The 136,410-nt window shown below is 33.3% G+C and overlaps 11 protein-coding genes and 1 pseudogene across 19 annotated transcripts; 2 read left to right on the top strand and 10 right to left on the bottom strand.

Annotated features, from left to right (window-relative positions):
- Nucleotides 1-11,319: 11,319 nt before the first annotated feature.
- Nucleotides 11,320-14,274, bottom strand: LOC129870985 (uncharacterized; annotated as a pseudogene).
- Nucleotides 14,275-17,217: 2,943 nt separating this feature from the next.
- On the top strand, nt 17,218-25,426 carry LOC129904997 (auxin response factor 6-like). 2 transcript variants are annotated; one of them, XM_055980407.1, is made up of 14 exons: nt 17,218-17,859; nt 17,983-18,095; nt 19,035-19,133; nt 19,228-19,284; nt 19,355-19,513; nt 19,654-19,738; nt 20,489-20,579; nt 21,180-21,344; nt 21,415-21,537; nt 22,354-22,429; nt 22,573-22,720; nt 22,818-23,911; nt 24,060-24,250; nt 24,912-25,426. In XM_055980407.1, the coding sequence occupies exons 1-14, from the start codon at nt 17,817-17,819 to the stop codon at nt 25,111-25,113; spliced, it is 2,646 nt and encodes an 881-aa protein (XP_055836382.1). In that variant the 5' UTR covers nt 17,218-17,816; the 3' UTR covers nt 25,114-25,426. The 2 variants fall into 2 exon arrangements, with proteins under 2 accessions (XP_055836382.1, XP_055836381.1); XM_055980406.1 differs by having other exon boundaries at nt 17,980-18,095.
- Nucleotides 25,427-26,662: 1,236 nt separating this feature from the next.
- LOC129870918 (protein DETOXIFICATION 41) lies at nt 26,663-31,410 on the top strand. The gene is made up of 8 exons (XM_055945794.1): nt 26,663-26,968; nt 27,407-27,951; nt 28,550-28,636; nt 28,725-28,781; nt 29,481-29,719; nt 30,121-30,239; nt 30,459-30,545; nt 31,142-31,410. The coding sequence occupies exons 1-8, from the start codon at nt 26,663-26,665 to the stop codon at nt 31,211-31,213; spliced, it is 1,512 nt and encodes a 503-aa protein (XP_055801769.1). The 3' UTR covers nt 31,214-31,410.
- A 928-nt stretch (nt 31,411-32,338) lies between these two features.
- LOC129870221 (polyamine oxidase 2-like) lies at nt 32,339-38,618 on the bottom strand. 2 transcript variants are annotated; one of them, XM_055944908.1, is made up of 10 exons: nt 38,108-38,618; nt 36,439-36,554; nt 36,243-36,331; nt 36,030-36,143; nt 35,738-35,825; nt 35,506-35,591; nt 35,296-35,398; nt 34,100-34,197; nt 33,568-33,997; nt 32,339-32,948 (listed from the first exon to the last, which is right to left on the bottom strand). In XM_055944908.1, exons 1-10 carry the CDS (start codon nt 38,145-38,147, stop codon nt 32,646-32,648), a joined length of 1,467 nt encoding a protein of 488 aa, XP_055800883.1. In that variant the 5' UTR covers nt 38,148-38,618; the 3' UTR covers nt 32,339-32,645. The 2 variants fall into 2 exon arrangements, with proteins under 2 accessions (XP_055800883.1, XP_055800884.1); XM_055944909.1 differs by having other exon boundaries at nt 36,439-36,494.
- Nucleotides 38,619-42,324: 3,706 nt separating this feature from the next.
- Nucleotides 42,325-44,625, bottom strand: LOC129871519 (1-aminocyclopropane-1-carboxylate oxidase homolog). Its single transcript, XM_055946450.1, has 3 exons — nt 43,808-44,625; nt 43,112-43,433; nt 42,325-42,704 (listed from the first exon to the last, which is right to left on the bottom strand). The coding sequence occupies exons 1-3, from the start codon at nt 44,323-44,325 to the stop codon at nt 42,450-42,452; spliced, it is 1,095 nt and encodes a 364-aa protein (XP_055802425.1). The 5' UTR covers nt 44,326-44,625; the 3' UTR covers nt 42,325-42,449.
- A 5,645-nt stretch (nt 44,626-50,270) lies between these two features.
- On the bottom strand, nt 50,271-55,244 carry LOC129870984 (probable UDP-arabinose 4-epimerase 2). The gene is made up of 9 exons (XM_055945851.1): nt 54,831-55,244; nt 53,101-53,214; nt 52,911-53,018; nt 52,570-52,661; nt 52,033-52,174; nt 51,714-51,808; nt 51,268-51,397; nt 50,738-50,882; nt 50,271-50,661 (listed from the first exon to the last, which is right to left on the bottom strand). Exons 1-9 carry the CDS (start codon nt 55,242-55,244, stop codon nt 50,444-50,446), a joined length of 1,458 nt encoding a protein of 485 aa, XP_055801826.1. The 3' UTR covers nt 50,271-50,443.
- A 15,435-nt stretch (nt 55,245-70,679) lies between these two features.
- Nucleotides 70,680-74,191, bottom strand: LOC129871362 (serine/threonine-protein phosphatase 7 long form homolog). 3 transcript variants are annotated; one of them, XM_055946262.1, is made up of 5 exons: nt 73,944-74,191; nt 72,029-72,822; nt 71,740-71,943; nt 71,200-71,643; nt 70,680-71,110 (listed from the first exon to the last, which is right to left on the bottom strand). In XM_055946262.1, exons 2-5 carry the CDS (start codon nt 72,818-72,820, stop codon nt 70,841-70,843), a joined length of 1,710 nt encoding a protein of 569 aa, XP_055802237.1. In that variant the 5' UTR covers nt 72,821-72,822; nt 73,944-74,191; the 3' UTR covers nt 70,680-70,840. The 3 variants fall into 3 exon arrangements, with proteins under 3 accessions (XP_055802237.1, XP_055802239.1, XP_055802238.1); XM_055946264.1 differs by having other exon boundaries at nt 72,029-72,805; XM_055946263.1 differs by lacking the exon at nt 73,944-74,191 and having other exon boundaries at nt 72,029-73,141.
- A 673-nt stretch (nt 74,192-74,864) lies between these two features.
- LOC129871361 (protein PAT1 homolog 2-like) lies at nt 74,865-81,669 on the bottom strand. The gene is made up of 5 exons (XM_055946261.1): nt 81,417-81,669; nt 80,474-80,640; nt 79,299-79,355; nt 78,545-78,620; nt 74,865-77,914 (listed from the first exon to the last, which is right to left on the bottom strand). Exons 1-5 carry the CDS (start codon nt 81,475-81,477, stop codon nt 75,822-75,824), a joined length of 2,454 nt encoding a protein of 817 aa, XP_055802236.1. The 5' UTR covers nt 81,478-81,669; the 3' UTR covers nt 74,865-75,821.
- Nucleotides 81,670-85,850: 4,181 nt separating this feature from the next.
- On the bottom strand, nt 85,851-89,721 carry LOC129870634 (UDP-glycosyltransferase 82A1). The gene is made up of 2 exons (XM_055945460.1): nt 89,226-89,721; nt 85,851-87,017 (listed from the first exon to the last, which is right to left on the bottom strand). The coding sequence occupies exons 1-2, from the start codon at nt 89,689-89,691 to the stop codon at nt 86,158-86,160; spliced, it is 1,326 nt and encodes a 441-aa protein (XP_055801435.1). The 5' UTR covers nt 89,692-89,721; the 3' UTR covers nt 85,851-86,157.
- Nucleotides 89,722-98,763: 9,042 nt separating this feature from the next.
- Nucleotides 98,764-104,315, bottom strand: LOC129870802 (gamma aminobutyrate transaminase 3, chloroplastic). Its single transcript, XM_055945666.1, has 18 exons — nt 104,077-104,315; nt 102,742-102,875; nt 102,245-102,329; nt 102,089-102,161; nt 101,901-101,998; nt 101,707-101,799; nt 101,261-101,334; nt 101,120-101,158; nt 100,957-101,045; nt 100,788-100,864; nt 100,617-100,691; nt 100,388-100,519; nt 100,222-100,309; nt 100,058-100,136; nt 99,767-99,857; nt 99,612-99,690; nt 99,414-99,529; nt 98,764-99,048 (listed from the first exon to the last, which is right to left on the bottom strand). The coding sequence occupies exons 1-18, from the start codon at nt 104,128-104,130 to the stop codon at nt 98,974-98,976; spliced, it is 1,551 nt and encodes a 516-aa protein (XP_055801641.1). The 5' UTR covers nt 104,131-104,315; the 3' UTR covers nt 98,764-98,973.
- A 3,985-nt stretch (nt 104,316-108,300) lies between these two features.
- On the bottom strand, nt 108,301-119,162 carry LOC129871088 (probable protein S-acyltransferase 19). Of its 5 annotated transcripts, none has more exons than XM_055945960.1 (9): nt 118,914-119,162; nt 113,942-114,069; nt 112,511-112,921; nt 112,088-112,156; nt 111,921-111,992; nt 111,717-111,845; nt 111,534-111,614; nt 111,130-111,330; nt 108,301-109,766 (listed from the first exon to the last, which is right to left on the bottom strand). In XM_055945960.1, the coding sequence occupies exons 3-9, from the start codon at nt 112,856-112,858 to the stop codon at nt 108,708-108,710; spliced, it is 1,959 nt and encodes a 652-aa protein (XP_055801935.1). In that variant the 5' UTR covers nt 112,859-112,921; nt 113,942-114,069; nt 118,914-119,162; the 3' UTR covers nt 108,301-108,707. The 5 variants fall into 5 exon arrangements, with proteins under 5 accessions (XP_055801935.1, XP_055801933.1, XP_055801931.1 ...); XM_055945958.1 differs by having other exon boundaries at nt 113,956-114,069; nt 118,914-119,161; XM_055945956.1 differs by lacking the exon at nt 118,914-119,162 and adding an exon at nt 115,237-115,731 and having other exon boundaries at nt 113,956-114,069.
- A 7,916-nt stretch (nt 119,163-127,078) lies between these two features.
- LOC129904977 (beta-amyrin 11-oxidase-like) lies at nt 127,079-133,778 on the bottom strand. Its single transcript, XM_055980386.1, has 8 exons — nt 133,499-133,778; nt 132,310-132,778; nt 131,930-132,208; nt 131,246-131,335; nt 130,375-130,453; nt 130,009-130,115; nt 127,731-127,852; nt 127,079-127,246 (listed from the first exon to the last, which is right to left on the bottom strand). The coding sequence occupies exons 1-8, from the start codon at nt 133,732-133,734 to the stop codon at nt 127,174-127,176; spliced, it is 1,455 nt and encodes a 484-aa protein (XP_055836361.1). The 5' UTR covers nt 133,735-133,778; the 3' UTR covers nt 127,079-127,173.
- Between the last annotated feature and the right edge of the window lie 2,632 nt (nt 133,779-136,410).

The raw sequence follows: 136,410 nt of genomic DNA, 5'->3' as shown, positions 1-136,410 counted from the left end.
CCCAATTGCAGTGTTTGTCTCCATGTTATATTTTTAGCCATGTTATTCGATGATCCTCGTTGACGCTAAAATTTTGTTGTATATAGCTTTTATGAGGATTCATCCCCAGTTTTATTTAGATTTTTCCTTTATTTTATGTAAAGGGCGAGTCTCCCTTATTTATGCTTTCCTAGTTTCTTTGTATCGAGAGGAGTCCTCTTCTTTAGGTGCATAGTTTCTAGGTTTTCTTTTCGTGTGCTTGTATCGGTGATGAGTTGGCTGACCATAGTAGGATGGTCGACTTATGAACCACCATAGGATTGGAGGTTAGGTTTATGTCCCCTTCCGTGTATTTTTCTGTTTTATGTATAATAAGGCTTGGGGGTGTGCGCCTCAACCCCTGGCTGTGCACGAGAGGTGGGAGCCTCGTGTAGGGTCTGTTCCCGTAAAAAAAAAAATTGAATGAAATCTATTCTTCATGTTTGGTTGTGCACAATTAACACTTATAGCTAGTATTTGGCTCCAAATTTTTATCTGATTTTTGAGTTTTTTTAAGATATGTCATGAAAATTAACGACTCCAACTCATCTAATATTTTGCTTCTTAAAATTAGTTTTTTGAAGCCACCGCTCTGAAATTCAGAACACACAAAGTTGAAATTCTAGCTCCACCACTGAACTGAACCGAGTACTTCAAAACGGAGCTTAGATATAGAAGTAAAAAACATCAAATTTTCAACAAACATTACTACTTTTTGAAGCCACTTTTCTAAAAGTGTAATGAGACTAGTGGAAAATCATGAAAATTTAACCCATCAAGTTAAAATTCTAAATCCGCCTTTTGCTACCAACCAAACACTTTTCTTGGCAGAAATTCCAAGATTCAAAGGGCATCTAAAATACAGAGGAAAGGGGGTTGTTTCTTAAATCGTCACTTAATTAATAATTATTATATCATAAAGTCACTTTCTTTATTGAAGAAAATTAGAATCGAAAAGAACTGACATAATAACTATTAGTCAAGTTAACGTCCAAGAAATCGGAAAAGAAAAACAATTCAATGAAGGGAAACAGAAAAAGAAGTAATTTTACAACATACCCATTTGAATTTTGACATCTTCTCTTGTATGTAACCAAAATTTCTGGTTGTACCTTTTTATAATCAAACTCATCACTGCAAATATCAGATGAATCTACATTCTTGTGCGTAATCGATATTGAAGAAGAAAATGGCTTAAAAAACTGTTAATCTTCGATTGCATAGCTTCAATTTCTTCGATTTCCCCTCAGCCTTTTTTCGCCTTTCACCTGTAAATTTCAAATGGAAATTTTTGCTGTAGCGCCATTTTTCTACAAGAATTTCCCGCCTTTGTACTCCTAATTATTATACTTGGATGCCCAAATGTTTGAGAAATAGCATTTCACTCCCTCAATAAATTAATCAAATATATTCTATTCTATTTTTATTCACATGTAAGTAAAGGCAAGTGTTCAGATTGTATAAGTATTAATTGTGCACAACCAAACATTCAAGAATAGATTTCACTCAAATTAAATTAGAAAAATATGTTTTTGTATTATTACCAACAAAAATAAGGTATAAATTATAAGTGCGTTCAATTTTGTTATTCAGAACAGATTTAATGAAATTAACAAATCATAAGTTATTTTCTCCGTAGGCTCGTTACAACGTACAACTTAAGAAACATCACACACTACTCTCTCTCTGGATCTTGCAGATCTGAGTATAGACTCAATATTTATTCCTCATCTGCAACTGAATTCCTCCTCTGAAGATTCAATCCGATTCAACATTTGCTGGATTTGATCTGGTGAGTATGTTCTTGTTTAATTTCTATTGTTTAATCAGTTTCTCTTCCGTGTGCCATTGATTTTCGTCCTAGTTCTGTTAACAGCTCGTTTTCTCTTTTGGGGTCATATTGTATCAGTGGTTGGCGTATTGGGTTGGCGTTAAACTTTATGAATTTGATGGTTTAGGGCTAAATTTCTCGGTTCGGCTATGCTTATTTTGATCGATTTCTCTTGTCTGTACAACTGTTTTTATCCTAGTTGTGTTATTTGCTTGATTTTTCTATCTGGGTCATCTTGTATCTGTGGTTTGCTTGTTCGGTTGACATCAAACTTTGATTTTTGTCCTAGTTCTGTTTGTTGCATGGTTTCTCTATTTGGGTCATCTTGTATCTGTGATTTGTGTATTGGGTTGACATCGAAGCTTTAGGAATTTGATGGTGTAGTGGTACTGGGATGACAGCCTATTACACGTGGAATTGGCAGGAAAGTTTCTTAGATATTTTATTATTTGCAAATTAGTGCTTGAATTTATTACAGTTGCCATTTTACTGTTGTTACAAGTAGTGGCAGGCTTTAGATTCTTCAAAAGTGTCAATCGAATCCTTCAAAAATTATTTATTTTTAGAGAATTTAACACAAACACGGTAGACATTTAATTTTTGGAGGATCCAACTAACTATTCTCCATCTTCCTTGTTTAATGGAGCATCAATATTTAAACCAGCCAACAATTCTTCATCACTTCAAGTGGTTGTTGATCCATATAGTATTCTCTAGATATTGTTTTTTTTTTAATGAATGTGAATTTAGAATTTAATTTTTTGGGTTATTATTATAACGACCTAAAGTTGATACTATAGTAACAATGGAATTTATAATTAAATATTTATATTAATTTAGTAAATATCTTACTATATATATGGAGAGTTTGAATTAAAAAAATTATTAAATTTATCTGAATCCATAATCGACCCTCTAGATTCTCCCAATTTTCTTTTAACTTTTAGATTAATACATTCAAATTTTGGTCAATGGTGAAACCCTTATGTCCTTGAAAGGCTAAATCAATCTAGATTCAAATGAAGAAGCATTTTTTAAACAGAAATATATGAAATTAATAAAATTAGTTAGAAATGCATATACTTGAAAATTATTTTGTAAAAAATCATCTTTATCCTTGGTGTTATCTTTTGTATTTTCTTCATTTAAGCATTGAGGCGTTATATTGTTTACCTCCTACTTTCCCCAAATTAGAACTAGCAGGAGAGCATCTTGTGTTTCTGAGTTGGTAACACTATCTATTATCTATTCGTTGTGATTGAGGTGTGTTATAATGGATGAGATTTCTTCGATCTTAACAAAAAATCTCAATTTCGATTCATGAGAATGCAGAATCATCTAAATTCTAATAAGAAATGTCTTCTTTAATAAACTTTATGTGGCTCGAATCACAGTAAAAAAATTGCTTAAAATCTTGATAAAATCCATTGGAATTAGGCTTGTCGGTCTTTCACCAAGGAGCCAAATTCTGATGAAACATCCGAAAAATAACAATTTTCTAAGGGATAGTTTGATTGAGAACAAGTTATTCCGAGATTAATTATCATTGAGATAACTTATTCAGGGTCGTCTCGACCATAAGGCCACTAAAGCAACCGCTTGGAGCTCCAAATTTTTTAAGGCCCCCAATTTTTTCTTAAGAATATATATATATATATATGTGTGTGTGTGTGTATGTGTGTGTGTTTACTTTATTTAATGTGTAGGTCGTTGTAATAATTGAAAAATTGAATAATATTTAATTAATTATAGCATCTTTTTTTACGTTGTTACATTATATTTTGGTGATTATCATGAATCCACATTATAATTCCTACATTTACCTTTTTATTTCCTAATCAATTTTTATTATCTCATTATTTAATATTCTAACGTCTACCAAACAGTCAAACCTTGCAACAAATTCGTACTAGTATCATTATATAATTTTTTTAAATATTGAGCCAGATTCTATTATTCTAACTTTATATTATATTTCTTCATTGAATATTTTCATTGTTAGCATTCTTATATTATAAGGTCTACGTATATCCTACCTTCTCGAGACTTCACTTGTAGGATTACATTGAGTATGTTATAGTTATTCAATTTACATATGACAACTAAAAGAAAAAGGCTTTTCTATGAAGATTGGTTTTAGGCCCCCGAACTTTTTGAGACAGCCTTGAACTTATCCCATCACTAAAGTATAAATGGTGGAATAAATAATAATTCAATGATTACCTAATACCTGCAACCAAACATAGGACGAAATAATCTTGCGTTTTATTCAGAAATTATTATATCTTATATCTCACACCAAACGACTCGCAGATGAATCAATCTAGATGATTACATTTTAAAAAATCAGTTAATCACCTCATATAACAATCCTATAATTTGTCTTTTAGGACAAAGTAGAAGCTACCAAATCAACAGATGCATCTCATTGGTGTATATATACACCTTTTTTCAATTAATCGTGGAGATTAATACTTATTTCATTAAATTACTTAATCATGATAAAGTATAATTTAATAAAAATATGCTTTCACAATTTTGATTTGTATATTTGTAATGATACTATGAACGCTTTACGACATCCTCAAGATATATTTTCAAATACCGTTATATAATTACAATCCGTTTTTGCTTAATGGATACAAAACACTCATGCAATCATGGTTTAGCACCTGGTGAAATAGCAAGCATCAATTTAACTTGGACGGTTGGTGATTTAAGAACAATTCAACATAAAATTTAAGATATTTCATCAAATCATGAAACGAAGATAGGATAAATTTTTATATTGTATCAATTGAAATCCTCCAACACAATACTCTTTTGAGTGCACGTGCAAAGTTAAGTTAGATTCAAGTAGTTATCCCCCCTTAGCTCCTCATGTGCCAACATTCATGCATCTAAGTTACCAAATTAGGCTTTTTTGGTCCTTAGTTGATACCAAAATTCATATTTTTGTATTCGTAATATTTAACTAAGTGCATTCCGCATTACCAATAAAAATTGCGGTGAGATGATATTAGAGTTTTTTGTTTGAGCTCTGTAGGATATATAATTATTTTTGTTTGATGAAATTTTCGACATGAATCCGAATTTAATCGGATATTTAATCATAAATCAAGAAACAAATGTATAAGGGAGGACAAGAAGGAGTTATTCGGATGATGAACAATTTTCACCTCCAACCCTTATGTTGTGGGCTCAAGTTATCAAGGGGACAAAAATAGTGAGAAAGTCTAGAGAGCGGTAGAAAAAAAATGTGTATGGGCTGCTCAATAAGATTGGTTCTTTGGTGGCCTAAAGTCAACTTTAATGAAATGTCTTATTTTTTTTTGTAAAGTTTACCTAAATCCCATAATGGAAAAGTCTAATTACTATACATCCCTCATTGTATCAAAATTACCCGATATCTCCTTTTTGTTCAACTTTTCTGATACATTAGTTTTGTATCTGATACATCAATTATCTAATGAGTAATTAATGAAGATCATCTATTTATGGATAATATCTTAATATAAGGGATGATTGGTTCTTTAAATCAATTACTGATCTAATTAATGGGATTAATTTGGTTAAAAAAATAACGGTTGTGAAGTTGAAGATTCAAGCCAAAAAAACAGAGCATAAATTCAAACCAACTTCGATTTCAATTTTTTTTCAGTTTTGGTGATACATAAGTTATGTATCTGATACATCAATTGTTAAAAAAATCAATTGTTATGTCCATGAAGATTCAAGCCAAAAAACAGAGCGTCGTCTCGAATGGAAAAAACAGAGCATCAATTCATACCGAATTTGATTTCAATTATTTTTTCACTTTTACTGATACATAAGTTATGTATCTGATACATAACTTTAGCTATAGAATAGTTAATGCACATCAGCTATTTATGAATAAAAAATTAGCTCTTTATATCAATTACTGATCTATTAAAGAAGGCGACAGTTATGTACGTGAATTTTGAAGCCAAAAGTCAGAGCATCGACTCCAAGGAAAACAACAGAGCATCAATTCAAAGCAAACTTCGCGTTTCATCAATTAATCGATATTAATATCCCGATACTACTGAGACATTCTGGAGTTTGGCAATCCGATATTACTTATGAACAATACAAAAGTGATGGAATCGTTGTCGGTGACAATGTATCTTACTCAAATCTAAAAGTAGCAATCGTTGCTGAATTGAGTGTGGATGAATCAAAGAAAAAAATTGAAATCCGATACATAGTTGAAGGTAACTCGTCGCCAATATATATTCGTAATGATATGGGTGTTAATCTTTACATAGAGTTGAAGAAGAAAGAGCCTGGTTTCGTGAATTATCCCCTGTGCATATCAAGCTTTGATATAAAAAGATGTGAGATAAAATCATTCGACAGTACATCTGGAGCAATCGTTTGTGCCGAATCAAATGCGAATGAGTCCCACATTTTTGGTTTAGAAGAATCTGGTAATGTGGCAAATTGTTATATAGCAGAATTGGAGTTGACGAACTACATAGATGATACAAATGGTGCGGAAGTGAAGGAGAATCAATTCTATAAGGATAAAGCAACTCTAGTTGATGTGATGGCCAAATACAAAATCAATAATGAATTTAATTTCAAAGTTAAAAGGTCCGACAGTAAAAGGTATGCGCATATTCTGCATTTGGAAATTTTGATGTTGGATAGTATCCAACAGTATGTATCAAATACATATTAATGTGTGTATCTGATACATTCTTAAAATAAAATAATTTTTCCTGTCATGATACATCAAAACTCCATTTTTGTAACTCAGTTAAAAATGATAATAATGCTGTCAGTATGTATCAGATTCATAATACTCTATGTATCAGATTATTTTTTTTTTAATAATACATAGAAAGAAGCATGTATCAAGTACATGGGTTGACACACTTCCTATCAGTATGTCACTGTATTTGTTGATATTATAAATGAAAAATATTGGTATGATACATGTCCTTTTTTTTATACAAATGCAGTTATGTGTTAGTATGCCTTTCAGACGGCTGTTGTTGGAGAATGAAAGCTTCATGTTGGAAAAAATCCGATATATTCAAAGTTAGATATTTCAATAGTGAACATTCATGTGCACTGAAAGATAAGATTTTCAACAAAGTTCATGCTACAAAGGCTTTTGTTAGTGCATTCACAGCACCTAAATTGGTTAATCATAAGAGAATTATCACCCCTAATGATATACGAGAGGATATTAAATCAGCGTATGGAATTGATATTACCTATCAACAGGCATGGCGTTCAAAAGAGCATGCTTTGGAGATGTTAAGGGGAAAACCTGCTGATGGATATAGACAGCTGCCTGTATACATACATATACTAAAAACCGTATATCCAAATTCGTACATAAGTATGCACAAGTCATCAACTGATGAGTTCATGTATTTGTTCATAGCGTTAAGGCCCTTAATGAGGGGGTTTCAGTTTTGTCGACCAGTAGTTGTTGTTGATGGTGCACATCTTGATGGACCTTATAAAGGGACGTTTGTATCAGCTAGCACACTTGATGGGGCAGGTATTACTTTCTTATACTGTTTCTTATTGAATAACAGTGTGTCATCTCATTTTTCATGTTTGTTGTGATTCTGATGAATTCTAATAACTATTGTATCGCTATTATTGATTTATTAGGTTGCATATTGCCGTTGGCGTATGGTATTGTTGATACGGAAAATGATTCATCATAGACGTGGTTTTTTCAGAATTTCAAAAATGCATTTGGAGAGAGGGACAATATGTGTATTGTATCAGATAGGAACGAAAGCATAATCAAGAGTGTAAGCATTGTATTTCCCAATGTTCCTCATTTTGCATGCATATATGGAAAAATGTGTGTACTAAATACAGAAGGAGCAAAGCTGTACTAAGTGACATCTTCTATTCAATGGCCAAGGCATACCGAAAAAATGAAGTCGATAAATTAATGGCCAAAGTTGAAAGAATCGATCAACGGGTGGCACAATATTTAAAAAATATAGGATACGAAAAGTGGTCAAGGGTTCATGCCACTGTCAACAGGGGTAGAATGATGACTTCTAACATCGCAGAATGTATCAATGGATGTCTTGTTGAAGCACGAGAGCTGCCTATAATTGACTTTTTGGAGCAAACGGGAATGTTATTTGGTTCTTGGAACTGCAAAAATAGGGAAATAGCATCTTATACAAAACATACATTGGGTAGAAAATTTGAAGATATTGTTCGAGAATGAAGGTACACGATACATACTTTCTGACACATATATACTGATACATCAGTTCTGGTACATGATACATACTTTCTGATACATACTTTCTGATACATATATACTGATACATCAGTTCTGATACATCATTTCTGTAATTGATACCTACTTTCTACTTTCTGATACATATATGTGAAATTTATTTCTTGGTGGCTGATGATTCATCAGTTATGTATAACATGTGCTAATTAAATAATGAAACATCAATTATGATACATAAGTTCTACATTTGATACATAAGTTCTGATACATATATGTAAAGATTATTTTCCTTCAGGCTAATGATTAATCAGTTATGCATAACATGTTCTAAATATATACTGATACATCAATGTAGATACATTAGTTGTATAGATGATACATAAGTACTAATAGATATATATGAAGTTTATTTATATCAGATTGTTGCTTCGTCATTCAGGTATAGCCTGTGCTCATTATACACTGATATATCAAGTCGGATACATCAAATGTGTAGTTGATAAATAAGTACTGACACATATAAACATAACATGTTTAAAATACATACTTTCTGATACATATATACTGATACATCAGTTCTGATACATCATTTCTATAATTGATCCATATTTTCTGATACATATATGTGAAATTTATTTCTTGCTGGCTGTTGATTCATCTGTTATGTATATCCTGTGATAATTATTACCCTTTTACATCAGTTCTGATACATAGTTGTGTATGTGAGGAAGCAGTACTGATACATATATTTGAAATATAATTCTTGTAGGTTGTTGCTTCATCAGAGTATCTTTATTCTGTTTACGAATTAGGTATAAGATACATTGTGTGTCTAGAAAGAAAAACATGCAGTTGTGGTAGATTTCAACTAGACGAGATACCATGTCCACATGCAATTGCAGTGTTGAAGAGCAAGAACATTACTGACCTGCACCCATATTGTTCTGATTACTACAAACCAGAGGCGTTGACAAATACTTATGAATTACCAATGGTTCCAATGCCAGATAAGAAAGACTGGACTGCTCCGAAGGAAATTTTGGAAGAATTTATCTTGCCGCCAATATACAAAAGGATGCCAAGAAGACCAAAAAAGGGAGAAAAAAATTCGCTAGTGAGAACATAACAAGTAGCACAAATTCTTGTGGACGTTGTGGCCACGAAGGCCACAACAGAACGACTTGTAATTTCATTCCTAAATAGATATGATATTTGTGATATCTCGGTATACATTCTATTTGAATCATATAATAACAACTATTATTATATTTTATATTTGAGTTTGACACGTGACATAAATATCAAAATCTTTTTTCAGTTGATATGTATCAAGATTAGAACATTTTATTGCTATAATTTTTTTTAAAATAAACTACAGGACGTCCATCGGTTCGCCTTGACTTGGATTAATGAAATCTCACATGGTTTATTTTTTGGATCGTTATTTTCCCAAACATAAACATTCTTGTCTTTTTGACAACCATAATTACACAAGAGTTGTGGGTGATACATAAGATCTTATTTGATATAGGTTGTAGATTATCATATGCAGTAAATCTTGATAATGCGAATCTGATACATAAGCAAGATGTATCATATACGTTAAATCTTGAGACATAAAATTCTTATGCAAAATATTAATGTATCGGAATCATTAAATATTGAGAAATGAGAATCTGATACATGTACATGATGTATCATAATAAATAAAACTTGATTCATGTATCAGAATTCACAAAATGTGACACTTATGAATATTATACTCGATACAAATTTGATACAGTAGAAATATAAAACATAAACTTTGATTTTATATTCGATTTTGACACCAGAGAAAAACATAGTAAATCTGATGTATGGAAATATTAAAACATATTAAATCTGATACATTACAGTTTATGTATCAGATACATTAAAAGAATCAGAATCACCTAAAATGTTTACTATAAAAAAAAAACTACTGGACATCAATCAGTTCTCCTTGGTTTGGAGAGATGTCTCTCCTAGGTTTTTTTGGATCGTCGTTATCGCTAATATAACCATCCATGGCCTTCTGACAACCATATCTCTATAAGAGTGCGGCATATCTTGAACGGAAGAATTCAACGTTTAGTCTGGTATTTAGAATAGAAATTCCATCACTAAGATATTCAGCAAACATGGCCAGGAAAACTCCACAATCCCTGCAAAGAAAGAAATAAACGTATTTTAAAAAAGTAAAATTGACATATGAATGATTTAGATATACATAGCCGATGTTAATACTCACAAGCTGTCACTTCCCTGTTGCGCAATTCCTTCAACATACTCAACTGCAAATGGGTGATGTGGTTCAAGCATGTTACCGGTTGATTTGTCCTTGTATGAATCAAGAGACGACCAATCAGTACGTTCGTTGTTGTCAAAGAAACCACTGTCTTGCAGGTATGTTGGTAGCATTGCTGCTATCTTTTGGATCTCTTGGGAAAGGTTGCTACTTCTTCGTCTAGGCGATGAATCATACACACGTATCAACCTCTCTTTCAACATAACTACCGCAAGAACCCAATGAAAATTCCTGTCGCAGTTTACTGGAATATATACCTCATCTACCAAATGCTAGGGCAAACCTGCTGGTATTGAGAAACCTCTTATTATGTTCTTCACGGATCTCTCGTGATGAGCTGTAACAGTGGCCCTTGCCATATCTTCTTGTGTAGAAATGTTAGGTGGAAGGTGATAGTAGCGTGTGTGTGCATATTCGATGTAAATTTTGAAAATGCAGTTTGTCGTTGTGTATCGATACTGATTGCTCAACTGCATCTTCGATTTCTTCCGAAGGTAGTAAAATATTACATCGATGTGCTGCACATTTTAAGAAAGTATTAGTTATATAACAACTAGCATCATGTATCAGATTATGTATGTATCAGATACATTTATCTATATATGTATCAGATACATTAATATGTATGTATTAGGTAGTTAGTATGAGTTGTATCATATTATTTATGATGAAATTTTTACCTCATCGTTCCAGCATCTGTTCGGCTGTGACATTAGGTAGAACCAGTTCTTATCTTTAGGAAATGCCACAACAAAGTCCATTTTTTCAAAGTCGAATGAAGAGCACTTAGATCTGTAATGATCCTCCTTCGAATTCCTGAATGGAAGCTTGTAGTTTAATAACATAACAAATATAATACACGACTTGTATGGGTATAAGTTGAATATATCATACTTACTTGTTGCCATGTGATTTTAGAAGTCCATTATCTATCCATTGAGAGTAGTCTGTGACAAGCTCGGATGGGGGATGATAACATATACCAAAACCTTCAAAAGGGTGTGTCTGATGCATAACAACTGACAAATTTTCCTTTCCCTTTTCACTCGACCCAAAGTTTGAAAGATACAGCGACTGTAAGATCTTCGAAGGAATCCTGGTTCTTCGAAATGGTGTCTTCGCATCGTCAGACAATACATTGGCTTTTGATGGAAGAGTGGTTGGTAGCTGGCTATCGCGTAATAGACATTCATCCTGAACTTGCTCATGACTAACAATTGTCAATGGCATGGCTGGTAATGGAAGTCCGTATATTAGAGCATCTATCACACCCAGAGTTTCGGTCGAAAATGGTGCTGAAGTATTGGATTCTGATGTGCTTGGTTTGATTTTTTCTTTTTTCAATCTCCTCAACTTGCTCTTCTACTTTGTCAGTTTTATCATCGGCTACTCTTCCATCTTTCTTTCCAGTGTTCTACACGTAATGTATAACGTCATTAAAAAACTTAATAATGTTGACTTTATCTCAGTAATGTATCTGATACATTACCTGTAATGTATCAGAATCAACAATAAGCTGATCAGTATCTGCTCTTTGTGGTTCCATTTGGTGTGTTGATACATCCTTCAATTGTGGTGTAAAATTTAATGTTTTCGGTTCCTACAAATGTTAAAAAAACAATTACTTAATAAAAAACTGTGGATATCATACATTATCTTAAAAAACCAATTACTTAGTAAAAAATCTGTCGATATCATACATCATCTGCTACAATGTTATGTTATGATACATCATCCACCTTTTGTATCTTGACGGATAGTTCATCTTCCTGGAAACATAATAACATTTACTTATGATATATATGTACTAAATGTCTAGATATATATATATATATATATATATTTAAAGATGTTGAGCTTATACAAAATATATATATAGAATCAAATTGTTCATCAATTTGTTTCTGATACATTACCTTTAATGTATCAGAATAAACTTTCTGATCAAATAATTCAGGAACATCTGCTGAAATGCTTTGTTCCGATATATTGTCCACCTGATTTATCATGGTGGATAGTTCAGGTCCCTGAAAACATAATAACATTTACATTTGATACATGACAATGAAAAGTATCCAAAAGTTTAAAAGCATAAATATCAAATATTACATGATGTATGTACCTTAATATCTTCCTGGACATTAGATTTGTCATTTTTTGGAGGTGGGTCAGATTTATTTGCAAAATTGTGCACCTCCAATGCAGTAGGTGCTTCTTGTTGTTCAACCACATGGAATGTTTGATCAAAATCATCTGTTTTAACTTGAGATGATGTGCCAGTCATTCGGTTCGCCATACTGTCGATGGCTTTCAAAAGATCAATGTAATTTGAATCAATTTTATTCTCCAAACGCTTGAACTTCCGGTCAACCTTGATACATGTATATGAAAAATCAGAATGTATCACCTAATTAAAAGTATATTGTATGTGATATATCTTAAAGTAGAAACTTACGTATTTCTTTAGAGACTTCTTTATGGACTTCTTCAATGCTCTGAATTGCATATGAATAATTTGATCCGAATGACCAGAAGATTCACCTCCTACAGCTGATTTCGCCCCTGGTACATTGTCAGGAGAAACAGGCTTTTCTGATTCATTTGGTGGTATGAAATCCTTGTGCATGTTGGCTGTTTCTACTTGAATTGGCTTTTTAGCAGGGGAAGTCTTCATTCTCTTGGAAGGAGGTGGAGAAGATGTATCAGCGACATGACTGGATCTCTTTAATAATTCTGTGGGTGGTGTTGTTGAAAAGTCCTCAAATCTAGGGACTTCATGAGGTTTTCTGAAATTGACCTTGGCAGCCGATGTTGAAGCTTCAGGTTTCTGTTGGCTGCCATGAATGACAATAGATTCCATTTCATGTTGAGATTGGACAATGTTGGAGCATGGATACTGCAAAAAAATATTGATTGATTGTCAGAAAACAATTGAATAATTGATACATGATAATGCTGATACATAAACATGATGTATCAGAAACATTAATCCTTCATACATGCTAAACTGATAGAAAAACAACATTATCTGATACATACATGCAGATGTATCATGAGATGTAATTCTTGATACATTATAATTTGATACATAAGATAGAGTTTTCATGAGCTGTAAATACTGATAAATGAGTTTCTGATACATACAATTATATGTATCAGAAAGGTTATATAAAGTATATGTATCAGATACATTATATCTTGATACATTTATATCCTGATACATAAATATATGAGCTGATACATCTACTTTAAGAATCAAATTATATTGTATCAAGGTCATGAATATATAATGTATCTTAGATTTTATGTATAATGAATCAGTGCATAAACGAATAATATTCAAAGCATGTACCTCACTGAAGATGGTAGACATGAATGTCTCAAATTTTGGCTTCACGGCGACAACACGCCAGTTAAGAATTCTGGAAAATTTATTACCCACTCTTACAGCAATTTCAGAGGGAACTTGAGATGCACATTCATATATCCAAACATTCAAAGCGTATGACATGCCGCCTAGACGATACATTTGTTTGGCATTTGAAAACTTCTGACGCATTCCTTTTATCAATTTTGAAAATGCTATTTTCCCCATGGATATTGCTCATACCTACCATCTTCTACCATCTTAAAATCATCAACTGATATAGGTGCATCACCTAGTTGAGAAAAAACAAAAGTGTGGATGAAATAGAGAATGGCCATCTGAACAGCGTCTTCATTTGTTTTCCATCCTCCAACTAGAAAACGCTCAACGAAACGAGCTTTGTTGACCCCATTTTTGGCACCAGGAAAATATAAAGACAATAATCTACTTGTTTGGTCATAAGAATACCGAAAGTCATTCATATTACCGGTACATCGCAAACCAGTAATGATAGCAAAATCATTTATTGTAAATCGTAGTATATTACCCTGCACATGACGAATGTGCAATTCTTCTTTGCTTTTTTAGTCTACCTCAAGAAGTAAGAGACATTTGATGATTTGCCCTTGAAAATTGCAGTTTGGCATATCTAAGTAGTGACCAAATATGGATTGCCTAAATAACTTTATACCTTCTTCACCTATTGATAATTCAAAATCATCAAGAAAATTAGCCCTATATGCCGTTCCGAATCTCAATGGGTGGGACGGGATCTTCTTGATGACGTATTTCATTTCCTACATTGACATGAAAATGGTTAAATACAACTTGAACTTTATACATAAATACGATGTATCATATGCATTAAAATATCTGATGCATGAGATGAGAATCTGATACATACAGAAGATGTATCAGAAACAATTATATATTATATTCTGATACATAAATGTAGAAGTATCAGAATCATTAAAACATGAAACATCAAAAAATGACACTTACACATGATGTATCAGAAATAGTAAATCTCTAAAAAATTGCATTTGAAAAAAACATTATGTATCTGATACATAAATGTATATGTATCAGAATCATTAAAACTTGAAAATAACAAATACTGAGACTTAAAGATGATGTATCAGAAATAGTAATTCTCAAAAAATTGCATATGAAACAGACATTATGTATCTGATACATAAATGTAGATGTATCAGAATCATTAAACTTGAAATAACAGAAATTGAGACTTAAACATGATGTATCAGAAATAGAAAATCTCCAAAAAAATAAATTTGAAAAAGACATTATGTATCTGATACATAAATGTATATGTATCAGAATCATTAAAAATTAAAACAACAGAAACTGACACTTAAACATGATGTATCAGAAATAGAAAATCTCCAAAAAAATACATTTGAAAAAGACATTATGTATCTGATACATAAATGTATATGTATCAGAATCATTAAAAATTAAAACAACAGAAACTGACACTTAAACATGATGTATCAGAAATAGAAAATCTCCAAAAAAAATTCTTTTTAAAAATACATTATGTATCTGATACATAAATGATATGTATCAGAATCATTAAAACCTTCACAAAATTTTTATTCTAAAACAAAAAACTTAATTGAACACATACCTTTGGTAGATTAGGGCGTGTTGTAACCCCTTCAATCTTGTTGTCTATTTCTTTGGGTGCATGTTTAACTGTAGCTTTCGACTTCAATTTCTCACGTAGCTTATTCATCACTGCTGGATCGTTACGATGTTTGGATCTAACTTCGTCGTAACCTTCCCAAGATGAATCAGAACCAGGAGAAACAAGAATTCGTTGATTTTTAGTGGACTGTTTGAGACCATGAACGGATTCCATTGAAGGTATGAGAAACAAAAACAGAAAGATTTACAGAAGAAAGCAAATGATAAAAATTTAGAAGATTTTTCAAAGATTTTTAGAAGAAATCAAAATATACAAATTTTAGGAGAAATCAGATTGAATGAGGATGAAGTAAAATTCTATATAAGGAAAGATTGAAATATACCTTATTTGGAACCTTGAAATTGATTAACAGTTGAAGAGTAACAAATTAACTAGAGCAAATTAGGGCAAGAATAAAGGAATAAGCGGATGTATCAGAGAGGTATAGAGAGAGAAAGGAAAAAGAGGGAATTTGGAATTTTTTTGGTGTATATGAGAATAAAAGTAAATATATTAGGGGAATATGTGTAAAAGGGTAATTTTCCCTTTTTTTTTCTCAATATTTTTTAAAAGAAACATTAACCTATAAATCTATTATAAGTATAAAATTGAACCTCATCCTTCCTTAAGTAGAGGTTTTTGATTTAAGCCTCATAATGAAAAACATTGGGGGTGTGCGGCTCAACCCCTGGCTGTGCACGAGAGGTGGGAGCCTCGTGTAGGGTCTGTTCCCGTAAAAAAAATAAAAAAAAATAAAAACAAATAATAAAAACAAATAAAAAAAATAATGAAAAACATCTTGCTGAGGAGCACTTTCGATCCCTTTTAATCAGTTTTATGTGTCTCAAAATCAAATTAATTAAAAATTTTTAATACAAATATAGAATATCAGATTAAAAAAATTAAGACCTAAAGTCCTCACTTTAGAGGCTCGACCCTTTCACTCCATTAGTATAAATAATCAGAGAGATACTACAACACTTGATTTATCTTGATGCATATTGAGCATAGTTTGTTTGTTACATTTTATCAAAATAGCAACAAATAATAGATTTAAACATATAACTTATGGACCTCTAAGTGGTTATACTATGGAGGAATGCAACAATTGATCAAGAGTGTGTTGTTTGGAATGCAAATAGTCCTCCATCATTATAATTATATTTATTGTCATTACTATTAGTCATTATCATTATCGCAATCAATTTCTACTTTGAATTATCCCCATCATCACTATTAGATCATCACCAGCATCATCATCAATCATCAACATCATCACTATTAGATCATCACCATCATCGTCAATCATCAACATGACCAAATACTAACATCAACTAAGCTTCATTACTAGCCATTAATATCAACCATCACCATTATTACAAATCATCTCTGTCATTACTGGCGAACTTATTTGCATATTAATTATTTTTATTTAAAATAAAAAGAATTATAATTATTCAGTATTTAGATATAAATGACAATTAAAATTAAGAAAGATAATGTGAAATGGAGAAAAAATAATTGTATGAAAGGGAAGCTCTGACAGAGTCTTCTTTCCACACTTAGATACCTCAAACTTCCAAGATGACCTTTTTCTCTCTCACATTGTGACACATACCTAAAAGCTTATATATATCTTAGCTACAAACAGCCTACAAAGGCTACAGTGTTGTGTAGTGCCATAAATAAAGGACATGAATTATATAATATAGTAGTATAATACTGTTATAACAAAGTAGGAATAATAAATTATATACTAGTAAAGACTAACACAGTAGTTCTCCCAAAGATTGAGCCAACAGTTAGCAATCTATCACTTTCTATAATCTTCCTTCAAATCTTTTGAGGGTCCCTCTGTTCTTTTCTTTACTGCTTTGAATACTTGAACAGTCTCAAGAAGAAAAAAACAAAGATCTGTACACAAGAAAGCTGCTTGATTTACTGTGCTTTTTTCTTAGATTTAAGTTGTTTAGGGTTTCAAGATTTTACTTGGGAACTTGAAGATCTGCTTCAGTTTTGATGTAATTAGTTGGTTATGTAGTTTCTTTGGAGAAAAGGGTGTTTTGGGGTTTTTATTGATTTTTTTTTCTTCAATGATCTGAGACAAGTATGAAGAAGCTGACATTGGTGGTGTTTAGTAGTGGAAGTGGGGTTGGATGAGAAATATGTTTGCCTGCTTCTTGGTTTTTGCTTAGGCTGGGGGGTGGGGGGGTCAGACTAGTGCCAAAGTTTTCATTTTTGGCTTTCTTTTTGCTCTTTTATATATTTATTTGGGTTTTTCCTTTTTAATTTTTTTTGAGTTAGTTGAATTGAGGGATGAAGGTATCTTCTTCTGGCTTCAATCCTCAGCCTGAGGAAGGTGTGTTTTGTTTATGTCTTATTTATTTTTGTCATTTTTTTGTTTATTGAGCTTGAATTTAAGTATTCTTGGTCATGTATGATGAATAAAGTGAACATTTTTGATGTTTGATTATGGCAGCAGTGGAGAAGAAATGCTTGAATTCAGAGCTGTGGCATGCTTGTGCAGGGCCATTGGTCTCTCTTCCACATGTAGGAAGCAGAGTAGTGTATTTTCCTCAAGGGCATAGTGAGCAGGTTAGTGTTCCCTCCGTTTCATATTACTTGGCCCCTGTTGGCTAACCCCTTATGAAAGCTTTAATTATAGTTGTATCTTACTAAACTTGACTTATTAATGATGCTTCCGAACTCTAAATTTGACTATACTTTTTATGTAAGGTATTTAATACCAAGGGTAGTATGAGAAAAAAGTAATAAAACTCTCTTGATTTGCTAAAATGGAAAAGTAAAATGATAATGGAGGGAGTGATAGAACTTATGTTATGCCATAAGCTCATAAAGTTAATTAAAGCATAGGTCTTTGACATGGTTGGTAGTAAATTCTTATGTTCTGGTTCTTCATGGTGATGCTCCCTTTGAACTTTGGACTTCTCTTTTTCTTTTCATTTAATAGTGGGCTATGTGTATAAATAACCTTTAAGATTTAACCTGTGCCACATGAGGTATGCTACTATTTTGTAATTTTGATGTCTCTCTGTCATGCGTTCTGGGTTTTTTTAGCTTGTATTTGAAGGGGTTAACTATATTTGCACTTCCAGTCATGTTTTTCGCGTCGGAAGTATGTATAGGAAATAAATTTTTCTTTCTAACTCTGGAGAACTAAGCAATTCCCTGGTGGCGTTATTCATCTCGGTGAACAGAGTTGAGCTAGTATTATGGGAAAAAACATTATTTATTTGTTGATATAGTTCTTTTTATTAATTTGTGAGATTCTAATTCATTTTAAGATATTTCCTAGATTTGATCTTCTTGATATAATTCTGCATTAGTTTGGAAATTGAGATTTTGTTTGGCTAATTTTTGGTGCAACAGAGAATAGAATGATCCACTGGATTCCTAGAGTCTCTTAATTATTGGTGAAACGATGTTACTTGAAATACTTTGTACTGGTCTTTTATTTTTGTATAGCTTGGAGACTAGTGGTAGGCACCTTTAATCTTTATGAAAGTCTTACAGGTTGCTGCATCCACAAACAAGGAAATAGATGGTCATATCCCTAACTATCCTGGATTACCACCTCAACTTATCTGTCAGCTTCACAATGTGACCATGGATGTAAGTTTGACCCTATGTATTCTTTCTGGTGTGAAAATCACGTGTTTTTGGAGTGTTAACAGTCGGTAGAGACTGAAGAATTTCTAAATTACAGGCAGATGTTGAGACTGATGAAGTATATGCTCAAATGACTTTGCAGCCACTAAGTCCAGTATGTTACATTCATCAATTCATTTGTTTTGAAATTATTTATAAGTGCTAATTGACTATTTCTCCATTAGCAAGAGCAAAAATATGTGTTCCTGCTACCAGCTGAACTCGGGACCCTGAGTAAACAACCAAGTAACTATTTCTGCAAAACATTGACTGCAAGCGATACCAGTACCCATGGTGGATTCTCTGTCCCTCGACGTGCTGCAGAAAAAGTTTTCCCTCCTCTTGTAGGTCCCATCAGTTGAGCTCATCAGCATTTTTTTCTTTTTTCTTTTTATTTGAGGTGTTTCATGAGCATTTGGTTTTAAAATATCCTGCTACTGGTCGGTGGTGTTCGACTGACTCAAGTTATATCTTGCTGTTGCAGGATTACTCTCAACAGCCTCCTGTGCAAGAGTTGATTGGTAAAGATCTTCATGGAAATGAATGGAAGTTCCGGCATATATTTCGCGGTGAGTTTCTGTTCAGAGAGTTGATAGAGTAGTTTTACCTTGAAAGACTCTGTTACAATGTTGTCATGGGGGTTGGTACCTTGATTTAAATTGGCTATGTTTAAAGTTCTTAGGGGTTTTATATACACTTCATTATATGAAGTTTGAATTCACTACATTGTGGTGGGAAGTTTTTGATGCAACCAATATACATACTGACTTCTGATTCCTAATTTTCTAAATACAAATTCTGAAAGCCTTATGTTACCATTCTAAAAAAACAAAACCAAATTCTGAATGCCAATTCCCAGCTGTAAAATGATCTTACCACATGTAATAAATGCAATGACTACACCAATGGCTGAATGACCCACTTCCCTGGCCGAATAGACCTTCTGCAGAGTGAGCTGGTGAATATATAATACCTTGTACCGGTGGTTAAAACTCTGTTTACCTTTTATTTAACAGAAAAACTTCACCCTTTCCTTTTAGCTTCTAAAGCACTGAAGATGACACAAAGAAAAAGCTTGAAATTGAGAATTCTTGTTTAGAACCTAGTGTAGTAGTGTATGATTGTTTTGACTTAGGTTCTGTTGTCTCGTTTCTCTGACGTAGATTCCATTATGGATGCAATTTGATTTTTTTCCTAGTTATTATCCTCTTATTGTATGATTTAAGGAAAGAGGTTCTGGATTCTGGTGTTGAAAATTTCTGATTGCAGTGCTATAATTTATGAAATTGGACACTAATGATCTGATTCCTCGTTCTTAGGCCAACCAAAGAGGCATCTCCTGACGACAGGATGGAGTGTGTTTGTAAGTGCGAAGAGACTTGTTGCAGGCGACTCAGTTATCTTTATCTGGTAGAAAAATATTATCCTAGCTATTGCAGTTCCTTTGGAAGTTTCTGTAAACCATTTAAGACTCACAGTTGATGTGTATATGTGTTTATAAATTGTATGTATCTGAGCTGCAGATGCAATATGTCTGTTCTGTTGCTTGTCTTGTATATCAATGGATTTGTTATCTATCTTTCCTTATTGGTGCACTTTGAGTAGGTGGGGTCTGTTACATTTGCCTATGTGCTCTTTTCTATGGTAGAATACAGAAACTTTTGAAATCTCCATGTTTGTGTTGTATACTTGGCTAAGCTAAATATTTACTGCTCGAAAATTTTACAGCCAAGTATAGTATATTAAGTTCATGAAGTTTAGGACTGGTTAACAACTATTACCTGTCAGCATACAGTCTATATTGGGTGATGGGTGTTGGTGTAGCTTCTTGGATCATTTTACAATTAATAAACTCTCTTGTTTCACCCCCTCAATTTCTTAGATCAATTTTTTCTTCCTTCACAAGTTAGGGGTAAGGTCTGCACACAACATACCCCACTTGTGGGATTACACTGGGTAGATTGTTATTGGTGTAATTTTATCTGGCTAAATGCTGTCATCTCCCATCAGGAATGAAAATAATCAATTGCTTTTGGGGATACGACGTGCCAATCGTCCGCAAACTGTTTTACCTTCCTCGGTGTTGTCAAGTGATAGCATGCACATTGGTCTTCTAGCTGCAGCAGCTCACGCAGCTGCAACAAATAGCCGATTTACAATATTTTTCAATCCAAGGTAAAGGTTGCATTTCTAGTTTACTAATGGACTTAAGTTCACATTTGACGTTTTAGCTTTCCAATTTCAGGGCATGTCCATCAGAGTTTGTCATACCTCTCGCCAAGTATGCTAAAGCAGTGTATCATACGCGAGTTTCTGTTGGCATGAGGTTCCGAATGCTATTTGAAACAGAAGAATCGAGCATCCGTAGGTAGGTATAATCTTCTAGAATTTTTTGCAAGCATTACGAATTACAAGGTCAGTTGGAGAACCAAATCTTTTATTGATAAGAGGGACATTATATTGAAATGGGAGGGGGTGGTCCAGGGGCTAGTACCAATTTCTCATTTAGTTTGGTGTGAAAGTATTTTAAGGCATCTTTGAAAATTATAGCTGACTTAGTCTAAAAATGTTCTTGTTAAAATACGGGAAACGCAGGAGATCATAATTTTGGAGGGAGCTGCAGCCTAACCCTCTCCTCCCAAAAGAAAGTTGCAGGGAACTAATCTTGTTTGGACAAAAAAAAGGAAATCCTTATTGTTAAATAAGTGTCAATCTAGGACGATCCGAATTTTGGAGTTGTTTATGTTCTTTTATCAGGAAAAAAAGAAGTTGTTTATGATTCTACGGGATACCTGCCACCCCCAGCAGAAACAGGTTCCAGGTAACTCTGTCCACCAAGGCTAGGACAAATGGGAAGAATCACCTAGTGTTTTGTTTTGTCTCTGCTGAGTTTTGAACGTGAAACCTCAGGGTTTTCAACCACTTCATTGACCACTAGGCCACACCCTTGGGTGATTCAGTTTTTTCTGCCTTCTATTTTTCCACCGTTTGTGATAATTTCCTAAGAGAAAGAAGATAAACTCTGTCCTCCCTTGGGTGATTCAGTTTTTTCTGCCTTCTATTTTTCCACCGTTTGTGATAATTTCCTAAGAGAAAGAAGATAAACTCTGTCCTCTGTTTGTTATCCACTTTTTCTCTCTAACTGATACAAATAGTTTAATCATGTGAATATCTTTGGTCTCAGGTATATGGGCACAATTACTGGCATCAGTGATTTAGATCCTGTTCGTTGGCCAAATTCTCATTGGCAGTCTGTAAAGGTTAGTTCATAGCAGGTGGTCATTTAGTATTAAATAATAAATTGAAACTATGGCTACTTAAATCCTTTTAGTATTCGTGGATTCTCATGTGTATGCTGTCATTTTGGTTTAGAATTTCATCGTTGATCCTCTTTAACATACAGGTTGGATGGGATGAATCAACTGCAGGGGAGAGGCAGCCTAGAGTTTCGCTGTGGGAAATTGAACCTCTGACAACCTTTCCAATGTATCCATCTCCTTTCTCCCTTAGGCTGAAGCGGCCATGGCCACCTGGACTGCCTTCATTTCCTGGTCTGATATATTGTTGCTGTTGTTACCCGGGGGAGGGGGGGGGGGTATCTGTATTCTTCAATTTGATTCAGTTGTTCCTATCTTCTCATCCATTCAGGTCTATCAAATGGTGATATGACTATGAATTCTCCACTTACATGGTTGCACGGTGGCATGGGTGATCAGGGGATACAATCACTTAACTTCCAGGGATTTGGTGTTACTCCATTCATGCAGCCAAGGTTTGATGCTTCTATGCTAGGTTTGCAGCCTGACATTTTGCAAGCAATGGCAACTTTAGATTCTTCTAAGCTTGCAAATCAGTCGCTTATGCAGTTCCAACATGTCCCTAGTGGTACACCATCTTCAATTCAGAGCCAGCTTTTGCATCCATCCAATTTGCAACATACTTTTCTCCAAGGCTTCCCAGAAAACCAACTAATATCTCAGGCACAGATGCTGCAGCAGCAAATGCAGTGCCACCAATCTTATAATACTCAGCAGCAGCAGTTGCAGCACCAGCAATTGTATCATGATCAACAAGTTCAGGAACCCCATCAAGTGCACTCGCAGTGTCAAGATCAGCAGCAAACCAAGGCTCAATTGTGTTCAGCTACTCAGTCACAGCTTTCTCATTTACAGGTCTTAGGTTCAATGGGTTCTCAACAAACATATTCTGATATAGTTGGTAATCATATTAATACATCTAACAGCAGTTCCACCATGAAAAGTCTCCTGAGTTCATTTCCCCGTAATGGAGCATCCACTTTCCTGAACATGACTGAAACCAACTCTCTAGTGTCTCCTTCCTCATCATCAAAGCGGATTGCTCTAGAATCTCAGCTCCCTTCACGAGCTCCATACATAGTGACACAGACTGAAGATTTGATGGTGCCTAATACTAAGGTCTCAGATTTTTCCACTTTGTTTTCACCAAATCCTGGCAGAGAAGTTTTGGATTATCAAGCTGTAGCAGATAGCCAAAACAACGCGCTATTTGGAGTTAATGGTATGTCAAACCTGAAGGGTAACAGTCCGGAGAACGGATCTTTACCTGTGCCTTATGCTACCTCTAACTTCACAAATACTGTGGGTAGTGAGTATCCCGTTAATTCAGACATGACAACTTCAAGTTGTGTAGATGAATCTGGTGTCTTGCAGTCCTCAGAAAATGTGGAACAAGCAAACTCACTTACAGAAACCTTTGTGAAGGTGAGTGTATAATCTGCTGTGAGAAACATGGAACCTTTTATTTACTGATGATTTGATGGCACATCTTTTTAAATTAGAAAAAAACCCGTCTAGAAGTTGGGAAATATTTGTTAATAATGTCTTGATTCACGTTTCTTGTTTCTGGCAGGTTCACAAATCAGGGTCCTTTGGACGATCACTGGATATCTCCAAATTTAGCAGCTATAATGAGCTGCGAAGTGAGCTTGCTCGCATGTTTGGCCTTGAAGGCCTGTTGGAGGATCCTGAGAGATCAGGCTGGCAGCTTGTATTCGTTGACCGTGAGAATGATGTTCTCCTCCTTGGTGATGACCCCTGGCAGTAAGTATCCAACCACTTGTTGTCTGTGGCAGGCTTGCTCCTACCACCAACACTTTTTTGTGCGCATTTCTTTTTTTTTTTTTTTGGGAGAGGGGGCGGGGTGGTTCTGTGAAGATTTCGCTTCAGTCAAATTATTGTCCTCACAAATAGTTCCGATATGTGAGGTTTTGGGGATAGTCTTCTGATGTTTTCTTGCAACCTACTAAAAAACAGTTTGGATCGGACCACCTCTAAAACCACTTGGAGGAAAAAGCTAAATAGGCATGTGACATCTCCAGTAACTTCGTCTAAGGAGAGAGCTCGTAGTCGCTCCCTCTTTGGTTTACACTTTTGAACTTCCACAGTTTATTAGTTTCTGCTCCTCTTTAGACATCATGAGCAGCATTTAGTCTATTACTGCTATTTGAAGCCGATCATAGTTTCCACTTAAAATACTGCCAATTGCGTTGCTCAGCTACTTAAAGATATGAACTCTATCGGTTTATATCATCATATTTCCCTCTTACACATTTCCGAGTATGCTTATTTTACTATGTTTAGTTATTAACCTGTATACACTGACAATGTAGAATTTTTTTGAACCGTTACTATGTCAATGTTATTGCGTATTTGTTAACCCTTTTAGTTATTACATTTTTAACTAATCGTTATGTTGCTACAGTGAGTTTGTGAACAGTGTTTGGTACATCAAGATACTTTCTCCACTTGAAGTGCAACAGATGGGCAAAGAGGGCCTCAACCTACCAAGTGCTGGCAAAACGCAGAGGATCACTAGTAATGGCAATGGCTGCGATGATTTCATGAACCGGAACCACTCGTGTAATATTATGAACGGAATACCCTTGGGGTCACTTGAGTACTAATTTATGTTGCTTGGACACTCCCAAAATGTTATTGCACCCGTGTTGGATCCTCTGAAGCACAGCTTTTGGAGGATGCGACACACACTCGGTAATTTTGACGAGTCTGAGCAACGTAAACTACTAATGAACAAGAACAATTAAGTGATCCCTAAGGTAAATGTACCATGTATCTGCTAATATCAGCAATTCTTTGTACCTTGTTCAATCAATGTCATTTTGTCATGTACTTCTACCTAAAAAATGGGGTCAAGTCTCATTTGAACCTTGTAAACCAGATAATTTTCAATGTAAATTGTAATGTTTATTGTTGTTATTCCTGTGGAACTACCTCCAGAGACAACTGTACAAATAGTGTTACTAGCTGAAGCAATGTCTTTTCTACCTGTTGTATTTAAGAATAGACTGATTACTTAAAAGCTCTTATGATCAAATTTTAAGATGGATAAACTTGAATTTGTTAGTGCATGATACTCCCTTCGTCTCAATTTCTTTTTCTTACTTTTTTAATGTCATTTTTTTGGCAATTTTTTAATTTAACTTTTCACGTGGCATGTGTAAGACCACAAGATTAAAGGATATTTTGAATAATACATTGACACTTTAACTTGGCTTCAATTGACAATTAAACATTCCAACTTTGAGTATGCGCATTTAGACATATCAATTCGTCTCAATTGAGTTTGTTGAACACTCCAACTTACAAAATGATCTATATGCCTTCAAAATTCATGTGTCATGTTAATGTTGGGTGTCTATAAGACACAATGGGGACCAATCGAAGTGTTTAGTTGTTAGTTGAGATCACGTTGATGTATCTAACTTAGAGTGCTTACTTGCTAGTTGAGGTCAAGTTTAAATGTCTTTATGTATTATGCCTACATTCTACATGTCTAATTTAAGACTAGAAGACTCAAAAGTTTTCTTTATGTTCTTAAATTTCGTGCCAAATTAAAATCAGACAAACTAATTAAAACGTAGAGAGTATACTATCATGTCTAGAGATTTAAGCTTTATATACTAACAATTATTTATACTAATACTAATATTGTACAAAAGTTCTTAAGTTATACTTTGCTAAAATTGGCCTAACACTAAAAACTAGGTGGAAAACCAGCCCAGGAGCAGATCCACAGTGTAAGCTATAGATTCGGCAGAACTCATTAACTTTGGTGTAGACCTTATAATCTGTTATAAAATTCATTAAATATGAACAAATATTAAATTTCGTATCTAGTTATTAGAGCGCACTTGAGGTCACATAACAAAATTCCGAATTCATAAATTTCAGGTCTTGGATCCGTTCCAAAACAATTCTGTTGCTACCTAACTTTTTCATCACTCAGTGATAACAATATTGATCCACACCTAAGCTTCCTACTGAACAACAAAGCTACATAAAAATCTACACAAGGACTAGTAGTTGCACCTGTTCTGTTCATCTTACTGAATTTTGTACAAACGTATTTACATCTACTCACATTGTGTTCCTTTCAATGCATATAAGGTTGCATTGTTGTTAAAGAGACAAAAGACAGTGAGAACAAGAACAATGGAGAACCAACAGACATTGCTACCTAATATACTTCACTCAACAGCTAAGTTATCAGACATATCATCAGACGAAATCGAAGAGCTCTTGGAACACAAGAATGTGTCTTTCAAGTTGTATCTCAAATTGTTTGCTTGGGAATCAAGGCTACTTTGGCTTCTTTCTGGGGCTGTTATTATAGTCTTGATTTTTAACTACATGCTTGGCTTTGTCACCCTTATGTTTGTTGGACATTTAGGTTCATTGCAGTTAGCTGGTGCTTCCATTGCTAGTGTGGGAATTCAAGGCCTTGCGTATGGTGTTATGGTATGAATTTAAGTTATATATACTGACAGTGTAGTAGTCTAACATGTGATAGCTGTAGGTTAGTTACAATTTTTACGAGTTTACCAATTAATACTTATTGTAGGGATTTACTTATAATTACCTTGTAAGTGATCTGATTTTGTGGATAATACTTTACGCTGTGAGTAAGACAAAGGGCCATCTTAGTGCACGAAACATCCTGCATTCACACAAGATCTTGGAAAGGGAAACACCCCAAGAGGTTGTGATGTTTTACACCGTCAATGATAGAACTAATTAAATGCAAAAAAAGTTATAAAGATTGTTAAGAGTTTCATATAAATATGGATGATGCACTTGTTATTTCAAATCTTGGATTCGCCTGTATTATATTGTTTTTGAACTTTGCAACTATTGGTATGTTTTGGTACTTGACTTAAAAAGAGTTTTTGTCAACAGTTGGGCATGGCAAGTGCTGTTGAGACAGTTTGTGGCCAAGCATATGGTGCAAATAGATATGCAGTTATGGGAGTGATATGCCAAAGAGCAATTTTACTTCACCTTGGAGCAGCTTTTCTCCTCTCATTTCCTTACTGGTTTTCAGGGCCATTGCTTAAAGCAATAGGCCAATCAGAGACCCTATCTGAGCAAGGCGAATTATTCACCCGCGGATTGATCCTTCAGCTCTATGCATTTGCTATAAGTTGTCCAATGCAGAGGTTTCTGCAGGCACAGAACATTGTTAACCCTTTGGCTTATATCGCGGTATCCGTGTTCATTGTGCATGTTGTGATCACTTGGCTGGTGGTTAATGTCTTGGAATATGGTCTATTCGGGGCTGCCCTGGCACAGAGCTTCTCGTGGTGGCTGTTGGTCATCGCGCAAGGTCTTTACGTTGTTTATAGTCCTTTGTGCAAAGAGACTTGGACTGGTTTCTCTATGAATGCTTTCAATAGCATTTGGCCTTACTTCAAGCTAACTGTTGCCTCTGCAGTCATGTTATGGTAATTGGTTTGCTTCATATCTTACAAGTAAACTTTAGCCATTTAAGTCCACCCCTTAGACAGCCCGGCCCACATCATGTATTAGCCGATCCAGTCCCTTAAAAATGAGGCCTGAATCGGCTTCACATATGCCATGAACTGGCCCTGGCCCAAGCCCAAGCCCAAGCCCAAGACTGCTTAGTGATCCATGGACAACCCGGCCCAGCCCGGTTAACAAAAAAAATTTCCAACAGTCACTCGCCGCCATCAACAAATATCCCACATACACACACTTGTATTTGCCAAAACCTCCTTCCCTCTCAGTTTTCTTTCTCTCCTTCTCAACTAGACCTATCAACTGGACAGGGTCGACCCACAATCCGGTCCATTTAACCCATTTCCGCATACCCCTTAAGGGGCCTGGGCCGGTTTTGCATATTTGACCTGTGAAGTGGCCCAGGCCAATTGGTGTCCAATGGCCCGGCCCGGCTAGTTAAACTAAAAAAATCCCAATGATCAGCAGCCACTATCAACAAATATGCCAAACAAACAAACACTAACTCATGTAAAATTTTATGTTCAAGTAATAATTCTTGATTTTTTTTTTTCTGAAATGTAGCTTGGAGATATGGTACTTCCAAGGCCTAGTACTTGTATCAGGGCTACTTCCCTATGCTACAATCTCACTGGACTCCATCTCTGTTTGGTAATTCAAAGAAAGAGAAAACATCCTTTCTTTCTCTGTTTCATAAATAACTTTTTTAAATGCTCACAACATTTAGTGGCAATAACAGCATGAATTACTGGAACTGGGACATGCAATTTATGTTGGGACTAGCAGCTGCAGCCAGGTATTTATACATCAGACAGCCTACATTCTTGATTAAACGATTGAAAATAGCCGGAGTATGTATAATCCATGTATAATATATGTATACCGGTTAGGAAAAGTAAACAGCGAATCTGGCTGGCTATTTGTGTATACATCCCATATTGCTTTGCAAGTTACAAGTTTATTTGGGAGCTAATAGAGACATTATTATATCAATATTAACGTATTGATTGCTGAGGGTCCCTCACCAGACACTCACTGGGATTATACTGTGTATGTTGTGGTTGTTATTAACAACAACAACAACAACAACAACAACAACCCAGTGAAATCCCACAACGTGTGGTCTGGGGAGGGTAGATTGTACGCAGACCTTACTCCTACCAAGGTAGGACGGCTGTTTCCGAGAGACCCTCGGCTCAAAAAAAGCGGAAAAGGGGGTCAGATAAAGTTAAAAAAATTCAAAGCGCTATAGAAAAATAAATCACGAAGGCATCACAGATAAAATAGAGTAATCAAAAGTACTGAAAGCAATAAATAGTAACAGAAATAGCAGAAATGAGAGTACAAGGAATTGTAATGTGCTAGTGCGCCTATGAATAGGGAAGAATAACGAGACTATGTACTAGCCTTCTACCCTAATGTGGGTCCTCCACAGCCTCCTATCTAAGGTCATGTCCTCGGTAATTCACGTATCATTTAATTCACGTACCTGCAGTGTTCGAGTTAGTAATGAGGTTGGAGCAGGACATCCAAGGGTCGCTAAAATGTCGGTGATTGTAGTGAACATGACTAGTATCATGTTCAGTACAATTCTCTGCATTATTGTGCTGATATGCAGAGTTGGATTAAGCAAACTCTTTACAAGTGACTCTCAAGTCATTGAAGCTGTCTCTCATTTGACTCCATTACTTGCCATTTCTGTTTGGTTGAATGGCATTCAGCCTATTCTCTCTGGTAAACAATCCCTTTACATGCTGGCTCTTCGTAGAGCTGTTTCGTTATAAAGTTTAAGTTCTATGCATTGATAGTGAAAAGAATATAGTACTTAAAAGACAGTTACATATAACCTTTATAAGTACAATCAAAACTCTTTATAACAATACCGTTTGTTCGGATCGTGTTTCGGCTATAGCAAAATGCTGTTATGGTAAACATATGGCATGAAAGTTGGTTCGAAAGAAAATATTATAAAAGATGATTGTTGTAGAAAGGTTTTACTGTATATTGATTGATAACTTGAAACATGTTAAGCTATTCTAATACTGCAAGAAATATTTACACTGTCAGTGTATATAACTTAAATCGTTTGTCAAAATTCTTAAGTTTTCTCGAACCTAATTTCTTGCAAATTTTAGGTGTGGCTGTTGGAAGTGGATGGCAAGCAGTGGTAGCATATATCAATCTAGCTACTTACTATTGTATTGGTCTCCCAATTGGATGTTTTCTTGGCTTCAAAACAAGTTTGCAAGCAGCAGTATGTTTTTTTTTTCTCCTATCCTCTCAACATAATTAGATAATCAGAACCGCAAGTTGATCTAGACACCATAATTATCACAAATACAAAACAACAACAACAACAACTACGCCTCAGTTCTAAACAAGTTGGATCAACAAATCATTCTGCTTCTCCGCCTTTTTTTGGCGTTTTGCCTACACGCGTAGAATATAAGTATTTGTTTATTGTTTTGGACAGGGAATATGGTGGGGGATGATTGTTGGAGTAATCCTACAAACATTCAGCTTGTTTATTTTAACTGCCAGAACAAACTGGAATACTGAGGTAACTTTAGCTGCTCCTTTCTACGTTTATAAGTCGTAAGTTATACTCAAGCACTGACTATAAATCTTAGTTTCGCCTCTACTGAAGTAGTTATGCTTCACTTGATTCTTCTTCCAATGGGAAGTTCGGGGAATATTTCATTGTTCCTAGATCGATATAAAACAAACCATATTATGATTTTTGGATTAATGGAATGGGATAGAGTTGAGTCGGGAGAAGAAAAAGACTTTTGACGTTTATGGTCTGAATTTAGTTAGATCCCAAATGTGGACTACATCCTAGGGCTAGAGAGACCGGAGACCCTTACATAGATTCGACTGGTATTGATTCCAAAATTGAGACCTATGCTGCATTTCCCGGAATGTAGTCCGACACTAAGGCGGATTCAGGATTTGTAGTTTAGGGGATCCTATAGCGACATCAACTACTCGAGTTAAATTCAAGTCAAAACATTATAGATAGTGATTCTCTTCATATATATATATATATATAGGATCTAAACAAAAGCTACTAAATTTCCGTAAACCAATATATTGTACTCTAGATCCGCCTCTGCTTGTAACGTACTTAAAACTCTCTTAACTAGAATATTGCAGGTTGCAAAAGCTGCTTATCGTTTGAATGAAGCTGGAAATAGAGAAGATGAAGATCTTGGAGACAACCATTGAAGAGAGTCTTCAAATTCTTTTCAGACTATATTTGGGCAATAAGTGTTTGCTTCAACATGAAATGCAAATCAGCCAATTGTGAAACAATATGAGATTTGAATCTCATCAAAGTCCTTCCTATTTATCTTCCTTTCTCATTGTTCACATATAGCAACAAACATAGATCACAATTATGAAAGAACCTTGGTTACTATGCATCTCCTTTTCATTATATTTGATGAATGGCTTATGTTCATGATCAAATAATTTTGACTTCAAATGTATGTATAACCTTGACTGGCTCAAGATTACTAAGCTAAATAAAGAGGTTGTTCCCAATAGATCCTCGGGCCTCGAAGGAAAGTACAACAAAGCAGTTCAGAAAAAGAAGGAAAAGAAATAACAGAAGTGAAGAACCCACGAAAAAGAACTAAAGAAAGCATGACAAAGCATTCTAAACAAAATAATACTATAATCAAATTACAAGAAACAACGGATAGCAATAGAAATTGAAGAACAAATAAACTACTTACGACTACTAGTATAGAAGGATAAGCGATACAATGCTCAACTACAAACCTGTTCTAAAAAAGTTGAGGTATTTCGAATTGTTTGTTGACACGGACAAAGTCAGGAAAAACCTCTGAGACCCCTCCGTGACGTGGTCTTAGACTGGTTAATCGCGATGGACCAGTATTTCGAACTAAAAGAGATTTCGAACCCGGATCAGGTACGTTTCATTACCACGAAGTTGAAGAAAACAAAAAAGCAGGTTTATGGTGAGCACATGTACATCCAATACAAAGCGGCCTTTCATTCCCTTGTTTCGTCGTGGCACCCCCTTCCCCCCCCCCCTCCCTCACAAGCACCCCGGCTCGGGGGGACTAGAAAACGCCTTTTGTTTTCCACCCTTTGTCGGCAAGCTTCTACCATGATTATTGTAATCCATAGTTTCCTATCTATGAGAAAAGGTAATGCTTTAAAAGGCAAAAGAATAGTAAGTATTTCTAGTATTTGGTGGTTAAAAGGTCACCAGAAGATCAACAGATTTTACAGCTATATGTTAGTGATGCATCTGCCAAAATGAAATTGCCATGGAAAACATGTACGCGTCATTATGCGAAAATAAGGTAATTCATCAGACAATTTGTCTAAATAAGGTAATTCATCAGATAATTCTTCTTAAACACAACAATTCGCCAAGGTTTTATGAACCAGTATCATCACAAGCTTCAATGCACAGCACTGTATTACAAGAATAATGTCCTCTATTGTCCAATTCACCTGGAAATGCTAATTCTTTGACAAGGAATGGCTACCCAACTTTAGCTGATGCTGAAAACACATTTAGAAATCCTGTGATTTCAACGAGCTAAGTAGCCAGCCAAACTGTGATGGCTCAATCCCATGTCTCGACTAAATTAAAATGTATCCGTGTAAAGGAACCTAAGAGTTACATTCTGGATATCAAAATGGGTATAAGTGTTTCCTCATACATGACTGGCTGGAAAATATCCAACTCTCCATGTCGCTCCAGGACACGCATCCTGCAGTCCTCAGCAGCCAGCAATCCGGTTGAATATGCACCATGTACAGAACCTGGGTAATCAGCACTTGTTGCCTCCCCAGCAAAGAATAGGTTATCTACTGGTATTCTAAGCTTTTCATACAGATCATGGGGCATCCCAACAGTATCATAGCTATATGATCCCAGTGAGTTTATGTCTGTACCCCAGTGAGAAACAAGATACTGAATCTGCATCAGGACCAGGAGAATAAGATAAGAGTTATATATCGTAATTATCATGAAAATATTAGTAAAATTGAAATGGTTTTAACAGGAAAGGATGACTCAAAAACTATAATTGTTTCCTAGAGCAGTGAAAACAAAACTGTAACCCATTGAGTTACTTGAGTTATCACTCAAATGAGCCAAATGCTTTTCTTTGGAAAAGGTCCCACTTATTACCACAGGGTAAGATAAACAATTTGTACTGATCTTGTTTAGATATTGGTGTACGACACAATTTCAAAAAATTTATGCAATTTGATTAAAAAACATCATGTTTGACAAACAAAACTAGTATCCTAAAGAAATAAAGAAACAAAGACAGACAGATCATGTAAAGAACTCTTTAGGCAATTAGTCCGGCTTCTTCCACTTTGAAGTTCGGAGAACAATTAAACTAGAGGAAATTTCCTTAACTGGAACTGTCAGCTACTAACATCTTGATGAAGCGGCAATCAACACACATACCAAAGAGTTTATTAGACGAATGATGCTAAGCAGACAAAACAGAGAATGAAATTTGCAGAGCAACTCAATAAAGTAAAACCCAAGAGAAATGGTAGCAAGAAAGGAAGGTTAGCATTACAGGAGCAGTCGCATTGGGAAGAATCCTCTTAAGTTGAGTAAATGCAAAATTAGCAGCAGCCTCATCAGACAGTTCCCCAATGTCACGGGCCAGTTGCCCAGCAGGCATATAAACAAGGACAGGATGGCCAGTAGCTTTGTGAAGATTAAGAAAATAACTGCACTCATATGAGCTGTCTGCAACTACTCCCAAGAACTCAACATTTGGCCAGAACACGTCTTGAAAGTGCAGAATAATCTTGTTCTCAATTCCTACACCAAGTTCTTTAATGGCAGCCTCTTTCCACTCAGGTAATCTAGGTTCAAACTTGATACAATTTGATTTCAGAACACCAAGAGGAACAGCAATAATGGCAGCATCGGCTACAAAAGTACTCCCATCCTCAACTGTTACCTTCACACCATTATAACGTCTAACAATTTCTGTAACCCTGAGGAATGATTCCAAAAACAAATGAGCAACAACTGCTAGTGTCCCTTGTTTTGGGGTGGGGGGGGGGGGGGAGGGGAGATGTCAGGGAAGTATCCTTTACCTGTGACCTAAGCGAATGTCAAGCCCTTTTGCTAGTGTATTGATGACAGGCTTATATCCCCGGACCATTAGACCATGCCCACCGGGAAGCAATTCTTCCTGTATATCACAATCACAAATCTGTAAGGCAAAACTTTAAACAACATTTCCAAGGTCAATAAACTATACTAACTCTATTTGATGTTTTTCCTGTCAAACTAAACTAATACGAGAGCAATTATTACAATCACATATTTTATACAAGGACATTTTCAGAGCTTCAGACATCTTAGATGATCATTTTGACACAGGTATTAGCTTATTAGGAGATCTAAACTTTCCTGAGCTGATGTAATCCCTTCACATATTCAAACCAGCTACAAGTAGAACTCAAATGTTAAATAAACAATCTATAGATAATCTTTTGCCCTAATTTATGTGACATAATTTGATTAGGCATAAACCTTAATAAAGTAACTTGAAGTAACTTGGCTTATTGTATTAGTAGCAATAGAAGAAAATGCTACAATAGTTGATAAGTTAGTGTTATATGGAAACATCATATCATTGTTTAAATTAGTTTGAATCCTTGAAAGAAGTGATACTCGTATGGAACAGTATTATCTATAAACATGAGTCAGACATCTTAAAAATCCCAACATGACGAGTTTGTGGGATTGAAGGAGGAGTATCTGGAATGAAAGCTTGTGAAAGAAGATAAAACTGGCTAAAGGCACAAAAGTGATGACATAATTCTTCAGAGCTAGTAACCAGCCGAGGACCTGGAACTGCAGATACTGCCTGCGGCTGTTTTTGTACACTGAAATTATTTAATCTCTTGGCCAATCATCTTTCTAACTAGTATCTTTTCCGTGAAAGTTGTATTAAATTTCTATATTGGCAACTTCAATCTCTCAGCCAAGTATCCTGCTCACCAACATTATTTGTATCTCTATATTGTCAAAAGTTTTTTTTTCTCATTCCCAAGGTATCTTTACTTATGAGTAATTAGATCTATACCAGACAAATGACACAGATCCCATTTGGTAACAGGAAAGACAGAATGAGATTCTCTTTCTGAACAATCTGTCATTTCAGTTGAATACTATGGTGAGACCCAGAAACATTCCAAATGTCTCTGGAAGACAATAGTCAACGAGAAGATAAGCATTCCTCCAACAAGTAAGCTCTGAAAAAAGAGAGTCAAAGGAAATTAACCTGGTCCCAACACTTGAGTGATATGGTATCCGCATCCGCAGCAAACCAGCCTTCCATTCTGCATAGGTACCACTGCAGCACCTTATGACCAAGGCCATTCAACCTGTATTAACAGTTTTTCTCTTAGTGAAAAATTTATTCACTTTTTTCCTCTTTAATTGATATGGGGAGAGGTGGTCAATATGTTGGAAAAACAGAATTAAGTAGGACCTTAAATCGGGTCTCCTTTCAAAAACCATTGATATAGCACGACCGATAGACATGTCTTCACTGTGTTCTTGCCTAATTTGATCAGTCTGCAGCCAAAGCAAGTCAGCTTATAGTCAGAAAATGTCCAAATACTACATACTTCAAATACGGATCCTTTCCTCACAGAAAGAATCAGATATTTCACAAAGATGATTCATAGAGATAAAGGTGGGTATAGAAAGGGAAAACATGCCTCCTTCAAAATGCTCTCAAAAATCTCGCCAACCTTTGAGACTAAGTCCTGGGGAACTTGATTACCCTCCATGTCAAAAAGTCCATAACTGGAGAATCAAAAGACAAGTTAGTTAATTCTCTTACATGCTTAGAAAGGTAACTATAGAGAACTAGCAATCTCTAATTTTTCCAGAATTCCACATAATGACATGCAGAAGCATATAAACTTGATATGTAAGTTTTTATGCATTAATGTGATGCATTTTTAGGAAGTGGACATGTGATAGGTAAGGAAAGCTCAGAATACAAACCTTTCCAGATCATGGTCGTACAAAACTGAATTGTCACCACTTGTACGATAGAGAGGCAGTCCTAGTTTTCCAATAAGAGGTGCCAAAGGATTCTCGTTGCCGACGCCATGCAACCTAAACCAGTTAAAACTTCATTATCCATAGGAAGAAAAACAAACTGTTTACTGTATAATAAACAAACAAGTGATGTTCCAAAAAGCAAAAATTCGCTACCATGATGCACCCAAGTCAACAGGAAAACCAAAAGAATAATCAGTGTGAACTCGGCCTCCAATTCTATCTCGTGATTCTAGCACAACCACCTGCAAGAAAATATTAAATTGATGAAATATTTCCACCGTCACCATTACAGCAAGTAAAAAGTTATAAGATGGTCATATTTCTACTAATACATATTTCCAGGGCATACCTGAAATGATGCATCATAAAGTGTCCGAGCAGCTGCGAGGCCTGCAAATCCACCACCTATTACAATGACAGATGGTGAAGCCACATTCCTCCGTCCAACATTTGAGAAGCAAGGAGCTAGGGAGAAAACAACAACTCACTGGTAAAGTTTTTAACTTGAAAAAATTGATAAACATCCATAATGTTAGAGACAGAAATGTCCAAAATCATGTCTGAAGTGATCATATAGACAGCCAAATCGTAAGGTGACAAAATTTTGTATTAGTATAGGCAAAATACAAAATGGCCTAATGGCTTGCTTTTATTAGCTCGCTCTATTTTTTTCTTCATGTGCTTCTGATTCCAAACACATGAAAGCACTGTAATTATCATTTATTGGGTGTCTTGTCCCTTGTTCAAATTATACTCAAGAACTCAGTTATACTAAAATTAGCAAATCGATAAGCAGGATAGCGGGTTATTCTGGAAATGAAAAAGAACAAAACGCCTACTAAATGGCGGCTAACCAGTAAAAGTTTTATTGATATGTTACCACTTACCAGCATACAAAATCTATTAGTAACCCGTTATTATTCTTGATATAAAAGGATGAAAAATATGAACTGTCACACTGACAGAAAACCATTTAAAAAGCATATTCCGTACAAGTTTAAAACTTCAGAGTAATTCTTATAATACCAAATTGCTGTTTACTGACATGTTCCGGAAATTCTACTAATAACCTGTTATTGATATAGAGGACGAAAACAGGTAACACCACAGCCTGTTGAAAAAGCATATTCCTTGAAAGTTGAAAATTTTAATAAGTCTTATCTTTTTAATAATAAAATAAACCAAATGTCTACATTCAGATGCTGCAGTATACACATTTAATATGAACAACATAAATCAAACATCAATCACCTTAATTCATCTCAAATAACTACAAATTTAATTGTTCATACAAACTAACCAAACTGAATTAAGTATAAGCAAAAAAAAAAAAACGGATCTAGAATGCAGAATCTGTAGGTTCAAAGTAGGTGCAGCCTTTTTTATATATACAATTTTTAAAATTTTACATCTCTATACTGCAGCCCCGTTGTATACACTACCCTCTCCAGACCCTCCTCAAACCCCACTTATGCGACTACACTGGGTATGTTGTTTTGTTGTATTACGTAGTCGGAAGGTAGAGGTAAGGTTACCTACACACTACCCTCCCATACCCCACATGTGGGATTAGGGTATGTTGTTGTTGTTGCTATTGTATAGTGTTGCCTAAAAAGGTAGGGAAAAGTTGCAACACCCTAAACTACTCAGACTCCACGTGTGGGACTACACTGGGTATATTTTTTGTTGCTGTGTAGTGTAGCCCAAAATGGTAGGGGCAAAGTTGCTACATGCTACCTTCCTCAAACCCGACTGCACTGGGTATGTTGTTCTCTTGTATTTTGTAGTGCAGAAGGTAGAGGTAAAAGTTGTCATACACTATCCTCCCCATACCCCACTCGCGGGAATACACCCCAAACTTATCCAGATACACTGTCCTCTTCCGACCCTACTTGTCGGACTATACATTGGGTATTGTTGTCGGTAGCCGGGTCATGGGTCAAAATTGGTGGGTTCTGTTAAAACCATTAAAAAAATAAATCTATATTGATCAAAATTAAAACTTTATGAAAACAAACCTCTTTGGACCTGGCGATTACTCTTGTTTTGAGAATCCATAGCTAAAATGCGATGATTGACAATCAGCCCAATAAAAAAATAATCGAAATTAATGAAATTAAGTAAGATTTATCGTTAATAATCTTAATCTTAATAACAATCTCAGTATTAACGAGTTAATACTACAATTATTACTCGTAAAATTGAAATTAGAATCAGAAAAAGCGAAAATCTGAGGGGAAAAATGTAGAATAAAAATTAAAAAGCAAGTAATGAATAGATTTGAATTTGAAGAGAAACCCAGCTTGATCAATACACACATGCGTATTTCAAATCAACCCAGATGAACAAAAACAGCAAAAATAGTCAATTTTTTTTTTAAAAATAAATTCTCTCTCCTGATCAGAAATTCTTGAATGGATTGTTAGATCGGAGAGAGAATTTGGAATTTTTGAGAGATGAATTGGGAATGAGAAAAAAATCAAGAAAAAGAGATGTGCTTTTTTGGAGTTTTGGTTATGGAGGTTAGAATTTGGTTTAACTAATAACTACGTGTGGGGAAGAGGAAGTGGGCAGGAATATTCCAAGTATTAATTAATTATTATATAATATTTTTTGATACGTTTATATAAAAATTAGATATTTCGAGTTTGAATCTTCAGAAAGAAGTTTAATGAGAAAGTTTAAAAATTCAGTGAGTATATGAATTAGTCGAGAATAAATAATAACATACTTAGTGTGAATTCCATCAGTGGGGTTTGCGAGGATAGAGTGTATGCAAACCTTACTACTATGTCGTAGAGGAAGAATGTTTTCGAAAAAATTTCAGCTCAAGTATGACAAATTCAAGTATAAAAAAGAGAACACAATCAAGAAAACATAGCAACTAATAAGAGAAAAAAAGAAATAATAGACGGTGATAGATATCAAAAGCAAGACCTATAATACTACTACTAGTATAATGACAAACTCTAACAAGTCTAAAACCTCGAAAAGCAAAGTAACACTCTACTACATACTAACTTTCTATCCTAGTACCCGTCATACACACCTTCATATCAAAAGTTATGTCTTTAGTAATCTGAAGTTGTGTCATGTAATGTTTAATCGTTTCTTCTTAATTATTATTTCTTCACTCAATCTCTACCTTTCGTCGTACCTACTACAACCAATCTCTCACACCTTTTCTCGCTAGAGAATTTGCGCATGTCCTCCTCACATGTTCAAATTATCTCAATCTCGCTTCTCTTATCTTATCCACCACGAAGGTTATGTTAGTAAACTGTATTGGAAAATATTAAAACAGTAACAAAAACTAAAAGTAATAAAACACAGAATCTGGAAATTAATTCAAGAACAAAATCGAGCCCACTGACTGCACAGTGTGTCCTTAAGGAAATTATTCTCCTCAAAGTACCCGAGGTTTTGGAATCTCCGTAGCCGTAGCCGTAGCCGTAGCCGAAGCCGAGCCGAGCGAGCGACGACGACGCGAGGGGAGACCCTCTTCTTGACCCTTTAGCAACATGAAGGAGTGCTTCTACTTTTAAGTAGGAGACTTTTCATTTCCACCACCTATGTGGGACCAAAGCTTATTTAATAAAGCAAGAGAGAACATATCATTTCCTCTCCTCTTCTTTTTCCCTCAATTTCTCATTCAACCTATCAATTAAACCCAACAGGTTACTCTCACCTTATTCCGAATATCCTCGTTCCTAATATTATCGCTCTTTGTATGCTCATACAATCCATCTCAACATCCTCATTTTCGCAACATGCATCTTCAAAATATGAGAGTTCTTGACTAGTAAATACTTTTCCCCATGCAACAAAGACGGTCTTATCTTAAAGTTTGGTGTACCCTCTTTATCACATAAGACTCCGGATGCAAGCTTTCACTTCATCCGCATCAATATGATGTGTGATATCATAGTCGATGTCCCCACTTTCCTAAATTATAGGTCCAAGATATTTGAAGCCATCTCTCTTGGGTATGACCTGTGTGTCAAGCCTCATTTTTGTTCCTGCTTCTGATAGGACATCACTGAATTTACACTCTAAATCTTCTATTTTAATCCTGTTTAACCTAAACCCTATTAATATTTTTCTATATCGTTTTAATTCTATTGAATATTTTTTTTGACAAATTTTTTAATATAACATGATTAAAATTACAAGATTATAAGATATTTTGATGCATTTAACATATCTTTGATTCAAAATAAAATAAACAAATTGAAACGAAAAAAATATATTTTTCTAATATTTTATTTTTTAAAATTTATAATAACTAAATTAAGATATTTTAACAATAAAAATTAAAATATAAAATAACCTATGTTCGAATTCACCATATTTTATTTTTTAAAAAAGATATTTTGACTCTTGAACCATGCCAATTAAGGTGGAACAGAGGGAAGTTATGCATCTTGACCAATAAGGTGCATGTTACTGGTTTAGTTCTTGTCTGGTAGTTATGTTATTAAATTCTTTAAAAATGATGTTATATTCCTAGCGAATTCTTAAAATAAAAAAAAAAAGCTTTAGAATATACGACACATACCTAACAATATTAGAAAAAAGAGTCTTAGCAATATAATAGGCATTTAGCTATAAAAACAAAAAAATATTTATTTCGTATTGAAATAAAATTTTAATTTATTATTTATTATTAGATTCACTTTATTTAAAGTTTTTAAAGCTGAAGTTATATTTGATTATATTTTTTATAATAAACATTTAAAATTTAAATATTTTTTTAAATACGAAATATAATTTAAACGAGGTCATTTTATACAAAATAAATTTTTTAGGATAAATTTGAAAAAAAAAAATTAAAAAGTGAAAATATGATTTTGAATGTTTTCCAACTTATCTCCGACACTATTTACCGACAAGAAAAACTTCTTCTATTATAATATTTTTGACGAGTTCAAATACGATTTAAAAATATATGTGAAATTTTATAGTCAAATACTGATTTTTAAAATTAAAAAAATCTAAAAAATTAAAAAAATTATCAGTAGCGTTTAATCTATAATCTGATTATAGAAAAAAATAGATAAAATATTCATTGAATCAATACTGCCTTATGGAGTTAGGCTACCTAAAGAACATCCCACAAACATTTTTTCCTAATCCCCCCTTCAATGTGAATTCTCATGAATTTTAGGACCGTTTAGAGGAAGTTTGAGTTAATTGAAAATGATTTTTTTTTGTTTGCAATATATAAATAATGTATATAAATCTTTGATGCATAATTCTATATGATTATACATTATTTATATAATATTGATATGTTACATATGCATATAATTATTTTATTAAAAATAACTTTTGTTGTAGGTACGTATTTTGATAAATAATTCCTGATAATATAATAAACTTTGGTCTTTTCTCTATTATTGTGTAGGGACCATGGGATTGTCCTCTTGAGATATTTTCTATTAGTATCTCTGTCATTAATTAATGAAGAAAATATAATAACCACAAAAAAGAAAAAAAGATATTGTCTAAGCTGATTTGGAATACTCTTAACAAGACAAATTATTGAGGATCTGTTTAAATGCTAAGCATATTTGGGTGAGAGTAATATTAAGATGAGTGATCTCTTATTTCTCTTTTATAAAAAAAAAAGAAAGAAAAGAAGGAAAATAATTTATTCAAATGCTAATTATATATGATGATTAATATATAGTGTAGGGATTATTTTTATATAATAATTTTTATTTTTAATTTTATCTTTTCCTTGAAGACTTCGGAAAAACGAGTTTTTTAAAAGGGCATTTCTGTCATTTGATTGTTTTACCCAAAGATTTGCTTATCTCTTGATTGTTATCACATATTGAATAAAAAAACGCATTCCGGTGCACTAAAGCTCTCGCTATATGCAGGGTCCGGGGAAGGACCGACCAAAAGGGTCTATTGTACGCAACCTTACCTTACATTTCTGCCAGAGACTGTTTCCAAGGCTTGAACCCGTGACCTCCTGGTCACATGACAACAACTTTACCAGTTATCACATATTGAATGTGATATAAAAATAATATCAAAAGCATAAAATTTTAACAAACAACAACAACAACTCAGTGAAATCACACAACGTGAGGTCTGGGGAGGATAAAGTGTACGCAGACCTTACTCCTACCAAGGTAGGACGACTATTTTCGGGAGACCTTCAACTCAAAAAAAACATAAAAAGAGGTCAAATAATAAAATTTTAACAAACACATAATAAATAATCTCATATTTTATTCAGAATTTATTATCCTTATTTCTTATACCAAACGATTACAAAAGTACAAATGTAAGATAATTTTCTTGGTACAGACAAAAAAAAAACATTATTTCAACTCCATATAAAGTTTATATTATTTTGTAGTGAGATAAATTAGAATTGCCATCAAGTCCTTTCTTGTTGGAATATTCAAAGAAGTCCTTCATTGTTGTTGCTCTATACTTTGGAGGATTGTCTTTTGATAATAACTCCTCAATTGGTCCATAAATTCTGGAAGTTGCAAATGGCCCTGTGCTGAAGAAACTTGCTATTGATATTCTTGGACCAATTTTATTTGCCAATACTCTATGCTCTATGCTTTTGTATTTGTCATTCGATATAAGCTGAAAAATCAAAAGTTAAACAAAACTTTATAAGTTGATAGCGACTTTTTAAATTTTATTTCAAGAAAATTTATATTAATTCTATGAATTTCATCGATGACCATTCGATTTTTTGTTCATTGTACCAAAATTGCGATGGAAAAATCACTCAATTAAGTTTATAGTAGCAATCTGCAATCAAACAGGGTCCTTGGAAGGGATGCACCCTTAAAGGAGTGTAGTGTAAATTATATTGTTCGGACTCTATTCGATCCTTAAGAAAATATATTATTTTTGGAGAATCAGACACACACGTGATAATATTTTTGAAAAGTTTGAGCATTATAGAATGATTTATCCAACCTTTTGATTTTATGATTCGAATCCTTAACTTAGTTAGACAAAGACAATTTATTGCTCGAATATACCTGAAGAATGTCACCAATATTGATAACTACAGCTCCATGAGTAGGAGGAACATCAACCCATTGATTGTTGTGAAAAACTTGAAGTCCACCAATATCATCTTGCAAAAGCACTGTGAAAAAATCATTGTCAGCATGTCTACTTGTGCCTATTGCAAGCTGTGGTTGTGGGCATTTAGGATAGTAATTGCACAAAATGCCTAGCCCCTCAGCACATCCCATTTCTTTGAGATGGTTTGGTTTGAGACCAAGTCCCTCTGATAATAATTCAAGCAATGTGTATCCCAATTTCATCACATGATTTGAGTATTCAATTGTAATTTCCCTACAAGAATGTAAAGTTATACCGTCAAATCTTTCTATAACAACATCGTTTGTCTAGATAATATTTGACTGTTATAGCAAAAATGATGTTATAGAGAACATATAATATAACATGTTTCTTAAAAGATATTTCAAGTCAATACTGAATAAATAAAAAGAAATGATTTAAAGTAACATGTTAATCTATGATCTACAAATAAGAAATAAAAGCGTCTAGTCGATTAACAATTATTAGGCGGAGAAGAAGTCAAAGGCAAGTTTCTGTCAATGCTTTGGCCTTTCCAATAAAAAGGCATATAACTAACATTCTCGGTAAGTGTAATTTTTTTTTGGTTGTCAGTATATATAAGTTAAATTTCTTCGAAAAAAAAAAACCTGCACGTCTCGGGTATTTCCTCGGGATTAGCAGGATTAGGAGCCATGACAGAGTATAGTGAATCTCTCCAATTTGCTGCAAGAGATTTCTCACTAAACAGATCAAAATTGCAATTGTACATAACTTTCCTCGCAACATCTCGACTATAGTATGGTTTTTTAACGTCGATATCTTGCTCGTGAAAACGTCGTGCCCCACGCAACATTTCGTCTAGGACGGGCATTGGAATACCATGATTGATCACTTGGAAGAAACCCCATGTCTCTGAGGCTTCTTGAATTTGTTTCACTATTTCTTTCTTGTTAATGTTGATGTTTTGGAGGTCAATTAAAGGGAAATTGGAATGTGTTATTTTGGGATTTGAGGTTTTTCTTTCTAAGATTTCTGGATGGATGAATATTTGCGGTACTTTAGTAATTCCACCATCAATAAGTCCTTTCACACCTGCTTTTGTGTCATCAAATGCTTTTAATTCACTCTGTTTGTCATAATTTTGTTGTGTATTGCAGGCTTCCATTAGGTTTATTGGATACTTAATTAAGTACCTCGAAGTCGTTCGTACGAGGTGGGATGATTGAAATCTCTTTATTTATAATAATTAGAGATTTTGACTTCGAGCCCTTAAACCTTTAGAAAAAGCAAAAATAAGTGTATCACTTGAGTAGTAACCAAAAAACTTAACTTTGAGCTCTCGACCAAGCCGTTAGGAGAGCACAAACAAATATTTCAATGAAGATGTACCAAAAAGGTAAATAAAAAGATATGAAACAAAAATTTTGTTTTGATTTTTAGAAGGAGAGATAGAGATGATTTAGATTTTATTTTAGTATCAACATATTATAGTGACAATTTTTCTTGTGGAGCAAGTATGGTCCTTTTAAAAAATTGGTAAAGCACAACATGTGAGGGACCATGGAGTTGGTGGTACTTGGACACCAAGTATGGTCCTAGTCCAAAGTCCTCAGTTTTAATTTTTAATAATACTGATTTTATTATGCGCTTTTGTGCGTGTACCTCGTATTAATAATACATAGGCCCACCTTATTCAGGCAATTATCAGTCGACGGTAGTTTGGATTGTGATCTTTGCTGATAGTTTAAATAGCAAAAAAGAATAACTAATAATTGGGTATAAAATTTTAAAAAAAACAATTATTTAATTTAGATATGTTTATGATGATTAAGTCTTGATAAATAGTGCTTTCTCCATGAATAAGGTTCACGAATTCGAATTAATCAAATTGCGAGTATTGAACTTCTTTCCTCTTTCTTTTTAATAATATAATACTATGGTCAACTAGTACATGACTAGGCAACCAAATCAAAGCATGTCACATGATAACATGGCTATTAATGCAGATTCATCACAAATATATGAATCTGCAACACTAATGCACATCCCATGAAATCTGCCTTACAAAAAAGTTTTTTTTGACAGTAAGATTTTATTATATTCTGATATCTTTGATAATTAAAATATTGATATTTTTTGTAAAATACATATTAATGAAATATTATAGGTAAATAACACTATAATATTAGTTGCATTGTCCAATTTTTTTTTCCCTATTTGATATTGAGTCATTGCGGATATTATTATTACCTTCTTTATTTATTGAGGATAGATAAACTATATAAGAAAGAAAATTTTCTTTTGTTTTATTTTATAAGATGGAATTTACCTGGATGTTGAATTTGAATAAGAAAGAAAGTAATTTTTTCACATGCCAAAATTATCATAGTACTTGTGATTGTAAATACACCATATGTTATTAAGGGTAAAACTAAATGGTTAAAATTTTTAAAAATTCTAAAATAAAAATATGTCATTTTTTGAGAACATAATAAAAAGAAAAAAAGTTATATAAAAGGGAACATTATTTTTTTCCCATCTTTGGTTATCTTATTTTAGAGCCATTGATTTGTATAAATGGTTACCCTTTAATTAAGGGACTGTTTGCTAAGAGAAACTCACAAAGTGTAACTAACTTCTTTTATATGTATGTCAGCAACGTTAATTTCATCTTCATCAATATATATAATTTATATGTTCTTTTACTTTTTAAATTGAATTACATATTTGATTTTTGGTAAATTCATAGATTTTTAGAGTTAAAAAAAGAGATGGCACAAATGGTAAAACCAACTGAAAAGTTACCACAATATGATCAAGACATGCAAGATATTCATGTAAATAAAACACAAGTAAGATTCATTTTATGGAATTATTGTTCAACTTCACTTGTGAAATTACACTGAATCTGTTATATTTTTAAGATTTCAAATTCACATCTAATTAAAGAGATTTGCATGTAGATATCTTTTGAATGATCCGATAAAGTAAAAACAAATTATAATGCGGTGTATGTTACTTAAACTTGTTCTGATTTATTATGTGCAATTTTACATATATTTCTTAAACAAGCTTTTCTTATGACTTTAAATTTGTGATTTTCGAATCACATGCCAATAATTATTTTTACGGTAAAATTTTTTTACACCATCAGATCTTTTTTGCCTTGTTGTTGTTGTAGTAGGTCATCTGTTTTATTTTCAATATTACAATTCCATATATTAAGGAGACTTACCTGTTCTATTCTTTAGATGATCCGGTGGTGTAAATTTTTTGAATTTTTCGTATGCAATTTCACCTTATATATCTGAAAGAGGTTTTTGTTATGGCTTTAGATTCATGATTTTTGAAGCACATGGAAATACAATAACTTTTACTGTTGCGTCGAAATGTACTTGTGCATATTCTTTTGATGATTCGATGGTGGTGTAGATTTTTCGAGTTTATCGTATGCAATTTTACCTTATATATCTTAAACAAATTTTATTTATATATCTTTAAAATTTGTGATGTTTGATTAATTCATGCGACGGTATGTTAACTTTTATTGTTGCGCTAAGGGCTATGTTCAACTTGAACAAATGTAAGTATTTCCTAATTATTATTTTTATATATATTTCTTCTTATTATTATTATATAACAGGATGGTCAGATAAATCATGATCAGCTATGTGATTACCTGCATGATCAGCAGCTGCAGCCCCAAGATGGAGCCCAACTTGAAGGCAAAATTGTTGCACTTTCCTTGTCACCAAGACATGCCCAAAACCATGTCATGCACAAGTGATATATTATTTTGAGTGTCGATTTTTCAGATGGTCATTTAAATAATAATTATTTATTTTAAAAATTATTTTTAATTTTAATTTTTTTAACAAAATAATAATTTTATAAAATATAGGCATAATATATAATATGACCCTTAACTTAATTTTATTTGGCAATTATGATTTCTAACTTTGTTAATGCACAAGTACACATTTTAACTATTCAAAACTTAAATAAATAGACACATTCGTCCTACATGGCAGTTTTGTGTGCTACGTTTTAAGTGTCTACTTGTGTGTACCCAAAGTTGGAGGGCATACATATGAAATAAAGCAAGTTAAAGGGCCTATTTATGTATTATGCCAAAAATATATAATAACTATCAGTTAATCAGTGACCATTTGAGAAAATCAAACTCAAAATAAAATAGAAATTTTTTTTAAAAAGTGAAAATATTAATTTTCACCTAGAGTTAATTAAGTATCTTGTTCGAATCAAAATATATTAGGGTAATTAGTATGCTTACTGCAATAGTGTTTGCAAGATTTCGCTAAGCAGTGTTTGTCTATTATCATAATTTGTACGTGACTTTCAGGTTTATGGTGACTTTAAGGTATTAAGTACTATATATATATTTATATATATATATATATATATATTTTTTTTTATATATATTTTTTATATTTACTCAATGTTCTTTTCAAGTGGTGTTGGCATATTGTGTATCCATAGTAATTTTATAAAGAAATTATTTACATGTATATAGAAGGAAAATTTTGACAAAGTGATTTTGACGTTGATGACATTTTTAATGAAAAGTATCCGTCACGGTTTTGATTAATTTAAATTTGGTGTCGTGTAAGGTTTATTAAAAGGGAAGTACATTTTATAAGATTTTTTCTATTTTTAAAATTTAAATCCTAAATTACTAATTAAAAATGAAAGAATTCTATCTATTTCACCACAAATTCATGATGAGGTAACGGATTTCGTATGAACTTATTTGGTATTATCAGCTCTCTCTAGTTTTTTTTTTTTTTTAAATATTCGATTTTTGAAATTTACTGTCTCAATTAATTTTAGATTTGTTCTAAATAGATTCACTAAATGCAAGGATGGAGCTAAAGGTTCATCTGAATCCTCTACGTTGAAAAATTAAACTTTATATAAAAGGTTAAAAATATATTTTTTATATAGAAATAGTAGATGTTAAATCTTTTTAGCTTTTTCGTACATTTTCATGTATATTTTAAATTGCTTTGATGAAAATTTTGACTTCGTCATTGACTAAGGAAAAGGGTAACACAACGAGTTCTCCATTCCAAAATTTTAAATCCAAAACTCTTGTCTAGTGATAGAGGGATTCCAACCATTTTGTGCACTCGACTTGGTCATAACCAACTCTCAACATCAAGAAAAAGATAGAAAATAAATGATAGGGTCGCTTGGTACGAGGGATGAGATAAGTAAGATATTTTATGAGATTATTTTATTCACTTTTTATATGAGATAAAATAATTTTAAAATTAGCTAATACCTTAAATCAAAAATAAAAAAAGTTAATCCTAATTTACATTCCAAAATTATTATCCTTATCCTACCTACCAAACGACTCTAAATCATAAGTACTTGTGCATAGACATGATTGGTCACAGAGGATTCACCTTATTTGGCTTATTTTGACACATTATGAGAAATATCAAAGGAATTTGCCATGTTGGTAGTATTTTTAAAGCTAGTGATGCATATATTTTTCTACTCATGTTGCAACTTGAGTGGACTCTATATATGCTAAAGAGAGTGAATATTGGTACAAAAAAATTATTATCTGACATAATATATAAATATGTTTTTTAATTTTGTCTTAACTGATATTTATGCCTTTTAATTTTAGATATGCACAAATAAGCACTTAAACTTATTAATTTTAACTAACCAAGAATTTTTTTTAATTCTTTACATACCCTTATCATTAAATAACTATATAAAGTACTACTAGTCAAATAGAAATTTCCAAAAGCATAAGCAATATATTACCTAAATGAATACAATTGATCGTTTCCATTATGTTATGTTCCTTTTTATTTTACTTGACCTCTGTATCAAATATAATTTATTTATTTTTACTTGTCTATTTTAACCAATTAAGAGAGTTATTACTTTTTCTCCATATTATTCTTAATATTAAATAACTACATAAAATAGAAATAAGCAAAATTAGGGTTTCAAGCGCAATATTAATAATGTTAATTTAGTAAAATACACCCATAATTAAAAGAAAAATTAAAGGTCGTGTCACGTTAACATGAGCCAAGTAAAATAAAATATAGCGAGTATTGAGGTAAGGTCGAGAACATCTTGCATTTTTGCCTTCTGTCTGATGGAATTGGCAATTGGTAATGTGAATATGTGATAATAACCAACATAATTCACTACCTTCAACCGAACGTGATTTTATTGAGTACGAAGTTTAAAAAATAAAAAAAAATTGAAATTTATAATCTAAAATATGTCATAATCAAATATTTGTAGGGAGAAACATTTTGGATAAATACTTGTATAAATTATAATTGTTGGGTGTACGAACAAATTCTCAATTGGGTGTTAGCAACATATAGTGACAACTAATATTACTTTAGTCTTATATAACAATTCTTGTTGGAAATAATGAACTTTTTTTAAGAAAATAAATATTGTCTCATGTTTACACTTTGGATAACTATTCCTTTGAGAAGTAAAATGGAATACTCCATATTAGTTGTTCACATTACTAAAATTGTCGTTCCAAATTACTTATCTATTTATAAAATCAAGATAAAATTAACTATGTGTTTTTTTTTCATTTTATCCTTCAAATTAACTTTTGTAAAGTGTAAACAAGTTTGTAAAGTTTCAAAAAAATTTCTTAGAGCCTGTTTGGATTGGCTTATTTTAAGTGTTTTTAAGCCAAAACAATTTTTAAGCACTTTTGGAGTGTTTGAATAAATAAAAAAGTACTTATAAACACTTAGTTTTTAGCTAGAATGGTAAAATTAAGTCAAAAATCATAGTTAGAATTTCTAACTTTATGGCTTTTGACTTATAAGTCAAAAGTCAATCCAAAGAGTCTCTCAATGCATAAATAAATAAAATTACTCTTCTCATTTATGATTTCTTAAAGAACTTGTAAAAGAGAAAGTAGAGAACTAACATAACACGGGAAGAAGTACATCTTACGAAAATCAAGTGAATTGTTGAATGACTAATGATACACAAGAATATGTTTTAAAAAAACAAACAATAACTTGCCAAAAGATTTTACAGTTATATATAAACCTAACAAACTGTCAACTATGATATCATTATTGTCTTAACACACAGGATTTTCCAATGCCATTGTTGTCTCCTTGGCTTCTTCCTATGTTATACTTATACTAAAATCCTGACTCCGCTATTGAGTCAGCTAAGAGATATGATGTTATCTATTCAAAACAAAAAAAGTAATACATGAGTTCAAATCTTAAAACTTGTCTACTTTAGTTGTAACCATTTCTATGTGCCTTTTGCCATCTCCATGCTATTGCTAAGCTCTCTTCAAGCGTGTATCTCGCGATCCAGTTCAGTTCTCGTCTAATTTTAGAAGGATCACTGTATACTTCAGCATAATCTCCAGGACGTCGAGTGAGGTATTCAATATTTATGTTAACTCCTGTAGCCCTTTTACAAGCTTCAACAAATTGTTTCACTGAACTACCTGTAGTAACAATGAGCATCAAACAAAATCTTTAATCTGTTAAGTTATTCTCGCATTAGAAACAGAGAAAGCAAACCTCTTCCTGTCCCGACGTTGTAAATACCAACTTTGCTAGGTCTTGCATGCTCTAACGCTTTTACATGAGCATCGATTAGGTCAGTCACATCGATGTAGTCTCGTATACATGTTCCATCAGGTGTGTTGTAATCTACTCCTCTTATCTGCAGTTAATTCACCATATAGAAGAAAAGAACCATTGGTACATATTAAAGGACATAACAAGTTGGAAGCTTCAAAACTACTTTGCTCGGACTTTCTGAAAATGTTGTGTCGGATTCACAAAAAATGCAATACTTTTGAAGGATCATACATGCACCAGCCGGCATTTTGGTGCACTCCTAGAAGGATTTTACTTATATGCATTTGACAATGTAAGGAATTTCTTGCAGTATCAATGTATTTTAATCGCTTGTAGTAGGTAACCTGTCTTATTTTTCAGTTTATTTACCCGTCATGATTATATCAGGGGTGACTTGATAGTGTAAAAAAAAATCTAGTAACTTTGTCAGTGTAGCGTATGGAAGTTAAACTCATAGTACTGCTAACCTTCAGCCCTGGAATTATTCCCCTGGCTGCATCAAAACAAGCACCAGATATCCGTCCTTGCTCGCGCAATTCTGGCCTAGGAGCTTCTCCTAACCTTCCTTCAGGGTCTGATCCAATTACATTGAAATACCTGAATAATTTGATTCGAGACTTTAAGAAAATGGAAATCAATACGACACTCCTGGAAAAGAGTTTAAGCTTTGTGTACTGTCAGTGTATACGTTTTATTAAACCATCAGGCAAAATTAACCAACAATAGTAGGTAACTCTTTATATCAAGTCTTCGAGAAATAGAAAGAGAATCTGCTATATTAAATGACACCAATAGTGTGAAAATTCTATATTGTCAGTGTATATAATTTAAATTCCATAGGCAAAATATACGAGATCATTGATAGAAAGTACTAATCAAAATTCTTCTAAAAGTATTGAAGTAAAGCACAAACCTTAATATCATGACAGCAACATCAGAAGTTTTTGAGAAGTCCAGTATGATATCTTCAGCCATTTTCTTTGCTTTTCCATACGGATTTATCGGTGCCTAATTGTTCAAAGTTAAGTCAGTACTCCGGAAAAACTAGAATCATCGACTACAATTATAATAACCAAACAATTACTCCACAATTCAGCACCAGCAAAAGTATCAAATGGAAACAACTCAACTCTAACATAAAAGGAAGTGTTCTTACTAGACGCATAAGCTACTATATCGAAAATCAATTTAGCATAAACTGCTTAATAAGTAACTGGAATTCAGTTACTAACTTGTGGAGTTTCTTCTGTAATAGGCATTTTCTCAGGTTCTCCATACGTAGCACAGGTACTCGAATAAATTAGTGTCTTTACACCATGTGTTGCCATTGCCTTAACTAGTAGCAATGTATTTGATGTGATATTGTGATAATACCTACAAAATACTAAAGAATATTACTATAAAAGAAGATTAGACACACACGAAAAAACAAGCATTTCTCATAATTCTGATCTTTCTAATACCCAAGGTGCACGAGCTCGTAAACTTGAAGCTCAAAAGAAGAGTATTTTCTGACTACTGCATTGGAAGATCAGTTCTTGAAATGAAATATATTATGCTCGGACCCTTCAAAAATGCTTCAGCACTCGTATTTGATTCTCCAAAAATGCACTACTTTTGGAGGATCTAATAGGCACATGTTGGCATTTTTGAAGAATCCGAGCAACACAGAATGAAAATCATTATTTTCTCGTGTAAGTAGAAAATGAATCAAACTGAACGATTTTAACAGTCGATATGAGTTAGAACTTCAGAATTTTGGGGAGTACCTGAGAGGCTCTTGTGTACTTTCACCAACATATGCAACAGCTGCAAAATGCATCACAGCATCGAATGCATTTTGTTTAAATATCTTGTTAACCTGAGTTACCCGTTAAGGATGAACACGCTAGCCTATAATCAGACCAGTGGCGGAGCTACAATATTAGGAAATCCATTATAAATGTATAAATATTTAACTGCAACCAGTAACTAAATCGAGCTATGGTTTCATGATAGGTTCAAAGAATATAAACTTCAAATCGTGACTTTGCCTCTGAATTAGACAAAAGAGGTGATTTGAAGGGATCAAGATAAACACAGAAAGAATAAAAGAAAATGTTAAGGATACAGCTACTGCATCTCCTAAATCTGCATAGATAAACTGAAGTCGTCCTGGCTCAGGAAACAATTCTTGAAGAACTTTTACCGCGCCAATGTTTCCACGCGAAAGGTTGTCCTGTTCAAAAGAATCCCGGGATTATGCACAATTTCAAAACTTGATTCGTGAAGGGGAAGATGAAATGATTAAGTAAACTTACCACTATAGTTACACGGTATGAATCCTTTAGGAGTCGAACAGTAGCATGAGAACCTATGAAACCAGCTCCTCCAGTAACTAAGACATGAGTTACACCAGGTTCATGTTGAGCAAACTGAAAATTTTAAATAAAAAATGTCTATCAGATCAAAACGAAAAAAAAATTGTATGTTTGAACTAGCCCTGCTTCAGCAAAATATGTGCATCGTAAAATTTAGCTTATATACTTTAATGAAGTTCGAAAAACAAGAATATAATTTTGAGATAATGTTCACCTAGTATATAATACCGACAGAGAATATACCTGTTTCACATTGGGAATTTACAAATTGCAAGAAAGTCAAAAAGGGAGGTGCACATGCACCAAGAAGAAAATACATATTTTACTTATTTCAAAAGTTGTTGCCTTTTTTAGCAATTTTTGACAAGAAAACGCGTATTTTACGTGTTTCCAGCTTCCTATAAATAGATGACCTCTTACCCTCATTTAGATCATCCTACAAAAATACAATCCAAAAGAGTAAGAATACGAAGAGAGTTATACACCAAGATAAATATCGTAGTCTAGAGTTTCCTCTTTAGTGAGTTATTCCTTTTACAAGAGGGAAATGTTTATTGTTGTTTTCTCCTTGTATTTGAGAGCAGTGTACTCCCATATCATCATAGTAAAATTCTTCTACCCCATGATTTTTTCTCTCTATCAGATTGAGGGGTTTCCACATAAAATTCTCGTATCCAATTTATTTTCATTATTTATTATCATATCAAACTTAATTGTGGTGCTTCCTCCCCCTAACAGTGGCATCAGAGCCCTCGCTTATTCTGTCTGTTTTATGCGAAGGTAGTATTTGTGAATAGTAAATTTTTGTGAATAGTAAAATTCGGTGAAAAGTATTATTCACGTGAATAGTAAATTTTGGTGACGACACAGTTTGTCAGGATTATTCGCAAAGATATTCAGAAACAATCTAGAAGGGTATGAAGCAAATAACAATGTCAAGTACAACAAAGTTTGAGGTTGAGAAATTCAATGGGACTAATTTCTCATTGTGAAAATTGAAAACAAAAGCGATATTGAGAAAAGAAAATTGCTTAGTTGCAATTAAAGGCATGCCCACAGACTTTACTGATGATAGCAAGTAGAACGATATAGATAGCAACGCAGTTGCTGATCTACACTTGACACTAGCTGATCAAGTGTTATCTTGTATGGCTGAAAAACGGACGACGAAAGAAATATGAGATACTTTTACGGGATTGTACGAGGCCAAATCTTTGCATAATAAAATCTTCTTAAAAAGAAGATTGTATACTCTTCAAATGACAGAGTCCATGTCGGTTATTGAACACATCAAAATAGAGGGACTAAACGTGCAGAGCTTCTACTTCAAAGTCTGTCTGACTCATATGATCAACTCATCATCAACCTGACGAACAATACAGACAGTCTAGTTTTCGATAAAGTTGCACCCATTGTCTTAGAAGAAGAAAATCGACGCAAAAATAAGAAAGACAGAAAAGAAAGTTCGCAACAAGCTAAAGCTTTGACAATGGTGAGAGGAAGACCAACGAAATGTGTCCCCAGTGGGAATCACAATCATGGTAGATCGAAATCAAGAAGTAATAAGGATATCAAATTTTACAACTGTGGCAAGAAATGGTACATCAAGGCTTAACATAAATAAACAAAGTAAAAAAACACAAAGTGTATATAGGTGTAGATAATTCTACAGGGGTCTCAGTTCTTGCTTGATTGATTCTCAATTTAGCAGCAAAGGTTTGAGTTACAGTATAAGGGGCTGGCTGAGGGACCTGTTCTTTTCTGCTAGGGAACTGAGTCTTTTGAGCATTTTGGTTGGTATTGTCATTATGATGAGTTTGATTATTGAGAATTTTGGAACCTTGATTGTTAGGAGTATGCCTATCAAAATTATTAGAAATCTTAGGGAAGTTATTTTGATAGGTGGTAGGTCTGTTAACTTGTGGGAGACTGTTTTGCTGAGGATTATCATTGATATGAACCTTGGTAGATTTTTCAGGATTGTTTATAGCCATAGTATCAGTACCCTGCATAGAAGATTTGATCACAGCACCATGGTTCTCATTTGCATTGGGTTGCAAATGAGTTCCAGTGGATTTCAACATAACATGGACATTACCAGATTGAACATTTTTGCCAGTAGGATTAACAAGAGGTGATTCAGTGGGCTTAGTATGTATTTGTTCATTAAGGTTAGTATAATTAGTGTGAGGTAATGAAGATTGGTTGAAAGTTTCAGAGAACTTACCTTGTAGAGGAAGACCAACGAAATGTGTCCCCAGTGGGAGTCACAATCATGGTAGATCAAAATCAAGAAGTAAGAAGGATATCAAGTTTTACAACTGTGGCAAGAAATGGTACATCAAGAAAGATTGTTGGTTCAAGAAGAAGAGTGAAAAGGGAATGTTGCAAGTACCTCGGATGATGGTGATATTTTATATAGTGAAGCAATATCAAATAATAAAGACAGAAAATATTTCACTGATGTCTAGTTCTTGGACACAGGAGCAATATGGCACAAACTTTTCTAAGAGAATAGTTCCATCAATATAAAGCTATCTTAGGAGGATCTGTGTTCATGGGAGACGATCATGCTTTAGATGTTATTGGTACACGATATGAACCATTCATGTAAAAGACTTGAGGAAGAATTTATTGTCTTTGGGACACTTTGATAATAATGGATGTTCATATAAGACTTATGATGGAATTATGAAAATTTGAAAAGGAGCGTTTGTAGTGATGAAAGCGAAAAAACTTGCTGCAAATATATATGTGCTTAAAGGTGAAACACAACAAGAAGGAGAAGAATTAACTGCGTCAACAAGTTCATTTGAAGAATCAACGATGATGTTGGATCGTAAACTTGGTCATATGTTAGAACGAAGTTTGAATATTCTTGTTGAGCAAAAAGCTTCTTGCAGGGCTCAAAAAAGTTTCACTACCCTTTTGTAAGCATTGTGTTACCAGTAAGCAACATAGACTGAAGTTTAGCAGTTCCTAGAAAATATTAGATTTGGTCCACTCTGATGTCTGGTAAGCACTGGTGGAGTCTCTAGGAGGGGCAAAATATTTGTCATTTATCGACAATTACTCTAGGAGAAGTTGGGTGTATCCAATCAAGAGAAAGACAGATGTTTTTTTTGATTTTCAAAGAGTTCAAAGCGCGTATGGAACTTAAATCTGAGAAAAAGATCGAATGTTTGAGGACAGATAATGAAAGAGAATACACTAGTGATGAATTTGATAACTTCTGTAAACAAGAAGGTATTAAAAGGCAGTTCACAGTGGCATATACTCCACAAAAAAATGAAGTAGTAGAGGGATAAACAGAAACTTGTTGGAACAGACAAGAGTTATGTTGGCAACTGCAGGATTGGAAAAATCATTTTGGGCAGAAGCTGTCAAAACCGTCTGTTATGTGATCAATCGATCACCATCAACTGCAATTGATCTGAAAACGCCAATGGAGATGTGCACAGAAAAACCAGCTGATTATTCTTGATTACATATATTCGGAAGTCCTACTTATGTTTGTACAACACCTAAGAAAAATTGAAGTTAGATCCAAAATCCAAGGAATGAATTTTCTTAGGGTATGCTGATGGAGTCAAAGGATATCGCTTGTGAAATTCCACTGCCCACAAATGTAGTAATCAGTAGGGATATTGTATTTGTTGAAAACAAGATACAAGCAAAATAATGTAGCACTTCAAAAGAAAAATCAGAGACTACTACAGTTGAAATTGAAGAAATAGAAGAAGTTTCAGTTTTTTCTAAAGCAACACCAGAGCACGAAGAACAAGAGCAAGCTGAGATCGAAAATTCACAAGTTCGACGGTCAACTAGGGAGAGAAGAGAACCATCTTGGCACTCAGATTATTCTATAGAGGGAAATGTTGCATACTGTCTATTAACAGAGGATGAAGAGCCTTCAACTTTTCATGAGACTATGAAAGGCCAAGAATCATATCTGTGGATGGCAGCAATGCGAGATGAAATTGAAGCTCTTCATAAAAATAAAATATGGGATCTTGTTCACTTTCCACAAGGAAGGAAGGCCATTGGAAATAAATGGGTCTACAAGATCAAACGTAATGGTAATGATCAAGCGGAGAAGTATCGTGCAGGATTGGTGGTAAGAGAATTCGCTCAGAAAGAAGGTATAGACTTCAATGAGATATTTTCTCCAGTGGTTCGACTCATGACAATTCAAGTGGTCCTGGCAACGTATGCTACATTTGACTTGTACTTGGAGCAATTAGATGTCAAAACTGCATTTCTTCATGGAGATCTTGAAGAAGAAATTTACATGCTCTAACTAGAAGGTTTTGTAGAACAAGAAAAAGAGAACTTGGTTTACAGGTTGAACAAATCTCTATAAGGTCTCAAACAGGCGCCGAGGTGTTGGTATAAAAGATTTGATTCCTTCATTATAAGCCTTGGATACAACAGTCATAGTTTAGATCCTTGTGTTTTTTACAAGAGATTTGGAGATGAAGAATTTATTATTTTGCTGTTGTATGTTGATGACATGTTGGTAGCATCCCCCAACAAAGATCGTCTCACAAATTTAAAGGCACAGTTGGCTAGGGAGTTTGAAATAAAGGACTTGGGACCAGCAAACAAGATTCTAGGAATGCAAATTCACCGAGACAGATATAATAGGAATATTTGACTTTCTCAAGAGAACTACTTGAAGGAAATCTTGCGACGCTTCAAGATGCAAGACTGTAAGTCAATTTCTACCCCACTTCCTATTAATTTCAAGTTATCTTCAAATATGAGTCTTAGCAATGAAGCAGAGAGGATGGAGATGCCTCGAGTACCGTATGCATTAGCAGTGAGAAGTTTAATGTTCGTCATGGTGTGTACAAGACCTGACATTACACAAGCAGTGGGAGTGGTTAGTTGATACATGGCTAATCCTAGTAGAGAGCATTGGAATACTGTTAAGAGGATCTTGAGATATATCAATGATACCTTAGATGTTGCAATGTGTTATGGAGGATCAGTGTCACGACCCAAATTTGGGTGTGATGGCACTCATCTCAACCCACCGAGACAAGTCAGCCTAAAACTCAACGGAAAGTAAATGCGGAAGTAATTGAGATAAAACAAGGTTTAACTTAGTAAAAAACAAATAAATAATCTCCAAAATCCCCCAAGACTGGTTGTCACGTATATAAGCCACTAATATATTATCGAAGTACGAAAGAAAATACAGTCACAATGTCTTTGTCTCTAGAGTAGGACTAAAACATAATAAAAGAGTAAGAGGTGTCCGCTAGATGGATGTAACACCTACCTCAACACTAGAAATTGATAACCTCGGTTGTAGTGGAAAACAGTATAAGATCAAGCAGGTCCGGGCTCGCAACCTACACAAGTGTGGAAGCAAGGGGTGAGTACCAAACAACACGGTACTCAGCAAGTGGATAGCTAAAACTAAGCAAAGCTTAATAGATACAAGTACTCCTGTCCTCCCAACCGAACCTCCTTAACTACAACCTGCATAAAATCAGTCCAACTCTACACTTGTACAATAACAACAGTAATACAGTCTACAAATACTCATCAATAGTCTCGTCAATGAATCATACCAAGTCAAGTTCAGCATACAGAGCAATATGGGGGTAAACACAAAGTCACAACTATCAGAAAGGTGCAATGCAGTGCAATGAAATGATGCATGTCTGTCCTATCGGTACACATCCGCTGAATCACAGTCCGAAACCCATGGGGGACATTTCTGTCCATGTAACCTGCCACGGAGCGTGTGGCCCGTCCCCTCAATACATATATCTTGCCACGGAGCGTGTGGCCTGACCCTTTTATTTCATAATACCTGCCACGGAGCGTGTGGCCCGACCCCTTTGTTTCATAATACCTGCCACGGAGCGTGTGGCCCGACCCCTTTTATTTCATATCATTTTCAATCTCAACACAATATGTCAGAACCAATGCAATCAATTCATGTTCATATAATTCACGATAATAATATGACAACAACCATAATTTTTCCTATCTCACATCAATATAGTCATTTCACATGTCCAAAATAAATCCACAATCATAACATATCAATTCCACCAATACATGTCATTAGATCACCATTTTCTACCCCTCATCTCCATTTTTAAGGTCAATCATATAGTCAATAATCCAGTCTAATTCTCATTACTTCCTAATACCCATAACACAGAAATACAAGCATCTCTAAGCTTAATCTGAGGTTTAGAAATTCACTTGCCTTAATTAATCAAGTAGTCACTCTGGGACTTGAGCCTTCCCTTTTTGTTGGGCCTCCAAATCAACGTAATCTAGTCAAATGAATAATCACAATAAGATTTTCGAAACTAACAACACCCTTATTATCATATGTCTAGCCTAGACCCAAAAACTCACACAAATCTATAATCACATTCCTAATCTTGATGCCACTTAAGATGTCAACTCCCATATTTTCTGAATTTCAAGCCTAGGGTTAGGTTCTAATTTGCCCAATATAATAAATTTAATGGAATTCATAAAATATAATATACCTAATATTTAATTATCTATCTCAATATATCAAAATTCCGAAACTAACTCATTCTATGTTATTGAAGTCAAATATGAAATTTTCTTTTTGATTATGTTCACTCATGATAAAATAAACTCACATGTCAAATTTCAGCTAAAATGGATCGTTATTCGACCCTCCAAATCAAGATTTTATGTGAAGAACCCTAGGATCATATTTTCTTATTTCAACATTATTTCTCCACCAATATACCCTAAAAATATGTTCATAATCACATGAAAATTTAATGGAAAGGATGAGAATAATTACCTTGACGCTTTCGAATGAAAATTCCTATTTTTCTCTTCTCCTTTATTTTTCTTTTTCCCTTTCTTTTCTTTCTTCCTCCGTATTTTTTTTTTCTCCGGTGTTCGTCGCTCGTCGCTGTTCTTTCTTGATTGTTACATCTGATGGCATTAAGCCATCAGATTATATGTATATAATTTATTTATTTTTCTCTTTTCTTTTTTTTTTCTTTTTCAAACTAATTATGTATTAAAATTTACAAACCCTACTAACCTATTTTAATAAATATAAGAAAAGTGGTATATGGTATTAAATAAATTAACACTTTAGCCCATTAATTAAATTAATTTTCTTAAATTATCCCTCAACTAATTAACCAAAATTACCGAATAGTCCAAATAACCCATTAAAATTTTGCGGGAAGGGTCTCGTATGAAAGGAGGAGGACTCATTCTCAAAATGACCTAATGGGTCATTACATTATCCACCACTAAAAATCATGTTCGTCCTCGAACATAAAGAAGGAGAAAGGAGAATAACCAACGGTACCAAAAGCCTGAGTTATAATCTTCAAAAGTCAGTTTTCATTCCTTCAAGTGAGCTCCTCATCAAGATTATTCCATCAAGATCAACTTCTACGAACTGAACTTTCGAATCAAACATTGGCAAATATATTAATTAGGGATAATTTAGACGTCACATATTAACCCATGAATAAAACCTTAACCGAAATCCTCTAAACCCCATCATAACCATCATGACAATCTTTCATCACATAACCACGAGAAAATTCTAGACTAATACCGGCTATAACCAAAAGTGAACCTGAATCAATCACCACACTCATAATGCACAGACTATCACAGATCTTGTTAAGATTCCATTCTCACTACCAAAGCTTCCCACAAGCATAAGCTATATAAATCTGATCTTTAGGCATTAGGTACTTATTATTGGAGAATATGATTTATCTAACCCAAAGAATGAAATAATTGAATACCCTCCTAGCGAGCGATACATCCAAGCATACAAAACTTCTAATAACACTATTGAAAATGGTATATCAGTAGTTGTGATTGTAAACAACCCTTAAGAGCGGTAACACTAGACCCATTGGCCCCCCACATTCTACCATACATAGCCAGAATGAGACCCCGACGAGAGTTGAACCTTAAGACTGTCGGACAACTATAAGTATTCATGGTAGCTCTTCTACAAATTCTTATAAAAATAATTATGCATGTAAAATCACTATTATACTTCAACAATCCCTAACAACATCAAATATATCACAATTGAAATAGCCAAGTTTGTAAAAGCATCCTACCCTATCAAAAGAATTCGCAGAATCGGTACACCGATCAACCACTAGAGATCCATCCACCGAAGTAGAAACACTTGTGGGCATAAGGAGCGAATCATACCTCAAATCATGTCCGAAACAAAATAGGTAGTTATATAAGAATGTACGAAATCAAGATCGAATAACACAAGATACTTCTCCCATAGTACTTATATCAAATATTTTCATTCATCTGACTCCATCACTTTGATAATTTTTTTTTGCTACCCACAATCAACCAGTTTGTTCCCCATACCAAAACTTAGATAATTTCTTGGTCACCTGAATAATTCTACATACTATGAGCACATAGCCTCTATTTACCCTCTAGTGCCTATGTAACGCATCACAATAGTTCGTATAACCCATCAACAGAGTAGTATCAATCCAATTCGATATCATTAATAACCACGAAGAACTATATCTCATCTCGTAGTGCATCCATAAGTCACCTACCATAATTTGAGAGTCTAACCTTACATAAAACACATAATCTTCGACACCTCACTATTTGTCATTCAAATCAAAATCAAACCTTAAGAAAAGTCGTTGTTACATCCCTCATAAGTCTGTGTCGAACCAATCGACATTGTATAGTCATATCTGAAAACAAGGGAAAAAATTCATGAAATCTTCAACTTTGAACTAAGGATCTACACGTGATGTCTTATTTCTTCTCATTTCTTAGATGCTTCCCATGACGCAAATTTCAAATACCTTGAACTATTCAATACACCAGACTCTTGTTCCTTTTGCTGACTCGTTTACCAACCTTATTCTTTGACCAATAACTCATGACATTTTACCTCATGTTCTAACTTAAAAATTTAAGTGGAGCACTTCCTTAGGGCCCTTAACAATCAAAAGTAACAACTTGTAAGACCCAAACCCTACACAAGTATTTTCAATTGCTCAATATCTGCTGTGATCGATCATTTCTCTGCTTATTAATCTATACCTTGATGAAATCTACTGCCATAATGTAGACTTACAATGAACAAATTGAATTTTGAATTCCAACCAAGTAACCCAATTCCATTATCTATCAACATTAGCTCATACATTGAAGACCTTTATGAATTCACGTATCTTAGCTATCATTGATCTCCTCTCTATTGATCTTATCGTATCCTTCGTTAAAATTTAATTATACCAGTTACCAAACTCAAAAACACAAAAAAAAACTTATTACCACACTTGAGTCAAATGCCTATAGAGTTATTTCTCAAATCTTATCCAATAATCGTTAACCCATATGAATAACACATAACATTGCCACCATAAACAGAGCAAAATAAATAGAACCACATGTCACTAAATTTAATTCTCCACTCTCTCTGAAGATACATTCAGCCCTTACAACTAGAGTAAATATATTTGTTCTTGCCTTATTTCGAAGGCTAAACTATATTTCACTAATATTTTTATTTATGAATCTAGATTCTTTCAATTCTATTCGAGCGGTGTCTCAACAAATTCTATGACTTTTCATACAACCACATCACTCACCAAATAGTAGAAAATCGTAATTTAGATACTTACAAGTCATTATTATCATATCGAATCTATTTAACCAAAAATTCTTAACGTATGGTTGTGACATTCAGCCCTTACAACTAGAGTAAATATATTTGTTCTTGCCTTATTTCGAAGGCTAAACTATATTTCACTAATATTTTTATTTATGAATTTAGATTCTTTCAATTCTATTCGAGCGGTGTCTCAACAAATTCTATGACTTTTCATACAACCACATCACTCACCAAATAGTAGAAAATCGTAATTTAGATACTTACAAGTCATTATTATCATATCGAATCTATTTAACCAAAAATTCTTAACGTATGGTTGTGTCATGATCATAATCCATCACAAATTCTTATTACCGTTATGCTCAATAACTATTACCATCATCTCGAAGTCAACCTTCTCAATCGAAAAAAAATACCTTAAACCTAGTTATACTAACCAAATCCAATGGAATAACCCAATTTTATGGGCACTCTCACTAAAATTCTTAATTGCATTCACACAAGTATACTCACTGCTATTTTCTTTATCCATAAGCTTATCATTCTGATATCGATCCACTCCCTTGGAGTTTACGGTTAAGTTACAAGTCCTTAGTTAGAATTCTAGGGATATACTTCACAACCTAAACGTATTAATCATACCCAAAATCCACCACTAAGATCTTTCTTATAAACAATGCTTACCCCAAGCGTCCCTAGTAACAAACTAGTTGGGTTGTTTTTCAAATGTGAATGCAACATCAAATCTCATCATATGAGAAGATGATACAACTGATAACTCCTTAAGTAGTTAGTAATCACACTTGATAATCGATGTATTTGTTTTTGTATACCAATAGTACCACACCGTGAAAGCTTGATAGATTCACCACTAGAATACATCATACCCATCGTAAAGTTCATACCTAGATAGTCTACACCTTTCTATCCATTACGTAACTATCATACATTACCAACGCATTTCAGTCTCCAGTCAAAATCGATATCACCCTTCAGTAGGTAAGGTCAATAGCAGAAGCTACATAACCCGTAACCCTTACCAAATAATTACAAGTACCGCAGTAGTAGACTTATAATAATGCTTGCTGATATACATCCACCCTATCAAACCACCATAGAAATTCTGATCTCGATTAGCACAAAATCATCCTCATCGCACACTATATAACTCATTCTTTCACGACAAACTTCACAGTCTGTAGTCTCCGAGGGCACAGTGCTCACAACATAGTCATTCCCCTAATTATACCATTCTCAATTGTAGAACCACTTCAAACATCGGATAGGCTAAACAAGCATCATTCTCGATGCTTAACCACTATCCAGAAATATGAGACGTTCATATAATCCTCCAAACCATTGTTTCTCTTCCTACACTATATCCTCAAAGTACATTATTGAACCATAGCCTTACTCACTCTTTTAAAATCATCGTGCATTATAAGTCTCACAATACACCCTTTCCATAAGTTTATTACTTCCACCTCCAAATTAAATCTAGACCACGTGATGATATTTTAACTACACGCATATAGAATTAGGCAAGAGTCACCACTATATGTGAGAGAACAGAGTGAGGTAATAGAAAATAGATCGGATCAAGGACGCACGATAAAGAATTAAAAGGTGAAGATATTTCCTAAAAGTCTCCATAGCCTCTTGAAGATAAGTACAGACGTCTCTGTACCGATCCTCAAGACTCTATTTAGACTCGGCTTGTATACACGTGAGACCTATGAACCTGGGCTCTGATACCATTTTGTCACGACCCAAATTTGGGTGTGATGGCACTCATCTCAACCCATCGATTCAAGTCAGCCTAAAACTCAACGGAAAGTAAATGCGGAAGTAATTGAGATAAAACAAGGTTTAACTTAGTAAAAAACAAATAAATAATCTCCAAAATCCCCCAAGACTGGTTGTCACGTATATAAGCCACTAATATATTACCGAAGTACGAAAGAAAATACAGTCACAATGTCTTTGTCTCTAGAGTAGGACTAAAACATAATAAAAGAGTAAGAGGTGTCCGCTAGATGGATGTAACAGCTATCTCAACACTAGAAATTGATAACCTCGGTTGTAGTGGAAAACAGTATAAGATCAAGCAGGTCCGGGCTCACAATCTACACAAGTGTGGAAGCAAGGGGTGAGTACCAAACAACACGGTACTCAGCAAGTGGATAGCTAAAACTAAGCAAAGCTTAATAGATACAAGTACTCCTGTCCTCCCAACCGAACCTCCTTAACTACAACCTGCATAAAATCAGTCCAACTCTACACTTGTACAATAACAACAGTAATACAGTCTACAAATACTCATCAATAGTCTCGTCAATGAATCATACCAAGTCAAGTTCAGCATACAGAGCAATATGAGGGTAAACACAAAGTCACAAATATCAGAAAGGTGCAATGCAGTGCAATGAAATGATGCATGTCTGTCCTATCGGTACACATCCGCTGAATCACAGTCCAAATCCCATGGGGGACATTTCTGTCCATGTAACCTGCCACGGAGCGTGTGGCCCGTCCCCTCAATACATATATCTCGCCACGGAGCGTGTGGCCTGACCCTTTTATTTCATAATACCTGCCACGGAGCGTGTGGCCCGACCCCTTTGTTTCATAATACCTGCCACGGAGCGTGTGGCCCGACCCCTTTTATTTCATATCATTTTCAATCTCAACACAATATGTCAGAACCAATGCAATCAATTCATGTTCATATAATTCACGATAATAATATGACAACAACCATAATTTTTCCTATCTCACATCAACATAGTCATTTCACATGTCCAAAATAAATCCACAATCATAACATATCAATTCCACCAATACATGTCATTAGATCACCATTTTCTACCCCTCATCTCCATTTTTAAGGTCAATCATATAGTCAATAATCCAGTCTAATTCTCATTACTTCCTAATACCCATAACACAGAAATACAAGCATCTCTAAGCTTAATCTGAGGTTTAGAAATTCACTTGCCTTAATTAATCAAGTAGTCACTCTGGGACTTGAGCCTTCCCTTTTTGTTGGGCCTCCAAATCAACGTAATCTAGTCAAATGAATAATCATAATAAGATTTTCGAAACTAACAACACTCTTATTATCATATGTCTAGCCTAGACCCAAAAACTCACACAAATCTATAATCACATTCCTAATCTTGATGCCACTTAAGATGTCAACTCCCATATTTTCTGAATTTCAAGCCTAGGGTTAGGATCTAATTTGCCCAATATAATAAATTTAATGGAATTCATAAAATATAATATACCTAATATTTAATTATCTATCTCAATATATCAAAATTCCGAAACTAACTCATTCTATGTTATTGAAGTCAAATATGAAATTTTCTTTTTGATTATGTTCACTCATGATAAAATAAACTCACATGTCAAATTTCAGCTAAAATGGATCGTTATTCGACCCTCCAAATCAAGATTTTATGTGAAGAACCCTAGGATCATATTTTCTTATTTCAACATTATTTCTCCACCAATATACCCTAAAAATATGTTCATAATCACATGAAAATTTAATGGAAAGGATGAGAATAATTACCTTGACGCTTTCGAATGAAAATTCCTATTTTTCTCTTCTCCTTTATTTTTCTTTTTCCCTTTCTTTTCTTTCTTCCTCCGTATTTTTTTTTCTCCGGTGTTCGTCGCTCGTCGCTGTTCTTTCTTGATTGTTACATCTGATGGCATTAAGCCATCAGATTATATGTATATAATTTATTTATTTTTCTCTTTTCTTTTTTTTTCCTTTTTCAAACTAATTATGTATTAAAATTTACAAACCCTACTAACCTATTTTAATAAATATAAGAAAAGTGGTATATGGTATTAAATAAATTAACACTTTAGCCCATTAATTAAATTAATTTTCTTAAATTATCCCTCAACTAATTAACCAAAATTACCGAATAGTCCAAATAACCCATTAAAATTTTGCGGGAAGGGTCTCGTATGAAAGGAGGAGGACTCATTCTCAAAATGACCTAATGGGTCATTACAATCAGACTTTACTGTTAAAGGTTATGTTGATTCAGATTATGTAGGTGATCTTGATAAAAGCAAGTCCACCACAAGTTATGTGTTTATTCTTGCTGGAGGAGCTATAAGCTGGATTTCAAAACTGCAGTCTATCGTTGCTACATCTACGACGGAAGCAGAATATGTAGCATCTACACAAGCTAGCAAAGAGGAAATATAGATGCAGATGTTACTGGAGGAGCTGAGGCACAAACAAGAGAAGGTTGCTCTGTTTTGTGAAAGTCAGAGCGCTTTGCATCTTGCAAATAATCCGGCATTTCATTCAAAGACAAAGCACATACGAGTTCAGTATCACTTTGTTCGTGAGAAGGTGGAAGAAGGCAGTGTAGATATTCAGAAAATTCACACTAATGACAACCTAGCAAATATGTTTACGAAGCCGATCAACAGTAACAAGTTTATATGGTGTCGATCTTCTATTGACCTAGTAGAAACATAACATTGCAGTAATTGGGTAAAAAGGATGGTATGAAGACTTAATTGATTCTCAATTAAATCTTCAAGCGGGAGAATGCAAGAAAGTCAAAAAGGGAGGTGCACATGCACCGTCCAAGAAGAAAACGCATATTTTACGCGTTTCAAAAGTTGTTTCCTCCTTTAGCAACTTTTGACAAGAAAACGCGTATTTTACACGAAAATGCGTATTTTACACATTTCTAATTTTCTATAAATAGAGGATCTCTTGCCCTCATTTAGATCATCCCACAAAAATACAATCCAAAAGAGTAAGAACACAAAGAGAGTTATACACCAAGATAAATATCGTAGTCTTGAGTTTCCTCTTTAGTGAGTTATTCCTTTTACACTGGTTGGACCATAGATCACTTGAAATTCTGGGATGAAGAAGTAAATGAGAATTCAATGCATAAACGACAAGTTTGAGTAGAATTTAACCTTCATGAAGCTACCAAAACCAGGTGAAGTTCTGAATATAAGAAAACAAATTGCAGTAATGCCAGCAGCCAAGAGCAGTTTCCTAGTAATGTTGTTCCTTCTCTTGGACACCACCAATAAATCCATGCCTGAAAAGAATAAACGCGTAAGCGCCAGCATTCCTCGAGTATTTTTTCACTTCAAACTTTATGATTTTAAGCTGAAAAATTGGAGTGATTCAGTTTATATCCATTTCAATCATACTATAAATGATAGTTCTTCCACATTAAACTAAAACTATTTATGAAAATAGTGGTTTATGACAATGTAGATGTATCATTTTGAAGCTATTAAATCTGTACTAGTACTTTAAATTTCAAATTATTGCATTTAAGGCAAACTAAATGGGAGGATGTGGAGGTCGCAGATTAGGATATAAGGATAGAGGGTAATGGAGTGTTGTTTGTCCTAGTGATATCCTTATTCTTATAGTGTATTGATTTTGATTTTCTTTATGATATGTGTTTATTGTACTTCAGGTATCGCACTGTTGTCTTCTTCTTCTTTTGACTATCTGCTATGTTTTCTTCACTGTCGTTTTTTTCCACTTCTATATCTACTTTGACTTGATGTACTTTTCTAGTAAGGTGTGTGCGCACACTCCACTATTCCCCGACCCTACTTGAGAATTTCACTAGAAATGTTGTTGTAAGGAAAAATAGGTTTATAGAACCCAAAGGCTATTAAAACAAGGGGAAAACTAGTTTTATAGAACCCAAAGGCTATTAAAACTAAGGGAAAAGGCTTCGTAGCAAATTTTCTCGTATTTGCTCTTGACCCGCTATCATCCAACCTGAGGTATAATGGAGGATAATTTTAAACCATAGTCAAAAGTAGAGGCGTAACTTTTGGACCTTTTATCCACATGGTCTACAACTAGTCCTCAGTTAGAGTCAAGAGCAAATACGAGACGAATTGCTAATGATAACCCTATGAATAATGCCAAATTATAACGAAGGATAAAATTAAGAAATATTCATAAAAGAATAAATTTAACCTTTTTCCTAAAATTAACCAAAAAGGCTCAAAAGATTGACTTTAAATAAACCAAAAAAGATATAAGGAGAGAATTCACTTACTTTTTTCACTAGAAAAGAAATTCTATTACTCAAAGCAATTGCTTTCCTATTGCAAAAGGACTAGTTGGGAAGCAAAAATCACACTTGCAAAACTTCTCTCCTCTGCACCAAGAGAAACAAGGTAAATACTTATTCCGACTCGATGTTTATATCAAACTAAGTAATTTAACCTTAGTGGTAAGAAATTAAAGTGAGAATATATATCACCTAACTATAATTAAAAATAAATAAATGTATGTATGACAAACACTTATCTTGCATTTATTAATCTGGTGCAAACATCGAGTATGAGTAAGTTTTATGTAGAGTACTCCCTCTACCGTAATTTACGCGATGCATATTAATTAGGCACACATTTTAAGAAAGAAAGAGCAATCTTTAAAATTTATGGTCTAAAATAAACTAGAGATATTTGTGTAGATGTAAATATCTCATTAGGAATAAAATGAGAAATTTTGAAGTTAAAGTGTTTGTTTCTAAATAGAGAAAGATATTTTTTTTTTAAAGACTAAAAAAGAAAATGCATCATATAAATTAGGAAGGAAGGAATATAAGGAGAGTAGGTGCAAATGCACCCCTGTACTTGACTTAAGCTATATATATATATAATTAATTTATAAATAAAAAATTGTACCTACTACCACATATTAGTATGAGAATGACTATATAGCAAAAATAATTTTAGCATTCACTAAATTATAATTTTCTACTATTTCTATGTAATTTTTATATAGCAGTCAAAAGTGGTTGGGAGCCATCAGGTCTCAGGATCAAATTCCAGTGAAAATAAAAAAAATACTAGATGATTCTTTTCATCTGTCCTAACCTTGATGGACAAAGTTAACTGATATAATCGAGATGCACGAAAGTTGACCCTGAACACGACGGTCATAAAAGAAATATACTAAAATCCAATCATTTATAAGCTGATTAAACATCAGAAAAATCCATATGAAACTAAAACATTAATATATAAAATCAACAAAAACAAGAAAAAATAAATGAAAGAAGGCCAAATGATCCAATAACTTAAAGAGAGAACAAAGAACCTTATTTACCAGAGTCTCTTCTGTAAGATGAAATGCAAAAAAAAAAGAAGGGGGAAAAAAAGATACAACAAGAGAAGTGATTCAACAAATTTTATAAATATAAATTAAACAAAGCAAGAAAAGAAAAAAAAAGATGAATAAATGGTGCAAAAATAGATCTAAGGCCTCAAAATAAGGGAATATTAATTATTTTACAACTTTGAATTGTCATAATGAAGTCCTGGTCTTCTGGAAATTAAAGTGTTTTATGACTATTATCTTTATTACAGTTAACATTAAATAAGGGAGGTATTATTGGTATATTGTTCATTGAACTTATTTTATTATTTTTTACTTAATAAGATATGTATTTACAATTAACTCAATTTTTTTATACTTAATTATGTTTGAGATTTGAATGCCTTAAATTTTGCTTTTTTTTTGGTATAACGATTTTAAAGGCAACCCTACATTGATTAAGCTCACACAAATTGTGAACAACAACGATGCAACTAATGATCGAGTAGATAAGTCGCATAGCGATAGCCAATTAGATCATGAAGGGACGTATGATGATCAATCATTCGATGATAATGATGTCGATTTTGATGGAGACGGTAGAGTCGGTTATCATTCTAATGTGATTTCATAGTTGGATTATATTATATGCAATTAGGTATGCTATTTCCAAGATAAAAGTTTGATGATTCGTTTTAGAGAGATTTCAAGTGATACGTGGAAGCAGGTAAAATGATTTAGGAACACACATGTTTCATAGATGATTACAAGGAGGATCATTTCAAATTGAACAACAACATGATTGTTATTGTGTTGATCAACGTACACATGAGGAGGTTCGCATTATTTTGAAATGGATGTACAAGTTTTGTCCTCACCTTTCACTAGCCCCCTCGACGTCGTCTACCACTTGCCTTATCCCTAGATACAGCTTGCCTTAAACGACGTCGAATAGGAACAATAGGCGGTTCCTCATATTCAGTTGGTGGTGTATAGTCTGGAGCAAAGCTCAACCTCGTCCCTAAGGAAGCAGCAGTCATAGACTCCACTGAAATGCGGCTGAACTTCTCTGCTAAAGCCTTCTCAGCATCAATCGCGGTAGGATCATTCACAACACTGAGAGCCAATGTATACGACTTTTGATGTCCTCGAGCCTAAAACAAAATCAAAAGATAATCGTAGTCTAAGACATGTATAAAGTATCAAGTAAGTACTAAAATGATGTTTAGTAAATAGTACATACCAATGCCTCATGTCTACCTGCCATGTGCTGATATCCTCTATCCACATCATGAGTTGGATTTCCTATAAAAATCCGCGAGTGACGTTGATACCAATCAAAGTACTCTGATTGTGGCCTCGAACTCGAAGCTTCAATCAATAGCTCAGCACGAATTATGTTATCTTGGCGATGTGCCCAGAAAGCAGCCATAAACTCAAAATAATGTATATCTTCTTGTGTTACCCTAAATCGCTTGTCACGTTTGAAATGAAGGTGGTTAAATGTAGTGCATGGTCCAGGAATATGTTGCCTCCTACCAAACTGTCTTAGGACACGATCCACCATGTGCCACTCACGATAGATCCCACAAATTAAAGGCGCTTGTGCCATCCAAACATCTCGGCCACGCCTACACCACTCGGGGAGCCCATTAATGATTGTCTCTGAATAAGGCTCCCAAACAAACTATAACCAAAAATCGTAAACATTAAATAAATTAAACAAAATCTACATCTCTATCACGAATAAAGCAAATAGCAAACACAATTACGATTAATTTACCTGACCATCAGTTAGGTTGTCCAATACATCCCTGCAGATGGCAAGCACACATCGCACCTCATTTTGGCGAACTCTACAACGAGTCCACTTCCGTGCAAGTGCTGTAGGTGGCTCAGGTAGAGGCAAGGGGACACCTGGCATATGTACTACTTTTGGAGGACGCGATGATGGCTGCATTGGGATAAGTCGCTCCCAAGCCCAGACCTACATTGAAGAAAAATTTAAAAATATAACTATCAAATTGAATAAGAGAGGGAAATAAAACGACATAATTGTAAAAGTCACATACCTGCACCAAAGACAGAAATCCACATACATTGCTAGACTCGGACATTGAAGCACGACATAGACAATTGTACAAGTACGATAATGCAGATGCTCCCCAAGCTTGTGTTCCCATTTTGCTAAGGTCACGCATGTCAAGTAGATAGTCTAAATTAAGTTTACAACCAGACTTATCAGGGAATATTGTGCCACCACACAACCATAATAGGTACAACCTAACTCTCTCCTGCACATTAACCTCGGTGGACTGGTCTGTAATAGCATCTAACTCGTCCATATACGCAGCTAAACTACCTACATACAACCTGCTAACACCAGCAAAGCAATTCTCATCAGGTGTCCAACCAGTAAGCTCGCGGATCAACTGTTGCCACCCTTGAACAGAGATATCTCTAGCACCAGTTTGAAACAAAGGGTCACCATCTACGCACATGCCAAACATGACCTCGACATCCTGTAATGTGATTGTTGCCTCACCTGTACGCATGTGAAAAGTATGTGTCTCTGGGCGCCATCTCTCAATAAGTGCAGTAATGACTCCCCAGTCATATGGAACACATCCTACCTCTACGACTCCCCTAAATCCACATTTACCAAAATAGTCAAGAATGCGGGGATGCAAAGGATGATTCTTCAAATGTTGCCAAAATTCGTGATCAGCACGACGTGGATGTAGACACGCTTCCTCTCCTGTCAAGGTCCCATTCCACACACTTTGCGATCGATGTTTCTCCTGCAACGTTAGCACATCGTACACTTCTGGACCCGGATGTAAAGTCATCTGTGGAGGATCCATACCTATAAATAAACAAAATCTCGTGTAACTTATATGTTATTGTATTTAGACTTAGAATTTTAACAAGGACTCTTATACCCGATAATTAATTAATGGGAAAACTACACAAATTGAACTCATTATGCAAAGTATTTATCTAAATTACATCCAACCCAAACTATTTATCTGAGTTGGACCCACGGCCCAAACTATTTACCCGTGTGCTACCTTGTTCTATTCACTGAACTACTGCTTCTTCATCCTTGATACCATCGGAGTATATATATATGATTTGATGATATATATATACTTTGATGGTATCAAGCAGTAATTGAGTAGTTTTTTCACTGACACTGTTTATTATATATATACATATCAATGAGTAACTGAATAGTGTTTTCTACTTCTTTTTTATATCCTCAGATTATATATATAATCCGATGGTATCAAGCAATAAACGCGAATTAACAGTTAAAAATGGGAGGGTATGAAAGTAAGGGATAATTATTTGTAAATAGTTTCACTTTTGGGGATACAAGTGTTCTTTTTCCCGTAGAACAATTACTGATTATATATTGTTTTTGGACTAATTACTAAATTTCACCTAAGCTTTAAAAACATTTCCCAACATAGAAGCAAGTTAATAATTCCTTAAAAATTTAAACTAATAATTACAAACTAGTAATTCTAAAATAAAAAAATCTAATAACTCAATTGATTGACTATCTAAAAATTTTACCTTTTTAGTAAAGGTTCGATTCCTAGTAATCTCCCCTTCCGCTACTTCCATTAATAAAGCTATAACTCACCAGTATGAATTTAAAACTAAAAGACCAAGCTAAAATGGACTCAGAATTTTGAAAAAATTATACACTAATAAAATTAAAATAAACAAAATAAAACATTTTTTTTCTTTTTCCAAAAATACCCTTAGGGAAGCAGCCTCAACTTAAGAGAAGATATATAATTTTTTTTTAAAAAAAAGGTAATCCTAAAGCAGAAGCTAGGACCAAACATTTCAACCAAAAATTTAGCACAACCATGAAAAAAAAAATCTACAAAAATCAGATATCATAGATCTACCCAAACTAACCAATATTATATGAGTAAAAATATTAATAATAACTCGAGTTAGCAAAAATACCTCAAAATTCGATTTTATTCCGTATAAAGCTTGAATTTTGAACTGAATTATTTTGCTGTGTTGAAGAAACCACAAACGTAGGGACGAACAAATTTTAAACCCCCCAAAAAAAGAATGGTTTTAGTCTTTTAGAGAGGTTTACTGATGGTGGATGAGGAAGATGAAAGTTGGGGGAGATTTATTTTTTTCAGAAAGTTATTAAGGGCAAGTCGCAAGGGAAGATGCGACTTGCCGAAAGGCTGCCTGTGTCTGCTTTTATTATGCCACGGAGTCGTTACTTTATTATTTTCTTCTCATTTTTTTTATTATTTAATAATTATATTCTCTCCTTTATTCTATTTTTTTTATAGTAATTCTATAATGTACCCTACTTTACTTATAGATTTATCACTTAAATTGTACATGAGTAATATTATATATGTAATGATGGAGAACGATACAATTTATTCAAACCTTGATTTTATTAAGACTATACAGTACAATACAATATGCTACATTATGAAACAATAAAGAACAACCATCCAAACAGAGTGCTGGGTCGATTATTAGTCGGTTTGATTCGATTTTGTTATTATCGATTTTCTGTTTCTGTTTCTACATACTGATAAGATATTCGTTATTGATTTCTGATTAATTGATTTTGGATTTCGATTGAACCAATAAAAAAATATTTATCTATCAGTTTTGGATTTGCTATTTCTTACAAATAGTTGAAGGGTAGTATTGAGAAAGTATCACATCTGAGATGGCAAAAGTTTTGAGTCAAATGTAAAGCTTTTTTCAGCCACCATATAGCATTGCTGATCTATACAGTAGTTCTAATATTCAAAGCAAAAGGCCATGTTTGTTACATGCTTTGTACCATACAATAGACATGAACTGCTAAGCAACAAAACATTACACAGAAACTATGCTCTAACATACATAAACTATCGACTTCGATTGGCTGGGGAAAATATCAGCACTTGCATCAAACAAAACATGTCGTTATACAACTGAACCAGCACTGGTATGGACATTCAGTCGCATACAGTGACGAGTGATTATAACACAGAATACACAGCCCTTTTCATCATATTGTGACGACTGAAGAAGACAACATATACCTACAGTTCATCCAACATGCTAACACTGGTAAAAGCTATAATGTCAGTGGCATACCTGAACCATTGCAGGGTATGACAAATTTCAAACAATATGGGGAAATGTTACAGTAAAATAATAGTCGATGAACAAGAGCGTGTAATTACTATTACAGTTTTCAACAATGTTAAGTTTCAAGTCTAGCAAATGTATCCTACCAAACCTGCAGAGTTGAACCGTTACATCCTATGAGCCAACGACGTCACTTCAGGTGAACACCTTCTTCCTCGAAAAAGAGAGGGGAGATAGCCAAGTCGGAGTGCTCCCTAAACTCCACATAAATGGCCTGTACATCCTATCTTTCCAGCTTTAATCCAAGTTTACAGAAAGAGCATTAAAAAATAAGCTCTTTGGATGAGAAATACTAAAAGGAACGAACAATAACCCTGTCACTTTCTAACATTATACACAGTTACGTAAGATGAGACTTGTCACAAACGAGAAAGGAAAAAAGGGAAAGAACCAAACTTTTACTTCAAAAAAAGATGAAGTAAAGTTGAAAGGAAAGGAAGGAGAAAGAAGCATGGTAAGAAAAGGTAGGGAGACGGGAAAAAGAAACACAAGTAGGAAGAGGAAGAAGAGCTTTAGGCATTAAAACGACGCCCCACATACCCTTGCTTCTAGCCTTCAACATTTCTACTGGCATGGAGGTAGAGCACAACATTGTGTTCTGAAAAAGGTAGCCAGATGGTGATCTTGAGAACTATATGCAATCATGGCATCTTAGCATCTCCACTAACAACTTACAGATTCAGGATTTATTTGTCCACTGCTTTCACCATGAGCATTGAATCCAGTTACAGGCATAGACCTCTGAGCAAAATTCAACAACAGCTTCCTTTGATGCTCATTTGTGTGGGGGAGACTAGCACGTAAGAGTTCGACAGGCATTTCTCTGCTTACAGCTCTTGCAGCTTCTGAACCAATCAGTTCTGTGTTTGACTGGGTCGGTGAAACGATCGATTGCATTATAGAGTCATACTTACTCAAACAATACTTAGTAAGTAAACCAAAAAAGGCATCAAAAGACGCCTGCCAAAGGGCAGGATTAGGCATGCTGAAGTTGATAACAGCCTGAGGATCAGTCAAGCGATAAGTTGCCCTTTCAAGAACAGATTTAAGAATAAAAGAGGCTCCATCTCCAGCAGGGCTGCCAAGAGGGCGAAGAGGTGGCTGCTCTGAGGAACAAACAACAGCAGCTAGACAAGCACTAAGCAAATTAAGGTCCATGCCAGTTGTACATGCAGAGACTGTTTTTGCAAGAGTAGTGATCGTCTCAGCATCTCCTAGATCAGGTGGAAGGCCGCCAAACAAAAATCTTAAATGGCGAAAAATTGCCATGCAAACTATTCTTGCAAGCTCACCACCAGGTACAAGAAGCTGAAGATATCTTGAAATGAGTTTCCGGCCTTTTGGAAGAGACACCAACCATAAGAACACAATGTCGTCTTTAGGGGTCAGCCCAACTGAACTGCCACTTTTTCCAAGTGGGTCAACAAGCTGAAGTGAGGCAGCCATGCCTTCCAACAGAATCTGTCGCTTCCGCCTCAGCTGAACACCACCATCTTGCGGCTGACTAAACTGAAGTAGCCTATCGATGTCATCAACCTCAAGGAGAAGATAGAAACCATCCTCTATTGTGATTCTAGCAGCAAGCATTGGTTCCTGCTCCAATGGTTTCTCAGACATTTTCTGATCACCACTGCCATTACATACAAATCCTGGTGGATCATATTCAAGAAGAGGACGAGGCCTGCGGATGGAAGAAAATGAAATCTGCCCCTTAGCATCAACATGGAGGTGAGGCTGTGCGTCTGTACTATTACGTGATCGTGAAGGTTGCTCCTTGTTAGGACAAAAACGATGTTTTGACCTCGATTCAGCTGCTTTCTTTGCAAGTCGAGCTTGGTAATAATAGTCGTCCGCATATGGATCATTGCCATGTGTTGCAGGATGCTGCATTTTCAGGATGCTCTCTATTTCATCACCAGTCATGCACTTAGATCTGAACTTGGGAACATTACTGTCACTTGTTTGGCTACCACCTTCAGATCCCAGTTTAGAAAAGCGCACATTCTGTCTACCTTTATGTGATGACTTAGATTTTGAATCTCTAAAATCAGTCAATCCATGCTTACCCAGATGGGCAGGAGAAGGAAAGGAATTAAACTGGGAAGGCAGTGCAGAAAAATGAGCTAAAGATGGTTGAACTGAATGATGCAATCTTTGCTGCTGCAGTTGCCGGGCAGACATTAACAGAGGGGACAGTAAACCATTCTGAGGAAATTGATTTGGAGAAATACTATCTAATAGTCTAGAATGATCCCCAAGGCTAAGACTCACATGACCAGTCCAGTGGTTTTGCAGCCGGGTATCGAGACAAAGACCGGGAGGTGTCCATTGCGGCATGTTTCCACCATAATGGAGTCCATGAGACAAGCCTGCTAAATGGATATTAGGATTTGACAAATTGGATAGATTGGCATTTGGATAGGGAGACTGAGGTCCAGCAGCAAGAGATGGCATGCTTTGATGATGGGATAGGCTGTATGGTGAGGCTTGTTGAGATCTGCCACCCGGAGGAGGGAGAGAAGTGAAAGATGACTTTGGCAATAAAATGGGTTCGCTTGAGAAGCGCTGAAGTTGTTGTGGTTGCTCAGGATATGAGGATGTTCTATACAACGGTTTTGACTCTGACAGATGCACAGGAGAGAAATGAGGCTGTGAAGACCATCTTTTGCTATCCTGGTAGCATTCAGTGTCAGACAAATGCTGATCAAAACAATCAGGAAAATCAGTTTCCTTTGCCCATTCAGCTGCCGATGAACCTGCAAACAACTTCTGTCAATCAAAGCGAGCTACATGGAAACTTATCATTGGAATGACAATCATTAACTATAGATCTAATCTGGCAGATGTTACAAAGGCAAATCCTGTAATAAAGACGAAAGATGGGTAAGGAGATGATTTCAGCACAAGTCAAATAACTTTTTGTATTCTCCCACTAAATTCTCAACACAACCATTTGATAAAAAACAAAGCAGAGGCATAAACCACATGTCACACACATATGCAGAGAAAAGGAGTACAAATGTGTAGATGTCCCAAACTTAGATCCTCTCACATTTAGTTATACACAAGTCGCCAATGTAAACTAACATGCAAGACAAATAAATGAATAAGAAAAGCAAGACAAGAAAAAAAGAGAGAGACTTTAGAGACCAAGAAGAAAGAGAAACTTTATGGTATTTTTCAGAAATTTACAGAACTTGGACTAGTGGCCCAATATGCAGGAGCAGATAGTGTTAGGGGGATATGATTCCTATTACAAAGTAGCATCAGATACAATAAACAAGAAAATAGTGAATTTCATCCAGCCAATAGTCCAAAGAGATTTTTTCAACAAAAACTAGTGATATCAGATACTGACACAAAGACGAATCCACATGTGCACTTACTTTCCCTCGAAAACGATCCTGATCCACGATCACCAATAATTCCTGGATGCCGAGGTCCTGCGACATTTCTGTTCAACTGAAGAAATGAAAAAAAATTATGTAAGCTTTAAAAAAAAATGTTAGGTCACACCATCAAGACCATCATAACATACTCGACTTTGCAATGTGCAGAAAAGATCGGAAGGTAAGACACACGGCATGCAAAACCAGGATTTTTAAACTTTAAGATAGTAATGATCAAATCAAGTACTTTTGAGATATCCTTTCACTTTAGTTACATTCAGAGTACAAGAGACTAAGTAAAATCAGAAAAAGAAAATTATTAGTTGCAAGTTTGTTTATTCTTAAAAAGCTCCTATTCCCCTACACCTCAAGTTCAACATTTTGCAACCATCAATTCATTAGCCCCTTCAAAGACAGGAAACTAATCAGATCGATAGCACAGAATAGTTTCACATTTCTCTATAGAGAAGATGCTACGATAAAACTTACAAGCCACAGCTCCAACACCCTTACTAGTTAGTAGTAAGATGTTAAGCTTGTAAGCAAGTTATAAAGGATAAAATAATCCCACATTTTATCCTGGATTGTTATCCTTATCCTTGATACCAAACAACCCCTTGGACATCGACAAACTACATTTAAGCAAAATTAACCAGATTTCTGTTTAGAATTAAGAAGAGATAAAAGAAAATAGCATAACCAGGTATTATATTGAACACCCCCAATTAAAAAGGGTACACTGTGATCAAACCTTTGAAAACGTAGTTGCCAGATCATCTATGTCAGATAAAGACCCCAAAGCTGATCCCTGAAAATAAAGCAGTCTATTAGTATAGGCAGCAAAAGAAGTATAACTACAAAGAAGTACAATACATCAAGAGTTTATCAAAGTAATAAAAAATATAGCATGCTCAAATCACCCAAGGCACAAATTCACGAGATGGCACCGAAAAATTTTAGGGATCAGACATTAGCTAAATGCAACTTAATGAGAGTGATACAAAACTCTTGCGCCAGAAGAATAGAAAGTGGGTCAAAAGAAAAAAATAAGTACTCCAAATATAAAACTATTTAATTGGCAATGAAACAGCAGACCCTCCAGTTATAACAAGATAAACATATTGATAAATTTCCAAAACCAAATCAATAAAATGGAAACTTGCACTCTTTCCCCTCAAGTTAGAGCTAAACGGCAATCTTAAAACTTTTACTAGCACTAGACATATTCAGCCTAAATTTTAATGAACAAGGAAATTTTGCACCTCGTGGGTACTGCAAACCTAATCAGAGTGAAGTTGAAAATCCATGCCTTCTGCCACCCTTTGCTGTTTTCCTAGCTACCACTTCTCCAAACCAGCACAAACCTTAATTGCAGCTCGGAAGCTTGGACCAAAATTTGCATACCACCATCCTAACCCTCCCAATGACCTCTTAGATCAATGGTGAAAGGAAGGAATGTACTGGACTCGTGATTGTAGAGTACATGGCAATGGTTTCAGGACCCTTAGGTGACAAAGCAAGAAAAGAACAGGGCAGAGGACAGCGGAATGATAAAATTTTCATTCTCTCTTTTTATTGATTCACCAGTAGGAAACTAAAGAAGCTCATCTCACATAAAATTGGAAGTATAATGCATTGAGCACAAAAGTAAACAAGAAACAAGCATTGGAAAATGAAGTAGCAAAACCTAGGACCAATTTATGCTAATTTTCTCCTGAGGCAATATATGTACGATATCAATGTTTCAGTGCCATAGATGGTAAAAAAAACCTTCATAATATGAGCACTCGTAATTAGTCAGACTAAAGAAAAAAATGAGTTTAACTCTAGTATTTTCAGTAATAGAATGTGTAGATGCCAAGTTCATTTATTTCCTTTTTTCTCTTTATATAAAAATAAAGAACGAGAGTTAACAAAAGAATGTACCTCATCTTTTCCAAACAAATGGTACTCATGTGTATCCTCATCACCAAATCCACCATCCACCACAGGAACACAATTGATTCCTTCTTCCTCTAGACCACCCAATTCAACTTCCTCTCCTATATCTCGTCCGAAAAATGCATACTGTGATGCATCAAAGAGAGCACTATCTGCATAACCAAACGAAAAAATCAAAATTAATCTACCGTTTCCACATCCAAAAACAAGCATGAATTTTCTGTTAACAGTAATACAGGAAAACTGTAAAGAAAATGGACCATGGACCTAACTCAACCCTAAAAGCTAGCTCAAGAGTTGAGGATTGCCCAAGCCATCCCTTCACTGACCAATGTGGGACTCTTCAACAGAAACCCGAATAGAATCAAACAGTAAATCGAATGAAATTCAGCAAGAGCATCCAGCCAGAAAAGAAAAAAAACAAGCGAACAATAGCAACTATGCCTTAACCTCAAACTAATCGGTTTGCTATATGAATCTTCTTTATGCATTCAGCTCATTCCCACAAAATTCAACCAAAAGACACACAATTTAAGAATGAACTAGTTGGGTCTCTATATGAATCCTCCATATATATAACCTCTATCTTATCCCATTTACAAAAAACAAAAACCCGACTTAAGAAATGAACTAGCTGAAACCCAGATAGAATAAAACAGTAACTCAAACAAAATTCAAGCAGAAGCATAATTAAGCCAAAAACAACAACAACAATAGCAACTACGCCTTAATCTCAAGCTAATCGAATTGCTATATGAATCTCCTATATGCATTCAGTTCATTCCCACAAACTTCAACCCAAATCGAACAAAAAACCACAATTCAAGAATGAAAATTGGATTTATTTTTTAAAAAATTAAAAAAAAAACCAGCTGAATCATCTTTAAGAAAAACCCATTTAAGAAGGGAAAATTTGCAGTGAGCTGACCTGAGATGGAGCTCGATGAGTTAGACAAGTCCATGAAATCTTTGCAATCGGATCTCTCCATAATAATTTACAAAAAAATCACACAAAACAAATTGGCAAAAAAAACACCATGTATTCACCTATGGAGAAGGAGAAAAATCGAATCTTCCACCCCAAAAAGAAAACTCACCTCTTCGCTATAAAAAGAGAGAGAAAAAAACAGAGGTTTTTAGGGGTTTCAAAGAAATAGAGAGAGAAAGAGAGACAATAGCGTGAATATGAATATTACGTGTTTGGTTAAATGCGTGTGTAAAAGTCAGGGAAGAAAGAGACGGGAGACTTCCTTTTTGTTTCACCGAAGGTGAAAGAATAAAAAAAAAATTGCAAATCCCCGGTCACTATTATTTTTGGTGCGTATTGGATAAATTATTCGTGTATAATAGCTTACAAATTATATAAAAAAGATGTATGTCGTACTAGGTAAATTGAGAAGAATTTGACAAATAAATTGATCCATGACCTCCTTTATAAAATACGACCTACTATTCAGATATTTTTATGGGTGATAATATTAATCTCTTTATATATTTTTTTACTTAAACATAATACGTGATTAATTAAGCAGTGAAATGATTAGTAGGTAAATTTGTGAGGATTCACAAGTAAATCAATTAACAATGCGCATCTCAATTAATTGAACGTTATAGGCCCTTAGCTCAAGTGATTGCTTCGTTTACTATGCTTACAATTTTCATCATATTATGCGCTCCCAAAAAGACGCCCCCCCCCCACTCTCAAAAAGATAAAAAAAATTATCTTTTTAAAAAAAATAAATTATTTGAAAGTTAGATTTGAAGTCGGGTGTGGTCGGATTTCGGTGCGAAAGTCGGGATCGAATCTAAATTTGGAAGTCAAATCTTTGATTGAAAGTCGAGTTGGATCCCAAATCAAAGGTCGGGATCGGATCCCGAGTCAATTACTAGGGTTGATTTTCATGTCATAAACTATTTTCCTAAAAATAGTTTCTACTCTCTAGCAAAAAATAAAAGATATTTTCTAAAATATATTTTCATTCACTAACCAAACAATAGAAAATATTTTTCGAAAAATATTTGTCACTCACCAAACAAACATAAAAAAATAAGTTAGAAACCAACTTGTTTTCCAAGAAAACATTTTCTAGAAAGACAAACATTTTCCTTCCTACCAAACACACCCTTAAAGTAAATTCTCCAACATTGCTTATAAATCCACACTCATGCTTCACTATTCTTTAATTTAGCAACTAATTGGCAAATGCTATATTCTAGTGTTTGAAAGTAGCAAACATTTTAATTGAATTTAATATGAATAAATTGTTGGTAATTTCTATTTTATGGACTCAAATATTAATATATTTGTACATAGATATGTTGGCATTTAAAGGAGTCCAGTTTATAATCTAATAAAGTATTAAAATATTTGGGCCTAAAAATTAAATATTTATTAATATTGGGGTTAATTTAATAGACTTATTATCCTTTTTCTTATGTTTAATGGAGACTTATTAAAAAGATACATTTCCTGAAAAGACACTTCAGAATCCTTAAAGGAGTTAGTCTCTAATCCAAATGACAACGTTGCTTTTCTCTTTCCCTCCATCTAAGAAACAAAATACAGTAAAAGCAATTTTCAAGATTTAGAAGATCAAGTTAAGATCTTCAATAAAGTTATTGCCTTGGAACCTTTTCATTCTTAAGGATTAATATTTCTGTCTAGTAATTTACTTGTAATCTTTGGATAAATTCTATAAAGTTTTCAAACATAAATAGCAATAAACAAGAAATGGTTAACAAAAATAAGGATTGTATTTCTTAACTTTGAAAAGGTTCAAGTTACTTTAATTCCAAATAAAAAGATACAAAAGGGATGATTTTTCCAATCTTTAGCTTGAAGATAACTTTATTTGATCATGTCAAACACAAGTAGTTAATAATTATAATTATCGTACTTGTACATTGTACGTAAGCAAGAGAAAGTACTTCATAAATTAGTACCAAATGTTTATGTTAGCAATATAAATAACTTCCCTCCCATGCAAGAGTTTACTTAAAGGGCAAAAAGCTAACGACGTTAGTATGAAAAAATGTACACTCTCAATTGAAAAGATTACTCTCAACAATATTCAAATATTATCACGTGTTCATAGTTTAACGTTGTATTCGATGTTAATTGATGTCAGGTCGCAGGTCGTTATGAGTGTACTCCAACAAATTTGTGATCTGGGATTGATGGGAGAAAGTCCAAAGGAAGTGATATTGTTGGTCACTTGATCATGGAATAATTCGTGCTATACAAGATGCCACCGATCTAAGATACACCGATAGCTTCAAGATGTTGTCGGGTCATGACCAGAAACACCATCGCAGACTTAAATTTGATTAAGTCAATGCCATAAATGCATGCGCGTAAGTTGATCAAGACACAGGGGCGGATCTATTAAGGCCCGTGGGGGTGCCACGCCACCCACCCACAAGCTTTGACGGAAACTCTATGTATATATAGGTGTGTATAGATATAAGATACATATAAATAATAAACGTGTCATCCAAAGAACAAAAGTACGTTGTGATGCCAGTGGTAAAGGAGGGCAATGTTTGTGCCTTAGGTCGCGGAATTGAATCATGCTGGCACTTTTTTAATTAATTTTTTTTTAAAAAAACTACAGCAGCCAGACACGTTTTGTTTTCAACTACATGAACAAGTTTTTTTTTTAAAAAAATAAATTAAATTGTTGTTGCCTAATTATTAAGTATTAATCAATAATTATTTTTAACTTATTAATTTAACTTTTTGACTTTTCTTTTATTTGACTAAACATAAAGAAGAATCTTGTCCCTTTTCTCTTTCTCTTCAAACCCTCCTTCCCAATCGAAAGTTTTTTGTAATATTTAATAATATTATTGAAAGTTTTAATTTTGTTCACTTCATGATGTTAGTCGAATGTGGAGTATGAATTTATAGTATATGTAATACATAAATTTTCATTTTATTACTATTTATATTTTATTTTTCACTTAAAATGAAAAGATGAATAATTCAATTCAAACCTAAATATATTTAATTGATAAATCTACTTGGCACCCACAAACTCTAAATCCTTGATTGGCCTCTACCAAGACACCAATATTATCTCAAAAGACAAAAAGTTTGTGTCAATTATTTTCTTAATTTATTAGTAACAAGTACTACATTTTCTTTTATGTAATTTCCTTTGTTGCTCCCGCACATCATGGACAAAATCACATAGCAATCTTTGGTGTCAGATTAGAAGCACATGATGCATTAATATTGAGGCCAAATTGTTACTATTATATTATATATTATCAATATCACAGGAATTTTTGTGGTGTTTATTTATTAACGATGGGAAAATTAAATAATGCATTTGATGGAATACATTATTCTCTCTGTTTCATTATATATATGATGTAATTTGATTTGATATGAAGTTTAAAAAGAAAAAAATTGAAACTTTAGGTGTAAAATGAGTGACAGATGTTTGTATAACGATAAATCATTTTACTAAGGGTAAAATTGATATTTTAAAATTAAATTATTACTAAATATAGAAATTTATCGTTTTTAGGGACTGATTAAAAAAGAAAGTTATTCATATAAATTGGGACAAATGGAGTAATATATTGTGTTAGTTAGAGCCGATAAATTATAGCTCATATTTATAAAATTTGCTTATTTTATTTATATTTTAATGAATTAGATCACTTATATTTTAGTTAGGTAAAAATATGAGATTTAGTGATGATAAATGAACCGATTTAATTGAATCTTGACGAATTGAAAATGATTTTTCGTCTCTAACAACTAGCTAGTTGACTTACTTTGTTCAGTTTTGAATTTATTTAGATTGTAATTGAATTTCACCCGCAATAACGATAAAATAATTGAACTTACCTACTACAAAGGAAAACCTGCCATCATGGTGACCTTGTTATTAGTGGCGTCATGTAAATTCGTGGTCATCCAATTAAATTCGATATACTATTTGTATAATTTTTAAAATATATCTTAATGCTATTTGAAAACATTAGATCCCCATTGGTTAAAAGTTTGGTCTTAACTTTTTCAAGCCAAGAGATTGAATTCCACTTATCGTGAAAAAGTAATAATACACCAGTCGTCTTGAAATTCTAGATTCGTTTATGCATGTTACAGTGGGCTATGTTTTGATAAGTCAACCTTAATATTTATCTTAATGTGACAAAAATAGTTTAATGACTACTGTTATAATAGATAAAGTTAAATCACTTTACTATAACTGACTGTATATGTATATGATTGATGAATTTTGTAGTTCTCAGTGTCAATGATGATATACAGTTATTTCATGGAATCATATGATCTTGTGTCCATTTTATCTCATCTTCAATCTATTAAAAGTCAAATTTCTATCAAAAGACACTTGTTCTTTACAAGGATATTCAAAATCTAAGGAAGAAAGTTGAATATTTTCATCAAGTTTCAACAAGCCTGACTACAATGCTGAAGCTAGAAATTTCATTAAGTATTCGAAATATAATATACGCATATGACTTATTTAGGCAATAATTATTCAGCGAAAGGTGTTCAAGCTCCGCCCTTGCATCAATGATGTGGAAGGACAATTTTTTTTTTACCAAGTTAGCATTCAATATACACAAGCTCATTTATATCAACCATATCGTATGAAGCATATATTATTTTCTTTTTTGGTATAAATTTTTCACATCCTAACATTAGAAAGGAAAGTTGTCAAGTTATCCATAGCTTTACAACTAGCCACTTTTCCCATTGTCATCTCATTTAGCCTATCAATTCTTTCACTCATTCCATCATCCTCCATGACCTTTCTCAATCCTCCTTCCAAATCTTTCACTCTAAAACCATCAATTCTGACGCCAATACGCCATTTCTGAACAATATAAGCGCAGTTTACAAATTGATCACCTGCGATCGGATAACACAGAAGGCGTTTCTTGGACTGTATAGCTTCCATCGTCGAGTTCCATCCACAGTGTGTCAGATAATACCCCACACCTTTATGTTGTAGCACATCCATTTGTGGCGCCCATGACACAATTTTCCCTTGTTTTGAAATTCTCTCCAAATAGCCCTTTTGTAAACCTTGTCTCCATGATGGGCCTAACACCCAAATGAAAGGCCTTTTTGTTGCTTCAAGTGCCAATGCCAAACTATTCACTTTTGCTTCACCAATTGGACTCACCCAACTCCCAAAAGAAATATACAAAACTGAATTAACAACTTGTTTATCTAGCCAATCCAAACAACTTGAATCTTCCTTCCAAAAACTTGAATTCTTGATTGTTACATGTGTGTTCAATGGCCCAATTGGGAGAATTTGTGTATTAAAATTTGTTGTATTTTTTTGGTCCTTGTGACATTCATCTTGAAAAGTGTTTATTAGTAACCACTTAAGGGTTCTTGTTCTCTCCATGGTTCTTGTCCAAAACTTGAATCTTGAAATTCTTGCATTTGAATTTCCAATAAGCCATGGTAAATCTTGTGAGGTAATTGTAGGTTGACAAAATGATCGACATATTGGATCATTGTGTAATGGACAACCTATAACAATATTGTCAATTGTTATTAATCATAGATTTCTCAATCTAAATAGATTCTAATCATATTGTGGAGTATACATGTTCGTTTAAGGGAATATTCTGAAGTTATCATTTAACTTCTGATTATAATTTAAAATTATGTTTAAATCAGAATTCCAGTAAGGGGCAACAATAAAAATGAGACTTTTCCTAACGACGAGATAAAATGAAAGCAATTTTTTTTTAAAAAAAAAACAATATTGAACAATTTGAGATAATTAAATAGAAATTTTGACTTTACACCAAAAGGGTAATTAAAAAAGAAGAAGATAGTGACCAAAAAAGAAGAAGAGGAAGATTGTCCCACATTTTTTAATTCTTTTCCTCGCTTTCTCATAATAGATTATTGTTTTCGATTACTTTCTCCGTCTCAAATTATTTATTATGTTTATTATATATATATATATATATATATATATATATATATATATATATATATATATATAAATAGTAATTATGAGGAATTTTGATTATTTATCATTATTTATATTCATTAAATAATTACTTTCTATTAAAGTATTTGTAATCTTTAAGAACAATATCTAAAATGATAAATAATTTGAGATAACTATTTTAAAAAAATCACCATAGACAATTTAAGAATAATAAAAACATTTGGAATAATGGTTATTATTGTGAACATAACAAATTATCCTTTAATCATGCATGCGAATTTCCAAGTTTATTTTTAGAAATCACGAAAAACAATTTAAGAATAATAAAAACATGTGGAATAATGGTTATTTTTGTGAACCTAACAAATTATCCTTTAATCATCTATGCTAATTTCCGAGTTGATTAAATAAAAGAACTTCAAAAATAGATTTAAAATGAAAACTTTATGGAAATAAGTTAAATCTTCTAAAGATTCATTTGATCATGAACCTCTTATGGTTAACTAATTTAATATGACATCATATTAGAATGAGATAAGTTGACTTTGACCTAATCATTATAGGTGCTATTAATTACTCTAATTAATTGCACGCTAATCAAATTGTACTTTTTATTAGATATTTATGTTGCAAGTTACTTCCATTAAAAGGTTAAATGTATTATTAAAAATACTAATATAGAACTTAATTTAGATTAGCAATAAATTTCATTTTAATACTCGAATTGTCATTTATTTCAATTGATGGAACATCAAAACACATGATAAAATTGTTCCTTTTAGTTAAAATTTTGAAAGAAAACAAAAATGTATGTTTTCTTTCAAGTTTTTATTAGGTGGTTAAGTTAACCACATGAAATATGTCATAACTTTAATTTAATTATACACATCAGCTGTAATTAGAACCTATCCACGGTTTTGTAGCTTACTGAGGCTAATGCATATAATTAAAGAAAGTAATATGTTTTATGTAGTTGACTTATTTACGTAATTAACATACAATTATGAGTTATCGTATAAAGTTCCTATATTAACCTGTAAATAACATGATTATCTAGAAGAAGAAAAAACTTTTTACACCGACGTGGATAAAAGTTAATCTATATAACTATTATCGATTTTAATTATATACATTAACAGTAAAAAAATACTTTTTACACCATCCATATATATTCAATTACAAGTTCACACATATTATATCAGTTAACTATAATTGGTTTTTACATAAGCTGATTGTGTTAAAATAAAACTACAATTTCACACTTACTATAATCAGTTAACTATAATTGGTTTTTTCATCTTATTGTGTTTTTAAAAAATAAAAGAATTTTTTAAAAAATAAAACAAGAAGTGTCAATGTAGAAATAATTATATCTAAAAAGATCACTGGATTGTGATGGGATGAATATGATCCCTTTACGTTTTTTTAGATGTCTCAAGTTCAAGTCTTGAATATAATAAAATTTTCCGACAGAAAACACTTTTCCTTTCATGGATCTTACGTAGCAATGTTGGTGCTCCAAAACAGGGACAAACCACCAAGTAAAAAACCAATAAAAGAATAAAAACTATATCTATAAAGATCACCAAGAGTTTGTGATGAAAAGAATATGATCCCTACATATTTAACATATATGTCTCGGGTTTGATTTAGGAAAAAAAATCATTTTTCTCTTTAACAGACCTTAAACAACACAAATCCTAATTAGTTGGAACTCTAAAGCGAATATAAGATATCATGTTGAAAATTCAAAACAAAAATGTGTGAATTTTTACCTGTTTCAGAGATGATTCCATCATGTAACATTTCTGGAATTGAATTAATCAATTTATAAGTAGCTAACATGGCTGGCCAAAATCCAGCAACTTGAATACCACATTTATTGGCAATTTCAATAGCCCATGAAGCAAGCAAATCAACAATCAAACATAAGATTCCACATTCTTCTTGATCTCGAATTATCTTTTCGAATTGACATGGCATGTAATTCTCCATAGAATTTTCTATCGCGAAGAAATCGCGAGGGGGAGATGTTATTAGTCCATCTTGATCTAGCCCATCTGAAATAGATATGATGGAAATATTCACATCTTTAGAGTCAATTTTAATGAAATTTGGAATTATGACTATTGGATTAAGGCCATGATTAATTAGCAATGAAGCTAGTTTAATCATTGGTGTTACATGACCTTGTGCTGGATATGGAACTAATAGTACTTTGGTCTTTTTTTTGCACTTCATAGTTTCTCTCTCTCTCTCTCTAAGTTTTTATTTGGTTATAACTCTTCAAGGGACTCACAATGCAAGTCATAATATATAGTATTTTGGTGTGTGTGTGTTTTAAAGTTGGTGGGGGTGGGGGTGGGGTGGGGGCAGAGACGGAGCCACCTTATAATCAGGGATTCATTCGAACCCCCGAGGCAAAAAATTATATTATGTATATATGGCTAAAATATTTTTTTTATGTATATATAGTAGATGTTAAATCCCCTTCTGTTAGTTCATATGTCTATTTTCCCCCCAGATTTTAAACCTCTTACTAAAAATTGGGTCTAGACTAAGAGGTAAAGTAAGGGTGGAGGGTGGGAGTTGAATTAATATCTTTTACTGAAAAATTATATCGAGTAAATAATATAATTTTTTTTTTAATTATATAAAAATAGTTGGATCATCTTGGTAACCTAACTAGAATTTTTATGTTTATGAGTTCTAGATTATAGGAGAGGCGCGGGGGGGGGGAGTATTATTAGATTCTTAATAGATTATTAATACATATTAAATTGATTTTTCAAATATAAATATGTAATATGTGCGAAAATTACTGAGTTCTACCTAGGGGGGATCCAAAGGTTAACTTATGTGATCAGAAGAATTCAATTGGTTTTTTGCTTATATTCTTTGTGTGTATTGAATAATTCACTGACTATTTAATCATGAATTCAATTAAATTTATAAATCACTTTAAAATTTTTATAAAAATCATGAACTTTAAATTTTAAAATGTATCTTTAATTTTGCAAAATTCGTAAGTGAAATATTAATATACTAAATAAATTTCCAACTTCGCCACGAATTGAATATGGACTGACCCTTTGCAAGTGGCTTACGCAATTGGATTTCCCTTTTGCATGTGGCAACTTGTTTACAAAAAGGAAAGAATAAACTAACATTAGAGTGCTAATTAATTCTTGATTAATGTGATGATTATAGAAAAAGGTTAGTATTAGGCACAATGGCACTAAAAAGTTATTAATGATATTAACTAGTAATGCCACGTTTAGCCAAATTTCTGGTAAGTAAAAAGTGTTTATTTTATTTAAAGTGCTTGATTAATCTTTTAGAAAAAACAAGTGTTTGGGAGTCGTAGAAGAAGTTTTTTTAGAAACCGAAAAAAATAGTTTTTCTTATAAGTACTTTAGAAATTGTAGTTAAGCACAAATTGTTGTCCTAATATTAATAAAACTATCTTTTAAATTAATTATCCAAATACAAATTATAAATGTTTAAAAATACTTTCCCCTTCTTTTTAATAATAATACTGTTTAAATCAATTTGCACATTTTAATTATTTTAGTATCTATTATATTTCATCAACATAGATATTGAATAAATATGTATCAAAATTTAGCTAAAAATAAAATAAAAATTTTCACCAATGAACTTTTGGACCACATCTTTGAATCAAAGAAACTCAAAAGGTTTTTTTTTCTTCAGCTTTTGTATGAATTGTTTCTGCATGCCACTTGCTGCCAAGCCACATAAAAGTTAAAAGTGGGCATTTATAAAACAATGTGATTAATGTGGCTATATAAATAAATATTTGTTATTTGGACTCTTAAAAATATTATTATGTTTGTGTTGATTTTTTAAAAAAATATATTACTTTTAAAAAATTCAACACACATTTATCGACATCTTCAAAAAGTCTAAGCAACACAGAGATAGACAACCTCTACAAGCTTTTTGTTTCACTTAGTATATGGGAAAAGGATTAAAAAATAAATCCTAAATTATTCAAAATAGATTAATTTTATCTTCATTATGTTTCATTATGAACTATTCAAAATAAAATAATTTTGCAATTAATTTAATTTTAAATTTTTTATTATATCCTTCACAAAATAATTTATAACTATAAAAATATCTAATACCTGATAAAATTAGAAAGGTGGATAGACAACTCAACTTTAAAATGTAAAAAGTAGCACGTATTTATTTGTTTCTTAAATTTGAGTCCTCAGCATTGCTGGTTGCAGTGATTTTAAGGGGGACGGGGAGGGGGTGTTTGATACGTAAATTAAATTATTTTGAAATTATAGTCTTAAAATTTTTATTTTCTGCACTAATTTATCTAATGTGAGAAATAAAATAAAATAATCTTAAGTTAAATAAAATAAGGTGAGATATCTTAAAATTAAGATTGGTATTAAATTTATTATAGATATCATATTTAGTTGATGGTATAAATTAATCTTGGAATAAATTTAAACTGTCAATCAAATATGATATAAATCTAAGGCGGAACGTCCTCGGAGACTCCTATATTTGACTCTATTTGTCAGTTGAACCCTCCTACTTAGCAGTTTGCCAACTGAACCCTTAAATCCATTAGAACACAACATTTCAAAACTTTTTCTCATCCAATCATTGTGCATGTAATACACTCCACTCCACGTGGCATTCCACGTTATTTTTTAATGACACATAAGAAATTATATTAAAAAGAATAAAAAAATAAAATAGGCCACTTTTACAATTTTTAAAAAATTCAAATAGTCATCTCCTTCACATTACTCACAAATTCAACATCAAATTCATGCCAAATAGGTGAAATTCTTTCCATTTGACTTGAAAATTCAACTACAAGTTTACCAACACAAACCCAATGAGCATCAATCACATTTTAAAATTAATTTTATAAATTTACAAGATCCATTTATTGTTCTTTAATTTTTTTCAAGTTCATTCATGGAGTTTAAATTTTTTTAACACCCCTCATCACCCTTCATGTTAATCCATACACACACCTCTTCTTTGAAACTAACTAACACAAATAATGGTACCAATATTTTTAAAATCTAAAAAATTAAAAATTAGAGAGGTAAGGGGGTGGTCAACGAAAGGTCTATGGGATGGGATATTGATTTGTAGCAAAAGAGTTGAGGAAAAAGAAGAAGATGAGGAGGAGAATGGGTGTGATAGATAAATTCGAAGAAGAAAAAGACTGGAGGAGAAGAATTTTGGGGATTGGGTGTGGAGGAGGCTGGGTTGAAGAAGATTGGTTGTTTTTTTTTAAAAAAAATTAATTATTATTTTTAAAAATAATTTTAATGTAAAATTATATATGTACTCGCTTTAAAACGCTTGCTTTCACGCGTTTATCCAACTCAATGCCATATAAGTCGGTAAATGATCACAAGGGTTTAAAATGTTGTGTTCTAATGGGTTTAAGGGTTCAGTTGACAAACTGCTAAGTAGGAGGGTTCAACTGACAAACGGAGCCAAGTATAAAAGTCATCTAGGTCATTCTGCCTAAATCTAATACCAACCTTAATACTGAGATATAACTATTTTGAAATAAGTTATTCAGAAATTATTATCCCACTCTCAATTTGAGATAAAAATAATACTTCAATTCCAAAATAATTAATTTTAAGATAAATTCTCAATAATTTTTAATTAAATATAAAATAAATTCATTCTAAATTAATTATCTCTTGTCCGTTACACCAAACCAACCCTAGTGCTGGATATGTCGGTAGAAAGAAACAAGAAATATTTTAATTTCAATAGCACACAAAATTTTGGGTAAAAATTATTCATTGAATATTTACATTAAATCAAAATTTATACGGATAATATTGCATTAGCAATCCACATCAATTATTACAATTTGATTAGTTCACCGATTTGAATTGGTTCTTTATTTTTTTTAAATCTCCATGAATCAATAAAAAAGACCAAATTCATACTCACTTTACATTATTTTTCATACGATATCAACATATTAATATACACTTATTATAATTTAGAAAAGAGAAAAAACCTTAAATATGCCATTAAATTTAATAAAATGGTATGTCTATGTTACTCGTTAATAATTGGACATAAATATGCCATCGACATTATCATTTTATACTAGATTTAGCCATATGATATTATCTAAACTCTTCATTATTTATCTGGCTAGTTCGCTCACCTCTTTTTATAAGTGATATATGTGACCCATTTCGTCGAATATAGTGGCATATTTGAATATTTTTCTAAGGGACGAGAGGAGAGGACGCTAGTAAGTAATAAAGGGTTTAAATAATGCCATGTAGTTGTAACCTTTTATAATTGGCACAAATATAAACTCAATGTACGACAAATGTATAATACTTATTAAATTAGTCTGCTATGTATATTTATACACATATTATACGAAAATAATACAAACTAAATTTGTTAAGATTATGGTTTCCTTTTTTAGATGGACCACTTAATTTGGACTACTGTGTGGTATATTGTTTTTTTTTAAAATAAAATAAAATAATAATAATTCAACTGAAAATAACGTGTCCAAGAGGGAGCAAAGTTGAATATTAATTGTTAAAAACAAACAAACTAGGTCATAGTCAATATATTCTCTAATAAAAAGATTAATATTCAAGTCCACCCTAATAAGAGATTTATTATTTTTAAATTTTGAAGGATACTTATATGACTTGGTAATGGCCTAATTAATGGACATGACTAAATCAAAATAAGACTTTATTCACATATATAACAATTTTTGATTCGTACTCGATATTTAATATACATACATAACAATTTTCTATTCGTACCTGATATTTAATTATAAAAGGCTCTAATTAGTCGTTTGAGTGTGATTCAAATTGTTATTAATTAATTTCTTTATTATTAGACTCGAAAAGAAAGAAACGTGAATTAATTAAACTAAACTTTACTTTTGTAAAAGAAGTAAATTCAAATTGTGAATTTATAATAAATTAATTAGTAGAAATGTGATTAATTAAATCAGCTTTGGTGTTCGTATATGCAGAGACAACTTTAACAACTTTTCTTTTTCACTTTATAGATCGTATTAGATTGTCTCATGTTTTAAAAACACCATATTATTACTATACCAAATTAATTTAGTATGACTCAATATAATAAATTATTATAGTTTGTTCATCTTTGACTTATATATATATATATAATAGAGAATTATGACTTTAAATTTTCAGAAAAAAGCCTCAATGATATAATACTAACATCTTACATATATAGAAATATATATTTAAAAAAATAATTCAAACAACTTCCTTTGTTAATCAGTTCCACAAAACACACTCAATCAAAATAAAGTAATCAAAGTTTCAATGTCTAAACATTTAATTTTATATTAATATTGGGTTGTATATTTATTAGTTATATTATATTATATATGAATTATTTATGTAACTATATACTTTGATACAATAGTCAATCTTTCAACATTTTTTTATTTATAAGCACCAAATACTATATTGAATACCAAAAAAATAATTAGATTATATATCATTCAAATACCATAATATAGAAACCACGATATTACAAAATTTGATTCGATATGGTAATTCAATATCTACCCTATCCGATTACACTTGTTCATAAATAGTTGAAATTTCAACCAAGAAATATCATCTATTCTTCCTTTTTTTATCTTTTTTTTTTCAAAACGCAACGTTTCAAATGAATATATAAAAAAAAAGTTTCTTATATTTTGACAGAAATAATCTATGAACATGACAGATGACCAATCAACAATAAAATAAGAATAAAATCATTGTACCATTTTATCAAAGTAAATGAATCATTATAAATTTCATCATAATTAAATAGAGTTGAAGCCTCCACTTGTGGAATTCTCTCCATCAATCACTCATAACTAACTAGTATAGTACTAGTGCGATGTGCGAATATTATATTAAATTATAATCGAGATTTTATGTAATTAAACATTTTAGATCATATTAAAATTAATAAATATCTAATTATTATCTTATTTTGTAATAAAATATATCTAATAATAAAAAATAATAATTGAAAACAAAAAAATTTATAAATAAAATCATCAAATAACTTTTTGATGTACTCCGAATATTTTAATTAGATACAAACAATTTGAAAGTATAAAATGATTGAAGAATAAGGAAAATATAATTTAGAGAATATTTTAAAATCTTTCAAAATAAGTTGTTCTATATTATCTTAATTAATATTTGTTTGTTCTTTTCGTGACTTCAATATTTCTTATTTTAGAAGAAAATATAATTTTTAATTTTTAACTAAGCAAAAACTCTTTAGTGATTTTTTTTTTTGTGCTTATGGTTTATTAGAAACAAAAATTTTATTCCACAAAGATAGATAGATAAAAATAAGGTCTGAGTACATTTTACCTTCTTCAAACCCCACACGTGAGATAAAAATGACTATGTTATTATTGTTGTTACAAAAATATAAAGTGCAATTAATAATTAATTTATGTATACAACTTACTTCTGAATTTTAGCTGCAATTGTCTCACATATGATTTATATTTTATTTTTAATTGTTTCAATCCATTCTCAAATTTGATATCAAATATTTTAAATATTTTTTCTCTTTCCATCTTTGCATATCATTGTTACATTATCTGTCAAGTGCTCAAGATTTTTTTTTTTTAGTCATTTAGATAAAAAATTGTTCAGATCCCAATTATGAAATTTCACTAAGTATATTATTATTTAGATACAAAAATATTGTAGTTTAGTTTATGTTTTTATATATGCAAAAAAAGTTTATTTTTCAAAAGATTAATTTGTTTTTATAAGTTTATTCTTTTGCATGGAACTAAAAAATATTTATAAACTTTTAATTTATTTATATACCAAAAAAAAACGTTTTGAATGCCAAAAATTATTGCATGCTACTTTATTTTATCATCTATAGCATAATTTTTTTAATAATTTGTTGTCGGTCTTTCGTATGCATTCTTCCTCACTTTTATGAGAAGTCCTTTACGACAATACTATAAAGATATCTCCCTCTCCCTTTAAATAATTCTAATTTATTAAAACTTGATTTTGAATTGGGTATTATTACAAACAATACTTTTAATGCTCTTTAAATTAATTTTTTTTTATGAATACATACACAATGTATTTCTAACGCAATTTTAATATATTAACATATAAAATGGTCAATTAAATATTTTTCGCCAAAAAATTATAATATATATAAATGTTTGGTATTATATATATTATTTTGTACACTTTTAATAAAAATTTCTATTTTTACCAATGACAAACATGTAGATAGTAAGGGATATGGGCACTCTCTCATATAACAAGTGGAATTTGGGCCACTACACAAATCCTTATCTTACTTTATCCACACACACACACAAACACAGATATCTTATCTTGTACCAACGGAAATTGTGGTGAAGTGGTAGGTACCCTTTTATCTTTAATAAGAGATTTTGAGTTCGAATTTTCTTGGATACGAAGTTGCCTTTGTTAGAAAGGGCTTTATTCTTCAATATGGAATTTTTCAGCGCGAATTTGAATTTAGTCAATATCCAATGTGGATACCAAACACCAAATGAAAAACAAAAAAAATAATCTATTATCTTATGTCAGCCAAAAAATACAAAAAAGAAACAAGAAATCAGAATACCTAATCTAAGCTCAAAATTGAAAACTAAAAAGCAAACACACACAAAAAAGAATAATGGATGGGATTCAACAAGTAGGACTTCCAATACTTGGAATTATAGCAGCAGCTGCTGTTACATTTTATGCAGTTAGCTTTTCAGAAATTAGAGAGGTATGCTACATTTCTTCCCATTCTTCTTCCACATTCAATTATTATAATTAGTAGCTGAGGCAAGATTTTTTTCAAGACATATTTGTATACTATGTTATTCAGACTTTTGAAAAATATTAACTTGTGTATATTGAATTCTTCAAAAGTAGTGTTTTGTTTTTTGGGGGAAAATTCACTAATTTTTGAAGAATCTAATATAAGGGTAACATTACTACAACAAATAAATGATTTAGCGGCAATTATCTATAGATAATAATATAATTGTCGCAATTATTCAGCATTCTATATAAATGTCGCTGAAGATTTTCGCTACTCTGAATGTAATGATATTAACTCAATTGTCGCTAATTAATTAATGTTTTTGCCCGATAAAAAGAAAATCTATTGCTGCTAAATGTCTCTTTTGTTGTAGTGTATTCCGATTACTAGTTCGACCAAACCTAATAGCTTTTGATACAAATGTTGTTAAAAAATCAACTCAATATGTATAAATAATTTATCAAGAGTCCAGTAACTTTTTTTTGTCTAAAAATCTAGAATCGATAAACTCAAATTCTAGCTGTGCCTTTGATAGGATATGAATGAGGAAACATTTTTAAAGAATCCAGACAATATATCTGATGTATACAATGTGATTTTCTGGCGAAAAGGATTCCGATGAACTCCTTTTCCCCCCTGCTTATAACTTACCGAATATTTGTATTTATTAATTGCAACCATTTTTTTTTTTATTTTTTGGGAAATTGTAGAAATCTTTAAGAGATTATGAGGATGGAGAAGAATCTGAAAGTGGTGGATTCAAGTATGTTAGCTCTAAAGAAAGGAGAGCTAGAAGAAAAGCTGATAAACAGAAACCAAAATCTTGATTTTTTTACTCATATTTCATATATCCTTAATTTCTATTGCATTTGAGGTTGTTGCCATCAGAAACGAATTAAGAATTTAATTTTTATTGATTCAAGATGCTACTAAATTCTTACTGACCATTTAAGGTATTGAGTTCGAAGTTTAATATTTATAGATATTTATTAGTTTAATATATAGACAAAATACGGCAAAAGCTATGGTTTGGCCTTTTTTTTTTTACCGGGGGAGGAGGAAGAAGAAATATGAACGGATTAGATCAAATTTGAGATGGAAAAAACAGGACAAATTTAAAAAGGGTTATGATCCGCCTAAAATTTGGTTGGATCAAAATAAATTAGGTCAAACAATGTATCATAATCCAACTTGACTTATCTAGCATGATATGACTAATTGACCGCCATACTTTTTGATTTTCAAATTTCAACTTACAAAACTTCAATTCTATTTTCATATCCATCTAAATACTTTTTTTTAAAAAAAAATTAACTTCAAATATTATTTTTTATCCGATCTCAACCAAATTATGTCCAAACGCACTTACACGATAGAAAGCAAAAAGATAAAATGCCTATGTTTTTTATCTAAGCCTACTTATCTTGGTATAAGCGGTTACCGAAAATTTGAAGCTGACTTTAATGAGCAACACTTCCTCGTAGGGTAGAACATTTGATTTAGATTGATCATAGACCAAAATAAAACTAATCTAACAGAGCCAACTAATATGGGATCTGGAATTTGAATAATCAAAAATGACTTTCTTGACCAGATCTCGATTGATTTACAGACTTATTATCTTTTTACTCTTTTTCAAGCTTTTTTTTATTTCTTCTGAGACTTGAGTTCTTCCACTTTCTTTTCAGTATCCTTCAATGCTTTCCCATATTTGCTTATCATCTGCAAAAAAAAAAAAAGAACGGTTTTAGTCGTTTTTCAGCTTTCGTGGAAAAACAACAACATACCAAGTGTATTCCCACAAGTGGAGAATGAGAAGGGTAGTGTGTACACGGACCTTACCCCTACTTTATGAAGGTAGAAATGTTGTTTTCGATAGACTATTTCAGCTTTCATAGAACGTTTAATGTTTATAGTTGTTACAAGAAACAACTTCACCATTACAAAGTATGGCTCCTTATAGATCATAGAACTTGACATTGTTATGTTCATGCCACGCAATATATAACAACAAACCGAGGAAACTAACATTGAAATTACAAATGTGGTGTTGATTTCTAGTTAGATGCAGAGGGATAGGAACATACCTCGTCAATTTCTTCCAAACTAAGAATGTAGGGAGGAGACATCATTATGTTATCACCAGCAACACGTACCAACATCCCGTGCTTCTCACACTGTGCTCCAAAATATGCACCGATACCTGTGGAAAGAGCGAATGATTTGTCAAAATGAGATTTAGAGTTTAAATTCATCTCGGATATGACTAAAGAGCGAAAACATACCCCATTCAGGAGGGAAAGGATCATTGGGAGATTTGTTATCTGTAAACTCTGTACCATGTAGCAAACCAGTTCCCCTTATCTGAATTAAAGAGCGAAAAGTGAGTTAATAAAATGAACGACGTTTGAGCTGATTCTATCATCGATAGTTACTGTACCTCTCCGATTATGGGACTGTCGGAAAATGCTTTCAAACCTTCTTGGAACTTTGGTGATATTCTGTTTACTTGCTCAATAATATTTCTTTCCCTGATAAGAGAATTTGAGAATAGGTAAGTACAACACCCCTAGTTGTGAAACCACTATTTTCTATGTTGCTTGGATAAGGATACGGCATGTACATGTCGACATTTTTGATGAGTCCGAGCAACATTGTTATTTTGACATAATTCTTTCAGTCCATATCTACAAAATGTTGAAAATCAGAAGAAGAAAAAAAAGTCGCGTACTTGTAGATCTTCAGTGTTTCCAAGGCAACTGCACACGCGACAGGGTGACCCGAATAAGTAAATCCATGGGAAAATGTACCTAGTGAGAAAAATAAAGTTAGGAACAAATTTGGTTACCAAGAAGCAGAGGATTCGATGTCCTATCGAACGGACAATGTACTCACCGAGCTTGTTGCTTTGAGAATATATGACATCAGAAACTTCAGGGCTTACAAGGACAGCGCCAATTGGCATATATCCGGAGGAAAGAGCCTGAAAGTGTAGTTAAGAGACGGATTGAGAATCCTGATATACGTTGCGTATATTGGACAGAGTTATATGAATATCTACCTTTGCTACAGAGACAAGATCAGGTTTAATGTTGTACTTTTCACATCCGAACATTGTCCCGAGCCTTCCAAATCCACATATGACCTCATCCGCGATGACTAGAATGTCGTACTTCTTTAGTACAGCTTGGATCTAAAAATGAGTAGGATGTACATTATTGTTTCAACTAACAATTCATAGTAGTTGTTCTTTCCTCATTCGAAAATTAAAAAGTGCAAGTAAAGCTGACCTTTTCAAAATAGGTCGCGGGAGGAGGTATGACACCCCCTGCCCCCATGACTGGTTCGGCAATGAAAGCAGCAATCTAGTTGATGAACAAGTAAATATATGGGAGCATCAGTTCACTTTTATATATGATGCAAAGAAAACAGGATACATGATAAAAGTTGATAGAAGTTACAGTTTCAGGTCCCTCTTTGAGTATGAGATTTTCCAAATTATTCGCCAACCTTGTCGAGAACTCCTCTTCCGTCTCACCTGACATAGACATTTACCATAAAAAGTTCATGTTCTGAGCACCGACTGATATAAGATCACGATACAATAAGAAGAAGGGATATGTAAAAAACCTGGCAGATGAAAGCGCCAATAATGAGGGCAGTTAGTGTGCAGAACAAACGGAGCTGGTAGATCAAATTGCTGATGTAGTGCAGGAAGACTGAAAAAGAAAACGTTAGCATAACGGATACTTCAAACAAATAATTGATTGTTTGGAACAGATGAGTATATTACCCAGAGAGACTGGCGGAAATGAGAGTTGACCCATGGTATCTGTTTGAAGGCGACAAGCATGAGGATTATGTCAGCCAAACGAAAAACAACACAACACATACACACACACAAAGAAGCAGGGTGGTTGAGGAATAAGATTACGATTTTGTTCGAGCAATAAATTTCTTTTTGTCTGGCCTCCCAAGTGCATTGTTGTAATACCATACCAGCTTCACCTACAGATCGAAGCGTAAGGATCAAAAGTTAGTTAATATCCTAAAAATCATTCCTCAAAAAGACATTTCGCAAACACCAAATATGAACAAAAATATTTTTTCTACTCCCTCCGTCTCAATTTGTTTGTCTTACTTTTCTTTTTAGTCCGTTCCAAAACGAACGTCTCTTTCCTTTTCTGTCAACTCTTTAGTTCTAACTTTCCACATGATCACAAGATTAAAGGGCATTTTGGTACATTTTACGTATCTTTACTTTTAAGACCATGGGATTCAAAAATCTTTTTTATTTTCTTAAACTCCATGCCAAGACAAAACCAAACAAACTAATTGAAACAGATGGAGTATTATTTAGCAGGCTAATTGTGTAACAACCTGTGTGTCATTAGCTTCTGAACCGCTGTTTGTGAAAAAAGCTTTCGCCATTTTATTTGCAGTAAACAAATCTAGGAGTTCTTTTGCGAGATCCTGAATGTTCGAAAATAAAATCAGTATGAGATCTAAGTAAAACTAGCTAAATATGGACAGTGAGGAGATTTCTTTTATCTTTCGAGATGAATTTTACATACCAAAGATGGTTTTGTGGAACGATTCCAAAATGAATGGTAAAAGGGCAACTCATTCATTTGTTTAGTTGCAGCAGCAACAAGACGAGGCTCATTTCCACCTACAATAATGTGTAACAAGACATCTATGTGTTAAATATTGAGAGGAAATAGAGGTTCACGATAGTAACGCAAACAAGGACTGAGAGTACCTAAAGATGTGCACCACAAACCAGCTAGAGCATCGAGGTACTTCTTCCCGTTAATGTCATAGACATAAGAACCCTATGACAAATTGCATAAAATATGTTAAACACAGAATTAAGTAACTTCTTGAGTAGATAGCCAATGAAGGACACGAATCTAACCTCGGATTTTTGTATAACTAAAGGTTCCATATCAGTAGTATGCCATCCCGCAGTGAAGGGTGCCAACATATCATGCCCCTTATATCTTCAAACGCCAAGACATTTGATTACTCACAAATTCGTAAATTTGATTGAGAGACACTGTATACATTTTTAGACTACATGCGTATTGTTGGTATGTAATTTCAGAGTTCTTGGTATTCAATATCACTAAATGTTTATCGAAACACACCTCAACTATCAATTGTTCCCTTTTCCTTCCTAAACGATGGTGATATTTCAGGTAGGAAAAGGGAACAACTGATAGTTGATGTGTGTTTTGATAGATAGTTGATGATAATCCAAGTAGGAAAAGTGAACACCTGATAGTTCTGGTACGAAACTTGAAAAAACGTGATACTTCAGGTGTGTTTTTGACCATTAACTCATATCAATATATAGCGTTCACGATAGGTGGAGATAGAGACAAGTAGTAAAGAAAGGAAAATGAAATTCACCCTCTAACATCAGTTGCTGAAATGTCATTCTTCAAAGATGGCTCAGTGCTACTCCATCTGACCGGTAGTTGATCGCTAACGATTTGTTTCTGCAAATTGCTAACAGCAGGGATATGCTTTATGTGGGGACCGACCTGTTAAACTCGATAAATTAGGAACCATACATACCAAACAGATATATAGATTGTTCATGAACTATGATAAAGGCCCTAAAACAGAAACGGTAAACTACAGATGTCTAAGTTTCTTAGGCAATCTGTTGACAGACCATTCTGTAAATTAACCAAGATAACTTGATCTTCGAGTCTATACAAACTGTAAAATGATCTGATTCACGGTTGATTATGCCACATTGTCCAAAGTGAAATACATGACAATCATCTCCGTCCAGAACAAAAGCAAAATTTGGATTTCTGAACTTGTTGGCAAGCACTTCTCTTGATATTAGACCATCCATACAGATAGAAGGAATTTGAGCTTTAGGCCTAGGGAGAGATGTTGCTTGAACTCTTCAAATTGTTGCTCAATGCATGTTGGATCATCCAAAAGTAGCGCTTTTTTTGAGGATCCGGCAGGGGCACAAACTACACTGTTGGAGAGTCTGAACAACATAGAAAATGACTATGTCTCAATCCCAAGCAAGTTGGGAAGTCGAATATATAAGTCCTCAATCAGTGATGGAGCCATAATTTACACTAATGGGGTTCAACATGTACTATATATACAAAATAAAAAATAAAAATTAAGAATGTATAAACAATATAATTTTCCGCCTAAGGAGATTCAGATGAACCCCTCGGCCCTACCTAGCTTCGCAATTGGTCCTCAATGACCATGTTGATCTATTTAAGCACGTCTCAATCCAAAATGACTATTTAACCCTCTACATTGGGGAAAAAAAAACTAAACTAAGCTTCAAGAATACACTCACAGGCAAGGGAGGAGCTACAAGCTTGTCCACGGGCTTGGCAGAACCAAGTAGCTTTAACCCATAATCCAACATGCTATCTTTTCTAAAATCCAAAACTCATAACCTCAAAATCCTAACTTTGCCTCTACTCGGGGAGGATCATTTTAACTTTTGTTCAAGGTTAAAATAACCAAAAGGAGCAAACTTTACAAGGAAACACATTCAAGAACACAAAAAGTGCTATTACAAGTTTGAAAAAAGTATAAGAACCAACCACAAAGCAAGAAAAAGCAAAATGATCATTCAAGAACCAAAAAAAAATAATAACCCCCTTTAACACAATTAAACCAATAAAGCATAAATAAATTTGAAAAAAAAAATTCCCATAACCAAAAAAAAAACAAAAAAAAAACCATAATACAAACCTGGTTGGTTGCTGCTACAATTCCAGATCCAATCAAACTAGTAATCTTGGCCATTAATTTTCCCTTCAAGATTTTCTTGAAAATTATAAAATTATACACAAAAACCTCCCTCTTTCTATGTTCCCTCTTTCTTAAAGTTTTATAATTATAAGATTTAAATGTAAGTTGAAGAGAACACAAAGAAAACAAGAAATTAGAAAGAAAGACAATTGACAAGTGACAACATATGACTCAGCCTATCTTCTATGAATGCATAATGACAAGAGTATTTATATGTATGGACCAAAAATTTGTAATGTTATAAATCCTCATTCATCGGACATTCAAACAAATTTTTAATTTTTTTTTGAAGGTTGTAATATTTTTAGGAGGGTGAAAAAACCACAGAATTAATGTACATTGAATTTGGACACTAGTCATATATTTTTTCCTTCAATTTATATGATACTAGTTGAATTTTGCGAGTCAAACAAATTTTTTTTCATCACAATAATGTACATTGAATTTGGACATTAGTCGTACTTTTTCGTATCAATACATGTGACACTATTTGAATTTCAAGAGTTAAACATACTTATGATACATTGTATCTGGTCATTAATTATGGGCAATTCTTTTTGTACTTGTACAAAGAGTAAGGTAGAATTCAATTTTGGTTAATTTGCATGGATCAAATTATTTTAAGTTTTTAACAAATATAAATTAATTTTTACTAATTCATACGCCTTCTAATTCACTCCCCTTTGTGTAAAAAATGTTTACATAATTTGTTCACTTGTTATTAAGTATATCATTAATTAGTGATCGGATAAATATGGTAACTAATATGCTATTATAGTATTATAATAGATTAAAATTTCTTTAAAGTAAAAATCTTTACACTAATATCAATTAGAATTAATTAGTGATTAGATAAAAATGGTAGCTAATATGCTATTACAAATTAAAATTGTATTTACGTACAAATCTTTACACTAATATCAATTATCATTGATTAGTGATCAGATGAAAATGGCAATATGTTATTACATATTAAAATTGCAGTAAGATAGAAATCTATCTATCTATATATATATATAAATAAAGAGATTCCTAGCATTATAGAAACACTTATCATATAGGGAAAGTGGTATTTAATAAAACACACAGGGTATTGTTGGATTCAGAATGTAAGGTGTATGAATTCTCACAGTAATATCAAATTAACAGAAAATAGTAAATGAATTTATAATCAAATACTTATAGATATTTAGTAAATTTTCTCATGCACATACAAAATCTCAACAAAAGCTATTGAATTTATGTGCACACTTAAGATCCACAAGCATGGACCAAAACATATCGTCGGGGTAGTTTGTTAGCTGGTTAGAGTTATGCAAGTATTAATTCTATCGAGATTAGTTATAAGAGAATCAATATATTATTTTATGCATGAATTAGTTATGCAGGATTTATGTATTGAAAACACCCTTAAACTTGGAGTGAATTATTAGTTTCGTTCCCAACCTATTGATAGCCCTAAAAACACCTCTCTACTTAACTAACTGAACTTAAATAGACCCCCGATCTGCCACATGGCATAGCAAGTGGTCTCAAACTCTTATAGAAGCCTGAGGCTTTTAATAAAAAGCCGAGAAAAGTATTAAAAACACCCTTAAACTTGACGAGAATTTAGGGGTGGGTTTGTTTAGGTTTAGTTAGTCAAGTATAAGGGTGTTTTTAGTCTGTTAATAATTCAAGGATGAAATTAATAATTCGTGCTAAGTTTAAGGGTATTTTTGATACTTTTCTCTTAGTTATTTCATCTTCTATCCAACATAAAATAATATATAGATTCTCACATACGTATACATATATTAGTTATGCAAATTTCTTAATTACAAATCAAACATCATATTAAATGTGTTGAATTTTGTACATAAACAAAAGGACACTGCAAATATGGTATTACTTAAGTAACATTTAGAGCTATCAAAATGGGCTGACCCAATCCAATCCTAAAGGATTAACAAGTTAAATGGGATAGGACGACTGACCCTTTTAACTAAAGAGCTTATAAAATAGCAGCCCAACCCAGTCCTAAGCGAGCTGTGGGTTGGCCCTTCAATCAAAAGATGGAAAATATTGGGCTCTCAAAAAGACTATCGAACATTGATGAACACAACACTAATACATCAAAAATTCGCATGTCCATGAGTTGCACACGCTTTAGTGGAATACTTACAAAACAACATAATAGGTAAGATATAACAGTCAACATTCATAAGATTCATCAGAACAACATATATTACATGATCATTTTTTTTCATAAACTAAACAAGAAAGGAGAAACGAAAAATTAGGCATAAACATAAAAGTAAAAGAGGTCAAAGATTCATATTTATAATAACTTCAATTGCCTACTAAAAATTTGGCAAAATAAAACACTACTTAAAATATATACTAAATATTTTTAAAATTCACGACTCACGGGCTGACCTCTGAGGCTGCAAGCTCGCGGGTTGAGCGTATGAGGCTGGCGGATCAAATGAGATTTGGCTAAAAAGTCTTGTTCCTAAATGGACTGAAAAAGTTTAGCCCAACCCCACTTAATTCAAGGATTGGGTTGGGTCGACCTCACGGGTCAAACCTATTTTGATATCTCTAATAATATTTAATACATGAATAAGTTAGCTCTTAATAACCAGATATCAAATGACCCCTTAATTATTTATTTATTTTTTTAAAAAAGGAAAAGAGTTGGTTCAAAATTCAAGAAATCAAATAACCCAACCTTTTTACTTCAAATGAATATTTTTGGATTGTTGAATCATACATCAATAGACCTAAAATAAGGGAAGAAAACAAAAGAATAGACAGCCATTAGTGCAATCAAACTCAGCTCCCTCTTAGTGCAAGTCATGGTCTTTCAAGTTTCTATAATTGGTACCGACATAAATAAATTGTGGTGGGATAATTGCATGGACTTTTTTCATTTTTAATTAGAATTTTAATTTGAGTCTGTGACTCAAAAATTCTGTTGGAGCGTTATATCAAAAATGAGTCTTACAATATTCGAATTCTAATTTAATTAAATTTTAATATAAATACTGAATATGGATGTGAGTAAAAATGAAGTTTCCATTGGTCACTTTTGTCAATTACTGCACTGAGTGAGGCACATGGTGGAAGGATTTTCATGTGATTGTATTAAATTTTTGGTAAAATAGGTGACTATGACAACCAAATATGTACCTATTTTTCATCTTAGTTTAACTTTGCATTAATTACTAGTATATTAGTTGATCACTTTTTATTTTGTACGATCCTTAAAAAATTATAAATAAAAAGATAATTTTACTAATTCACTCCTTAAAAGAACTTATTGAAAACTTTATAAACAAATGTGAAAACTTTCAAAAAAAAATTAATTGCAAGGGTAATATAGAAAAAAAATTAATTAATATTTTCTTGATTTAGAAAGATGGACAACTAATATGGGACAACTGTTTTTACTATAATGATCAACTAATATGGGACGGAGGGAGTTGTATTAAGAGATGACATTGATTAAATTCTTTGCTTCCTTAATGATATTACTATTTATGGTTCACTTGTCCTTTTTCTTTTTTCCTTCTTTAGCTTAATCCGGAGTGGAGCTAAATATAATTTACGAGTTTGAACGTATTTAGTAGTTTTGATTTAAATTTTATATATGTTTCAAAAAATGCAATGAATACGTATAAATTATTAATTTAGAAGTCTAATCTCTAAATAAGAAGATTTGAAAGTCGAGAATTAAGGAAGGAGGCTTAGTTAGTAATCTAGTGTTGTCATATTTTATGTGAGAGAGGTAAGGATTATTTAATAGTCGCGTAATCTCTTATTCTTTAATGTGTATTACTATTTATTGTCTCATATGTTTTGTATCTTGTAATTTTACTATCATATTATTCATACAATCGTGCTTTAAAACATTTTTTTGAGCAGAGAGTATAAGGGAAACAACCTCTTTATCCCACAAAGATAAGGATAAGATCTACATACATCCTACCTTCCCCAAAACCCACTTATGAGATTAAACCCAATATGTTATTGTTGTGTTCTCAAATTTCATAAGCTTCGAATTTCGACTCCACAGCTGAATTTAACCATAAAGTATTTCTTTGGCTGGTTACTTGAGAAGCTACTTAATTCTATATTGAACATATTTTATGTAATTACATATATATGCTTAAAACAAGAATACAAGTACAAGTTTGGTGTGGTTGTCATTGCAAAATTGTAAGATTAGGAGGCTCTAAGCTACCAAAGAATGTTTCCATCCACAACATACAATTATTGTTGTGTTAAGATGGGCAATTGATCGAGAAGAAATGATAAATACATATCTGCATCATCAGATGTTTACACCAAACAATTTAACGCAATACATATCACTTAACCGTGTTTGTATGGAAGAGACATGTTTTGCATTCATTAATTTGGCATAAATATTGGGTGCGGGTAAGTTTTTATTAGAAGAAACATTTTAATCGAGTACCCGAGCAGCTGCAAGGTTCCTGGAGGTTCAATGACAGCTCATTCAAGAGGTTTCTTCTGTTCAACCCTTGCTATGCATGGCTGGAGAATGCAAAGTGAATATCACATCATCAGCCCTGCCTAGAGCTACTTTGAGCAGTTCCAGATGAAATATTTGGCAAAAAATCATCAGGAACAAACACAGGAAGTTGGTGCGAGCCAGCGTCCCTTTTAAACCTGGATTCCCGAGTCAAATTAAATGGTAATCTCTCTTGGACATCTCTTGAACCCGAGCCTCTTTCGTTTTTCAAACCATCCTTAGTTGGACCGCGCAAAAGTGGACCACCAAAGAATATAGACTCTCCACTATACATTAGCTTTTCTGACTGGCTGACTAAAGGCTTTGCTGGAGCCTGTGAAGGTTCTTGAGGGAGAAGGGCTGGCCTCTTGTCATTGATATCTGATCCTGCATTTGGATTCAATAATTCTACTTGCGAGGATGGCCTTGTACAAGCTTCAGAAGCTGAGACCACGACAGACACATACCTTCCAGCTTCTTGGTCCCAGACTACAGATGTTCGTTTAACATCTCTGAGCAGAGAAGTTGCAGGATCAGATACACTATTCCTCTGCATGATCTTCTCATCAAACTCTGAAGAAGACTGCGACAATTGATAGACGTTATCTGGGAATGCGTCTCTAGAAACTCGGGCCTTTTCTGGTTCTATACCGGTGTTAAGATGGCCAAAACTGTGAACTTGTCGGAAAGGGCTTACTGCGACTGACTCATGAACATGGCTTTTTGGACTACTCAAACTGCTGACACTACAGGTGCTAGTTTCAAACTCGTCTCGGGTACCTTGACTATGAGCAAATGAATTTCCCAATTCGTTTCTCATACTTTTATTTCCACCGGTCTCAGCGCTGATAATGCTTCTGACACTCATACTATCACTGAAACTCAGTTCAGGATCAAAGCGATGATTGTCTATAGGACGTAGAACAGATGACGATGCTCTGGCTTTTGCTGCAGCTCTCATGGCTTCATTTGAGCCCAATTTGGCAAGCTTCCATGCACTGATCTTAACAGCTCGTTTAGGTCCCTTGTTTCCCTTTTCTCCGAGCCTAGCTGCATCCGGATCAACTGTAGATGGGACCGTTCTTGGCTCTAACTGAGGAGCAACTTCTTCCTGGTCACAAGTGAAATGCAGAGTGATAACTTAGAACTGCAGATATTTCAATTCTTCCGCAGCCATAGCAAAGGTTTCAAAATCAGAAATAAGACAAAACAATGAAGCAATCAAGAGCTATTTGTCCAATAGGAATTCATTTCACTCTGATTAATTCAATGATTTCAAACCAGCAATGGAACCTGAAGCGCAGTAATTTTCTCTACTTAATAATCCATTTTAATTACATAGTGAGTCTTCATGTGACCCATACACAGATTCGAGCCGTGGAATCAATTGTCGATGTGTGCATCAGGGTAGGCTGCCAACATCACATCCCTATGGATGTGTCCCTTCCCCTAGCCCTGCCTGACTGCCGGATGCTTCGTGCACTAAGCTACACTAACTCACGAGTCATGACTGTCCAATCCCAATCATGTTCTTTCTTTGCATCTTAATCAAAAAAATCAACACCTGTTTGCCTCAAATTTCCAAGTCCATCAGCAAATTCTAAATCTCAACCTGCATTAGCAATGTGATGTGGATTTCTGCGTCGTACTATGTCAACAACGACTAATACATGTTGTTCTTACATCACGGGCAGACTTGTCCCTCAAATTAATTCTGCTGAACATCAGTCTGTACAGGATTTTCAAACAAACAAAACTAGGCTTCAATCCCGAGCTAGCTGGGATCAGCTATATACAGGATTATCTGATGACTGATCAATAAAATCCATTATCCGCCTCTAGCGGAAGTTGAAATGGCAAGCACCATAAATAACTAATGCACTTATGTCTCAAGTTGAATGGACTCCACTATTAGAAACTTCACAAAATGGCTATATGCATGGCGTGGCAATGCAACTGCAGCTTAATATGCGCCATCAGAAGCCTCGACAGATGCTTAACATTGAAATTATTGAATCTTTCAAGTGCCAGAGACGAAAAATATAACTTCTCTAGAAAAACTATATACTCCTAGTAAATTAGATTTAGTGCACCGGTAATGCAGGTTGTGAGAATAACAAGTGGCTGCCAATTTTTTTTTGTATTGAATTTCTAATATTACAGAGAGAGATTTCAAATCCATCAAGCATTAGTCAGAATTATATAATTTGGTTTGATAGGAATTCCTAAATCAAATCCCTCCATGGAGAAGCTTAACTTCCCGAACTTCTTTTGTAATTAGTAATTCACTTATACATTTATGTATTTATTTCACTGGTATAGAAGGACATGCTCACTGCCTCTAAGAGATAATCATGGCAGACAACGGCTGTATAGATTTTAAAATAGCAAGGAAATGAGTATAAAGCTCTTTGCAATAAAGAAAGAAAGCTTTTGAACTTTAATTACTTTACCACCAGGTTGAATAGATTTACCTGATAATCAACGAACACCCTAGGAGGGGTGCACCATGCACCTTTGTACTGCAAGCCCAAAGAACTTCCACCGCTGAAGCCAGTCGTAGCTGATCCTGAAGGAGAGTATACAATGTTAGGATGTTCTTCATCTACAAACTCTTCCCCGGGTGCCTCGCTCATGGCCCTCATAGCTACAACATACTCGTACGTTGTAATGCCCTGAAAAGGACGACAATTTTTAAAAAGAATCTGAATTGGTTTTTAGGAAGTTTCTAGATAGGAATCATCTAACTGCATATCCTTTACAACTGAAACTTTTTGATATTCCCTATTCTTGATGAAAGATTTAGACATTTTTAAAGCAACATATTGTATCTAATATATTTTAATTGTATTCTATGAAAGATCCGTCAATAATATACCTTTCTTATCAGTATCATATGGAAAAAGAAAAGCTCCCCCAGAGGAAAACAAGCCAGCAATGAAACGGCTGTACATACAACCTGAAGAAGAAAGTAACACATATTATGAACAGTGTTCTTTTCTCATAGATAGTTGTGATTGGGAGCTTGGTGCAAGTATACTATATCTGAGGTAAAAATTACCACAACAGTTGCAAATGGGGCTTGAGAGAAACCATTCCCTAGTCGATCAACTATTTCAGCCTCCATATTCTTTTTGTTCACAAAGCATCGTACTAGAACAGCAATTCCAACTCCAGCTTCAATAACAAGCTGAAATAAGAATATGGTTGATTTAGTATCAATCATTTAAAAAATGTAACTGACAAACATTTGCCTCCGACATACCCAGACCAGGCTGGAAACCATCAATGATATAAAAGAAGCATAGTTTTTCCTCCCTACACAATTGTTGAGCCACTGCACTTGATAAATGTGGTTAGAAATTATGAAGTGGCGAGATGCTTCACAGATATCAGAGTAGGTTATAACATAGGTACGCAAGAGATGTATACCCGACAATGATGATCAAATCCATCCACACATTTATCACAGCTTCGACAATGTTTACTGAACTTGCAGACCTGCCACCCACAAGCACAGAGATATTGCATGACTAATGCATAAAACAACACCTGAGGTCGTGCCCACAACATTTTTAAGAAGTGCAATACTATCCTGCACTTTTTGCTAAAATTGAGGTTACTTCTATTTGTTAAATTAAACATGAAACGAGGGAAAAAACAAGGAGCGAAAGATGGTCTTTTCTTTTTTTCTCTTTCTTTCTCTTTGTGGAGATTCACTAAGTCATGAAAAAACTGAACTTGAAGGACTTAACACCCACAATTTTATCGCACTTTCTTGAAATATCAAGGACCTTCCACGTCATTAAAGACATACATTGATAACTGCCAAAATCAAGGAATTAGATTAACTACCTTGGCATTGCACAATGTGCAATACAAAGCATCTTCACCATTCTCTTTTTCCTGAGAAAATCCCCCTTGTTTGCAGCAATCTTCATATACAAATAAAAAACAAAGGACTCCTCCGATTTTACAGCACGATGACTTTCTACTAGAAGAAACCACCAGATTATCAGATATTTCAGTTTCTAGTTGATCTTTCTTGATGGAGTTGGTAACGGCAATAGAACTTCTAGAAACTGATGATAGAGAAGAACGTGCATCATTACTAAGTTCATCAAACTTTCCAGACAACTTTCTTGCAGACAATCTGTGTTTTGAGTTAGCATTATTCACTCGTTCAGAGTCAAATATAGACATTATGCCAGGATCTGCAGGGTTGATTGCAGTACAACGAACATAAAGAACAAAAACAAGCAATGCCTGCAACACAACAAAAGGAGCCAACTTAAGACTTAAGACACCTTAAATGTTTATGTAATAGAATTTGAAGGTTACTTATAGTAAAAAGATTGATCGGCAAAATATCTACTCATATGTCAAGTTTGAATAGCTAAATGGATCCCATTTTTTTCAAATTTGTGAAAGCTGTATAATATGTTACTAATATGAAAGTTTGTCAATTACTTTGAGAAGAGCCCAAAACAGTAATGTGTCGCATAAAAATAGGACAAAATGAGTAGCAGTACCAGTAATGCATTCAAGAATATTCAGATGAGCATAAATGAATCAAGACAAGTTGTCCACACTCAGCAGAGCCATGTCCAGCAATGGAGGATGTATTGTAATATCAAAACTACATTCCTCATATTATGTTTTGCCTAACTTCCTATATTTTAGTTCATCATCTAACAAAATGTCCTCTTTCCTGTACAGCAAGATCTAGTATCTTCAAAAAGTCAAATTGACACATAACATCTCATAAATTTAAAGTGAGAGTTTCACCTACATTTCCTAAGATTTTCAGTTTGTAACGCTACCTTTTTTCTTCTTCTTTTTTTGAAAATCGTGGTGTCCGGGCCAGCTTGAGCGCACCTCAACTAATTCCACGAGATACCTGCCACCTCCCACCAACAACTGGTACCATGTAACTTTGTCTATCAAGGATAGAACAAATGGGAAGAAATCACCTAGCGTTTTGTCTATGCTGGGATTTGAGCTACCTCCTTTTGACTTCTCATTTTACAAACTATCCCTTCTTTCAAGTTTTACATAACAAATTTGTCGCTTGTACTTAATTATATTCTTCTGTTGTAGCAAAACTATAGTTTGTTCCAGCATCCAGCTTCTTCTGTTCTTCAACTAATTATAGTTACAGGAATCCAATACCAGAAAGGGCTTTGGACAAAAAATCTTGCAACAAACTTAGCATTTAAGAATTTTTTGTGAATGTAGCACAAACAGCTCAATAAACATTTGAAAGGCGGATCCTGGTAAAATTACTTGAGTTCACCTACCACTGGCGAATACACTGCAATCAGAGCATACTCCCAAATTTGTCCTCCAAGGAAAGGAGAGAAGAAAGCATAGAAGGCAACCACCAAAAAGCAAAATACAGTTATAGCAACAACCTGCAAAGTCAAGAAACAATCATAATGAGGCAACAAGTTGCAGTGAAAACAAAATGACCTTTCGCAAAATACAGCAAAAACCAATGAAAGTGGAGTCTGTAAAATAATTATTGATAAAGCCCCAAACGGCCAAATATACACACAGACATAAATTCCGATAGCAAATCGTTCAATATGACAAGTGGTTGAGGAAGAAAGAAAGAAAAGCAAAATCAAAATCACTAAAACAAATTAGCAATTGATATCGGAGTTCTACGCTAAGGAACACTATCAATGTGTAACATATAGCTAATCTTAATTCATACATGGATTTCATAAACTGATTAAACCTCCAATTTCATCCCAAAAAAGTTATAGACCTTTAAGTCTCCAGACTGGAAGGGTTCAAAGAAATAAAAGGCATTTCCAATGCTTGATTAAAGAAAATTTGAAGACTTCAAGGCCGGCCAAAGTTGAATAATCTAGTGCCAACGCTTTAACTACTACAAATAATACTATAAGGACCGTCTACGATCAAGAGAAATAAACAGGATTAAGGGGAAAAGACAAAGAACCAAAAGTTTCATTAGATAACAAACAACAACAACAACATACCCAGTAAAATCCCATAAGTGGGGTCTGGGGAGGGTAGGATGTACGCAGACCTTACCACTACCTCATTGAGATAGAGAGGCTGTTTTCGAAAGACCCTCAGCTCAAAAGTATCAACACCAAATAAGAGAGAAAAACAATGTATATAGCATAATGAATAAAGCAAAACGCGACGCAAATTTTACAAAACAAGAACAATAACAATAGCAAAATAATGTGATAATCAAAAGGCAATAGCATCACAACTAAAAAGACACGCCTAGACCTAAAATCAAACCTAAACCTAAACCATCACAAGGCTGGACAACATTCTACCCTTACTAGCCTTCTACCATAATATGTGAACTCCACTCTTTTTCATTAGATAACATTGATACATATTTTACTTGTGGAGTCTTGTGAACAAGCCCTTAATAAACAACACTAATAAGCGATGTGACCTAGTGGTCAATGAAGTGGGTCGTGAACCATGAGTCTAGGTACTAATCTTAGCATAGACAAAAAACATTAGTTGATTCATTTCTTCAATTATTCAATGAAAATTGACCTAGGCATAGAGATACTTATAGTCCAGACCTGAAAGGTGTGTGCTGGTAGCTTCCATCCATGTTTTCTCACCATCACTTCCAACACCAAAAAATCTTTTTATGTGGGAAAAAAAAAACTTTCACTTTAAAAAATAATGGAAGATAGAACTTCAAATCTGACAAAAGAAGAAAAAATCACAACTTTCTAAATGAGTTGTTCTTCATTTGCTCTCAAATTTAAGGATTTATCTAAAAACATAATCTTTAACAAAAGAAACAAGAATATGAAGAGTATACTAAAATTTCAAAAAGGGGTTGTAAAAAATTACAAATTTCTACAGGATTTCTTCTTCAGTGCTCTGTAAATTCAAGATTTACCATAAAAACACAATCTTTAATAAAAGATCAAGTGTGAGGAGTATACAAGAAGCTGGAAAAAGGGTTTAAGGAAAGAAGAGAAAGGGGTTATTGAGTTTGACTAAAGCAAAGCAAAAAGTTCTAAGTACAAATTTCTACAGGAGTTTTTCCTCTCTAACTCTCTAATTTAAGATTTATCAATATTTTACATGATAAATTTAATACAATTATAAAATTTAATAATCTCAATTATTTTTTAAAATTTCTTATTCTATCAAAGATACTTAAATTAGTAGTAATGATAACAAAGGAGTGAGTTACAGCTTCCTTCAAAGGTTTGATGAATGAAGAATGAGAAGGTTCTTTTCTTGGAGTAAAGGTATTGGAATATTCTCCTTTTTTTTTAATTCCTTCTGTTGTTTGTATTTATACGTGAGATGTTAGGTATAATATATAAATGTGTTTTTTAATTTAGTCTTAGCTAATTTTTATATTTTTTAATTTTGAGTGTGTATAGTTGAACGAGTAGGCATATGTGTCATACATCACAAATATTACGCGATGCAGGGGCGGACCCAACATGTAATGAGGGGGTTCATCCGAACTCTCTTCGTCGAAAAATTATACTATTTATACATGGTTAAAATATTTTTTTATGTATAAATAGTAGATGTCGAACCCCCTTCGGCTAGTTCGTGTGTCTACTTTTTCATATTTTGAACCCCCTTATTAAAAATCCTGGATCCGCCACTGGATTTATGTAGAACTAGTGATTTGTCATATAGGACATGTGTGTCTATTTGTTTAACTTTATAATTAGTTAAGTGTCAACTTGTATACATCCAAAGTTGAGGATATAAATGGCAATTGAAACAAAATCAATTGGTATGTTTATGTATCATGTCAAGATGTTATTTCTTTATATTTTTTTGGTATAATACATAAATATGTCATTTAACTTGGTTTTCGCTAGCATTTATGTTCTCTAACTTTGGGCGTGCACGAGTAGACACTTAAACTTGTATAAATTTAAACAAGTAGACACGCATGTTCTACGTGACACAATACACAAAGAACAATATGTAGGACACAAAATTGTCACGTAGGATGTCATATACGACGAATGCGTCTATTTGTTCAGGTTTTGGATAGTTAAAATGTCTAGCACTAGTAAAATTAGAGATCGTCATAATTGTCAACTAAAACCAAATTATGCCTGTGATAAATAAATAATACGGAAATTATTCTTTAGGAATTACCGATTTCTGTCTTAGGTATATATTTTCATTCATGTATTGCTAATACATATATTGTTTAATTATTTTTTATCTCATATAAAATAATACATAATTTTTTGTTAACTTATGTCTGTATTAATTACATTGCATTTGTTGAAATTTGCATAACTTAATATCGAAAATCAAACCTGAGATAAAGCAATACCAATTTACATATGAAGTTAACTTAAATTTTAAACGACCCCTTAATATTCTCATTAGCTTCTTTACATTATGGGATTATAAATTTATGATTCTATAACTTTTACATAAAAAAAAAGGAAATAGAATTTTTCACAGTGTTTTTTTTTTAATTTCTCACGATATTTTTATTGAGGTATAATTAAATTTAAATTTGTGATAGTAAATCCCAAGGTGGTGAAACACGCTTGGGGATATACAGGTTCAAGGGTCACCTATGTGGAGATTTCACCTCAAGCTAAAGAATACTTGTAAAAGGCTTTCATATTGGTCTAAAAACTCTATTGGTAACATCTTTGACAAAGTTGAAGAATTGGAGAAGAAAGTTAAAATTCTTGAAGAAAGGATCATCAATAATAATTGTGAGACTAACAGAGTTGATCTAAATTATGCTAATGATATGTTCATCATGGCTTATAAAAAAAGGAAGCCATCTGGAAACAAAAATCTGGCATCAAATGGTTAGTGGAGGGTGAGGTGAATTCAAAATTCTTCCATTCTATTGTCAATGGAAGAAAAAAGAGACTTTCCCTCAAGAAGATCAAGTTAGAGGATGGCACTTGGATTGAAAGAAATGAGAATATAGCTATTGAAGCCATATCCTTTTTTTCAAAAACAATTCTCTAGAGAACACACTGATACCAATTTCTCTATTTTAAATTGTATCCCACACTGATCACTGACATGGACAATGACAATCTAAGAGTTGAACCTTCTATGGATGAACTAAAAGATGTAGTCTTCTCCATGAGCTCAAACAGTGCCCCTGGACCTTATGGCCTCTCAGGGAAGTTTTATCACTAGGTTGGGATATCATTAAAGATGACCTATTGCTAATGATTTTTGATTTTTTTGCAGGAAACATAATCTCAAGAGCTATTACGCACACTTGCCTCATCCTTATTCCAAAAGAGGATAGTCCCCAAGCCTTTACTGATTGCCAACCAATCAGTTTAAGCAATTTCTCTTGCAAAATTATTTCTAGTCTAGTAAACAGGAGACTGAGTAGTCTAATGAATAAACTTATTTCCCCCAATCAAACTGGGTTCATCAAAGGGAGATCCATTAATGAAAATATAATGCTTACTCAGGATATGGTTCACAACCTCACAAATCCTTCCTCTCATGAGAATATAGTTTTGAAATTTGACATGTCTAAGGCCTATGATAGGGTATCATGGGAATATCTTTGTGGAGTTCTTAGAATATTTGATTTTAATGAAAATTGGATTGCTATGATTTGGAGACTCATGTCTAATGTCTGATACTCTATTAATATCAATGGCTTTAAACATGGCTTTTTCAACTCGGGAGATCCTCTATACTAATGGACTCATTAAATCAGTCTACTTTCATTCCTTACTTTATGGATAATAATAACCCTATAATAACTCATTTATGTTATGCTGATGACACTATTTTGTTTTCCTCATGTGATGCAGACTCTTTGAAGAATATGATGGAGAAGTTGTATACTTATGAAAATATCTCTGGATAACCAGTGAACAAAGCTAAATCAGGCTTCTATGTTAACTTTAAAGAAGATCCAAGAATTAACCTTATCAAGCACATCACTGGTTCCAACCACTCCCAGTTCCTTATGTAATACCTAGGTTGTCCTATTTATATAGGAGTGAAGAAAATTATCTATTTTAATAATACATATGGTGGCCAAAATTTCCAAAAGAATGCAAGGTTGTCAGGGAAAACTTCTCTCGTATGAAGGCAAGGCAGTGGTAATTAAATCAGTATTGCAGGCACTTTCTCTACACATGCTCTCTGTTATTCAGCCCCAAAAACTATTTTAAAGCAAATAGAAAAGATCATCGCAAATTTCTTTTGGGGCACGACTAGTAATAGAAATAAGAAACATTAGATTGCATGGAAACACCTGTGTTATCCTACTGAGGAAGGCGGTGCTGGCTTTAGATCCTTATATGATATTTGTGATGTCTTTTCAGCTAAGATGTGGTGGAAATTCAGGTCTCAAAATTCTCTCCTTAAAGACTTTCTGGTAGCCAAGTACTGCAAAAGATTTCACCCAGTAGCAAAGAAGAAAGGCCAGGGTCAATCTCATATTGGAGGAGAAAGAAAGACCAAGTGAAATCTTATATCACGTGGAAATTGGGAAAGGGTGAAATTTCATTTTGATGGGATTCATGGACTGAATTTGGACCATTAGCCTATGTAGCTCAGAACAGGAGGACCAGGGGAGGAGCCACATTGTGGCTAGCGGGTTACCCCATTCGGTAAAAAATTATACTATTGATACATGGTTAAAATAATTTTTTTATGCATAAATAGAAAATGTCGAACCCCCTTCGTCTAATTTGTGTGTCTACTTTTTCCAGATTTTGAATCTCTTATTGAAAATCCTGACTCCGCCCACCACTGAGGAGGACCTCCAAAAGCACCCTCGTCAAGGAATTGTACTCAAATGGTGCTTGGAAGAGAAACAAATTGATGAGAATACTTCCTCACTTTGCGGTCAACACTATCATGACGACCTCATATAATGATACAAAATAAGACTATCCAATATGAAAACTTGATCAATCAAGAGAATTCAGTTGCAAAACAGCTTGGCAATTGTTAAGACAGAAAAAGGGTACGACTCTTACTGGAAGATGTATTTGGCACAAAAAAATCCCCTTTAAAATTTGTTTCTTCATGATAAGAGTATTATCAGATAATGTTGATGTTGCTGTGAAAAGATTTGGGGTGAACATTTCATCTATTTGCAACTGCAGGGTCAATCACTATGAGGAAAACAGTGAACACCTTTTTTAGTGAAAGTTACATTGCTAGTAAAGTTTTGTCCTTTTTCAATAAATCATGTGGCATTAATATGGATCAGGGTCAAGTTAGGCAAAAATTCATGAAATGGTGGCTTACAAAAGTCAAAAATAAATTCCATAGGATGATCTTGCTATGTCTCCCTAACATTATATGTTGGCATATATGGAAGAGCAGATGTACAGCAAGGTTTGATGATAAGAAAATGTCCCATTAGATAATCAACCAATAAGTCATCAAGATGATCACCCATAACCAATTTCCCGAGCTTCAATTATCGAATCATTGGCATGACTTCATTCGAGGAGCGAAAAATTTGCAGCCTATCATCCAGTCCCAACCAGCTTTGTGGGCGAAACCTTGTGTGGGATGGATTAAACTTAATGTTGATGGATGTAGCAAAGGCAATCCGGGCAGTGCCGGTGGCGGTGGCATAATTAGAGACCATAATGGAGCTTTTTGTGTGCTTTTGCAGATTACTACGAAGCTAAGGCCATGCATAAAGGTATCCTGTATTATTAAAGGCCTTGTTAATGTAATTATGGAATCTGACTCCATTTTCGTGCTAAGCTTGGTTAAAAAAATTAAAAAACCTCCTTGGCAACTTGAGCATACTATTGAGGAGATATGGAAGTTGGTACATGATGAAAATTTCACCTTCCATCACACGCTAAGAAAAGGTAATAGTACAGCCGATATCCTTGCCAACCTAGGTGAAAAATCCAAAACTGTGACTATCTTCACTGAGGCTGACTCATTACCTCGATATGTCAGAGACTCAATGAAGTTGGAATCAAAAGGAATATCTGTCACGATCCAATCCCTTAGGTCATGATGGCACCTACTATAATCCTCCAGTAGGTAAGCCAAACTGTCAACCCAGAACTTCAAGTAATGGGTTTGAGGGCAGGAACTAAATAAGAGTGACGAATTATAAAGATAGGCAGAAAGAATAAGCGGAAGTAAACCAAAACATGATGTAAACAACTAAAGATCCCTTCCAAAATCTGAAAGTCACAAGTACAGAGCTGCTACAAAATAAAAGACGAGTACAAGTCTCGAAAATAGATCGAAAATATATATAACAACTGACTAGTCTCAAAAGGCAAAAGACGGGTCATTCATACTGAAAGAGACAGGAATGATCCAAAAACGCCAAGTACTCACCCTAGTCTCCGAAGCTGACTGCAACAGGCTCGATCTATCCACGGCGATAGCTGGTGCTCGATCCTGCATCACGAAAGTAGAGGCAGAATGTAGTATGAGTACCAAGACAACAAGTACCCAATAGGCATCATAGGCCGACTGAGCAAAAAGGTAAAAACAATATGAAAAAGAGGAGTAGCCTAAATAGGAGTCAACATAAGCATCAAAAGGGGGAAAAAGTACTACCTATGAGAATTACAACTAACTAGACCCAACTGGGCCCCCATAAGCCCAGTCGAGACACTCGTGCGCAAGTTAAATAAAAATCCGGACAAACCCCCATAAGCCCGCCGAGTACACAGAATAGCTACAACTATCAATGCTAGAAACCAAGAATCTGCGATGTTAGGAGCCGAAGTACTATATCATTTCCAAATCCAGAATCTTCAAGAGTCAATCGATATAGTGGTGACTTAGGGGTCGAGGTCGGGACTGGGTACCTGGATGCTTTCCATAATACATAAGTGCGGTCGAGGCCGGGACTGGGTAGCCGGATGCTCACTATAATACATCATTATGATCGAGGCCGAGACTGGGTACCCTGATGCTCGTCATACTAGCAAGCCGGTAGAGGCCGGGGCTGAGTACCCGGATGCTCCCCGATAATTCAGAACGGAGGCCGGGACTTGGTACCCGAATGCTCACTATTACATCCCGCACTTTGGCGCATTAAAAAAAATTGATTTGCAAGGAATGAGGTTGTGATTTATTTTATTTAAGATTGGTGTGATGTTCATGGAAAAAATTGATGTGAAAATACGGAAGAAGTCCAAGGGTAAAATTGAGAATTTTGGAGATTAGATTGTGAATTGCAAAATGAGAGAAGACTTATAGCTTTTGGGCTTAAATAATTACAATAAAGTAGTTTGGGCTCACATAATAACAATAGTAATAGAAGAATTGAGGCCCAACACAAGAAATGGCCCAAGTCTTGGAAATTTAGTTCATTAATTAAGTGGCCCATCATCTATTTAGTATATATATCTCTAGAAAGTTCAAGACTCCAAAAAGAAAGCTAAGTCATCTTCCAAGAGAAGAAGAGACCGAAACTAAAAAAAAAGAGGAAAAATTTCAAGTTCTTCAACTTTGATCCAAAAATCTTGTCTTCTTGAATTCTTGTCAAGTTCGAGGCCCTCTTCAATGTGGCATAATTAATTAAGCGAGAAAACTACGTTTGTGGCAAGTCAAAATTTGAAGAATAAGGTAAGAATTCTATCTTCTCATGTTATGGAAGAAGTAGGTGTGTTGTAGCTAGTAGAATTAAGTGAAAATCATGTAATTGTGATGTATGTGTGTGTGACCATGTGGGTGTGCAAGTGGGTGTGTGTGACCGTGTGGGGTGATGGTTGGGAGAAGAGGAATTGAACTTTATTTAGCTTGTTAGTGGTGTCGTTATGACGGTTACGGTATAATTAATAGTTTCATGATTCGAGACAACCTCAAAATTGGTTATAAGTTGTTATAGGAAATTATGTGATTTTAGTATAGTTTATATGTAATTATGGAAGTAGAATTCTATTATGGAAATTATTGTCATCCTTAACGAATTTGAAAGAAGGTAATGCGATTTGATAGTTTTCTTGTGTTCGTAGAAGTTTTTGGATGGATTATGGTTTTGGTGGAATTTTTGGTATATTGTATGGAATAATGTTAATTTCTTTTGAGTTATGTCTAAATGGTTTCAAGTTAGTTAGTGAGTGAATATGAAATGTGGATATTAGTGGCAAGGTGTGAAGTTGGAGTATAAATTATTGCTTTATGTAACAAAAAGAAAGAAGAGAAAGAAGAAAGACTATTAATGTTACAATGTATTTTGTAGTGATTGTTGATGTTGTCGGTATTGTTGTGGTTGTTGTTGTTGATATTTCGGCCGAGTTAGATTCTCGGGGATGTTGAATTTATAGAGGAGGTGTTGCCCAAATTTTTGTAGACTAGTAAGGACTAGAAATTGAACTCTTAAAGGCTTATAACTTACAATTGATAATTGTGACCATTTGTAGAGTTTGGAGAAAACGGAAGTTGAGTTTGAGTGAGCGTAAGAAGCGGATAAGGTATGTAAAGATCTTCCTTTCCTTATTTTGGCATGCCTTAGGTGTAATAAGTCTAAATTTGAGCCTTGAGGGAAATCCTCTCCATGGAAATCCGAGTTTAAATTTCCTACAAATCATTTCAGTGAAATTGAACTTAAACCTATGTATATTGAAAAAAATGTGCAAACATCCGTAACTTTTACTTGTGAGACCGGATCATCCTACAACCTTCATAGATGACTCCGTAGAGCCAAATGTTTGAAATTCATGTACGCCACCTCGGCTCGATCGGAGGTGGGTCCACTAACTGCGAAACTCGCCTAAGTTGTTCTACTTAGTTATTATTGTACAACATACAGGGAAAACTTTTGCCTATGATTTTTCCTATAAAAAAATAATGTCTTAACCGTCCCCTTATGTTCTACTACCCACTTTGGAATTGTAAATATAACTTCAGAAATGCTTGATATATGTATATGTGCTGCATTAGTTTCTCACTACTCCATTCGTACATACTACTGTGACATCATTCGCGGGAACTCGGGCCGGCTTTGTAATCGTGCGCCCTATAATGTATTCGGCAGTATGATGTGTTATGGATCTCAAGACCCCGCCATAAGGCCGGGTACCATTTATGGCGTTATGATGTGATATTGCATATAATATGTTCTGATGATACGACGTGTTGTGAAGATATGATATGTTTGAGGTTTGTACGGAGATTTGAAACCTTTCGGAGTATGATGTGTTGTGGTACCAGCGTCGGGGTGGTGACCACGTTCCTGAGCCGTAGGCATGATTTTTATTTGCATTATGTACATATGTTTCCGTACTGATTTTGAGCCCTGGTTTGTATTTGCTCCTTGTACCTTTCCTTTCGATTATGGTTGAGATTCTCTATATTTCATACTTTACATATTCAGTACACATTTCGTACTGACCTATTTTCTTCGGGAGGGCTGCATTTTATGCCCGCAGGTACCGACGTTTGTGATCCGTCCGTGCAGGTTACACACCTTCTGCTATTACAGAGTACTCCTTGACTCGGAGCCCACATTTTGGTATATGGCTTTCCTATGTATATGCATCTATATATATTTGACCATTCGGGTACGGCGGGGGCCTGTCCCATCATATGTTTCTACTATGCTCTATAGAGACCTGTAGACATACGTGTGGGTCATGGATCGTGTGTGTTCGTCTGTTTATGACTGGTGTCTTAATGCGGTCCCTTACGTTATAATGGACAAATCGGCCCACATACTTGTATGTATATATGAACCTATCCGGCGATGCGCGTTCCGTCACCCTTTTGTTAGATATGATATTTTATGCACGCGCAACCACTTAAGATAATCCTCATTTACTATTCTGATTAAATAAAGAAAACTCAATCGAAATTCTTCTATAATATGGCGAATCAGTATGTAAGTTCGTCTGGGTGTTCAGATAGGACGCCAGTGGCGGCCTACGGGACTGGGTCGTGACACTCACAGATAATTTATCCCATGATGCCAAATATTCTACTTCCCAACTAGAATACAACAGTACCAAAAATCTTTTCCCAAATGAGTCAACCGATATGCCGCCAAAACTAGAACCAGAGCCAAAGTCAATGATCACGAAATTTAGTGTTGCCGACATATCACAAAAGTAATGATTATATCAATTTATGGATGAGAATATTTTTAAGAGCAAGGGTAACGTCTAACTAAGACCAAACTATCAGACACTAGCCCGCTACACCATTCTACAAGGATCTAAGTCCACCGAAGCAACGCCGGGACATCTAACGCAAGTTTACATCCTATACTAAGGCCAACATACCCCATAGTATCAAAAACATGCTCATTCAACACTCTTTATAATACTAACAAATAACGACAAGATACACATGCTTTTAAATATCCGAAAAAACCCGATAACAAGCCTAAAACATGATTTTTAACACCTAAAATATACAATCAAGCTACCCAACCCAAATTCTAACTATTTCAACATGCTTTCACACATTCCAGCTCAATCTAAAGAAAGGAAAACCGTAGCCTACCTATAGGCTAAACACGCAGGCTCCAAATCACTGTACCGAAACTTTTCTCTTCCGAACTACCTCAAAATGCTGCCACGCTATCAAAAACAGAACCAAGACATCAATACGGTCATTTAGACACTAATTTCATAATTTTTGGAGATGGACTTCGGGGTCTAAAATGGAAGATGTGGGACCCGTATATGGAATTTTGGATTTGACCTCCAAAACAGGTTCTAAACGTCACCCAAGCTCACAAATTAGATTTATAACAAAATTTGGGGTGGAAAAATAACACAAGACGATCAAACAATCAATTCTCATATTTTCAACTAAGCAAACAAATAAGGCATCTCTTTACGCGTCGATTTCTCAAAAACGAAAATCTTCCAATCAAAACAAATTATACCATGACGTTTTTTGTGAAAAACCCCACAATCTAGCTCAAAAATCACTCAAAAAGAAGTTATATTGACCAAGTTACACTCTTCCAAAATTCAACAAAATTTGATTCCGAAAAATACTAAATCTGCAGCTAAAAATTAATTTATTACCTCAAACGACATGCCAAAAGCAGATTCTGAAATTCCACGATGTTCTTCTCAAAATTTCACGCAAGATAACCTCTGGAATCACCCAATTCAAATTTATATAGGTCAAGAAATAACTTGTCAAAGTTCTTCGAAAATTCATTCCGAAAATGGACACTGCTTCAAATCAGTTTTCAACCTCTCCAATGCGTTCTCCACGAAAAATCTCACAAGTTTGCCTTTTAAATCACCTAATTTGGAGCTATATAACTCAAGTTATGGGTTTTAAAGTTAGAGAAAATATTCCAAAAAAGGGATTGCACCAGCGACTGCCAAATGAGATTTTGGAAAATCTAAAATCTCCGATGGGGTGTTCGAATTTCGTTCGGAATTCAATAAAAATAAACTAAATATGCTACCCCACTAAATTTGATGTTCGGACTCAATAGCGCATTCAGAATTCCCATACGAGATCATTTTAATAAAAAATGGGTCCCACACCAAAAAGTCATTTTAAGCCACATTCCACAACGAGCGTCGGTATTAGTCTGAAAGCCTCGAAAAGCGAACGAAGGGTCTTTCTAGATCAAAATTGATATTATAGAACTGACCGCGTTGTCAGAATTTTTATTCGAACGCGTTTTCCAAGAATGTTGACAAAAGTCAATTATAGGCTAACTTTCAAAGTCAAAAGCGCCAAATGGCCCCAAACTCGTATCGATTGCCTCGATAGTCATTCCAACAATGCTACTAGACTGATTTGGTCATTCCGGAGCTGATGGAACCATCAGAATTTGAATTTGAGATCTCGTTGACCCAAAACTCGAAAAGTCGCAACTAAACCAACTTAGGCCTTCAAAATACCAAAACGGACTCGGGACCTCTAAAAATTCAACCAACACTTTTTCTAGACCAAAAACCACCTTCCGAATCCAAGGAGTCCTCGAAATTCCATTCTGAGCATCGGAACTCTAAAAGTTGACCAAAGTCAAATCTTGGCTTAAAGTTCCTCCAAATTCTCAATTCAAGGCTTCAAATCTTCGTTACAACTCTAAAACCGATTTCGTAAAGTCTCTCAAGCCAATATCGACATTTCGGAGCTGCTGGAATCGACGGAATTCCGTTCCGAGACCCGTAGCTCCGATTTACCCCAAATATCACTTTTTAATACTTAAAACTTATGAAACTCAAAATTTTCAAAGACTTAACTTTTCATAGGATTTTCTAAAAATCAACACCCGGAAGTTAAGATTTATGTCCTCCTCCGCATAATTATAATTTTTTGAAAATATATATGTTGGAGTCATGCCTAAACTCCTGCGCCATACGGTGGATTATAATTTTTTTTTTTTAAAATCCAATAGGGTTTGAACCCGGATTAAACATTGGACATTTATATACAATTTTAAACTAGAATTAGAATTATTTCTTGCTTATCACCAACTGCAACTTAATTTAATAAATGATAAAATGATTCAATACACTCATTGTTTCCAAGAGTACAACATGAAAGATTTATTAATAATGTGTTGATTAAGACTAATTGCAATCATTAGAGACTTAGAGCTTCTTGAACTTCACAAGACAATTTTCAGGAGGATAAGTTTTAATCTCTGGATTAGCCTGCTCAATCCTGCATACATATAAAAATATACCAATTAATTAAATTGATCTATAATTAAATTACACAAAAAGTTTATAATTCAAAAAACATTTATGAAAGATGTGATCAACAACATCTTTAACTTAATAAGTAGTATTTCAATTTGTCACATGAATTAGAACATAAGAAATAGTAGTTGACAAATTTAGATAATCAATACGAGTACGAGAGTCGAAGTATTTTATATTTTTAATAAAAATTTAGCAATAAAGTTTTTACATTGTTGAAAATAAAATTTATATATTTTAGTCCCTTTGAAAAATATTTGGTAATCATATAGAAATTGAAGTCAATAATTCAAAATATCTAAAAATAATTATAAAAAATCAGGTCAAATAAAAACTTTTTAAAATCAATAAATAGTAACATTGTCACATAAATTGAATTGTTATGTCCCCAAATCCAAAAAAAAAATAGTTAATAAATTTCAGATGATTAGTAAGGAGCTATTTACCTGTAGTAAAGAAGAAAGTAATGAAGAATAACTGAAATTTGAAGCTTGGCCAAATTGGATCCTGGGCATGCTTTGGGGCCCATTGAAAAAGGAAGAAAGTAGCCTGGCTTAGTGTTCATATCCTGTAAAAAAATTCACTTAATCATTGTCCAATAAGTAATGTGGGAGTGATATTCGTGGTCAGGAAAAACGAAATTGAGATTATTCGGATATGTAAAAAAGAGAAACATAGTTGCCTCAATGAGAAGGTGTAAGCAATTGCCAGTGATTTGTCTAAGAAGAGGTAGGGGTAGACCGAGGAAGAAATGAGAAGGTGATTAGCTAGACAGAACATTACACATTTTAACTCATCGACGAGATGACCCTAAATAAAAGAGCATATGAAAGTTCAAAATTAGGATAAAAGGGCGTTAGTAGGTAGTTAAGCAATTTTTTTCTTCCCTATTGGGGGAGGAGGGGGGGGGGAGATTCTTGTTTAGAGCACATTTCCGACATCATCATCATTATTATTATTATAATATTATTTTATTCTTCATTAATTTTATTATTATTATTATTGTTTCTTTTATCTTTATTATTTTTGGTGACAATATTCTTTCTTTCTTCAATATTTTAATCTAAGCTTTTTACTCTTGTATTTTTCAAATCTATTTTTGAAAAACACTTTTGTCGAGCCGAGGAACTATATGAAACAATCTCTCTGAAAGAAAAGTCAACAAAGGCTGCTAAGTAAAGTCCAATTCAAAGAAGGAAAAAGTAGGAAGAAAAAGTAGGTAGAAAAGGAAAAGAATTTCCTAATATAATTGAGTTTTCCTTTTCCTAAAAAGAAAACACAAAGTTTCCATATATTTGGCTAGTCCTTTTCTTATACGAAAATGTTTATGACTCTATAAATATAAACTCATTCCTTCTAACATGACAACACTCACAATGTAGTTCTAGGAGCATTCACAATGTAGTCTTAAGGGCTTTGTAGAGCATCCACAATTCAGAGAGAGAGTAAAAACACAAAGAGAGTTATACATCAAAATAAATATTGTAGTCTTGAGTGTCCTCTTTAGTGAGTTGTTCCTTTTACAAGAGAAAAGTGTTAATTGTTGTTTTCTCCTTGTATTTGAGAGCGGTGCACTCCATATCATAATAGTAAAAATTCTTCTATCCCGTGGTTTTTCCCCTCTATTTGTTTGAGGATTTCCACGTAAAATTCTCGTGTCCAATTTATTTTCATTATTTATCATCATATCAAACTTTAATTGTGGTGCTTCCTCCCCCAACACTCTCTACCCCAACAAAGATAGAGGTAAGATGTGCGTACACATCACCCTTCTTAGACAACTCGTGTGAAATTACAAGGTCGTTTGGTAGCTAATTATAATCATGCAAGTATTGGTTGTAATACATATATTAGTTATGAGAGTATTAGTTATTCCATCTTCTATCATACATAAAATAATACATCATTTTTCTCATAACTTATACATGTATTAATTATGCGAAATATTCTAAATTGCAAAACAAACATTGTATTAATTATTTTATATATGAATAACTTATTTTCTAGCTAATTATCAAATATTATATAATTACTTATACACAAATTAAGTTATTGTTATATTAATTAATGACTAATAGTTACATGGATATTGACTAAGTGACAAAATTTCATGGCTACATAATTTTGATTTTTATGGTACAACTAATGATATACTAGTAGCAGTAGGGTTGTCAAATAGACATATTGAATAAATTTGGGCATGTTAAAATAAACTTAGTTAATAAACAAAAAATTATTACTTGGACTTGAATGAGTTGAATCAAGATGGATTAATTTATGAATTAACGTGCAATTCTCTCTAATCAGCCCAAATTACTTGAATTTGTTTTCTTATAATTTATTTACTTATCTAACAATGAATATTTTGATAAAGTTCGTCATGAGTTAATTTTAGGCTACATAGTTAGCTTAAGTTAGTTCAATTTTTAGATGAATTGAATTAAACAGTTCAAAATTGATTAAATTAATAAATGAGACATTGAATAAAAACACATTTTCATTAGTTAATTTTACTGATATCTTTATGTACGAATAAATCCACATCATGAGATTGAACCCTATCATAAATAAAACACTTAATATTTAAGTAGAGAAATGCAAAAACATAACTTATTACCCTCCATATTTTTAACCAAACCCTATTAATCTAAAAAATTTCCCAATTATATAAAAAAGTGAAATAAAATTTCTTAAACACAATTAATTAAGGTACATGTCACTTACATCCCATCTTGAAGGATTAAATTCCTTAGGTTGAACATAAATCTCAGGATCCATATGAACACTCCATACAACTGCAAAAAACTTCCACCCTTTGGGTATGGTGTAGCCTGCACATACAAGAGATAAAGGAATGAATCATTCAATTTTCTCCGTCTCAAAATATTTTTCATATTTTATTTTTTCGAAAGTCAACTTAATTGATTTTTAAAATTATAATTTTTTTCTCATTTCTATATAATGAATAAATATATCTTAAAATATTAATTAAATTTCATATAATTTGACTCTTCAAAAAATAAAATGTGACAAATATTTCCGAACAGGAGGAAATATATTAGTAGAAAAAAATGAAGGCTAAATACCAACCATTTATGTTATATGTAGTATTTGTGTTTCTAAGGAATATTGTCTGGTCGGTAGCAAGACGTAGCGTTTCAGTAATTACCTGTCACAAATGATAATTCATGTTAGTCCATTTTTTATATTATCAGTTCATATTTTTAATTGTAATTTTTTTTTTATAATGTATTATTTATCTGGATAAGGTAATCACTTTTGATATTAGAAATACCTTGGCAGTGTCATGAATTTCGAACTTAAACAGGTGAAAAATTTCAAAGACATAATACATAAATATGTCATTTAACTTGGCTTCATTTATATTTATCTCCTCCAACTTTAGGTGTGCACAATTATGCACTTAAATTTGTATAAAATTAAACAAGTAGGCACACATGTCCTACGTGACACAATACACGTAGGACGACACATAGGATGCAAAATTATCATTTAGGATGCCATGAAGGACGAATGTGTTTATTTGTTCAAGTTTTCGATACTTAAAGTGTCTACTTATGCATTAGTGAAGTTAAAGATTATAGTTGTCATCTAAGCCAAGTTAAGAGTCATATTTATGTATTATGCCAATTTCAAAATATCATCATGAATCTTACGATTCAACTTACACTTTCCATTTTAATACTAATGAGAAGCTTTTATAGCCACAAAAATATTATAACATAACATCTTTAAGATTGGCAAGAGTCAAAAAAATCATTTTTTTCTTATAACTCTGTATCGAATCAAATTCTAACTGAAAATGAATAGAATAATTGTTTTACATTAAAAAATGTACGGGCTATCCACTTTTCAAATCGATTTTTTAAACATAGCCAACGTTGGAAAATTCATCGAAAGTAGCCACTTTTAATGCGAAAACATCATAACATTTTCTTACCTGACTAAGATACGTCATTTGTTTAATCTCATCAAAACTAAGTCCTACATTTGAAGATGATCTTCTCTTAACTATATCCTCTTGTTCCTCCTGTAAAGAAAAAAAAATAGATTGTCAAACATCCTCATATAAAATGAAATGAAGGAGAATTATCCAATTCACCTATGAATACACGATTCACCCAATTCGCTTAAGTTTGAGTGAGTCAATAATATGTTCAGTTATTAATATAATTTATTTTGATCTGTTTAATTTAGCCCATCTAAAAATTGAATTAATTTAATGTGTAGCCCAAATCAATCCATGATAAATCTTATTTTGTCAAAATATATATTTTTTTGTTTCATATCTTAGTTATAGTCATAATAAAAATAAAGATTTTTTCACTTGGTACATAAATAAATTATAATAAATAAATAAATAAACTAAAATTTAATAAAAATTGAGCAGGTTAGGTTAGGATCCGTTTGTTGACCCATTTCAACCCTAAGTAATTTAAAGATGGATTCACTTAGTCCATTTTTACTTGTTCAAATTCAACTCAATCCGCTCAATCAGACAAGTTGAGTTATGACCCGTTTGTTAGCCCATTTCAATCTAATTAACTCAACCCATCCGTCCAAATTCAACTTAACCCCTTCCCCTCTTATTTGACACCCCTACAACAAAGTAATGAGTACATACTTTGGCTTTCTCCAAGAAATGGGGATGTTTTTCCAAGTTCATAATTGCCTTGGTAGCCATAAGAGCAACAGGTTCAAAACCAGCAAATCCAAACAACACTAGGACTTCAATGATCTTGTCATCACTTAATCTTTTGTCTTCATAATCATCTTGATTAATGTCTGATAACAACATATCAATTATGTTGGACTTTGGCATTTCTTTGCAATCCTTTGCAATCATGTGTTTTCTTCTTTCTTCTAATATTTGTCGAAATATCTCAGCTAATTTTCTTCGAGCCTGAAATCATAATAAAAATAGCATGATACAAAAAACATATTATTCTATCTAACAATTTAAACTTTTAAACGAGATAGTTATACAAGTTTGACACATCTTACCTTGAGTGCCTTATGGTAAGGAAATCCTGGGAGATTAATGGGCAAGTTATGAACACCACTAATGAGGCAAGTAATCTCCTCGAACATTTCATCAAACAATTCTCGATTAACCTCACCACCTAAAAGAATTCTCATAAACACCTCAAATGTAAGTTTATTCATGGTAGAGAGGAACTTAACGGGTTCTTCTGTAGCAGCATATTTCTCGAGTGTAGTTCTCACGTTTCTATCGATATAATCAAAATAATCAGATAATAATCCATGGCTTTTCACCGGAGCTGTTAATCGCCGAAAATGCTTGTCTTCTTCGATCGAAGTTGTTAATCCAATTAATTTTTTCATGTAATCAGGCAAACCTCTATCAAGATATTCTTCCTCCATCAATATTTTCCTAGTTATTTCACGCTTTGTGACAATAATGGTTGGCTTCCCAAATATGTAACCCCTGTACATTCCTCCTGGCCCAAACCTTTTTTTGAAAAAAAAAAGGAAAATAACAAAAAGTTAGGAGGCGATGCACGTATCATGAATTAATATTTGATCACTAAGATATGTTTGGTACAACATAAGTCATTTATATATATAGATTATTTCCCATTAAAAGTAGAAGGGGGGATGACATTTTCTTGCTAATGTTTTTTTCCCACCTAGAATATATTTGAAATGTGTTCCCTATATGAAAAGGAAGAGATCAACATAAGTCATCTCTTGACACGTTATTCTTTTATGCCTAAAGTTGCCCCTTTGATTCCCCACCCAACCCCCTTCCAAAACAAAAGGGACACATTTTTCATCAATAATAGGTATAAACTAATTTTTTCCTAAATCCATCTTTGGTCTTCTCTACTGTTTTTTGCTGCTTTCATGATTTACTCAAGCTACATACTCTATTATATTTGAGAAAGCTAACAAAAGAATATTTTTTAACGACTGAATGTAATAGAAAGAGAAGACTTATTTTGCATCACTCAAAATTAAAAATTAGTCACATTCTTTTGGGAGAAATTAAACTTTCCTTCATACCAAACACGCCCTAAAATATCATAGCCGCAGTATTCATGTTAGATCCTTCAAAAATGCATTATTTTTAAAAAGATCTGACATGCACGTAGTGATATTTTTCAAGAATCCAAACAACATAACAAATAAGTACCACAATGAAATATATGAAAAGTTAAACATAATTTACCTAGTTACAAAATACGATAAAAATGAATTTGGATCGCCACTTATGGAAGATTTGAAGTAAGAAAGTGTGTTGCCAACATATGGCCAGCCCATATCACCAGGAGGGATGTTATATTTCATTGAACAAAATTTGATTGAATAATACCATCCATTTGCTCTCCTTAATATACCATAAAGTGTTAAAATCCCTACTGGTAAAGCTGTGAAGAAGAAGGCTAAAATATGGTAGTACTCCATTTTTTTCTTTTGGCTTTCTAGTCAACTAATTTGGTTAACTTTGTGAATCTGACTATGTGAGTTGGTTTTAATATATAGACCTACTAGGATTTTGTAATGTGCTTGTTTAGCATTCATAATCTATTTACTATGCCTTGTATTATATAAGGACAATAATTTTTCAGAATCCAAAATTAATTTGCTTATTATTGTATTTATATAATAACAATAGTGTCAGTCATTATGTAGAATAAGAAATTGAAACAACATCTCACTATTATATTAATTTCTACCTGTAATTTATTTTTAATGGGATTTCCCAAGTATACAACGGCCCACGGATCGTCAACTTCATTTTTCCAGAGAAGAAGCAATGATAATTTGTGGGGAATAAGCATCAGCTAATGCTTTGCCAAACGTCGCGTAACACAGAAAATTTAAGCGTTATTCGAAATGATTGAACGTAAAGTACCATATGTTAGATTAATTTTTTAGCCTTAATATATATTTTTCAAAACAATTTCGCACGTTAATTGATATAATCTATCGAAAATTTGCCAGGAGAAGTTATGAATGGAAATCACGAACAATCTTAAGTGAGTAGACATATACCCATCCACTTCTTTTTAAAAGGGAGCCTCCCTCATCGATCATGCATTGGACGAGACCAATTCCAATAAGAAAGTTTTTTATTCTCCCCTATTCTCATCTACTTTTCTCTCAACTCCGAAAATCGCCTTCTATTGCCAAAAGATCTTAGTTTCTCTTCTTGGTATAAAAAGTGAGTTCGATAAAGTCAAAGAGTCAATTCAATCATTTAAATCAGATAATTTATGTATGCTAGGATTCGACTCACATGAACTCTTTCTAATATTCAATTGTATCTTATCTTTTAAAATAATAAATATTATTTTTTCTAAACATGACAAATAAATAAACAAGAAATATATAGTAATTAGATTAGATCTCACGCTAATTTTTAAAAAGGTACTCTCTCTATTTATTTTTATTTGGCATATTTGAATTTAACACACCTATTAAAAAATAATAATTATCATAATTATTTTACCATACTAATCCTTTTAATTGGTGTTTAGTCTTAGACTAGGGATGGATGTTCGATTTTTCAATTCGATTTTGCTAAAGTTCGATTTGATTTTTTGATGTTCGATTTTGGAAAAGTGTGCCATATTCCAAACCAAACTAGATCAATTCGGTTCAATTTATTTTGGTGTTTCTAAAATAATTTTTCGGTACAATTAACTATGATTATTCTATATATGGCTTACTCATTAGTTAAAACAAGAGTTTTATTGAGTTCAAGCGTGGCATCTAAATTTCTTAGGTGAAATTTATCGGGTACTTGATACAAGTACAATATTGATAAACTACTTTGACTATGTCTTTGTTACAAATTAGTTATATAGGTAATCTATATCTTTTCCACTCTATTCAAATAATTTCAATATTTCATAGAGTAATATGAAATATACAAAGACTAGAAATATAAGTACTAAAACTCAAAAATTAAAAACTAATCTTTTATAATGAAAGCAAGAAATTTCATTGGGTGAAGAGAGTAATGGAGAGTGAAGAGTGACAATAGAGTGAAGCCTGAAGGCTTCAGAGGGGTGTGGGGTGAGCAGTGAGCCCTAAATTTCGTTTCATTTAGGGCTCTAAAATTTGAGCCAAATTTAAAATGGGTCATTGAGTTGGCTAAAAATTAAAATATTTTGAGTCAAAATATAAAATTAATATAATTTAAAATATTATTTTAAATTTATTTGATAAAATTTTGGTTCTTTGGTGCACCGTGGTATCGTGACCTTACACCGAACACCGAATCAAAAAATCGAAGTTTTTGAAAAAAAGAACAGATACCGAATCGAAAAAATCAATAGAACCGACATCGAAAAATTGAATTAGTTTGGTTCGATTCAGTTTTTTAATTTTTCGATATTTATGTCTACCCCTATTTTAGATCTTGAAAATTAATATTTTAAAAATCAGTAATTAATTTTAAGAATAAAACATCAAAAAATATAATATATTTTTTTGATATGTTACACGTGGCAAGTAAAAATGAATAGGAAGGGTACTGAAAATGGATCTACGTTTTTAGCTTTTCAATGATTTATTTTACTTCTCCCAAGGTGTTGAATCCACATTAATTGACTTAAATAATTTCTAGAAAATTTGTAAGTTGACGAAACTGTCCTTGGTTGTCGTCCAATAGGAAGAACAATTAATTTTATTATTATTATTAATAATAATAATTAAAACCTTGATATCTATTTATGATAATTTTATAAACATATTTCAAATATAGTTAATACAAAACAATTATTAAAAATAAAGATCTTTTGTTTAACAAATCTCTAATATATTATCTATTTATATAGTAAATAAATTTCACATTTTAATTTAGAACACATTTCATTAATGATAATTAAAATTCATTATAAATTAATGCTAATTTATAATTACATAAATATTTATAAATTATTTTACACTACAAATTTTAAATTTAGATTCTGCCATCAACCAAATCCCATGAGACAAGGGAAGTAAACGTGATATGTTTACCTAGATTAGGCAAATATTAGATGCCAAAGATTTAATTAATGTAAACGTGATATGTTTACCACAAATAAATAAACGTGATTTATTTATGCCACAAAATAAATGAACAATTGG

The sequence above is a fragment of the Solanum dulcamara genome, chromosome 10 (assembly GCF_947179165.1).
Source record: "Solanum dulcamara chromosome 10, daSolDulc1.2, whole genome shotgun sequence".
Lineage (NCBI taxonomy): Eukaryota > Viridiplantae > Streptophyta > Magnoliopsida > Solanales > Solanaceae > Solanum > Solanum dulcamara.
The sequence above is the reverse complement of the archived record's forward strand: the minus strand, read 5'-3'. Positions and strand labels throughout refer to the sequence as shown.

Bases quoted from the DNA above. Each gene is read 5' to 3' on its own strand.
- LOC129904997 (XM_055980406.1), top strand. From the start codon at position 17,817: ATGAAGGTATCTTCTTCTGGCTTCAATCCTCAGCCTGAGGAAG. The intron at 19,134-19,227 runs GTAAGTTTGACC...TCTAAATTACAG, and splicing joins TTCACAATGTGACCATGGAT to GCAGATGTTGAGACTGATGA. The intron at 20,580-21,179 runs GTAGAAAAATAT...ATCTCCCATCAG, and splicing joins GACTCAGTTATCTTTATCTG to GAATGAAAATAATCAATTGC.
- LOC129870918 (XM_055945794.1), top strand. From the start codon at position 26,663: ATGGAGAACCAACAGACATTGCTACCTAATATACTTCACTCAACAGCT. The intron at 29,720-30,120 runs GTAAACAATCCC...TGCAAATTTTAG, and splicing joins CATTCAGCCTATTCTCTCTG to GTGTGGCTGTTGGAAGTGGA. The intron at 30,240-30,458 runs GTATGTTTTTTT...TGTTTTGGACAG, and splicing joins AAACAAGTTTGCAAGCAGCA to GGAATATGGTGGGGGATGAT.
- LOC129870221 (XM_055944908.1), bottom strand. From the start codon at position 38,147: ATGGATTCTCAAAACAAGAGTAATCGCCAGGTCCAAAGAG. The intron at 36,144-36,242 runs GTAGCGAATTTT...TAACTGGTTTAG, and splicing joins GTTGACTTGGGTGCATCATG to GTTGCATGGCGTCGGCAACG. The intron at 35,592-35,737 runs GCATGTTTTCCC...CTTTGGCTGCAG, and splicing joins TTGAGAGCATTTTGAAGGAG to ACTGATCAAATTAGGCAAGA.
- LOC129871519 (XM_055946450.1), bottom strand. From the start codon at position 44,325: ATGGAAGCCTGCAATACACAACAAAATTATGACAAACAGAGTGAATTA. The intron at 43,434-43,807 runs GTTTTTTTTTTT...ACATTCTTGTAG, and splicing joins GAAATACCCGAGACGTGCAG to GGAAATTACAATTGAATACT. The intron at 42,705-43,111 runs GTATATTCGAGC...TTGATTTTTCAG, and splicing joins ATATTGGTGACATTCTTCAG to CTTATATCGAATGACAAATA.
- LOC129870984 (XM_055945851.1), bottom strand. From the start codon at position 55,244: ATGTTGAAATCCACTGGAACTCATTTGCAACCCAATGCAAATGAGAAC. The intron at 52,175-52,569 runs GTACTCCCCAAA...AGTATTTTGTAG, and splicing joins AGTACACAAGAGCCTCTCAG to GTATTATCACAATATCACAT. The intron at 51,398-51,713 runs GTTTGTGCTTTA...CAAATTATTCAG, and splicing joins GTTGCTGTCATGATATTAAG to GTATTTCAATGTAATTGGAT.
- LOC129871362 (XM_055946262.1), bottom strand. From the start codon at position 72,820: ATGGATCCTCCACAGATGACTTTACATCCGGGTCCAGAAGTGTACGAT. The intron at 71,944-72,028 runs GTATGTGACTTT...TCTTCAATGTAG, and splicing joins GATTTCTGTCTTTGGTGCAG to GTCTGGGCTTGGGAGCGACT. The intron at 71,111-71,199 runs GTATGTACTATT...ATTTTGTTTTAG, and splicing joins CAGGTAGACATGAGGCATTG to GCTCGAGGACATCAAAAGTC.
- LOC129871361 (XM_055946261.1), bottom strand. From the start codon at position 81,477: ATGGAGAGATCCGATTGCAAAGATTTCATGGACTTGTCTAACTCATCG. The intron at 79,356-80,473 runs GTACATTCTTTT...CTTTATTTTCAG, and splicing joins ATTTGTTTGGAAAAGATGAG to GGATCAGCTTTGGGGTCTTT. The intron at 77,915-78,544 runs GTAAGTGCACAT...AGTTGTTTGCAG, and splicing joins AGGATCGTTTTCGAGGGAAA to GTTCATCGGCAGCTGAATGG.
- LOC129870634 (XM_055945460.1), bottom strand. From the start codon at position 89,691: ATGAAGTGCAAAAAAAAGACCAAAGTACTATTAGTTCCATATCCAGCA. The intron at 87,018-89,225 runs GTAAAAATTCAC...ATATTGTTATAG, and splicing joins TGGAATCATCTCTGAAACAG to GTTGTCCATTACACAATGAT.
- LOC129870802 (XM_055945666.1), bottom strand. From the start codon at position 104,130: ATGGCCAAGATTACTAGTTTGATTGGATCTGGAATTGTAGCAGCAACC. The intron at 100,865-100,956 runs GTTTTTTACATA...TGTCTATGTCAG, and splicing joins TTGGCGCTTTCATCTGCCAG to GTGAGACGGAAGAGGAGTTC. The intron at 99,691-99,766 runs GTACAGTAACTA...TCTTTAATTCAG, and splicing joins ACAGTCCCATAATCGGAGAG to ATAAGGGGAACTGGTTTGCT.
- LOC129871088 (XM_055945956.1), bottom strand. From the start codon at position 115,281: ATGGTGAGAAAACATGGATGGAAGCTACCAGCACACACCTTTCAG. The intron at 112,157-112,510 runs GTAGTTAATCTA...TGTGGGTGGCAG, and splicing joins GCACATTGTGCAATGCCAAG to GTCTGCAAGTTCAGTAAACA. The intron at 111,846-111,920 runs GTATGTCGGAGG...TTCTTATTTCAG, and splicing joins TGGTTTCCAGCCTGGTCTGG to CTTGTTATTGAAGCTGGAGT.
- LOC129904977 (XM_055980386.1), bottom strand. From the start codon at position 133,734: ATGGAGTACTACCATATTTTAGCCTTCTTCTTCACAGCTTTACCAGTA. The intron at 131,336-131,929 runs GTATGTACTCAT...TTTTCTTTACAG, and splicing joins ATTTCTTGGAGAAAGCCAAA to GAGGAACAAGAGGATATAGT. The intron at 127,247-127,730 runs GTAAATAGCTCC...ATATGTATGCAG, and splicing joins TACTTTCTTCTTTACTACAG to GATTGAGCAGGCTAATCCAG.